Raw genomic sequence first — 115362 nt, forward strand, 5'->3', positions numbered from 1 at the left:
CAGGAAAATGTTGGTGAGAAGAATTTGCAGGGATCTGACAAAAACACAGAGGGTGAGGCGAAAATTCAAGGTGAGCCTGCAAAAGACTATGATACAACTCCCAGAATTAATTTTTCAGAAGTAGATGCAGCAGTTTGTATTCAGTCTGCATACCGGGGATATAATGTGCGAAGATGGCAACCTTTGGAGAAACTCCGGATGATCAAGAATGTAAATGAACAGATGAAAGATCTGAAGGAGCAGTTGCAAGGCATTGAAGCTTCTTCCAAGCAACTGACTGTTAAAGAGCAAGTGGCTATCAATGAGACTATCATGAATTTACTCCTGAAGCTTGACACCATTCAGGTACCACCTTTTTCTGTTCAGATTGATTTTATGTTTCTGATTAAATTACTGTGGTACAATTTTATGGACAATTGCATGTTGGTTGGTTGTTCACCTTGGTGATGCTAATCGTTGATACAGGGCTTGCATCCAACTGTAAGGGAGGCTAGGAAGTCTGTTGCTCGAGAGCTAATTAGTCTGCAGGAGAAACTTGATTGTTTATGCAAGCAATCATCTGGCGAGTCTATTCACACAAATGGTGAAAAAGAGAAACCAGAGGCAATGGAGAATAATTTTCAAAATACAGATCCAGTCTCAGCAATAGAAGCATCTGAGAAAGTAAGTCTCACTTCTCCCTTCATAGCATTCTATAACTTAGGCTGCGTTCATTTTTGCATCTTGGCTGATAATTTCAGCGGCACGTGAAACAAGACGTCGTTAGCACATTATTAATCAAGTACTCCATCCGTTTCAGGTTATAAGACGTTTTGACTTTGGTCAAAGTCAAACTACTTTAAGTTTGACTAAGTTTATAAACAAATATAGTAATATTTATAATACCAAATTAGTTTCATTAAATCAGTAATTTAATATATTTTCATAATAAATTTGTCTTGGGTTGAAAATGTTATTATTTTTTTCTACAAACTTAATCAAACTTAAAGCATTTTGACTTTGACCAAAGTCAAAACGTTTTATAACCTGAAATGGAGGTAGTATTAATTATTACAAGCTTGATAAATAGATTTATTTGATTTTTTAAAGAAACTTACATATTGAAAGTATTTAGAAAAAACACACCGTTTAACGGTTTGGGAAATGTGCTCATGGTAGACAAGGGAGTAGTTTAGTTAGAGTGGTAGATTCGAATGGAGCCTTAATTTTGTTACTGTTTACATGATGACAACATGCTAATTTACAATGTAATTTCAACAAATATTTGCCAGCAGGAAAAAGCTGCAGGAGTGGATGAAGAACAAGGCCTGTCCACAATCAACTCCAAGCTGTTGATGCCTGATGCAGTTTCATCAGTAGTTTCAATGGATACGACACAAGATGCAGATCCTAGTGATCATATAGAAGAGTCAAATACTACTAAGGAAGAAGCGCCTAATAATGGAGTAAGTTAATTTCTATCTGTTCCTTTGGAGGGCCTAATTGCAAATTGATATGTAACAGATTGATTTGATTTACTCGTGGGGTATCTGACGTAACTCATCTTCAATAGGGGAAAGTTGCAACACAGTGTGACTGTCAAGGAGAACCATCAATGGATGTGATGGGTGATGCAGCTTTGTTGGGACATTCCACTGAGCAGAAGCAACAAATAGAAGAATCAAATGCCATTTCAATGGACAAATCGTGTGAAAGAGTAAGTTGCATTTCAATCTACTTTTCTAAGTAAAAAACTAATTAGCAAGGCAAATGCAGTCCTTTAATTAACACACAATATTTTGGCATGAACTAATTTGACTCTTCATGTCAATAGGAAAAAGATGTACCCCCGGTTGGAGGACAGGAAATACCATCAGGGGACCACATGGAACCGTTACATGATGAAGCTTTATCAGAGAACTCCAATGAGCTGCAACAGTGCACAACTAGTGAGAGATCAAGTACAGTGATTTCTCCTGCTGCCGCTGACAACAGTATGATTACTATGGCTGCAACATCTGTTGAAAGTAGTGTGTCAGCTGATAAAGTAAGTTGCTTGTACTTATTTCTTTGATGGTGAACTTTACCCATACAACAGTATTGAATTTGTAAAGTATCAATGTTGTATGCCATCAATACAGGTCAGCCCAGTTGAAGGTCAGGTGACAGAAGCTGCAGTTGAGCATGCTCCTGTGGAAAAAGATCAGTGTGAAGAACCAAACACTACAATTGTTGATTCGGGGGATTCATCAGTATCCTTGAAGAATGAAGAGCTGCAGGATCATGATCAAGCTCCTTCAGGATCCTCTATTATGTCCAATTCAGCCGAGCAGCCAGAAGAAGCTAGCGATGTGAACATGCAGCAACAAGTTGAAAATGTGGATACCACACAAGATGCAACCGAAGAATCTGATGCTACACCAGAGATTGGTATGGTTGATGTTACCTATGCAGACACAGAAAATTATGTGCAGTCTCCCTTGCTGCAAACAACATCAAAATTGCAATCAACAACAGAACAAAATGTCCTGAAGGAACCAGAAGCAGCAAAGCAATCTGACGTTTCTGGTGAATATGAGTCAGTACTTGTTGGTAAGCAAAATGAATCCGCTAACAATCTGACAGGAGATTCTGCCAAAGAAGAGCCCCCTCTTGTGGGACTGGGAATGGAAGCTGATACTCATGAAAGTGCTCCTAGAGAATTGAAGGATGAACCTATTTTGCCAGAGACGGAGAGAAGTGAATTATCATGTGAACATGGTGACATCACAGGACATGAGGATTCCGAAATGTATGCGCCACCGGAATGCGAAACCGATGTGCAGAAAGAGAGTTTCTGCGTTGATAGGCGTCGTGCGGACATGCAGGTGCCAAAGGAAGTTGAATGCGATGAGCTGGGAGATGATAATCCGAAGGAAGATGCTAGTGTTCAGACAGAGAACATGGCATCTGAAGAAGCTTCCTTGGCTTCTGCAACTCCTGATGGTATGAAAGATGAGAACAAGGTTGCTGAAGAAACTACTTCAGATTATGCGACTCCTTATAGTTCAAAGAGTGACAATGAGAACAAACCTGCTGAAGAAAACCAGAAGCTGAAAGAGATGCTGCAAAACCTTCTTGCATCTGGCAGCGATCAGATGGGAGTTATCATGGAACTGAGCGAGAAGGTCAAGACGCTTGAGCGTAAGCTGGCGCGCAAGAAGAGGCCAAAGGTAAGGGTACACAGACCAACCAGGCAAGCAACGGCCAAAGTCCACTGAAGATGATCTCTGAAGTTTTGAGTTTGTGTTTATGGATTCCATGTAGCTGTTTGTAACCATGCCTGTATGAATGTACTACTTGTAATGTACACATGAGTGTTGTGGTACTACTTGTAATGTACACATGAGTGTTGTGGTACTATGCATTGAAGAATGTAAGATCATGCCTTTGTTGGGTCCTTGTAATGCTCATGTAGCCTAGTTTAACACGGAGTATCAACATCACAAGGGAGTTGAATATTTTCCTTGTGTGCTATTTTTCTGGTTAAGAAAGCTGCTGCTGCTCTATACATACCATATGCACATTATCATTTCTGCTATTTCCACTAGGCCAGGTATGATCTGAAACCCAAAGTTCGTCATGTGCTGGCTTCAAGTGTCCTTTCTCACTCCAATTTGTCTGTTGCTTTTGATGCAGGACATGTGGCAGGGGAGTGGGAGCTGAACTTTGTGCAACGCATGCAGGTGATTGCTCTGCATCCAGTATTTTGCCATGCTTTTTTTATCTATAAGCTGCCTGATCGAGCTGTGATCTGATTATATATCTCAACTTGTGAAAAGTAATTTGGGACAAGTGAGTTAGCTCTAATAATATAGCTTAAGAAAAGAAATAAGTAGTAAAGAGAATCGGATGGGAGGTATTGCTCACATGACATCGGAATAGCGTAAAAATGCCGAACTGTTGCTCGCTTGATTATATAATATATATATTTTTTTGGTGGGAGATGTAACATTCTTGTCCAGTAGATTGTAAGACTGCAGTTAGTCATGAATCTGGATTCTGGAGTTAATCATGAAAAGGCATATCCACCTTTTCAGGTTTCGACTTGGAACGGCGCAGTATCATGATAACAATAGGACCCAGCCAGGTCTTCGAAAAGTTTTCAGACATGCAAGATAGTAGAAGGTAAAACAAGGTACAGTCCCGAATAGTATTGCGTTATGCTATCTTACTTTCTTCCCTGGAACATGATGTCTTTGCCAATGAACCAAATCATGGTTATTGCACTCATCTTGTTTCTTAGACAAATGGCAAGTAGGTTGTTCTCTATGACAATACAGAGGGGAATAAAATAAAAATATGAGAGAGCATGGCAAACATCATAAGATAGCCTGTTACTGGAATACACTCCTATATTGTCAGCACTTGATGCCACGCCTCCCATGCTTTTTTGCTGCAAATGTGAGCTATGAAACACTCTGGACCACTCGAGATTCCGGTAAGCATGGAGGGCCTCCATTAGCAGAGAATGCCAGTGTCTTAAACAAAATGATTGGCCATGATCTATCCATCTGAATATTTGTCTATATTTATGCATCTTGCTCTAGTGCTAATCTTTGCTAGATCATGCTGGATAGCCCACTTTGCTACATGTTAGTACAACAACTAACATGAAGTTTCCAGGAAGTGTCAATTGATCCTGATGTTTGTAAGGGCTGGTTTGGTTTGTGGCCTAATTTGACCTTACCAACTTATGTCGATGCCAATTTTTAGCAAGTTTTAGCATGGCTAATCTTGACAAGGTAAAATTGTGTTTGGATTGAAGCTAAAATAACCTAAGTTAACTATTAGAATGGCCTATTTTTCTAGGATTGGCAAAATTTGACTTCAAACCATATAGACGCTAAACACTATTGAAACTAGTTGATATCCCGTGTTTCGCCGTGGAATGTGTTGATGAATGCATGTTACACATTATAGAAATGATAGATGTATATGTTGTAAAAAATGTGAAATAATGTGGAGATAATGATTTGGCATTGGCACATTGCTTGCATATTGAGTTCTAAAGATACAATAAAATTGTAAATGATATATCATAATATTTAAAATACTCTAGATAATAATTGCTAGTGGGTGATGATGTGGCGCACTTGCATGTGATTTAAAATAATCTAGATAATAATTGCTAGTGGATGATGATGTGGCGCACCTGCATGTTGAGTTTTAAAAGTTCGTGGACATAAACTATATAGATAGTATAAATTGCTAAATGTTGATAAGGACAGTTTAGGCCGCAAACCATGCTAGCCTTAAATTACTGCTATTCCTATATCTGCTAGAAATAATAAGGCACATGCTACTTAAAAATACAAATTTGAAATTGCACACTTCTGATATATAGTCAGGAATGACTTTGGGCATGTTTGGAGAGAAGCAGCTGATAGGAATCTAGGAAGTGAGAAGCTAGGACCTAGCTTCTAGTTCATTCTGTGGACTCGTGGATTCTATAACTTTACCTTCTTAAATCTAAATTGTTTGAGAGAGTTATTGATTTTGGGAAAAAGCTACAACTACCAGAAAAACTCCCAACCATACCCTTTCTATCATATATATACTGTAGGAACTACCCGAACCTTCCATAGCAGTCTGATCCATGAATTTAACAAGGAATCCTAAAAGGCATGGTAAATATACTTCATTCATACAAAAATGTGATGACTAGTCAGTCTCACAAGTCTCAACATCGCTTTAGAAGCCGAAGCAAGAGGAGGATCCTATATGGCTAAGATTAGTGTCACTCGAGACAATGACATGAGGACAGTGACTTCAAGTTGATATAGATATCCATTTAACTCTTTGTCCATGAGCCTCTCCTTATGGAACTAATGGAAGTGTTCTTGATGGCCAATTTCACAACTGTTGCCATTAAAAAAAAAGCCTACAATTTATTTCCCCATTCCCTTTTTCATAGGATTGAAACTGGCTGATGGTTGAGACATCGCAAAATTAAAGCATGTGGTGTCAATGACTAGTGAGTGGATTATGCCATGCCAACCAAAAGGAAAATGTTTGCCAGGAATTTCTTCCATGCGAAAAATAAAATATTTTTAAAATTATTTATTGCGTGTTTGTACTTTACCCATTAGCACAGGAAATTTCCGCGCTTAATGGCTTAATGCATACCTTACAATTTTTCTTTCCACGTAGGTTATTTGGGTGAAAGAATGGGCTAATTTCATTAGGTTCTTTTGCCAGTGGAGGAGCCACCACTTACAAAAATGTGCGGTTCTATGCATTCTTGGCCGTTGCATTGTTCTTCTTTTTTGGTTGATGACTCGATTTACAGTTCTCATGGTCTGACATTTTAGGTCTGGTCTGCATCTGATCTGACTCACATGCAAGCTAAAAAAACTGAAAAAGCACCATGTTAGCTTTCTCATGAAACACAAAAACGAAAGGTGGTATGTGCATTCTGGCACATGGCACATATACATTGTAGTGGGCACTAATTTATTAGTGGCCATTCTCATTAGTGCACTAGCATGCCTTTGATTATTCTGGGGCACAGTTGATATCCTACTTGTTTGCCACCACAAGAACAACGCTGCACTGCTGCCAGGTTGATTCAGTTCTTAAACATGAGAGTAATTAGGTAATTTTCTGTGTTTTGCTACGAGAAAACTACTAGGTATTTTTTAATATATTTTTTCAACAATTAAACTATGAGTAAAAATTATATCAGTTATTAACAAATAAAATTAATTTACCAAACCATGTACTGTTGTCCTTTTATCGGCCCGACGTACACGAATAAATAAGAAGCTTTTGTCAAGATGGCATTGAAAACCTGAGAGATTGAAAAAGAAATTTGGTCAAGATGGGCATTGAAAACATGAGTGCCGTGGTGAATTTCAATACTGCGGCAAGTACGTGTGGTGCCCCTATACAAACAGTCAACTCTTACTCCAAAAACAAGGATAAGCAAAGGATTTGACAGGGCTACATGTACATTTGCCGCATCTACAAGCAATCTCAAATAGGAATGAGCAGCAAACCTCATCACCACCCCATAGGTGGTCAACAATCCATCCAACATAGTATCCCCTTTCTAGAGTTTAGACATGTGGAATAGTGACATGAGAGGAGAAGTAGCAGCTACAAACGAGTTGATATATCGTGGTTTTGCTAGACTCTATGTTAGTAGGCAAGTGTGCTAGCACATGGGGACAGGTTGTATTCACCAGGAGTTTGGGAATGTCACAAACGTGTCTGGAGTGTCTGATATATTGACGATTTCACCCTTTAAATAAAAGACGTATTTTAACAACAGCTCGTGCAAAAAACTTATTTAGAAAAATGAATTGCCAAATGACGTAGAGGTCTAGCCTCTTATAGCTAGAGGCCGTGGTGCCCAGAGTGAGAGTTGGAGGCCGATATCAACAAGAGGTCAGTGCTGTCACGTTGGTACTGATCTTTCAACATAGTGGTAAAAGATTCTCTAAAATAGGGGACTTGACCAGGGATGAGAGGAGCTTCGACGTAAAGTTAGAGGGACGCCTCTTCCACTTGTGACCAGAAACTCTAGAGCTTGATGAGGCCGTAACGGCATTGGAGTTGATGAAGATTGATAAGGACGACAGTGATATGGAAGACCAATGAGTTGGTAGGTGTTAGGAATCCGACGACGCTAGCACTTGAGGCGGCGGTGGCACCACATGATCTGGACAATGCCAGCCCTCGTTGAGCTCCTGGTCGAGTCCCCTACCTCGGTGCCAGATCCATGGGTGTTTAGATTGGGAGATGATTGTTACTGCCTTGGATAAGGCATATCTAGGGCTAGTTTGGTTTGCAGCCTAAATTGGTCTTACCAATATTTGGTAATTTTAATAGTGTTTAGTGTCTATTTGGTTTGAAGCCAAATTTTAGCAAAAGCCTAGAAAAATAGGCTATTTCAATAGTTAATTTAGGCTATTTTGGCTTCAATTTAAATAGAACTTTGTCTTGCCAAGAGTAAACATGCTAAAACTTGTGAAAATTTGGCATTGACAAAAATTGGTAAGGTCAAGTTAAGCCACGAACCAAACCAATCTCTAATATTTTTGTGTTAGACTCAGTGGGGCCCACCTAATACAAGTCCTATACAGAAAAAAGCTTCATATACGGAAGGTGTTCCGGATAAGAAAAGAGAAACAAAATCTTACTTAGGCACTACAAGGTATACTCGGATCGTATTCATACTTGGCTCCCTAGTTCTACTTGAAAAGGAACGCTTAAGAGTATAAATACAAGACCCCAGGTGGAGAGGGGATATACGAAGACACGCTAAGATATATCTAAACAATCCAATACAATACTGCTCCAAAGCAGACTACGCTGGTCGTCGATCACATGTGAGAGCTTTATGACTAGATTAGGTCATCCTCTATATTGTAGTACTCGTGAGATATTGATATATAAAGACAACACCAGCTTCGGTCAATAAGAGTAGCATTATTACCTATAAGTTAAAGCCCGAACCTATATAAAAAAATACATGTTTCTTATCTTTTGTACCAAAATCATGTGTATACCTTAGTACCAACAGTCGACAATCATCTCCTAGTGTTGACCTCATTTCACTTCTAGCTTGTTCCATGGCTGCAAGGGTGTCCACACCACCACTAGCAACGAGACGGACCTTAGCGTCATCATGTTTGGCGCTGAAATCGTGTTTTATTTTTGAAATAGTTTTGGTGCAATCATTCTTAAAATATTTTTTTCAACCAAAATAAGTATGCAAAAATTTAGACAACATCGTGACATACCTATACTCATACCACTAGCAACGAGACGAACCTTAGCGTCATCATGTCTGGCGCTGAAATCGTGTTTTATTTTTGAAATAGTTTTGGTGCAATCATTCTTAAAATATTTTTTTCAACCAGAAAAAGTATGCAAAAGTTTAGACAACATTGTAACATATCTATACTCATCCAAGACTGATATAACTATGCAACTCTCCAAAGGCACCTATTTTGTCTCTTTGTTTTGCATCCACCGCATCAAGGTGTGCGTGCAGGGAATTCAAGGAATACACCTGCAAGAATACAAACTGCTTGTGGCTCATCTCTTTAGTTCATCCCCAAAACCAAACACAATTTGGTCACTGGATATGCTTTTCCCAATAGATATGCATCTCTTGTCATGTCAAAAAAGGATATAGTACAAATCACCCACATTAATATATCGGTATCATCCAACTATTTCTGTAGTTGGAGCGTTGGATTCAGCTCAACTAAATGCCATTTTAGAGCCTAATTTAACCGCACACAAAAGTTGAGTTTATGAGCGTGGTGACAACCTTATTTGCTTTCTATGATTATCTTAAAAATGATTGAGGTGTGAATGTGCGATATCAATTTGATCTGAGCTTGAGCCTGAAGTAGGGGCTCTTGGCTTACAACTTTCTACTACTATCAAATGGGCCACAACCGTTTCGTCACACGATTGAACAAACCATTAGAAACAATTGATTAGATATTAGAAGGTCATTTCATATGGTTAATATGAGCTCTTTAATGATTTGTTTAATCTCAAACGATTTTTAAGGTTAACGGTCCGTTCAATGATTTAACGGTTATAGCTTCTTATCGTATGCCTATTGGCTTATCTACTATCAAAATTTAAATTTTAGAACTTAATTTTAAGTTGATTTTAATTTTTTCGTCGTTTTTAAGTATTATTGGCTTTTAAATTACTAACAACACCCTTATAAAAGTGTAACTCATAAATTATTTTTTATTGTGTTTTTTTGGCTAATTAGCCGAAGATCAAATGATTGATTATAGACGATTATTGGTTCGTTTTCATTTAAAAGCCATGGTTTCTTCCCCAGTTTTTCCAACTCACTTCTCTCGTGTTCCGTGTGCACACTTTTCTTAATGCTAAACGATGCTTTTTTAAAAAAAAGTTTATATATGAAAGTTATTTTAAAAAATCATATTAATCTATTTTTTTAAAAAAGTAAATACTTAATTAATAAGAAAATATGTCGCTCTGTTTTCCATGCGTAGAGTTCCTAACTAAAAAAACGAACATAACTATGTGGTAAACTGTAATGTACGTATTCTTGTAAGGCAGCTGTACCTATTGCCTAAACATGGCGATCAACAAAATAAGCACGCACATAGCATAAAGATTGACAAGGTAGTCCAATAATAAGCATTCTGAAGTGTTGTATTGTCGACCAGTCACAAACTCTCAATACTGCCAATAGGTTTATATATTTATTATGCAGATTAGACAGCGAATTATTGTGACAGCACGTACAAGATTATCGCGGTATAGATGTGTTAATTATGCTTGAGTGTATATAGTTTTCTGGCCTTCTACAAGCTTTATAATTAAGCAACATGCATGCCATCTAGCTGTTCAGTTATAAAGCGTTTATTTCTACCCAGAACAAAGACAAGCAGCCTCATAATTAAAACGTGGTTTATTTATTTTGTATATTATTCACCAGATTATTGAAATGTATTATTTGTTCCATGCATTAAAAAATATTTTTTTCAAAAATAAAATTTATTATATTAATTGTATATTGTTTAGAACACTGGTATTAAGTATTGTTAATTTTGTTTATCAAAATATTTAATATATCTCTACTATTATGTAGATAATCCGTAGCAATAATCCACTCAATAATCTCTTTCAAATTGAGCCGAGTCATGTAATATGATCAATATCTATGGCATATTTTGTTTGATGTCAAACATAACCAAAATTTGAGATGGTAGAGGTACACGATAGTGTTTTTATATGATTTTTATAGAAACTAGGAAGGTAGCCCACGCATATGCGCGGGCACTTATTTAATGTTGCTTAATCTTTTTATTATAAATGTTTATATGCAGATTATATTTTCAGAATAGATCTTCACTCTATTTTAAACATGTTTTAGTTATTATCTAATTATGACATATTACATTAAACCATACAGCCTTGAATTTATGATAATAACATGAATTTATGAGAACAACATGTGTCACGATAATAAAACAAAAAGAGATATTCTCGATAGAAGGCATTATGCCAAAGAAGATGATGATCTGACATGTCTTTTGTGCAATGCACATCACAGAGAAACAAGGCTTCATCTTTTCTTCACTTAACCTTTCAGTGTCAGATGCTAGCAACACTTAGGAATTCAGTGGAATCATAATTTGGAGTTCTTTCAGATGATCACCCTAGAAAAACTCAAGTTTGCTCAGAGGGGCTTCTTGGAGGTTTTCTTTTTGGCAACATGGCACATTTGGAAGCAGTGGAATGGTTTAATCTTACAGAACATTCAGCCCTCCTTCCAAGTTGGAGATCTCTTTTTGTGAAGGAAATTCTTCTGCACATGTGCAAAATGAAGGATCCCTTAAAACAAATTGTTTCTGATTGGTTACAAACTTTATATTTTTGTTTGGTTTCTTACTCTAACTTTGTAAATATTTTTTGAGTTATATAAAATTACACTGCTGGGCAAAGAACTGGCAGTTTTTCCGGTCAAAAAAAAATAAAACAATAATGGAATAATGTAGTTCTTTCATATCTATTTGTACTATATGTGATTTTTTTTAACCTGAATAAAGTATTTTTTTAAATACCACTACGATAAAATCTCCAAAGGAACAATATACCATATTGTTGGTTATATTTTGACAAATATCTATAATTTTGTGGCTTGTGTTTTTCAACGCCTATTCTTCATAATGACAGAAGACACCTTTACTAATTAATTTGGAGAATGAATCTATTTTCCCAAACTTATTTATAATAACTAATTGATTGAAGTATACTTCATTGTCACATCAATAGAGTGCATGACATACAATCATCAAATTATGCCTGATATGTTGGAATTCCTCAACTATAAGAAAATATATCATGAGTAGTATATTGCGTATGTTATTTGATTGTTCATTTGTTATGAAAACTATTTAACAAAGAGAAAAACATACATATATGACCATAAATCTCATGATGGACTAAATGGTTGTTTTATAGCAAGATCATTGGCTTGAAATATTGTCATAATTATTTTTTTACATTTATGTAACATTTATGTTGCCCAATTATCATATAGTTCTAAAAATTCAAAAAAAAAATATTAATCTCAAACATATTAAATTAAATCATATATCTACTTAAAAATACACAACTAATTTGTATTGTTTTCAATTATTTTACATATGTAGCTTTAAATTAGCATTATATTATCATCAAGTGTTATTTGAAACCTGAAATATGATGTAAAATTATTTAAAATAGGAAAAGTACGAATTACCCCCTAACTATTACGGTCGACCGAATTACCGCATAAACCCGAAAACCAGACATCTTTCACCCTCAATTATTAATACCGGATGAATTACCCCCCCGCCAAAAAAAAAATCAAGCCGAAGTGGTTTTGGTCCTACGTGGTAGTCCAGTCTGCATTTTAAAAATAAAATATGTGGGGCCCACTTGTCACACTGTCTACCCTCTCTATCCCTCCTCTCTCACCTCTCTCTCTCCCTCTCTTCTTCAATCCCATTCCCCAGCCTCACTCTTCTTCCTCCCATTGCTGCTGGGGCCGGCCGGGCAAGCACATCGTCGCCCGCTGCTCTTCCTCTCCTCCTTCGTCCATTCCCCAGCTCTTGCTTGCTTGATTGATCCACCTCATTGTCTCATCGGGAGAGAGGCATTGGTGGTGGGGATTGATTAAGAACCGTGGTGGGACGGCACGCTATGGTACATAGAGCTGCCGCCGCATTTGTTGGGCGAGTTCTTGATGGTGGGGGCGTAGCCGAACCTGGCCATTGAGGACCAGCGCAGGTGCTCGCCTTCGGCAGCTGCAACTCTCATCACGCGACGACGATATGCAACGGAAATGATGGAGATGACAGCCTCCGCTGGAGTGCGCATGTGGCTACCGAGACAGCCGAGGAGGAACCACCTCCGCCGCTCGAGCTCCCTTGCCCCGCCGCTGTCATCCTATTCACGCACCGGTGCAGGTCGAGGAGAAGCCACGCGACCGTCAAGGAGGCGCGCACCGGCGGTGGGCGAGGAGGAGCCGCCTCCGCCGCTCGTTGCCCCTAGACTTGCCGATTGATAGATGTGGAGGGAGAAGAAAGAGAGAGATGATGAAGGGGTGAGGAAGAGATATGATATATGGGTCCCACCATTTTTTTTAAGAAAATGCTAACTGAATTGCCACGCAGGATCAAAACCACTCCGTGTTGAGTCGGGGTGGGGGGAGGGTTAATTCGTCCGGTATTAATAGTTGAGGGTGAAAGATGTCTGGTTTTCGGGTTTATGAGGGTAATTCGGTCTACCGTAATAGTTCAAGGGGTAATTCATTATTTTTTTCAAATATTATTATAACATTATTTATTATATGTCGACCTCATGTGTTATGATGTATTTATGAACATAGACATCAATAGTTTATTTAATTGGAGGGTCCAACTGGATCATAAATTAGATATATGATTTTAAAATAATTTATAGATAGGATGTTTAAAGAGCATTGATAGGATATTTTATTTTTATATTGTAAACGATCTAGTTTAACGATGTATATTTGCATAAGTTTATAGAGTAATATATTTTATTTTAAAATAGTAGAATATCATATTTTATGGAGCATCGATTTCTTTTCAGTGGCACTACGTACCTACTTTAATTATGTTTTTTTACTTATTAATCGCTTTTATCTAAGTTGGTATACATGTTTTCCTTTATTCCGATGAACGGGGAGATAAGATTCATTGTTTCTTCTCCGTACGTATACGTACACGGATTACTTACATTTTGTTTCTTTGTCCGGCCCACAATATAGATGTGAAAGTACTTTTTTAAAAAAAGCACATCTAATCTAATGGTCTACAATATTGGGTCACCAATTTAAATGAAAATCGACGATGAGATTAAACAGTGCCATGTGGCGGTCTAGGAGTATTTGTAGGAACGCCATGTGGCAGTTTAAGAACGTTTCTAGGAAGTTTAATGGACTTTTAGTATATAATAGATAGATAGATAGATAGATAGATAGATAGATAGATAGATAGATAGATAGATAGATTTCATGTTGTTTCAGTTGAGAAAGTTAATTTCTAGAATTTCCAAAGTTGGTAAAAAAAGTATTTGAGACATGTTGTCTATTATCTTGTCTGACAATTTTGGTAGTGCCAAATACTGTATCTATTATGACTAAAAATAGTAGTAAACCAAACATGTACACATATCATAATGAGATATGGTGCACTCACTTTGATTCCAACAGTAGATTTAGTTACCCTTCGTTTATACTACATAAAAAGAATTATTTATTCATAAAAGGGGTAGCATTTATTTAGCAAGGGCACACAAAAAAGAGGCTCTGTAGAATTAGTATAAATTTTAAAACAACTTAAACGACTTACATTTGGAACTATTGGGAGTATCTATACTACTATAAAAGATATTAGTAGTGGTGGTTATTCTGTCACCATCACTATTTGTATTTTCTTTTTTAAATTAGTCTTTGTTATTTTTAAATATTATACAATAGTCTAATATTTATTTGAATCAAATGGACATATTATGTATATTCAAATAAGCAAACATGTCTATAACAACTTATTATTATTATTATTATTATTATTATTATTATTATTATTATTATTATTATTATTATTGAGTTAATTGCACTTTGGTCCACCTTTTATTACCAAAGTTTCACTTTGAGCCACCCTCTAACTAATATTGTCACTTTAGACTAGGTAAAATTACCTTTGTTACGGTTTGGACCATTCCAAATTACTTTTCTAGTTGTATCTATTATCTAATCTTGCGAAGAATAGTCTTACATGTAAGTCGGGAAGATATCGGTTTATGGGTGCTGATGTGGTTAAAGTCATTTATGTGCTCGAAAAAGTTTTTGGGTGGTTCAAAATGAAACAAAGGCAAATTAATCTAGTCCAAAGTGAAAAGATGGTTTAAAGGGTAGTCCAAAGTGAAACTTTAGTGATAAAAAGTGGCCCTAAACACAATTTACTCTTATTATTTTACCCATATCAAAGCATGTATGGGTATTTTGCTAGTTTATCGAAGAACAGTGATCAACAAACCCATAGCCACTTGCCCACCGACCTTTCTCGATTTCTTATACCGTCGAACCAGTTTAAAGACCTTGGCTGAATCACAATACAATAATCCCAAACAAGAAGTTCACTAATCACGAAAAGGCACTTTAATGGACATTATTAGCAAGCCAATGGTTTCCTTTAGCATCGCCCACATGGACAGCAACAAAGTTGCTCTCCACAATTAATTAAGCATGCATGTATGAGTGATCACCCTGCACTTTCTCCATTTCTAAATATACGATGTTGTTGACTCTTACCTGTCATGTAGTTTGATCGTTCATCTTATTTAAAAAATTATCGTTGTTGACGTTTAATATCGCAATTCTGGTATTTGCATGGTATGGGGATCGTCGGTGCTAGGATATACGCAAGACTGAGATAAAAAGGATGGAGACAGGGATTTTTATATAGGTTCGGGCCCCTGAACGGTCAGGTAATAACCCTACATCCTGTTGGCCGAAGCCGGTATTGCTTTTATTCATGATAATCACACCAGTACAATATTTGGGGTAGCCTATCTAACTGTTGTCGATATGGGTCGACAACAGGGTAGCCTTCCTCCTCGAATCCGTGTCCGGCGAGGTCAGAGATAGCGCTTTCGTCTCTCCTGACAGTATCCGGAGACACCGTAGGGTACTAGCCGTGCTTATCCCTGAAGTCGATATCCGGCGGCGTGTCTTGGCGTATGTAGGCTTCTATGTTGATTGTGTTGGGTGTTGATCCTGTCGGGTGTTGATCCCGTTGGGTGTTGATTGTCTTGTCCCCCCCTCTCCTCCTAGGGGGCCCTGTATTTATACCCATAGGTGTCCCCTTGTCCAAGTAGAACTAGGAAATTCGAGTAGTTCTTGTCGTTTCCATGTAGAATTCTAGTTGTCTTTCCTTATCCGGAACTCCATCGAGGTCAGTTTCCGTATAAGACATGGTATGTAGTGGATCATGCCGAGATTTAGTCAACTACTATTAGGTATGTGGTATCCATAACACTGACAGTAGTCCCCGACTTCGATGCAAATGAACGAGTTCAAATTCTCAACCGCAGAGTTTGGAGGAACTGTTATCGAGCTCACGTGACCGTTCTCGGTGAGTTTAGAGATAACGTTAGACTTCCTTTATCAGCCTCGTGCAGGCACCGAAAGGGTTTGTCTAAGTCAATCTCTGATATCAACCGAGAAAGTACAGAGTGTACGACTAAGTCTCCCGTCTTGCTGCAATCGAGAATTTGGATTGAAGTCATGAAATTTTATCTCGGCGGGTACACCATCTCTTCATTCCGTATTCCTTGTCGAGATCCAGCAACCGTTCTCGAGTGATTGAGAAGGCGTAGAGTCTGCAACGGAGCCTTGTCGACATTTGTCATACTCGCCTTAGTCGATCTTGGTGTAGAACCATAGGGACATGGAGTCTTCGATAATGTCGAATAGAATTTTCCTGAAATCAATACTCAGAAAAGAATATTAGATAGAAATAGCCCCCGAGCGAATGCTCAAAGGGTGACATGCTATAATATGACAGACTAGTGAATTGAATGTACAGACCAGTGCTTTGTATATGAGCGTCTTCTCTCTTACCAACTACGATCAGTCAGTTTGTAGAGTCATATACTCTCTCTAGCCCCTAGCCTTGTCGTTGGAGAATCGTTCTCAGAAGATAAGGCTCTTGGACCTTTGACCTGCCTCGGTTGAACAAGCACTGATCCTAGCCCCCAGCTGTGAAGTTGGAAAATCCATTTCCGATTACACGGCTTGGTTAATACGCACGGTGAGAAGTCTTACACGACCAGATCTTACATGGTCTTTTGTCTCTGAAGGATCCGACAAGGCCTTATCGGCTCTGGGCGTCCCCAGCTGAAGTTCCCTCAGGTTCCTCGGAGGCCTTGTCAAGACGGCGTAAAGGGACAGTAGGATAGGTTTCAATGCTAGGTGTCATCTGGGTAAGGGATCTCTGGGTAAAACACTTGGCGATCTTGTGCACCTGATATCAACTTTGTTGAAGCAGGGGTAATGGGAGAATCGCTACATCGCTGGTCGAGGACCATGCAGTAGTTGTAACTCGACCACTTAAAATGGAAGTAGTGGGAGAATCGCTACACCGCTGGTCGAGAATCAGGCAGTAGTCTAAACTCGACCACTTGAAGTGGAAATAGTGGGAGAATCGCTACACCGCTGGCCGAGAACCAGGTAGTAGTCGTAACTCAACCACTAGAAGTAAATGTACGAGAGATCGCTACAATTGACTGGTTGAGAACCAGTGAGTAGGTGTCTCTCGATCATTTGAAGTCGTGGTGCGAGGACCGCTGCATTATTGCTGTAGTCGTACCTCGACCATCTGAGGTTGCCGTGCGAGAGATTGCTACGTGCTGGTTGGAGAACCAGTGAACGTGTAGAATTATCTCTCGAACACCAATGGAGGTTGCAGTGCGAGAGATTGCTACGTGCTGGTTGGAGAACCAGCGAACATGTAGAATTCGAACACCAATGGAGGCGCTAGAGTTGGTTTATGTGCATCTCATGTGGCCAGCATGACTCACACACCCAACTTGTAGCATATCCGGATGTCCGTTCGCAATCATGTCGGGTAATCAAGCTGACGGTGTTCGCGAGGAATTATCCGTTAACAACCTTTTCTTGAGTAGTCCAGCCATGGCCGGTGCTATGAGATAGGTCGTCGGTCTTCGTTGGTAGGTCGGGAGCGATAACTCCGCATTTGTCGAGAATGTTCTCGATAATAGAGTGTACTCGACCACAACCTACTCGAGTGCTTAATTGTTCCTGAAAAATATTTTCTAGAAGACAAGACATATAGCAGATAATATTGAGTATGTACTCAAAAAACTGCATGGATCTTCTAGTATTATCAGGACATAACGAGCAGATGTAAATATCAGACATTATGTAGACCGTAAACAAGTATGATTTATACAGAAGAAGACAGAGCGAGCCCCCAGCGTTAGATCGTAGTCGATTTAACATCGGGGACACCCGCGCAACAGATATTGTATAAAAAACATGCTCTAGGTAAACATAACAAATTATTGATCTGACAATATTGTATAAGTCTGAAAAATAGGTACGATAAATTGTATATAAAATATTGCGTACCTTTATAGATATATGCCGGATATATCAACGGAATTAGTAGACCAATTTAAAAAATTAATCTACTAATTACCTTTTGTTGTCGGTATGTACATGTAGTAGATTTTGAACCAATCCATACAGTCGTCCTGTATAGATACTCCTGTACACGTGAAAAAACTCCCTTTGATCCAGCTCTGACACGTGCAGTTTTGCCGTCAAAAATTGCCGATCAGAGCTCTGTTTCTGGTCCGAGTAGGAATTAGACCAAAAAATACAGCTTGGTATGTGTCCTGATGACAACCGGAATCGGTTGACCCTGACGTCTAGTTCCTCTGCCATAGATCGTCGGGATGGTCGGCGTGCTGCACCATGGTTGTCTGTCTTGAGAGTAGAATTTACACGGCAACGAAGGTCTTGAGACTTGAAAGATCTCGACAGATTGAATTTTTAGCGACGGTGGTTCCGATCTCGTCGGGAGATATACTCTGGTCGGGTTGGATCTCCCCACAGCTGAAGTCGTCGAGTAGCTTGTTATTCGAGAATCCATCTCTGGAACTCATCTCGTCGAAATCCTGAAGCACCAAAATCCCCTTACCTGGCGCGCCGCTGTCGACGTTTGATGTCGCAATTCTGGTATTTGCATGGTATGGGGATCGTCGGTGCTAGGATATACGTAAGACTGAGGTAAAAGAGATGGAGAAAGGGATTTTTATATAGGTTCGGGCCTCTGAACGGTCAGGTAATAACCCTACATCCTGTTGGCCGAAGCCGGTATTGCTCTTATTCATGATAATCACACCAGTACAATATTTGGGGTAGCCTATCTAACTATTGTCGATATGGCGGTCTGACGATCTGACTCGTAGTCGACAACAGGGTAGCCTTCCTCCTCGAATCCGTGCCCGGCGAGGTCAGAGATAGCGCTTTCATCTCTCCTGACAGTATCCGGAGACACCGTAGGGTACTAGCCGTGCTTATCCCTGAAGTCGATATCCGGCGGCGTGTCTTGGCGTATGTAGGCTTCTATGTTGATTGTGTTGGGTGTTGATCCTGTCGGGTGTTGATCCAGTTGGGTGTTGATTATCTTGTCTCCTCTCTCCTCCCAGGGGGGCCTGTATTTATACCCATAGTTGTCCACTTGTCCAAGTAGAACTAGGGAAACCAATATGGATACAATCCGAGTAGTCCTTGTCGTTTCCATGTAGAACTCTAGTTGTTTTTCCTTATCTGGAACTCCCTCGAGGTCAGTTTCCGTATAAGACATGGTATGTAGTGGATCCTGCCGAGATTTAGTCAACTACTATTAGGTATGTGGTATCCATAACCCTGACAATTGTAACTATGAGAACATGTTATATTCAAATATTTACTAATGAAAAATCACAACAAAATATATTTTATGTACATAATTCTTTCTAATAATAACAAGAATGATCAAACGTCACGGATAAAGGCCAACGATGATGGAGGAGAGAAGAGGAGAGGTAGTATACTACTGCACACCTTCCATCATGACCTTCCAACAAAGGCAGCCGAAGCAGCAAAGGCAGAGCAAAGCGTGCATCGGATAGGGATGGGTCATGAGATATATACAAACAATTTTAATTTGTTGCGACCTGTGGGTGAGTGATGCACAGCCACACACACACACACACACAGAGACATAGACATAGAGATGGTTGCTGGTTAGGTGGTGAGGCCCCATGCGTGCATGCTTGCTCCACCAATCATAAAATAGGCCTCATCCAACACCACTAGTCACGATTGCGCCATTGTTTGTTTGGTTGGTCTGCTCGATCATATCTTTGTAGTTGTAGGCCTTTGGAACATCAAATCCATGCATAGCACCCCCTCCCTGTTCCAAATCGATCGTTAGGATACTCGACATATCAGGCCCGGCAGAAGTTTTTTCTTAAAGAAAATTTCAGGAACGTCTTTTGCGTTTTTTTAAGTACCATCCTATAATTATATGAACAGTCCTATTTCTTTAATTCTGAGAAACGCCTGTCGATTTTCTGGCTAGTTTCACAAGGTGATGAGCTAGTCGGTCTGGGTTTGAAACCTCACAACTTCTAATTATTTGATATTAGGTCATCCCTAATATTCGCGTCTTTTTTTTTATTTCTTTAGTTCCGATGAATCTAATTTATTATACTATATCCGAGAGTATGTGTAGTAGGAATTTTATAGAGATATAGCATATTAAAATAAATTAATTGGTAAAGATAACTTAGAGAAGTTTTGAATAAAATATTTTTATATTCCTGAAAATCTTAGTTAGATTTAAATATATAAAAACAATCTACTACCCAACTACGAATGTATCGATAATGCCTCGTATTTTAAATACAATTGAAGTTGTATAAAACCTTAGATATTAGGATGGTGACAAATAACCCTATTTTATTGTGGTTCTAAAGTTTTGCAAACGTTCAGTAAATATTTACTTAATATTTTAAAATTACAGTGTATATGAAACTTGTAGTAGTTGAATTCTTCATTAAGGTCGTTGGTTTAAGTCTTTACTACTTTAAAATAATATTGTCTCAAACATGTTGAAACCAATTGGAATTTTAATAAAGGTGAGATTTTATGAAGCATTTTTACAATAAAACTTATAGGTATGTGCCACAAGACATAATACATTTGGGGTTTTAGGTAATATTGATCATAAAACGTCACGTTTTATGATATTTATTTGTTTTAAGTGTTGATGAGAGTTCCTGAGAGAAAATTTGATTGGAGACACAACTCATGATTATAGCTTAATCCCTAAAGTTTTGTGGTACAAGTCCATCGGTATATTTTTCTCCTTGGCATATAGACGAGACATCTTCCCTAGGGTAACAATGTGGTTTTTTTTTCATCTATCCTAGGGCCATGATGTTGTCGCATTCGGCACTTCTCCCTTGACTCTGTGTTCTTTTAAGGGGTTGGGAACCCTTCTCCTAGACATGTAAAATGAAACAGTGGATTAGCATATATGTACTAGTTAAAAAGTCGAAAATGAATTAATATGACTTGGCTATATATATTTTTTAAAAGACACCATTTAGTAGTTTGGAAAGCGCGCGTGTGAAAAAGAGAGCATAGAAGTTGAAAAGGGGGAGAAAAGAACACACCTTAGTTAGACTCTTGAAATTTTACGTCTTAGTTATTCCTGTAAATGGTAAAAAGGAATAACTAACCCTAAACCATAAGCGTGCAGAAATTTCCCATCTTCGAACCTCTCACTTTCCAAGGACGTGTTTCCCGAACTGTTAAATGGTGGAGGTTTCTTAAAAATATATAGGAAAGTTGCTTTAAAAAAATATATTAATCTATTTTTTAAGTTCTCTACTCCCTCCATCTCGTAATAAGTTCATTTTTATCTCCTTTCATTTGTCCCAAAATAAGTTTATTGTTAGAATAATATCATATTAGAGTTTGTGAAAGTATGAAATAATTGTATTGTGAGTAAATAAAGAGAAAAATAGTTGCATTCGGATTTGATAAAAATAGGGGTATTATAGTCTTTTGACTTTTGTATTGATATGTGCGGGATGGATGAAAAATAAACTTATTTTGGGACAAAGAAAATAACAAACCCTTGATTAATTATGTGCTAATAATCTATCCCTTTTTTGTACTACGGAGGAGCGGATCTTAGTGAACATATCATATGCACAAGTTTTCCGTTCATAATACTATGTGCACACCAACTAGTAAATATCACGAAACATTCTAAAAAAGTTGGTCCCATATTTTCAATAGTATTACACCTATGTGTAAAATCTTTATCTTCAAATTCATTATATTCTAGTCGTACTAAAAAAATAAAATTATGACATATTTTTACTCTTAATGTTAGATTTTCATTTTTTTATGTTTGAAATATAATCAACTTGAATATGAATGAGACTTTGTAGATATGTGTTATACTATTAGAAGTATATGTCTATTTTTTTTAGAATTTTTCGTGATATTTACTAATTTATATTCACAGAGTATGCACGAAAAATTTCTGTGCACAGTATATATTCCTCGGATCTAAACCTGTTGGTTCAAACACATGAACAACTGCTACATGACCTCCCTAGTTTTTGGCAATAACTGGTTATCTTCATCATTTTGAGCAATAGCGTCGAGTTTTCAGATTTTTCATCTCACCACAGGAATAATTTTAGAGGGCATAGACTCTTAGCAACCCAAAGAAGATATCGCGTATTACATAATGCATACATCATACATGCATGGGGAGCGTATATCAAAAGTAACATGCATTTTTTCTATATTTAATAAAAATGTCATAAAGGCTAAAATCTAACATGTTGTAGTCTATTTATATTTATCATTAATGTAGAAAAAATTTTGATGACCTATTTCTATATTACTTTAAATGATAGTAGTAGTGGTTAAACAACATATACTGACATGTAAGGCTACACGTATAAGGTTCTTACAATATATGTGAACGTTGCGACTTTTATTATATGCCTAATCGACTAAGTATGCTATAAACTTATACTTTTTGTTTTTCTTTCATCTCTTGTACATCCGTGGTAATGCATGGATTTTTAACTTAGTGTAAAAAACCTTTCTACTCGTTAGAAGTCTCGACTTAGTTCTTATTCTTTCAAGCTATTTCACTGAATTATTGTCGTGCATTATTTTATCCACTTCCTAGAAAACATTTTTTTTCCAAAAAAAACGTCTACTTTTAAATATATTTTCCAATACAGTAATATGTTGAATGCTCTATTTTCAAACAGAAAAAAATTATTTTATTTTTTGAGCATAAGAAGCTGAAAAGAAAATTGTCTAGGGACCAAAATGCCCCCCTCCTCTAGCAACCTAACCTTCCTTCTCTTCTTCTTCCCTCACCTCCTCCCCCTCTTTCCCTCTCGGCTCCCTCCATCTCTCTCTCCCCTCTCTCTCTCTCTCTCTCTGATCTGCAGAGCCGGAGCCCGGAGGCGCGGCTGCGGCTGCCAAGCCTCCTCCTCCTCCTCCAGCGCGCGGCCAGCGAGCAGCCTCGGAGGCCACCGCCGCCGCCTCCTCGCCCGGACGGCGGGGGAGCGGGCGGTGCTCCGTCCAGCGGAGCGAGCCCCCCCAATCTTGGCTGGAATCGGATTGAAGGTATCCATTCTTCTTCTACACTGTAGCTATCTCTCTCTCTCGTCCTCCTCCTCCTCCTCCGGTTCGTGGGGCGGCCGGGGCGCAGATGGGAGATCCCGTCCGGACCGGACCTGGATTGGTTCTTTCTTCCCTCCAATTTGTTTCTTGTCGTTTGGTTTGGATTTCTTTCTCTTTGAGCCAGTAGGAGTTTGTTTCATGGAGAAATGACGCATTTTGTTCGGTTTCGCTGCCCTTTTCAAGAAACTTGTGTTCAGGTTTGGTGTTGTCACTCTCGAAGTTTTCTTGTGAAATTCATTTATTTTTTATTTATTTTATTTTTTGCGATTAGTGAACCCGCCAAGAAATCAGACGATCATCACAATAATCCTTTTTCTTCTAAAGAATACTACTTTTTTTCGCTGTCCGTCCGCATTCCCTTTCTCTTTTTTTTTTTCATCACTGACGACAGCGGCGGCGGCGATTGGGTTCTTGCTCTCCGGCGAATATCCATCCTGACATGGATTGATACGTTTTCTTGCCAATAAACCTTTGCTTGGATTGAGAGTTCTCTTTTGGGGGTTCTTTGCTGTAAGCAACCTAATCCGAATCAACGGGCATTCCAGTTTTTCCAGTTTCTTGCGGATTTGTTTACTGCTTAGTGGAGTGGATGCAGTTGAAGTTAATTTACTGCTATAAAAACCATAGGCTATCCCTTTCACCTATCTGGCATTTACATTCTGCTTCGTTGAGCTCATGGAGGCAATGTATAAGATGTATATATACTCAACGCTCTGAAAAATTGATGTTGTGTTGAATATTGAGTAACTCTGGTATCTAGATTAGATGTTACCATGTGGCTGATGCATGAACATTTAATTTCATCACTTGCACATGCAGGATCTTGCGTTAGTTACTGTGCTGTTCGCTGGATGCTGGCAATGGGGTCAGAGGAGTGGGAGTTGTATCCATCTTCCTTCATTGGTGCTCAGGTCATAGATTATGGGCATGTTTCTGGAGACATGGATGATGATCAGAGTGGAGACTTGGCCGTGTCGATGGACGCCGTTCTCCCTGATGATCTTTTAGAAAAGGTCCTCTCCTTCTTGCCTGTTGCAAGTGTCATAAGATCTGGATCTGTTTGCAAGAGATGGCATGAGATTGTGCATGCCCGGAGGCAGACATGGAGCAAAATGGTGCCTCAGAAGCCTTGGTACTTCATGTTTACCTGCAGCGAGGAAGCGGTCTCGGGGTTCACCTATGACCCGAGCCTGCGTAAGTGGTATGGATTCGACTTCCCTTGCATTGAGAAGACCACCTGGTCGATTTCCTCATCGTCCGGGTTGGTGTGTCTGATGGACAGTGAGGATAGGAGCCGCATCATCGTGTGCAACCCAATAACTAAGGACTGGAAGAGGCTTGTTGATGCTCCTGGTGGCAAGTCGGCTGATTACAGTGCTCTCGCCATTTCTGTGACCAGGACCTCTCATCAGTACATGGTGGCTGTTGCAAGGTGCAACCAGGTGCCATCAGAGTATTATCAATGGGAGTTCACCATCCATTTGTACGAGTCGGAGATAAATACATGGGTGTCTCCCTTCACTGAACTATTGATTGGATGGCGAGGAGGTGATGAGTGCGTGATCTGTGATGGGGTCCTCTACTATCTGGTGTACTCAACAGGAGTTTTGGTGAATAACAACGAGCATCGCCATTGTCTTCTCATGTATGACCTATCTACCAGGCCTACTCACACTTCTTTGATGAGCATGGCTATACCAGTGCCGTGCCCTCTTACATGTGGCCGTTTGATGAACCTCAATGAGAGGCTTGTCTTGGTTGGGGGCATTGGCAAGCAAGATAGGCCTGGTATCATCAAGGGAATTGGCATCTGGGAGCTCCGGAACAAGGAGTGGCATGAGGTTGCTCGAATGCCTCACAAGTTTTTCCAAGGATTTGGCGAGTTCGATGATGTTTTTGCAAGCTGTGGGGCGGATGACCTTATCTATATTCAGAGCTATGGGTCACCGGCCCTCCTCACATTTGAATTAAACCAGAAGCTGTGGAAATGGTCACTGAAGAGCCCTGTGACGAAGAGGTTTCCTCTGCAGCTGTTTACTGGTTTCTCTTTTGAGCCTAGGCTGGACATTGCTTCCTAGTTTTATTTTGTTTCACTTCCACGGGAATTCTTGCATTATTTGCCTGGTTTGGAGTTACCAAGTGAAGAGATGATGTCATTGGAAGCCATTCCAGAAAGTGTTTCAGGTTTTATAGATCTATTCTATTTATTGCTGAGTATATCTTCTAATTGAAAGGGCGTCTAAACTTCCCTGTTTCATTTTTGTTGATTTGATGGTTGGATAATAGAGGGAGGGATGATGCCATACACAAGAACAATTCTTGCTGAATTGTGTTTTCTTTATTCTTATGTTGCCTGCAAACAAAGTGCCACTTCAGATGTCCTAAACCTAAAAGATTGTTACTTTCTTGATTTACAGTAGTCATTTGCGTTTGGGGTCCCCGCTGCTACTGATTTATGTTTTGTTTTATTACGACACCACTACATGCAAACATCTGAACTTGAAGCAGAGTCCTTTGTTGTTGAGTCAGTACTTGAAGCAGAGTCCTTGCTCTGCTTGCCGTATAACCATTGATGGACAGCAGAGCTGTTAAGGTTGCCTTCTCTTTTAGTCCAATGCACAAAATCAATCTGTCCATCACTCTTATTAGCACTTACATAATCAGAATTTTTGGAAATGCAGATAGTTAACTGAAAATAAAAACATGGATATCAAACCATGCCATGTAAATCGCGAAGAGCTGGTTTATTGAAATATTAGGCAAACATTTGGTGATCTCTGGTTTTACTGTACTCATTGTTTATCCCTAATGTTCTTATACTTATCTCCTCTGTCAAGTTCCTTTGATGCTATTTGAAGCTCATGTTTATCCATAATGTTCTTCTACTTTATGTCCTATAGTAATAAACTACTAACTGCTAAACTGTACCATACTTTATCCCAATTACTCATACAGCATTGTGCTGTTCATGTAGTGCCAGAATCCTTGCCTGCTTCTGATGCAGCATCTGTGTCATACTACATAGCAATGGCATGTGATTGTGCAAAGACAGGTAAAGGAGCATGCATGCTGCATCAGGGACTCCCGGACTCAGAGTCTCTCTTTGGTTTTGGATGGATACGTTAACACTATTTTCCTCATGCCTGAACTCTCTGTACTTGCTTGAAAGTACCACCAATCCTAAAAAGCAGCATCTCCCTTTTTATATTTTCTTGCCTGCTGTCACTGCTCCCAAATGTTGCTTAAAGCCTGTAAAGCCACACCCTCTGCTCTGCAAGTGAAGGACACACATATTGTTTCAGATGTCCAGCTGTCGATGATGTATGTTGTGTATGCCTTCAGAGAATCAGAAAGAGACCCTTTCAGCCAGCCAGCAGGTGAGCTCAGTGATGTGGTACCAGCAGGGTTGCATTGTTGCAAGCATGGGGCAATTTCTTCTGATGAGCATATATATTTATGTTGAAGGGTGGTGTATGATATCTTGGGGACAGTTTCTACCAGTCTGTTATACTACTAGAAAAGGTAGTAAATGTGGGTGTGTATGTAATTGTCACTTTGCAAAGGTGTCCTCCAAATGCATTTGCTGTGCAAGTATTGTCCAATGCTGTACCTGAACTTGTTGAGCTTTGTGCTATAGTGATTTTTATTAGCAGAAAGCATGGTGTTCTGTCAAAGGATATCCCACAACTTGAACATGATCAGTGCTTAGCTAATGTACTTGGAGAATGCCAGTGTTTTTGTCTCTTTGCAACATAGTATAAAAAGAGGTAAACATGAAATCTATGGCAGGGAGCTGTTTCTCCAAGCCAGACAGACACATCACACATACTAGTATATTACTGTAGGAGTAGAATCATATTTTTAAAGAAACAAAACAAGATTCACCTGCCCTAGTCTTTGTTAATTCTTGTGGTTAGAAGTTGGAGCAAATGCATCTGTCTGGTTTGACATCTTCATTTTGTCATAATCTGGTAGTAGTCAGCTATTACTACCGTTGCTAATTAACCCTCAAAAACGTCAGCGTGCACTAAACGAGTTAGAGCATGTTTGGACATATCTAACGCCTAAGATAAGTTCAGGGAATAAAAAAAAAAAGTTGAGAGACCTAGATGATGCACCCGCATAAATTTCAGAACAGCTAGGGCACTTCATTGGAAAGTCTAAAATTTAAAATTAATTACACCTTAAACAAATAAGTAAGCCGTAAACACAAAAACATATCCGAGGGAGCTTCTAACAATTATTGGTTTTTTCAAAATCTTTAGCCTCGTAAATAGTTCATATTGTTATATGGATTGTAAGAAACTTTAATCATACAATCTAGAAAATAAACTAGCAGTAGAAGCTCAACTTTTCACATTCCCACTAATCTAGACCAGCCGCCTCGGCTGCTTATTACTAGAATCTCAGGGCCCCTTTGAATCAAAGGATTTATGTAGAAATTTCATAGGATTTCCTATTTGCCCCTTTGATTCAAAGGATTGAAGCTTTCCAAATCCTATGAAATTCCTATGGAATGACACATTGTATGTAGATTTGGAAGAAATTTAGCAAGAGCTCCAACCTCTTGGAAAATTTTCTTTGAGTCTATCTCTCTCATCCGATTCCTACGTTTTCCCTGCGCTCCAATCAAACGACTATTCCTGTGTTTTGCAATCCTCTATTTTACACTTCAATTCCTATCAGAATCCTATATTTTTCCTATTCCTCTGTTTTTTTCTACCCTGCAATTCAAATGGGCCCTAAAGGTCCTAAGCACTGATTTGGGACGACCAGAGATGAACGGAGATAAGCGGGTTGGGGGTACTGTACCTCTTCCAGCTTTGCATTGTAGCAGTTTGATCAGAGATAATGTTGAGAGAGAGAGGGAGGGTAAAAACCATGAGATAATCGTGTGCTGTTAGGTTATGGGGGGAGAAGTGGGAGGCAGGACACGAGTGTTTGTTGTTTAGTGAGCGGGGGTACACAAGTCGTTGGTTTCTGCGGCGTTGCAGTTTGTGATGTCGACGAGGAGGAGTAATACTTGTCCTCTTCTTGTCCCTCCTCTGTCCATATCCATCCATCCATCCATCTATCCATCCTTGCAAACGCAATGTGCAATGCTCCATGCAGCTGCGACTGCTGAGGATTGGATTCTCTGCAACAAGATGGATGCCATAGGAATGGATGTCATGATACTACACAGTACTACTTCATAATTTATAAAGTTATTACTACATCATATTATATATACTCTATTCTTATCAATTTGAGCAGGAAAAGCCCAAATATCAAATCAAATAAAACCATTGAAATACTAGTATACTTTCCAAGAGCGCTTACTATTCATTATTCGTCCAAGAAGGGCCTGATAAATATATTTTGCTTTTGTAGGTTCCAATGCATTGGTGAAGCATCAAGCATGCAATGCTAGTTCTCAAAAAGATAAAATTATGCAATGTTCAGATCAATTAATAAAACCATAATATACTAAGCATCAGCAAGTACAGAGATTGAATACCAACACCACCAAACAAACACATTTGACAATCTACTGCTGCTAAGTCCAATACTGCGGCTAACACTTTTCCATTGCTGAATCAGAACTCTGAAATAAAATTCATTTTCAACGGCCCTGGCTGGCAAAGTGGCAACTCTGAAGACTCTTGCTCTCACTAGTCACTCCCCCCTTCTCTGCTGCACCTGTCTGCACATTGCTTTGGTTCTGCTGCTGCTGCTGCGACGACGACTTCTCCTCCCATCTCGTGCAGCTGCATCGGCAACCATGCACGACGTCTCCATCAATGCCATGCCAATGGAGCTCGCTGCGAGGAGGAAGAAAGAAGAAGCCCAAGAAGAAGACTTTTGTTGGCTACTCCGCCGCGAGATTTCAATGCGAGATCGTCTCTCAGCTCTCAGCTGGTGGGGGAGTGGCAGAGGCCGCAGAGGCAGTGGTGGTGACGGTGATGGGGCGCCATGACGAGATGTTGCACTCCTGTGCTACTAGTACTCCTGTGACGAGTGAGTGACACTAGTGTTGTGAAGTTGCTGCTGCCTGCCTGTAGCTTGCTGGCCTTCTTGGGTTTTGCTTCTGCCTGGGGGCTCGTGTTTCCATATGGCTTCTTTGCAATGCACAGCTTGTTGGGTAGGATCAGCATCCTCTGCAGTCAAAGTCGTATGACTTTATTACTGATATATGGGTCCGATGATTATTGGGCTCATATGTCAGTGACAAAGGCACCGTGTATTTAACTGTAGAGGATCTCAATCCTGTTGGGTATAGGTATGCCTACTACTATTAAACCGAAAAGCTCTCTTCATCTAGTGCGGATTGTCTGCAGTATTGCAGCAACTGTCGCTGATATGTGAGACCGGTTCCACCTATCATTCACCGCTACAGCATGATCTGTGTCCCTCTTCATCCTCAGGGAGTGTTCACCACAAGTGAAGTGATGATGCTATCAGCTGTGTTCATGAATATAATTTTTCTAAGCATTTAATATCTCTACTATTATAAAAAAAAATAAAGATGCTTCCGTTAGAATTTTTATACATTATCCATGTTTGAATCGGTTTTAATTTTATATTTATGCCACATCCTTTTCTCTTTTTTTTCTTACGCCATAGTATTCCTCTTATCCGAGAGGCGCGCGAATTAATTGGACCTACACCTTTTCATGTGCCCCTTGCCGCACGCAGCGATCGGGCCCGCGCCCGAGTCTGTTTCCATACATGCCTTTGTGTGGCGCCGTGATTGGGCCCGCGACGCCCTCGCACGCGCAATTTGCCCTTGCCACATGTCCGATCGGAACTGCGTCGTCCTCGCTCACGATTTTAAAATTGAAGGTGTTATTGTCGAAACTATGATACGTCGTCTGTATCTGATTCCTGTCACGCGTAGCATTCATTGCAGAGTCATGATTCACGAGTGATGTGGATACCAAGTAAATGAAACTCACAGAGTCCGTGTGAATATCATGTATGTCGTTGCCTAGATCATCCAATTCTATTCGTATTATACGTCACGATTCCTATGACATGTTAGCATGATTTCAAATCAATCTTCACACATGCTCATACATACTACTATGGATACCATTATAATAATCCATAACAATCAGTTTTACTTTTGAAAATAACATGCCAACTGAAAATAAAGGATAATCGACATTGCTGATTTCGTCTATCATCAATTCCTGTCTGACTTGAGATAAAGCTAGACGATAAATCGAGCTCGTGTTTGAAGGCCTCATTGTTTGGCTTATGCTTATTCTTATAAGCCAAATTTTAAATTTTAGAACTTTATTTTGAATTGGACCTTTTAGTTTGTTATCGAATTTTATTTTACAACATTTGCTTTTGAGTCACTAAAAACATGTATATAAAATATTTACACATAAATATTCTTTTATTTGGTAATAAGTTATTCGGATAAGCACATGAATAAACAATACAATGGGATGTGTTTATTTATCCACCGGCACATATGTACAAATTAAATTGGCTCTACCCATTGCAACACACCGGCATCTTTTATAGTTTATCTATAAATATAAGCATTAAAGAATATTAAGTGCCACCTTAATCATATCACGTTACAATTTCTTCTTATCTTTACCCCAGCCAACTTCTTACCATATCCATCCCTCACTGAGGGACAGCAAGGTCTTTTTCTCTCCGTTCTATATCTCTCTAAATATTGCATCTGTCCCAAAATAAGTCCAGTTATCTTCCTTCTACTACCTACCCTGGTCCACAAAATCTTCAATACCCTTGATTACTCATCACCAACACTACTTCCTCTTTATCATATTATAAGTCATTTTACTTTTTCTCAAGTCAAACTTTATAGAGAAATATAGTACTATTTTCAACATAAAAAAAACATATTACCAAAATATATAGTTAGTGTTAGATTTAATAAAATTAACTTGATATTTTAGATGTTGCTAAACTTTTTTATAAACTTGATCAAACTTAATAAATTTTGACTAGGAAAAAAGTCAAACGATTTATAATATGAAACGGAGAAAGTAGAATAACAACCTAGAATCGGATGTTGGACAGATCCTCTGTCCAGATTTATAGTATTATAATGAGTATTCGCTCTATCTTAATTTGCATTCTAAGATCTAAACATAAATTTATTTTGGGGCAAAGGTAGTAATATTGTAAGAAATTTTCTTATAGAAAGTTGTGTAAAAATCACATTAAAGTCAAAAGTTTTTTTAGAGAAATTTTCTTAAAATTCTCCTTAGAGATTTTTTTTTTTAAAAAATAGGACATAATTTTAGGTTGTCGCTCGGATGAAGATTAAGTGTGCACATAAAATGAAATATCTATTAGCAATTAAGCATCCTCATGAGCATCGCCGGCCTCCTTCGGAACAATCTCATCCTGATAAACCACGGAATGCCTGAACTTTCCATGGTTACTTTAGCAGATAACACAGTAGTCGGCAAAGGGAGATCAAGGGGAAATAGTGAACCCCCCCCCCTCCCCCCCTCTTGTTTGTTCTGACCTAGGAACCGTGCTCGCCGCAGGTGGAGGTGGGGTACATCACGAGCAAGCGAACCTGAATGCTAAATGACACTTCCTCCGTATGACGCCGTTGACTTTTTAACAAACGTTTGACCTTTCGTCTTATTCAAAAAATTTATGTAATTATAATTTATTTTATTGTGACTTAATTTATCATCAAATGTTCTATTTTTATATTTCCATAAAAATTTTGAATAAGACGAGTGGTCAAACATTGGTTAAAAAGTCAACGGTGTCATACATTAAAATACGGAGGGAGTACATGAATTAAATGGTGTATCAATTCTATAAATTAGATATAAATTGGATATATAAATAAATAAATCAGCAAAAATCTTTTATTTAAGATAGAAGAAACTTTTCTTCCATCTAAAATAAAAGAATGTACGGCCTCCTCGCCAACTTCAAGAACATCTTCGACAAGTTCACCTTCAAGGATTCCTCTGCTGCCGCCAAGGTATACAGTAGACAAACAGATTGGTATAAGATTTATCTCCTACGCAGCAAGTTTGGCTGCCCTGTGTGGAGATATTTGACAAGTGGATTGGTATTTTCTGATAGGATTACGAGAAGAAAGATGAGGCTGGCACTGATGCGGCAAACAAAGCTGCAGGATCTGATTCTGACGACGATGACAAGCAGGGGACACGGCAAAAAGAAGGAATATTTGAAAGATATGTGTTTTGCTTATCCGTTTGTTTGCAATTGCTAAAATGTGGATTCGTCAATCATCCGGTCATTAGAATTTAAATTAGAGTAAAGTCCATCACCGGTCCCTAGACTTGTACCGCTGTGTTATCTCGGTCCCTAAACTCGCAAATCGACCGTTCAGGTCCTCAAACTTGTTCGATTGTGTCATCCCGGTCCCTAAACTTACAGATCAGTCGTTTAGGTCCACCAACTTATTCAGATATGTCACCCCGGTCCTTAACTTGGATTTGAATATCATCTAGATTAAATAGGACGGTCTAAAGACTTTATATTTAAAAATAATTCATAACTTTTTCATGTGAACTCTAATGAAGACAAACTTTATATCAAACTTGTAGCCCTCGACGCGATCTACAACTTTATAGTTGAATTTTTTTTATTTTAAGTCATTTTTTGTCCAAAAATGTAATATTAAAATTAAAATTTCAAAATCTATAAACATGCAACAATATTTTGGGACCCTAAACAGTTTTAATTCAAAAACTTTTCAACTACAAAGTTGTAGGTCACGTCGAGGGCTACAATTTTGATATAAAGTTTGTCTTCATTAGAATTCACATGAAAAAGTTATGAATTATTTTTTGATATAAAGTTTTTAGACCGTCCTATTTAGGGACCGGAGTGACACAACTGAACAAGTTGGAGGACCTAAACGAGTAATTTGCAAGTTTAGGGACCGGAATAACACAATCGAACAAGTTTGAGGAACTGAACGGTCGATTTGCGAGTTTAGGGACCAGGATGACACAACAGTACAAGTTTAGGGACCGGTGATGGACTTTACTCTTTAAATTATATATTTGAAAGCTATGTGTTTTGCTTATCCGTTTAAGAACGGTTTCGCTCAATTGGTAAATAAATAGTTGATGGTTCTTCTATATAGTTTACCTGCAGGTCAATCAGAAATAAGCACAAGTTAACAGAACTAAGTATTAAATGGTTCCCGTGCATAATATGTTTTTTCCCAAATTAATTCTGATGATCCCCTATATGATGTGAAACAATGTCTATCAACTTTACGTTTTAGTTAGCGAATAATGCATATTTACTGCTCTCTTGACAATTTGGTTTATGCTGCTTGCTCTTATTTGGGAGTTTGATTTCACGCCATTTATGGTTCTGATCGTTACAATTTCTGAATGATGGTATATGATATCCTTGTTCCCTCCATACCTACTATATCTCATAATACTTCAGTACTAAGTAGTTCATTTTCTTGATTTTCACTCCAACCATTTTCCACCACAAACAGGTACCATAATGACTATATCTAAGCATCGAGTAAAGCCTTCTCCGATACCTGACAGCTGGAAGTTGGCTGAAATTTTTACAACTGCAGTTGTCCTTGGTGGATAGTTGGCAATGATGCATGTTATATTCTTCAGAGCTGCATACAAGTCCAACTTTTTCACCTGTAAGAAGCACAAAAATGGTAAGAAATGCTTCCCTGTTATTGATTCTTATATTTGCATTGAAACTTAATGTTCAATTGTCTTTCAGAGGATCTTTCACATCGAAAGCCTTCAGAAGATAGCCCAAGACAACTACCAAAAGCTTGCATCTGTTGTACATCTTAAATTTAGCAACATCAGGCAAGCTCTTAGCTTTGTTACATGGTCTTGCAGCTGGTCATATACAGCAAATTTCCTCACTGATTTTCGCATGGTCCCCTGCATTGGCCTCGTTTCTAGCTGACCAGACCACCCACAAGAAGGAACCTATTTGGTTCTGCTTTTCCTCTGGGAGACAACAGATAAAAGCCAACACTCTTCCCTGAGATGAGGGGCAACAATGCTAGATGGATGTCTTCCAAAAATAGATTTTGCTAGCAGTCTAGCAGCAGTTAATAGCTATACTTCCTTCTTAATAAACCCTGTTATGTATATAAGTTTCTATGATCAATTAGTTTACTCATTTCAAGTTTGGGGTTTGGTCATTCAATTAGAGAACAACTATGTTAACAAGTGTGTAATTATTTATAAACTGTTTGTGATTATGCTATTAACCTTTGTGGTCATATTTTTAATTAGTATGGCACATCGAATGCTTTTGTTATTGACCAGCTGAATAATGTTTATAGGTTTTCATGAACAATTAATTACATAAAATTTGTCCGTTTGAAGTTTGGTGTCACTTTAATAACACACTCAATTATGTACTATCTATCTTTTGAAAAATTTCGTTTTAATTAAGTGGAGTAAAGGATGGCCACCCAATCCATAATAGCTACTAATTCGCGTTTAAAGAAATTTGTGCATGTTTGCTTGCGATTAAAAGATCCTGGAACTACATTGTCTCATATCACACTTAATTGTATGCAAAATGACCATAGGGCATGCATACACGTTCTCTAGTAATTACCAGGCTGTCATTGCTTTGGTAGCTCTTCCTCACCAAACCACCTTGGGGGATCATATCCATGACCACCTGTTTGTTTATTGTAAAAGAAATTTAATAAATATGATATGATGCAGGTGCAGACTGCGACTGTCGAAGAAATCAAAAGAACTATGAACCAACGAAAAAACCTACATACCAAGAGGATTACAGCGGCATAGACGCCAAGCTGTCAAGATTGTACCCTTTGCAACACCGTATTTTTTGTATGCTTGCATAGAGTACTCACTGCAAGTTGGCACATAACGGCAGCTTGAGGGTAGTAAGGGTGATATTTCTCCTGTTCACATAAAGGAGAGCAAGCTATAGAGATATAGTTGATATCAAAAGGCAAGGGCGCAAGGCCAATGATTGCTGCACATAAATACAAGGGTTTAAGATGAAAACAGCAAGAATGAACTCACTTTTGTAAAATTTTAGCATGGATAGTGCCACGTTGACTCCCAAGTCATTGACTTCCTCTTCTTAAAATCACAAAAACACAAAATGCACTCGTATCGATCAGTTCTATAGTTTTACTCAGAAAAAAAACACAAGTTTGTCTTCCATTAAAATAAAGCCCAATCTGCAATCTCCTAATCCCATAATGAATTGCTTAGACTTAGTCCTTTACTTACGTACGAGATGCATGGATTGGGAAATTTGTGCCATAATATTCCATAGCAGGCTATGTACATTTTCCTAAACTGAGTTCTGTGATGACTCATTATGAACTTATGCAGCACATTTTGTAGACATTATGCACAGCCATTCGCAGTGTGTGAAAGTTCAAAACTTACACACACTCTTGTACCTTGAAAGTAAATGTGGTGTGCAATGCTTAGCCTAGAAAGGACATAAATACTTCTACTTATTTTTTTTAAAAAAAAAAAAGAAGAAAAGAGTTGAAATAGTAGTCCCTAGTGTAAGATACATCAAAAGTTTATAACCACCTCAAGATCTGAGCCTGGGTACAAGAAATTTCACTCCAGAATAAAAAACTGTAAAATAGGGCATTTGCAAATTTGCCACTGGTTTTTTCAGTATTGCAAGGATGCCACTCGAATGACAGTTCTAGTGGCATTTTTGCAATTTTCTAGTGGCAGTTTTGCAATAACGATTTAAAGTAGTGGCAAATTTGCATTTGCCCCTAAAATAAAACATTTGACCGCTTCTACAACTTGCCAATCTACAGTTACCATTAGACTAACCTTCATCAGCAGCGCAGTAGACTCGCATCGTTAGGATCCTTCTCTTGTTCTGGTAGGGAACACCGAAGGAAACTATAAATGAAAAACCAAGAAAAATAAAGAGGGGCGAGAACTCCAGTCAGTTGATGTAAGGAATGCAGGAAACTTCAATAACACAAACAGAGAGGGCGGAGGACAAAAAAGATGAGGCGTAATGATGAAAGAACACACAAAGTTGTTTTAACACAATGAAATTATATGGCACTAGAGAGATCATCAACTACAATTTCCTACATCGAACTAGCCAGATTACATACATATATATAAGCAGGTCAGCAACGTCCCAATTAATGTTTACAGGCATCTATTGCAGCTGACGGATTATTAGTGTTGCTTCACAAACTAAACTTATAAACCAAATTAATCAGCAACGTGCATGTGTGTGCATACTGCTAAACACAATTGGCCAATAAGCTCAAAGACGAGTATACAGGGGTAGTCCGGTAGATTAGATAACAATTACAGTAGCTCACTGAATTGTTCTTCCCATCATCTTGCACATGCTAATTCCATTGTCAGTTGGTTAAATATGGAGTAGTTCGATAGCTAATTAGACAAGATGGATATCACTAGATCGAAGACCAAGTCATCATACATATGAATGCGTTGGCTGGCTCGCCGAATGGATGGATGGATCGAGTTTAATCTCTACTTGTTCAGAAATCAGAAGAACAGAAATCAGAAGAATGCACAGCTGCTTTGTGGATTGGCCTGCTGCTGTGTCTAGCCACCTCCCGCCTCCCCGCCGCCTCCCCGTGCTGCCCCATATCTCGCCGGACCCTACGCGGCGGTCGCGGCCGCGACTAGCGCCTCAGCTATACCACAAGCCCTAGCCCATGGCGGCTGCATTCGGCGCCACACGCTGTGACGCAGTGCACCACGCAGCTTAGACAGTTCGAACGAGCGAGAGGATGCAGTGGGAGGAGGAGACTCACGTACGTGTGCTTCCGGCGAGAGGCGGCGCAGCCGCAATAGGCGGGAGAAGGGCGGAGACGGCCATGCCGACGGCGGCGCGGCGGCGCGAGATGTCCGCCTCCGGTGGTTTCCTTTTTTTCTCTCTGATTTTTTTTTTCACGAGAGGAGTAACTGAGCTGGATAGGGCTTTGTTTGGGCTCAGTGCAGTATTTGTTTTCCTTGGAACTGGGCTGGGCAAGAGGTTAGGCCTCCTTCTCATGCTTGTCAATCTCATACAAAAGATAGCAAAAAAGTTTACCTCTCTAATAGATTATCTCATAGCACATTATTTACAATATTTTAGGTTCCACAATTCCTCTCACATTTTCTTTAGGAGCTTAGCTCTTGAAGAAGAGATAGTGCATTCTCTCTCCTTATCTTCTCTCTCTTCCACATCATATAAAAGCTGATGTGGAGATTTATGAGCTAGCTGACTCACCCTTGTTAGAGGAGGCCTTATGGCCCAACCTTTCGAAACATGATACTACATGAAAAAAAAGATATTCTGATTTACATGAAGTGCCTTGTGATACTGTTAGACTCATATTTGAAAATGCTTTTTACATAAAGTTGGTTCGTAGTTCTTGATATATACTAATATATTGTTTTAAAAAATTAATAGTTAAAGCTTTATATCGATGAGTTAAGAACTCGCTGCACGCATTATTTTTTTTTCTTTTAGAGAGGTAGTACCAGTGTTCTATGCCACTAGCTAGCATGCACGTCACAATTAAGTAAAGGCTGAACATGCAAAAGGTTTTATTTATGTCATGGGTAGAATCGGTTTCTAGCTGCTTAGGGCAAGCACTACGGTGGTGTTTGGATTTAGCGACTAAACTTTAACCCCTGTCACATAGAATGTTTGGACACTAATTTGGAGTATTAAGCACAGACTAATTACAAAACTAATTACATAAATGAGAGCTAATTCGAGAAACAAATTTTTTAAGCCTAAGTAATCCATAATTAGCACATGTTTACTGTAGCATCACATAAGTAATCATGGATTAATTAGACTCAATAGATGCGTCTCGCGAATTAGTCAAGGGTTATCAAATGGGTTTTGTCATTAGTCTACGTTTAATACTTCTATGTAGTGTCTCAACATCCAATGTGACAGGGACTAAATTTTAGCACCTGGATCCAAACAGGGCCTATGATGCTACATATGTTGCCCCTAAAAGTACCACATTAGATTGAGTGATGAGATGGAGGAGAGAAGTGAGGAGAGAGATGATGAGCCACCCCTAAGAGCAGGTACAACAATAGGCTCTAAGCCAGCTATAAACATATTTTAAAACATATTTTAAAGAGATAAAGGAAGAGAGAGAAGAGAAGCGGGCTACAGATCTGTAGCCAGCTGCAGCACGGACTCCAAGACGTAGTGTGTGTATGACAGGTGGGACCAAGTATTAATAGCGTAGTAAACAACTATTGTATGAATTGGCTATTACATTGGCTATAAATAATTTGGAGCTAGTAGCGAGCTGTAGTATTAAACTTGCTCTAAATCAAGAGACAACCTCCACACAAAATTCAAGACTGGTGTGAGAGTATTAGAGATATTGGTGTTTGTGTACTATAGGTAACATATTGTATGAATTGCCTCTTAATTTAATAGTGAATGATATAGATAAATTTAGAAGTGGTAGTCACATCTACCATAACACTTATCCTTACTTAGTTCATGACCTCCTAGAAGGTGATCTCAACTACCTCTACCTTGTTTTCGCTTAGAGCAAGTACAATAGCAGGCTATAAGCCAGCTATAACCACATATCGAGAAGAAAAGGGAAGAGAGAAGAAAGCAGGCTACATATTTATAGCCAGCTGCAACACGGACTTCAACACGTCGTGTGTGGATGAGAGGTAGGTCCGGGTATTAACGGTATAGTATATTTTTATAGATAACTATTATATAAATGGGCTATTATATAAATGACTATTAGATTAGCTATTGATAATTCGGAGCTAATATTTAGCTATACTATTAAACTTGCTCTTATTCCCACAAAAGAAACCCTTGTAGTAATAAGTGATGATCCACGGTGCCATGTGCAGCTACTATAGCTAGGAGGCTTAAAGTGCAATCTAGGATTAATTAAGTTAAATGAAGTCGTACTGCATCTCACAAGGCACTTTTTGACTTTGACTGAATATTAGTTGGTGGAATTACAGTCTCTCATCAGGTTTGCTTCAGATTCTAAATGCAGCCGGTAAGAATTCAGCTGACGAGAATATCGAAAAGTTAGGAAAATCACCTTCTTTATTTTTAGGATTCTGCAATTTTAATTTCTTAAAATCTATTTGTTATATACTAAAAGTCTATTAAGCTTACTATAGACGCTCTTAAATTGACATGTGACACTCTACAACCGCTCATAGGCCACCATATGGTATTCCCTCCGTCCCACTATGAAACTGTTTCATAGTCCTAGGATGGGTCTAATCTCATCCTAGGTTGCAATATATTAGGACGGAGGGAGTACTATCTAATCTTACCGTCGATTTTCACTTAAATTACCAATATTTTAGACTATTAGATTAGATCTATTATTAAAAAAGAGTAATATCTTTCTCATGTACTATTCGTTATACATGACAAATATATAACTTTTGGTCGTGAAAGAAAAAAGTACTCCATACAATTGAAACATGAAATATGCATGACAAATATATAATTGTATGTTTTTTTCCTTTGCTGAATAGTTTTAACAACAAACGAACAATCAAGTAACATGCGTAATAAACTACTCAAGATATGTTTTCTTATAGTTGGAAAATTCTAACATGTTAGGCATAATTGATAGAGGTATTGTCATATGCCACACTGACATGGGCTAAAAGTATACTAACATGAATTAGTTATTGTGAATAAGTTTGAAAAAAAATGCATTCGTATCTCATGTCATTTTGAACAATATGTATTAAACCAGACATTAAACTATAGATATTTTTGAAAATATAAATAATAATATAGTACTTTGGACATTATCGTGGTAGTATTTATAAAAATGATTTTGTCATGGTTACATATAAATCCCCCTATTGTTTTGGGATAAAATTTGACTCCTCGAATTTATGTGACGGAGGGAGTATAAGTAATATAAGTCTTTATTAGATGAAGTAGTCTATTAGCTACATTTTAATGGAAAATATCTTTCATTGATATATCATAAAATTCATTAAGTCATCTATAGCATATAAGAAAAAAATGTTACTAACAGTTTGGAAACTTATATTCCAAAAAAGAATCACACATAGTACAAGTATATATGAATCAACTCCATTATCGTAAATTTAAGGTTGTATGATTTCAAGTAAATTTAGGATAGAATTTATATGTTACAAGGTGTTAGATACGAAAAACATGAGGCCTGGAAGATCTGCTTAACTTCAGTGCAGGTCCAAAAAATCTTGCTTTTAGGTTCGTGAGCGTGCCAGTCGATTTGATCCTGCAATCAACAAGAAATAAAGACAGAAAAATAGCAGTTAAATCCATAAACGATAACCGATCGGCTAGCTGCCAATGACGTATCATTTATCTTTGAGTCGATGTCATATATGAATCGATCGAACTAAATCTATTCGATCAGCTGTAGATATCAATGGTATATAATACCTTTGTCGATAAATACTTAAATCAAGTGATTGGGATAGATCGGTCGTCATGTCGAGACAGTATAAATCACTTAGATCGAAATATATATTAACAAGAAGATTATAAATATTTATAGCATAGCCGATCAGATAGATCTAGCATGTATCGGTTAATACTCCGATACCACTCTATATTAAGATATTAAAGCAAGTAAAATATATCAAACAGAAGCCTAATATACTTTGTTGTAGTAAGATCTAAACATAAAGGGCAGATCTAGCATATCAATTAAGCATGTAAGATATAAAGCTAAATCAGGTATGATCGGCTGAAACCCCGACGCTACCTTAATCAGCAACCAAAAGCAGGCTAGAGATTGAGATTCTAAGTACGACTTAATAGATCAAACTTAACTGATGCAACATTAAGTATGAAAAGAAGAACAATATCTAGACAATCAAGCAGTTGGATGTTTCATAGAGTGGTGGATATCCTATATAATCTAAGTCAACGTTGGTATTTAACCTAATCGGCTGCCTTCCCACAATAGATGTTAGCCGATTGAGGGTTAAATAACAATATTGCCAGAGATTATATAAAATATATGATAACTTGACGAATTACATAAACAATATTAGAGTATCATAAAAATGGAAGCACTAATCCCGAGAACACAAGCCGCCATAACAAGTTTTACCTCTAGTTGAAGATCGAAACCGATGCAGCTCAACTCGAAAGTAAGAACTCGTCGAAACAAAACGAAAGTAAAGGGTGGCGATGCGCCGAGATTGTATTGAACGTGTGTTAGATTGATTACATGGGGCTCGGGGTCTATTTATACTCGAGATTACAAAATATGTCCATGTTGGACACGACTCTTATCTCTAACAAACTCTAAGATACCATAAGTCTTTGCGGTAGACTTTTGTCCAAACTTATCTTTAAGAAAATTACATAAAATATCCTAATTAATAGATACAATTGCCTTTTCAGGACTCAATCCGTGCATGGCAATCCATATGAAGCACTTTAACTTAACCCGATGTCGTGTAACAAGTCATATTGTCGGAATCGGCTAACCTTGTCCGACTCGCACTCTGCCGATCCTGATCGCGGCCGATTCGGACTTTAGCCGATTCTTGCTCTGTTTCCGGAACGATCTCCTTCTTGGATTCCGCTTCGGTTTTACCTTCACCTCCGATACTTGAATTACTAAATTTGGTTGTTAACACAAGGGTAATTAGAAGAAAATTATAACCAATATCCAAAACCAAAACATGTTTCAAATGAAGTCAGAATATTTCAAGAATACCATCGTAACATGAACATTAATAATGAAAATTAAAGCAACATTAAACAAGGTGCTCAGGCATATGCATGGCCTATCTTCTTAGCTTAAAAGAAAAAGTGGATAATTGTAAGAGAAGTTGTAGCCTGCAGCTACTGGAAACTCTTCTAAACAATTTCTTCGTGCGCCATAGGGACCTAGACACCAGATATGACAATGGAAAATGACTTGCATGTCCTAATTATGGCCCCTTAACCATTTCTACATATTCCTTTGAAATGCAGGCATTTTACATGTTTTTTATTAATTATTTTTAATTCCCATAAAAAATTCTTCGTCGTTCCGAAAGTTGGAACCTTTCCATGCAGAACTCAGCGTGCTTTTACTGTACACGGTAGGCTGTAGCTGGGACTGAAAGTAGCCGTTGGATGCTCCTACTCCTGCTACCGTGCCGTTACGGCATACGTGGGCACGCGCGGTCCACGGATAGATTATAGCCGTTGCATGGAGATACAATACAATTGTCGTTGCCGTGTACCGCTCACGCATTGTAAAGAAGCCCACGTGTAATAGACAGCGGGTGGTAAATAATTAATTATCATATCTTAAAAGTGGCATGGAGTTAAATGTTTCATATGCGTCGGTAATGCACGACAAAGGTGGTATTCTTTTCTCTTAAAAATGAAGATTAAGTTTTTTACTCAAAACGATGTGGTATTAACGTATGATTGATTGAGTTTTAATTATTACAAACTTGAAAAATAGATTAATATGATATTTTAGAGTAACTTTCATATAAAATTTTCGCACGAAACGCACCATTTAGCAGTTTGAAAAATGTGCCACGAAAATTTTAATTTTCATCCAATTCTTGTCGTAGAAAAGAACGGGGCCAAAGTCTTTGCGCAGGCACTGGCATTGCACGATCCGTTTTTGATTGCGAGGATCGCTTTGTCGAGGGTCACACTGCCCACAGGGTGATAGTATCGTGAATACGCACATACAAACGATTAATTACATGCCTTCTCTGGTGACATGCTATTTAATTCTTGATTTCTCGCCCCGTAAATAAAAAAAAGAATTCTTGATTTCTCCCTTACCCTCTCTCCCTCGATCCAAAGGGCGTGGCTAGAGTTACGTCCGGTGCTCAACTGATAAGGCTTGGCTTTGAACGGTCTCGGCTATAGCTTCCTTGATGCTAGCGGTGATCGGTCATGTTTAACGATGGCTGGTCCGGTACTAGCCTTCTGTTTGGCTATGTGTAGGTGTTGTCGGTGTATGGAAAATTTTTTTCTTTCCTGGCTATTACATTTCAAGGCATTAGCTTTGTAATTTTTTTCTACTCTATTCAATGAATCATCTTGTTGATCGTTAAAAAAGGTTTATGATTTGTTTCATCCAAATGATTACATGCGCGTTTCTATCTGGTGTCGTATCCCTTATTCACGGTTGGTCGGGAAAATTCCGTGCCCCTTTCCGAAATCCTTTCTTTTTATAAAGTTAAGGCAAAAACTCAAATCTCATGCTTCCACGTCATCATCAAATTGTGAACCATTGGATGAATGCATTAGATCGCTTCTCAGACGTTGGATGAAATGCAACATAGAGCCTAACCCATCAGTCACCAGGTGAGTCTCTTCGCCTCCTCAGTGCCAAATGCAGCCCACATGAACACATTGGCCCATGCATCTCCACAGTGAGTCTCTTCGCCTCCTCATGCCATATGCGGCCCACATGAACACATTGGCCCATCTCCACACACATCTACATGTATTCAGCCCGTCAATCTGTATAAAAGAGCTTTATGGTTGAACGCCTCTTCAGTTGACATGTGCTACCTAAATTATCTACAAATTTTGGATAGGGCTGTTGAAAAGAATTTCTCCAAGAAAGTTATTTGTTTCTTCCATTTTTTTCTTGAGATTGTACCTCCTATATAACAAATTGATGTTAACCAAGTCCCGCAGCAATGCGCGGGGCATCCTTTAGTTGTAAAGAGGGCCGAGGCCAAAATTTATGCTAGAACAATACTCCCTCATTCCCAAATTGATCATATAAGAGAATTCAACATTCACCCCGTTCCTATTTTAACACTTTAATAGCACCTAAAGTTCACCTCGTTCCCATTTTTAACACTTCCGTCAATTCTCGATTATTTTCCGTCCGCCTTAATCGCTATTGACCTAGCCACGCGCACTATATGGCGTTTCTACCCCTCACAAGTACAAGTAGGATGCATGATAATGAGGGGGTAGAAACGTCGTATCATGTGCGTGGCTAGGTAAATAGCGATCAAGGCGTACAGAAAAGATCGAGAATTAACGGAAGTGTTAAAAATGGGAACGTGGTGAACTTTGGGTGCTATTAAAGTGAACCGGTATCTTTCGGTGCTATAAAAAAGATGAACTTTTGATGCTATATAACCAATTTTGCCTAAATATTAGTGGTAGGGGTGGTGCGGCATATTGGATACCACCACCATTAAGGCTGAGTTCTTTCCCCAACTTTCGCAACTCACCTCTTTTGTTTTCCGTGAACACACTTTTCAAACTGTTAAATGGTGTGTTTTTCACAAAAAAAGTTTCTATATGTTAGTTGCTTTAGAAAAATCATATTAATCCATTTTTTAAAAATAATAAGTACTTAATTAATCATAAGAAAATGCATTGCTCCATTTTACATGCACAGGAGATGAGTTCTCAACATCACCTCCCGAATACAGCCTAACATTTTAAATATGTAGTGAAGTCTTTAAAAATATCGGTCATATGATATTTATCTCCGTCATCAGAGTAAAACTTTTATACTCATATAGTTGAATATGAATTTGGGAGTAAAAAGTTATTCACGGTGACTTTATAGGCGTTTAATAAATGTTGTCTGCAATATATTTGTTCTAAAATAAGTTTATTTTTAAAGCAATCATTGCATTAGAGTTTGTGAAAGTAGAAGAAATTGTGTTGGACAAAGATAAAGTGAGAAGTAATTATATTGTGATTCGATAAGGTATGAGTGTTTTTTTTATTGGGACGTGTGGGATGTGTGAAAAACGAAAATTTTTTGGGACAGATGTAATACTACTAGTGGGTTGTTCAATTCGTTGAAATGACGAAACTTGAATGCTTTACACTAGCTCGTCGATGAAACGGCTGTACGCTAAAATCACGGCAAATAAGATTTGGAAACGAGTTTGGATGGGAAGAGAGACATATGGCATGGCTTTCTTCCCCAATCCAAAAAAAGTTCCAAACTCAACAAACCGGGAAACAAAACGAAACAAAAGGGGTACAGTACACCCTGCTGCCCACGCCGCAGACACCTTTCCCTCCCCCCTTCTTCTCCACCTCACCTCAAACCCCCCTAGGCCCTAGCTCCCCCACCATTCCCAACCTCCTCCCCTTCCTCGCCACCACCACCATTGCCATGGGATTCCCCTGCCTCACGCGCCCCTAGCGCGCCCCCCCCCCTCGCGCAGCGTGCCGCCATAGCCATGGAACAACCCGCTGCTGCCCAGCCATCATCATCAGCAGCGTCGGGAGCAGGAGCAGGAGCAGCGGGCCCGGTTCTTGGCAAGGTCGCGGGGCAGGAGGGTGCCTCCACCTCCGCCGCCGCGGCGGTAGCTGCTCGTCGGGGTGAGGGTGACTGCCGCGGGGAGGAGGAGGTGCCGCTGCGGGTGCGGCTCGGGAGGGCCGCGAGGAGGCGGGCTGGGCCCTGCACGCCGTCGCCGTCGTGGAAGCTGGAGGGGGAGGAGGTGGAGGTGGCGGCGGGGGAACTGGCTCCGGTGCACCCGGCGGTGGCGCCCGCCAGGCGGAGCTCCGCGTCGGCTTCCGCCTCGGCGCGGCAGCTGGGAGCCAGCCTGTGGGAGATCCACGACGTCATGGGGGAGGGGCGCGGCGGCGGGTCGCGGAGGCGCAGGAGCGGGAGGCCGCTCGCCTCCGCCGGCGGCGAGCTGCATCAGGTGAGTGGTTAATTAATAGGTGTCTTCCTTCGAACTAGCTCAAAACCTCCTCCTCATGTGGCAAAAGTAACATCAACTGAATTGTAATTCGTTGGCCCGCAGCAACAAGAGGAAGGAGACTGATTACTGCTAGTAGTAGATGATTTATTTACTTAAACATAGCAAATGGATGCACTAGCACTGATGAAATGTAGCCCAAAACCAAGACATTTGCAGCGCTCGATTTACTGTCTTTCCATGTTTTTGCCTGTTTCCTGGTGTGATGTTCTGCTTTTTGTTTGTTTCGACTGTTTCTTCCATTAGTAGTGGGCATTTTTTTTTGATAGTAGAGCTTGGTCGTCTTCACTAAATTGATTTTATTAATGCCGCTACTGTTCTCAACTCTCAATCCAGCATTTGCTTGCTGGCTAGTATGAACTATGGATCTGTTCTATCTGTTATTCTATCAGTACAATTTGCACTGTCAGTGCTTGAGAGTTGAGTAAAAATTGTTGCTTATTGATTGGACGGGGTTACAAGTTTTTATTAAAAGTAAACACAACCTTTCTTGAAGGTTTCGAACTGCTAACTTTGCAACCAATCTTCTGACTTGTAATGTTGTCTCAGTACTCATCTTTTGTGCTTTGAAGAATACATCAGGGTTTTACACTTTGTTCCTTGGAATTGGAAAAAAGGTGAATCCTTTTGCTTTGCAATGTACTAACTGACCAACATGCTAGTTCTTCAGTTTGCGGAATGTTCCTAGGGAGTGTGTTTGGCATGTCATGGAATGTGAGCTATTTACAACTCGTGTAATCCACATTAGGCATCATTTATGTTAAGCTGCCTTTACATGATGTTAGCTCTGTCTGTGTGCATGTTCTCCTTTCTACAATGTTTGCACACATGTTCTGTATATTAACTTTTGACCTCATATGTGGTGTTGAGATGTAATATTCAAGCATACAGCTGTTAACAATATATCAGACATATTTAAACTTTGAAGAGATTTATCTAGCAAATGCACAAAAGGTGTTTTACCATTTCCCATAGTCTTGATTGCTGAATATAATTGTTGCACCATATATAGTAACACGATTATTTTTTTTTGTATTTGTTCTATGCTAAATATTTTTCCGTTACATTCAACCTCAGAATTCAGGTGGCTTTGGTAGGCATATTGCAGATTCATCAACGAATCATCAGAAGTTAAATCAAGCAAGGAATTGTACAGCACAACCTTTTTCTCCTGGAAGTTACAGAAGCTCAATTGGGGTATGTTTGTATATATTCTTATCTGCTGTGATCCTCTTGGCTGCTTTAATATTTTGGTTTGTGGGCATATAACAAAATCTTATGGCACTATATGGTAATGTGTGTTAGTAGGGGTAAGATTTTCTATCTTGTGATTCTGTTGCGTTTTTCATTACACATGTTTGTGTCTGATGGAGAAGTTTTGGGAGTGTAACAGTATGCTTTATCAAGACAAGTCATTGAGTAGCCTAGCAGTCTAGCTAATGCTTCTCGACTAAAAATAATCATGAACGATTGATAGTAATTAAATAATACATTTGTGCATCGTTTTGTCTGCTCATTCTTTATTTAGATAAACAGAAGTATGAATTTATTTGCTAGGAAAAAGAAAGAACAATGAAGTCAGTCCCATAGTATTTTGCCTGCTGTCTATTGTAGATAACTTGAAACTTCTCTATATTTCTTGATGCAACTAAATATGTTTCCCAGATGTAACAACCAGCACAACAAGCACATTCTCAAAAGAATGTTTCTTTTTTCTTGTATTTTACAGGATTCCAGTATAAATCAAGCGATCAGTCCAGCTCGCTCTTTGGATATCAAGGGTAGATTCAGGGGGGCTGATTATAACCTTAAGACATCAACAGAACTCTTGAAGGTTCTAAATCGAATCTGGAGCCTGGAAGAACAACATACAGCTGATATGTCAGCGATTAATGGACTAAAATTGGAATTACAGCATGCACAGGAACACATTCAAGAACTTAAGTGTGAGAGAAGAGGATATCGCCATGATGTTGCTTCACTGGTGAGGCAACTCTCTGAGGACAAACTTGTCCGGAAAACTAAAGACAAAGAGAAGATTGCAGCAGACATTCATTCCCTGCAAGATGAACTGGAGGATGAGAGACGCCTTAGGAGACATTCTGAAGACCTCCACAGGAAGTTTGGCAAGGAGTTATCTGAGATAAAATCAGCATTTGTCAAGGCAGTTAAAGACCTTGAGAAAGAGAAGAAAACAAAGAACCTGTTAGAGGACCTTTGTGACCAATTCGCAATGGGAATCCGAGATTATGAAGAGGAAGTCAGGGCATTGAAACAAAGGCATGTAAATTACGAATACCAGTTTGATAAATCAGTGCTTCATGTATCAGAAGCATGGCTTGATGAGAGAATGCAAATGCAAAATACTGATGTCAAGGAAGACTCACTGAAGAAATCAACAATTACAGAGAGGCTAAGAAGTGAAATCGAGGCTTTTCTTCTTGCCAAAAGATCGGTTAGCTTTAAGAATAATGACAACTACATGCATGATAGTAGGCCAAATGCTCGGTTACGTCGGCAATCTCTTGAGTCTGTCCATTTTAATGGAGCCACTAGTGCTCCCCAGCTAGCTGAAGATGATGATGATGATTCTGTTGCTAGTGATTTGCATTGCTTTGAGCTCAACATGCATGGAAGTAGCATTCAGAAGCATGACCATACAGGGCCTCGCAGAAGCTACACAGGCAACATGGATGCACCTAAGAGAAGAACAGAATACTCGCATAGTGTAGTTGGTGAGAGTTCACATATGTCTGACGTGCAAATTTATTCACAGTGTAACAAAGCAAGGTCCAGTAGCAGCAGACCATGGCATGCCACTAGAACTCAAGAAATCGACTCACAGGCCAGCGCTAGAACTGTTCTAGCAGAAGAGCAGAATGAGATCCCTTGCCCCCATATTTCTCAAGGATATCACAACGGCACAACATCGAAGAACAACCTGGGGGCTCATGCCGACTGTCTGGGGCAGGAATCCCTTGATCATTACTCGCGAGCTAGTCTATTTTGTGATGGAACTACTTCGGGGGATTTATGCAATCCACTCAGTCCATCGCGACAGCTTGATTATCCGTCCGCATCATTGGGCCATGACATAGGTGAATGCTCAACAGGGCTTCTAGTAGGCATGAAGGAGAACACCCTGAAGGCAAAACTGCTTCAAGCAAGGCTTGAGGGGCGGCATGCCCGGTTGAAGGCGTCAGGAGGTTCGGTAACCAGCAGGAGAAAATGAGAGTGCTGCTGCCAATCTGATGTAGTTTCTGCTACTCGACGCCCACTCAGCAAAGCAAAGGTGTAATATAAGATGGCTCATGTAGCTGCAGCATTTTCTCCCGTCGTGTTGATTCAGTAACAACCATGTACATTGCAAGCTGCACAGTGTGTTGAAATCTTAGTTGCATCTGTGAGCTCGTCTGTAAATTTGGACGGCTAGTTATCCAGGACGGTAGAGTTCAAGAACTCGACTTCCTCAGAAGGATTTTGTTTCTGCCATTTGTATATTTATTATCTGATCTTGCATGGACCATGGCAAGGGGCGGGTTGATTTGATGCATCAACTGATATCTCTTCGTGCCCCTGATGTGATTAATGATTCGTCGACTAATTTTTTCGCTTACACTCATACTTATAAGTTAAATTTGAATTTTCTACTGAATTTTGATCTTTTCTTATTTTTATCGTAGTTTATTTTATAGGATTTGCTTTGAAGTTGCTAAAAATATATGTATATAAAAGTTTTATTCATAAATAATCTTTTATTTGCTAATAAGCGGTTCTGATAGGTATATGAATGAACAAAACAATAGGTTGGATAAGTACAACATATGTGAACCGGAATTGAATTGGATTGCAGCTGCAACGTTACACACTTGCAGAACAGAATTCGTGATTACCAGAATGTTTCTGAACCCTTGGTATGTAGGCTGTGTTTATCCATGGGTGAAAAGTTTTGGTGTGTCACATCGGATATATGGACACACATTTGAAATATTAAACATAGACTAATAACAAAATAAATTACAAATTTCGCTTGTAAACTATAAGATGAATTTATTAAACCTAAGAATTTATTAAACCTAATTAATCTATTATTAGCAAATGTTTACTGTAGCACCACATTGTCGATCATGGAGCAATTAGCCTTAAAAGATTCGTCTCGCAATTTTACACGTAATCTGTATAATTAGTTTTTTTTTTCTGCCTCACAAGGTGAAAAATTTTGCGTATGCATGAACTTTTCAGCATCCTTCATGCTATTTGCACGTGAATTTCATGTAAACTGGCTGCAGTAGGTTGGTTTGCCGAAGCATGCAGATTGCTCAGCTACTATTATATAATATCAAAAGTTGTAGCACAAGAAAAACGCTGCAACTCTCAGAACGGCAATTAATTAAGCGAAATGAGCCAACCACAGAACGGGTCGTGTTTCATAGATAAAGCAGCAGCAGCTCCTCCTCCGTGTTTTCCATCCTCGCGGTCAGAGCTTGACCGAGCCATCGTGATACAAACATCGTAACGTTTGATTTCACAAGTCTTCATGGTTGCCTTATCGTCTGAATCTAAAACTTAAGTTGTCCAAGTAAATTGAGTTTGTTTAATATCAAATGTACGTAATTTTGAATCGCAAAAATAAAAATAAAAATAAAAATGAGTATATATATTTATCTCATTGTTTCGTCCAGAACTGATTATAAGCTTTAACACTTGTTAACAATCAAAACCTAATTTATGAGTAATTTTTATATATGTATTTTTAGTGACTTAGATCTAATGCTGAAAAATAAACTACGACAAAACAAAGCATCAAAAGAAACTCTAAAATTAAGTTCTAGAATTAAAATTTTGCCTGAAACTCATAAGCTAAGAAGTGAATGATAGAGCTGTATAATTGATCCATACAATTATATAATAAGATAAAACAATAGTACTACTGGGAGGCCTCACTAGTGCCGTTGACCCCTTCTGACTAGCTGGTGAGCCAAGTGGCGTGCTGGGGCGGCAGTGGCGGAGGCGGTGCAGATCAGGCACTGTTGAGTGGAGGTTGCAAGAGGGGGTGTCGGGGGGAGGAAGATGGAAGGGGTTTTAGGGTTTGATTATCCTTCATGAACCTTTAAACAATCGGATGGTCTAAAATATACAAGATGTCTACGGGGGATTTTCTTGTCAAATGATACCTATATAGTCCCTATTTATAAGGGAGCGTATCCTATGCACACAGGCCCTCACGTGTACACATCGTGTACACCAACTAAAAATTATCACAAAAAAATCTAGGAAAATTCATACATGTACTTTCAATAGTATTACATCTACGTGCAAAGTCGCATCTTCAAATTCATTTTACATAGAGAATAACAAAAAAGATAAAATTCTGACAAAATTGCAACCTTAAAACAGTCAGATTTTTTGTTTTTTTGTTACGGCTAAAATATAATGAATTTGACGTTAAGATTTTAACCCTAGGTGTAATACAATTGAAAGTATGTGTATGATTTTTTCTAAATTTTTTAGTGACATTTTTTAGTTGGTGTGCACGTGTGTACACGTGAGGGCCTGTGTGCATAGGATATGTTTCCTATTTATAATACTACATCCATTCCCATCCTAGGTGGCAACGTTTTGGGACGGATTAAGTACACACCTTCCTCCGTCGTAACCATGTATAGTAAAGCACGGTTTCCACACTGGCACACTATACAATTTTCACGTAACCGGCAACATTTTTTCACCATCCATTTCTTGTTTTACCTCCAGACCTTGATGAGCAGAGTAATTAAGCAAAATGGGCTAGCCACAGAATGGGTCGTGTTTGTAGTTTCGCAGAGAAAGCAGCGGCACTTCCGTGTTTTAGCGAGTTGTCGTGATACGAACTTTGCAACGCTTGTTTTCAGGAGTTTTCATGGTCACCGTATAGTTTGAATCTAAAATTTGTCCAAGTAAATGTGTTTTGTAATGTCAAATGTACACCACTTCAAATACATTAAGTTGAGTATCTCATCGTTCTGTCAACAGTTGATTCCTACAAGTCGTAGTACTGATTGACGACTTAAAATTTAATATTGTAAAATAAACTATGATAAAAATTTAAAATCAACTCTCAAAATTAAGTTTTAAAATTAAAATTTTAGTTATGACTTATAAGCTGAAGAATAAATAGTGAAGTTGTATAGTCAAACGATAAAGTTATACATAAGATAAGATAAAATGATAATATCTATTATAAAATGGGATTTCTCTACGTAATTGTAACATGCAACTAAATTTGGATTATATCTATATATACCTATATAGTTGGAACCAAAAGCTTGATATGTATTGAGCAACATCATCTAGAAATAGAAAATAGTAGCATTTGGATCCCTTTCATGCTTTGATCTCGACCATCCATTTGTCATATGCATTTACAACACACTAAGTGTAGTTATAGCTATAAGCTCCATGTGCATTTGATATGCCCTAGCCCCCGTCACATGAACACACAAGACAATCATGTGACTAAGTTGCTGATGAGAGCCAATCCGTTACACCATTTCAAGGACCGATAACATGTAGCCACGCAAAGAAACTACAACAAGAAGTGAACTCGCTCCTAGCTGAAACATATTTCAATATTGACGAGAATTATATACTACCTAAATCAAGTACTTTGCTATTACTTAGGTTTACACATGCAAAAGACTCGCTGGGCATTGACGACGAGCTAGAATATCAAAATGATGATGGGTTACGTAAAGACGACGACCATTTACGTCATGCTGATTTTGGAGCACACTGTCTCCAAACATTTGCTCCAACTTCCAAGGGATGTGCGACCCATCCAGTCAACTTTCTCCATGCTTAATATATATGGTTGGAAATATAATAAAGTATAGTTTCACCTCCAATAAACGGTTCGTCATTTCAACTTCCCAATAAGGAGTAATGGACAAATCATTGAGGACTGCTAAGAAGCCAAACAAACGCGAGAGTCTTCTTGGGAATTCACTTATTGTGACATTTGAGCTAGCCTATATCCAGTAAACTCCCAAGACCTTTCATTCTCATCTATGAGGGTTGTTCATAGTATAAATATCTTCTATGCTTTATCATTTGGAAGACTTTTAACAATGAGAATATGAACCCCCTTTGTTTAGCTGCGTGCTCACAAATTCGGAGAGAGATCTCTACCCCTTTGCTCTTGTGATTTCCTTGTGGGATTACAGAAGCGGCATTCGACGCCCCCCAAATGGTGCTCCTGGTCCCTTTGAGGATTTTTCCTTGATTAATTCCAGGTTGTTTTGGTTGGTAACTTAGAGTGTGGTTAGACGAACCCTCAATTCAGGTTGTCGTAATAGAGACGGTGGTTGGCTTCGAGTACGATCGTTAGGTTGCACTATTATCTTGGCTTCTTGTAGCTAGTTATCTTGAGTTCTTGATCCTACGTTGTGAAGATCGGAACAACACCCCTACTTGGGTCGTACCAGCATTGAACCATGACACCTAGAAAACTAATAACCATTAGACCCCTCTCATATTTGATACATAAGCATCCAAGCGTCATATAGAATTGCAATTTCACATCAACTGCTGTAGAATAAATATTGTTCATTTAGATATTTCGAGTACACGATTTATATATTGTTTCCTTCATGTTTCCTTTGAGTATTTCTAAATTTCTTGTTGCAAGGCGCAGGTATCCACTAGTTTTTAAGATGGCTAGACTACAACGAACAAAAGGATGTAACATACTTTGATGTATGGTATTTTTTTGTATTTATAATTTCTTTTATAAAGACAAACAGTTAAAATTTAAACATGGATAGCGTGAATTGACGAGTACTGGAAAACAAATGGAGTATATATTGGAGTCATAAATACTTGTCTTTCTATTAGATTACCTACTCTATTCTAGAAAATCAACTTCTGAATTTAAATCTGAGCATAGCCAATAAAAGTTCCATGCGCATTGAACCATGACACCTAGAAAACTAATAGCCATTGGATCCCTCTTATATTTGATACATAAGCATCCAAGCGTCATATAGAATTGCAATTTCACATTAACTACTATAGAACAAATATTGTCCATTTAGATATTACGAATACACGATTTACATATTGTTTCCTTCAATTTTTCTTTGAAGTATTTCTAAATTTCCTGCTGCAGTGCGTGCTGTATCCGCTAGTATGTATAATACATACACACCTTTCTCCGCCGTAACCGTGTATAGTAAGCATGGTTTCCATGTTGGCACACTGCAATTTTCACGCAATCGGCAATGTTTTTTCACCGCCCATTTCTTGTTTTACCCCCCATGACCACGATGAGCAGAGTAATTAAGCGAAATGGGACAACCACAGAATGGATTGTGTTTGTAGTTTTATAGAGAAAACAACAACACTTCCATGTTTTCCATCCTCAGGGTCGCAGTTAGAGCTTAATCGAGTCATCGTGATATGAAGTTCGTAACATCGCGTTTGTTTTCAGGAGCTCTAATCGAGTCATCGTGATATGAAGTTCGTAACATCGCGTTTGTTTTCAGGAGTCTTCATAGTCACCGTCGCGGTTAGAGCTTAACCGAGTCGTCGTGATACAAAGTTCGTAACATGGCGTTTGTTTTCAGGAGTCTTCATGGTCACTGTCCGTATAGTTTGAATCTAAATGTTGTCTGAGTAAATTGTGTTTTGTAATGTCAAATGTACACCGCTTTAAATGTATTAAGTTGAGTATATCATTGTTCTGTCAATGGTTGATTATAAATTGTAGCAATGATTGACGACTAAAAATTTAATTTTGTAAAATAAACTATGATAAAAAACATGAAAGTCAACTCTTAAAATTATGTTTTAAAGTTAAAATTTTAGAGCCGAAGAACAAACGGTGAAGTTGTGTCGTGGATCGATGAAGTTATACAAATTTTAATGTGCAAGTAATTTAGATTATATATTTACGATACATAGACACCTTTCTCCGCCGTAACCTTGTATAGTAAGCTTTCCACACCGGTACATTGCAATTTTCACGCAAATGGTGACGTTTTTTCACCGCCCATTTCCTATATATTTTACCCCCACGACCACGATGAGTAGAGTAATAAGCGAAATGGGCCAACAACAGAATGGATCGTGTTTATAGTTTCACAAAGAAAGCAATAGCACTTCCGTGTTTTCCATCCTCACGGTCATGGTCACAGCTTAATCTAGTCGTTATGATACAAACTTCCTAACGTGACGTTTGTTTTTTTAGCATTCATGATTACCGTATAATCTGAATATAAACGTTTTTGGAATAAATTGTGTTTTGTAATGTGAAATATACACCGCTTCAAATAGATTAAGTTGAGTGTATACAGAGTATCTCATTGTTTTGTTAACAGGTCATTATAAGCCGTAGCACTACTTGATGACTTAAAATTTAATATTGTATAATAAACTATGATAAATAAAACGTAAAAACTAACTCAAAAATTAAAATTTTTGTTATAACTTATAAGTTGATGAAGCTTAATAACAAAAAGTGTATCATCGATTAAGTTATGCATAACATAAAACAATAAAACCTATTATAAAAAGGGGAATCTTCACATAATTTTAACGCGCAAGTAAATTCAGATTATATAACTATGTAATGTATACACGTCATTCTCCACCGTAATGTATAGTAAGCACATTTTCAATGCCAGCACACTGCAATTTTCACGTAACCGGTAACTTTTTTCACCGCCCATTTCCTGTTTTACCCCCACGACCAGGGACGGGCCCCGGATTTTAAGATTGGGTATTCGAAATGGAAAGGGGGTAAATTTTTTTTTTTACAACACGAGCCAATATTTGGTACGTATGATCAACGATATGGTATTTTAGTACTGCTTATTGAATTAGAACTTGCGACAAGGTTTTTAGCAATTTCCTTGATTTACTGTGATCTACTTTGTAAAAAAACATATGCAGTACAATCTTGTCAGGGTTATGGATAAGGCATACCTCATATCCTACGACTTATGGAATATACCGATAAAGTATACCTTCATGTATACGGATTGTTCCCGTAAATATCGCGTGGAGTCCGTTTCTAATTATGGAAAATATCTCTACGAGTCAAGTGATTTACAAAATCCTACTCGAAAGGGATCGATAGAATTTATGTTATACCGTACCAGGTCCTATATCCTCAAACCTTTCTTGGGGGTCAAGATGATCCACGGTATAAAAGGGACCCCCTGGGAGGGGTTTAGGGCATCGAATTCCATCACCAACGCACCCACCAAAGTTTACGAAGCCGGAGTACACGGAGCCAAGCCGCCGGGAGATCTTGTCAAAACCTTAGACTACGATCTCGTCGGTGTCATCTGTTTCGACTACTCTCTTTGTAATCTGTTCTCATCATCATCAATCTCATATAAACTGGACTAGGACTGTTACCTGATAAGGGGCCTGAACCAGTATAATCCTTGTCTTTTGTCTGCTTGATGTCATACTACGTAGGGCCTCGTTTCAACGTACCTCAATACTCTACTCATCCGGTCCGCGAGTATCACTCGTCGACAAATCTACCAACCAAGTATATATCGATTAGCATCATGTCATCACAACACGGTTAATGCACAAATTAGGCAGCCATGCAAATTAGGTTCGAATTTGAGGGAGCCAGCCTGCTAGGCTTTCTTGTTGGGCTTCTTTTGATCAATAACGTTGTTTTCTTTATTTCTCTGCATACATACGAAGTATATACCTTATATATGTATTTTTTTTCTAAAAATCTTAGGTATTTTCATTTGAATACCCTTGAATTTGAGCTGGGCCCACCCCTGCCCATGACCACGACAAATAGAGTAAGGCCTTGTTTAGTTCAGGGGTGAAAAATATTTGTGTGTTATAACGGATTTACGGACACATATTTGAAGTATTAAACGTAGACTAATAACAAAACAAATTACAGATTCTGCCTGTAAACTGCGAGAAGATTTTATTAAGCCTAATTAATCCGTCATTAGTAAATGTTTACTGTAGCACCACATTATCAAATCATGACGCAATCAAGCTTAAAAGATTTGTCTCGCAATTTACACGCAATCTGTGTAATTAGTTTTTTTTATCTATATTTAATACTCTATGCATGTGTCCAAACATCATTCGATATGATTGGAGAAGCTGGAGTAGGTAAAACAATACTCATCATAGAATTAATTAACAATATTGCTAAAGCTCACTGAGGCCGGGTGAAAATTTTTTATTTAGGAACTAAACAGGGCCTAATTAAGCTGTGTATAGTAAGCACAATTTCCACGCCGACGCACTGCAATTTTCACGCAACTTTCACCGCCTATTTCCTTCTTTTACCCCCACAACCACGACCACGACGACGACCAGAGTAAACAAGTCTTATTATAACCACCCCCCTCTCCTTCTTTTCCATCTACCTCCTCCAACGAAGCCTTCCTTCGCCCTTGTCGTCCAACCCTCCTCTCCTCCCCTCCTCGTCGCGGGGCTAGGGTTACGCCCCCTCCTCCTCCTCCTCCTCCTCCTCCTCGTGTGGGGGCATGGCCGGGAGCGAGGCGGCGGCGGCGCAGGAGGCGGAGATGGACCCGGACTTCTCGGGCGGGGCCGGTGGGGGCCCCAGCTTCGAGTTCGCTTTCAACTCGGTCAACTTCTCCGACCGGGTGCTCCGGATCGAGGTCGTCGCGGGGGACGACGACGACGACGACGACCACGCGCCCGGCTCCAGCCGGGACGGCGGGGCCGGCTCGCTCTCGGATTGGGCGCGCCACCGCAAGCGCCGCCGCGAGGAGCTCCTCAAGGAGAAAGGTGCGTTGTTGAAACCGCCCAAATTAAACGCTTGTTTCGTCAATTTTCTTTTTAATTTTCGAATTGTGGACGATCGTTTTACGAAAATTTCGGTGCCTTCGATCATATATTAGGTGGTCAATGAAAAGCGACCAGGGTAACGGAGAATGGATGAAAGGGGATTTTATTTTTCTCCTTCCAATTTTTAGATGCTCTCGTGTACTTGTAATAGATACCTTTTCAGAATTTGATATTTTGTTCTAGGCCGTTGGATAATTGGTGATGCAAGGGATACAATTGTGCAACCTAGAAATTTTGGAAGAACCTGTAATCTTGTACTAATTGATTATACCTGTAGGATGATATGGGTAAGAATAATTCATTTCATGCATTGTATGGATAGGCATGGTTTATGCATGGATCCATGTAGCATACTCGCCTCGGGTTGAGGGGACAATGTGGTCAATTGTTTGAGATAAAGTGAGGTTATCTAGAGAATTGGTTGTTGCATAGTATATAAATGAGGGATTACGCCTTTGTAGTTCATACTTCTGGTTGGGTGCACGCACTAGAAGTATGGAACTGATTTTGTTGAAAATTTGATCATGAATGTTGGAAATTGTATCATGCAATGTGGCTATTGTGGGCATATTATTGAACAACCCTTGGTTATCTTGGTTATATGTTTGTAGCTTATAATATAGTGATTAGTTTTATTTGATTTTCTTAGATTGTGTTCCAATGTTCCCCCATTTTGTGTATACCTGTACTTTTAATGAGTACCTTATGTAATAATGTGTGCATATTCAGTTGGTTATCATGCTTCTTCTGGTGACCAAATCAGTTCCCACTGACTGAAATTTTTTGGCTAGTTTATGTGTCAAACAAATGGGTCAACACTCTGTAGAAAGAGCTAAAGTGACTGTGACAACAAGCCAAATCCTCTTGATACCTAGAGTTCACTCTTTATTTTTTCGTAGGTTTCTATGATGTTTTTTATGAAATTCGGAGACCTGCATAAGTCCTACTGCACTTATGCATCTTGTGCGAGGGCATTTTGTGCTACACAGTCCACAATGTATACAAGATACTTTGCATGAAAAATGGGTTTAAGGGCTATGTACTGCTTTGCAAAGTGATTGTTAGTTTTCTGTTTCTCCTTATGGTTATATTTGAAAGGGGTATGGTGGGGGTTGGGGGGTAAATAATACATTTTTATAATGAAGGGACGTGTGAAAATATGCTTTGCAAAATACCGTTAGTTTTTGTGTTTAATCTTCAGACTTCAGTTGCTTGTTAGCTGTGCCGATCATGATCTCAATGCTTGTTTTGTGCTTCTTAGGTCATGCTCAAAGGTAGAGCCCGGTATGGGCTCTTATGCAAACATGTCATTTAGAAATTGCCCCCTTACAAGAGTTGAGGCAACAAAGGCTCTAACCATTAACCCTCCTAAATAGTTTTTTTTTATTACTCTTCTTTCTTTTCCCCACCCTCATGCAGCAAAATTTTGTTTTATAGAGGCTAAGAGTCGATGTTAAGCTTAACATTGATGTTTCTCTCTCCTCTTTCTCTTCCATGTCAGCAAATTTGCCTAGTTGGCAATGCTATGAGCCCCCTACTAGTGACTGTTGTACATACCCTAATTGTAATTATGAAAGTCCTTGATTACCAATTACTGCCACAAGTCATGACTTGTATTTTCATGTTACCTTCTGTTTTACGATTTTCTATTTTCATTAGTGATGGCATCATGCTGTAGCTATAACTGTGATTACTTGCTGTTATCTACAATGTGCCTTGTACCTTGATGATCTTTTTCTTTTTCTGATGCTTTTTTTTGTTACATATGATTGTCTAGTGCTACTTATGCATCCATCCTTGTTCTTTGTGATGGGAGACTTATTTTACTACCAATTGCTATCTGCAGAGTCTGAAGCAGTCATGCCAGACCAGATAAATTGCAAAGTAGAACCAGAAGAATGTGATGCATATGAAGAAAATCAAGAAGAACCTGTAGCAATGATGGACGACTCTCCACCCAGTGTTGGCCCTGATGGTATGTACTGATGCAAGTTCTGCTACCTAGGGTCAGTCTGCAGTGTCGTTTTCCTAACATGTTATGTTGCACTGTGATGTGGAATCTAATTATTTAGAATCTTTAGTAAGGCTGTGTTCGCTATGGGTTGTTCCCAACTTGGAACAGTAGCACGGAAAACGGAGCGATCCATTAGCGCGTGATTAATTAAGTATTAGCTAATTTTTTTTTCAAAAATGGATTAATTTGATTTTTTTAAGCAACTTTTGTATAGAAACTTTTTGCAAAAAACACACCGTTTAGCAGTTTGAAAAGCATGCGCGCGGAAAACGAGGGAGATAGGTTGGGAAAATGGACGTCCGAACACAGCCTAAGACTTTTCTGTTAGAGCCAAACAAGAAACTTAGAACTAAATGCTACTATTATGCATGCATTTGTAAATCCATCACAATGCCATCGGTATGATTTGTTCAGATTACTAGAAGCACAGATACAAGAAGGATTCAATATTTCATATTGTTTCGTTATCTTTCCTTCTGATAGCTTGTCTTGATTTTCCTGATACCCTGCTCTATTAATTGTATGTAATTAATCTGCACTCATAGAGAAGTACAGTGTGCTCCAAGTGTTTTTAACAACTAAAAACCTGTCTGGTGATTTGTCCCTGGGTTGTGCGCCTTTTACTAATTCTTTATTGTTTTCCCCCAATATTGATCCGTCTGTGGTATTTTACAGGTGATGATGGACCAAGTATGGACTCACCTTGGAGTGGTGGGGTGAGCACACCAGTTCTAAGAGTAAAGAACATTTATATCAGTTCAGCGATTCTTGCAGCAAAAAGTCCTTTCTTTTTCAAGGTATTCTGGTCACCTTATCAAGTGAATTTGCACTGTACTCTACTCAGTTTGCTGTCAGCTTCCTAGTTCCTAAAAACTGTAATTTGTTGTTCTTAGCTTTTCTCAAATGGCATGAAAGAATCTGATGAGAGGCAGGCAACCCTTAGAATTACTGATTCAGGTAATGCGATACCTCTAGTTAACTCAACTTTCTTCCTAACTTATTATAATTTGTGTTGCAGTTGTGCTATTATTCTGCGTAATATTCCTAATTTATACTATATTGTAATGTAATATTGATTTTAGGTTTTATGGTGAAGGTGGTTTCTGCTTCTCCTCTTTTTGTCTTTGATATTATGATTAGTCTCTTTTTCTTTCATTGGCTTCACATATTAAAAAATCTATCTGCCTTCATGCATGCACAACTTCCTTGATCATTTACGGAAGTCAAATGATCAATAATTTTCTCTTGAACTCTTTCCATATGCCTCATTATCTTCATTTTACTTGGAACAGAGGAAAATGCCCTTATGGAGCTTTTAAGCTTTATGTACAGTGGAAAGTTGACATCAACTGACCCTACTCTTCTACTGGATATTCTGATGGCTGCCGACAAGTTTGAGGTTGTTTCGTGCATGAGGTACTGCAGTCAGTTGCTCACAAGCTTGACTATGACTACAGAATCTGCACTACTCTACCTAGATCTTCCATGCTCCATTTCGATGGCTGCTGCAGTTCAACCTCTGACAGATGCAGCCAAGGAATATCTTTCCAACAAATACAAGGATTTGACTAAGTGAGTGAGCTTCATTGGATGGAGCCTTTTTTCCTGTTCGAGGATTAAGCCGAGCGTAGACATTATTGTCATGAAACCACTGTAAGGGGACACTCAAGAGCTTGGTTTCTTCTCTTTTCTTTTTTCAGGTTCCAAGATGAAGTGATGAACATCCCTCTTGCTGGAATCGAAGCCATCTTGTCAAGTAATGACCTCCAGGTGGCATCTGAAGATGCTATCTACGATTTCTTGATCAGGTGGGCTCGCGCACAATACCCTAAATCAGAGGAAAGGCGTGAGATCTTGAGTTCTCGTTTGCTTCCGCTCGTGCGATTCAGTCACATGACCTGTAGGAAGCTGCGGAAGGTCCTAATATGCACCGATCTGGACCATGAGCAAGCAACCAAGTGTGTCACTGAGGCACTTCTATATAAAGCTGATGCTCCACACAGGCAACGTGCTCTCGCAGCAGACGTAACAACCTGTCGGAAATTTGCAGAGCGGGCTTACAAGTACAGACCTTTGAAAGTTGTTGAGTTTGACCGACCCTACCCACAGTGTATAGCATACTTGGATCTAAAGCGCGAAGAGTGCTCCCGGCTCTTCCCGTCAGGTCGGATGTACTCTCAAGCCTTCCATCTTGCAGGGCAGGGCTTCTTCCTCTCAGCACACTGTAACATGGAACAGCAGAGTACGTTCTACTGCTTCGGTCTCTTCTTAGGGATGCAAGAGAAGGGCTCAATGAGCGTGACAGTAGATTATGAGTTTGCTGCAAGGACAAGACCGTCAGGAGAGTTTGTGAGCAAGTACAAGGGTAACTACACGTTCACCGGTGGGAAGGCGGTTGGTTACAGGAATCTCTTTGCGATACCATGGTCGACGTTCATGGCTGACGACAGCCTCTTCTTCCTCGACGGCGTGTTGCATCTGAGAGCTGAATTGACGATAAAGCAACCCACTGTCTAATGTACTGCTGCCAAACTCAAGTTGGCTTTGCGCTCGAGTGGGTGATAGTGCGAAACATCACATGCTGCAGATATCGTATTGTTTTTTTTTCCCCTTCTTCTATGCTTAAACCCTTTTGTTGATAGAAACTTTGCAAATGACAAGTGGAAAAAAAAGGACTAAAACCGGTCTCTTTTACTGGCATTGTGGAAGAAGCTTATGCTGCTCCAGTCGATTGGGAAAAGGTTACCATACCAGCTGAAGATATGATATATGAGCGCCTCTCTTACCAACTTTTTTTTTTAATCTCCGACTCCATATATGGATGACATTCTAACTGGCCGTATTATCACATGATCTTAAAAGTTTTAGGCATTAAATTCACATTCTTGACTTATGAATAGTTCTAAACATGCTGAACCAACCAAATAGTGCCCTGAGAAGCAAGTCCTTTTTGTATCAAATGAGAGAGGGTTTTAGGCAGGGGGTCGCTGCACGGCGACCGGCGAGGCGGCGACGCCTCAACCATCGGCGGAGGTGCAAAAGCGAGATGCCATCTGCATGCTCCTCCCTGTCGGTGTGCTGCTGCTTCTGATGCAACTACCACAAGTGTCATGTATCACTCAATCCTACTGTACCTTGCTCCGAATTAAGCTGTTTGTGATTGGCTCAACTGGCTGCCCTGCAAGCTGCAACAACCGAGACAGTCTCATCTCACGCGATTATATCCACGAAAAAAATCCACAATATTTAAACTTAACTTCATGATGTATGTGATCGATACCAATCGGCGATGCTGAACTTACGCCAGTAACTAATACTCCCTCCATTATATATATATATATATATATATATTTTAATATGGGAAAGGAAATCAAATGAACAACTCGCAAATCGCAATCGCATAGATTTAGTCACGTTTGTAGTATCGATTAGCTAAAAAATAATTAGGGGAGAAAAGCAGAGACGTTTCATATGCAAGATCATGCATGGGGGCGTGCGACGAACATCACCCCTCTACCTTAAATTTCAGTAATGGCCTTTTAAATTGCTAAGGATACATATTTTTATCCATAAATCATTTTTTATCGCAAATAAGTTGATTGGCGTGTAATTAGCCCTTGGCCAACCAATGGGGTTTAGGGGCGGAGGTAGAGTATGGGAAGGGGGTGCTCAGGAACCCGATTAAGAAAATTTTTAGCTATACCTCATCTATTTTCATCATATGTACACACTCTCAATACAGATTTAGATATCAGTATCAGCTTAAACTTGATCCAAAGTAAAGTAAATTAAGCAAGAGGCACCCTCCTTCATTTTATTCTAACTCCGCACCTAGGGGCTAAGTCTTGAGAACCACATTGAAATTCACAAAGGCTATGTTGGTTCATTTTTATTTTTATTCCGGCCCATTTCAAAACACACACTCCTATATAAATACTATTAAGCTTCCATTATTTGTACTTACATCCAAACAAAACAAAATTGTAAATGTATCGAACCCTTTTCTCCTATTTCCTCAAAAAATTGACCATTGAGTAGGGAAACACTGCATTTAAAGCAGTTTTTTTAGTTGGGGGGGGGGGGGGGGGGCTGGCTAAAAGGGCGGTTAAAAGAATTCGTTGTTGGTTGGACACAGGATAAATTTAGTCTTTTTGACAACAAACCGAGTGAAATGGAGGAGGAAGCAATAAGCAAACTGATCTTTGTGAGGAGTGATTTTAGAAAATAAAGACCCAACTACAATTCTAAGACATAATAGCAGGTGTGGAAACAATATGCATATTACTCATTTACTCCCCTGGATCAAATTAAAGAGCTACCTTAGTCTGTGCTGAGGAGTGAAGTTTGTACTATAGTCGTTAATCCCCTTAACTCGAACTGTACGTTTGTACTTAGTTTTAGATAACGACGTGCGTTCGTACCTGAATCTGAATGAGAGGGGTGAAGTGTCGTCCGGGCGTAGGAATTCATTGGCCGGGTGGATCGGCACCAAATTTGAAGACTTTCTTCAGATCTGCACAGCTAGCTTATATCTATATTTATTAAGGAGACAGCTTATGCATACAGATAGATTTATTTATGAATGCAAAGAATATACATAATAGCATATAGCATGAATGATTGATTGATTAATTAATTCGTAAGCAATCATATGACAGAACAAGAAGAATTTTTGGCAGGCAGGAGATATATATATATGTATATATATGTGTATATATATACACACACACACCGAGATGTGTTGCGATGAGAATATGAGATGAGCAGACGCATATTTGGAGGCATGGAGTCACGCGTGCGTGTCGCTTTTGCCAGCAACGAACCAAATATACCTACTACTTCCTTCGTTTCATAATATAAAACTTTCTAGCATTATCTATATTCATATAAATATTAATGAATCTAAATATATATATATCTGTTTAGATTCATTAGCATCTATATGAATATGGACAATATTAAAAAATCTTACATTGTGAAACGGAGGGAGTATATATCTAGCATTCTAGCTAGCTAGATGATGTGAAGAATTGAGGCTTTTGTCTTCTCGCTCACATGGAACTTTAGCTAGCTATCGAAATTGAAGAATCATATGGATGCAGATGCAGAAACAAAGTAGCCAGAGGGAGGAAGAGAGATCTGCAGTTAGCTAGCGCACGAATGATCGATGGATAGATCGGTGACATGTAGTAGTACGCACTATACGAGTGAATGAACGATCTGTGAGTGAGTTAGGGCATGTTTGGCTCAGCTTTAGCTCCAGCTCCTAGAGTTGGAGCTTAACCAAACAGTTTCAGCTTCAACTGAAATATATAAGAGCAGAGCTGGGTGGAGCACTCTCATAAAATGAACTAGAGATGTAAAGTTGGGTTTAGGCTGCTTCACAACTCCACTCCAAACCCAACTACTGAAACTAAATTTAGGAGTTGGAACTCTATCAAACATGCTCTTAGAGTATATAGATGAGTAATCTCTGATAAAGAAAGTGGTACTTGCTATACATGCATACTCCCTTCATCCTAAAATAATTTTATTTCTATCCTCTTACCTCCACTCGATTAGTAAGTCGATAAGCTTTATTGTTTTAATACCTTTTAACTATTTTTTAAAGATAATAGAATAAAATCCGGCCTTTGCTAAAAAAGCTACGGCCAATTATTACACATATTCGCCTCTAAGAGATTTAACAAAGCATAAACTCAAACTAATAAGCACCAACACAAGATAAAGAAACCCCACAATTATTGTATCCAACTCACACATTAATATTACTTTCCCATTAACATGTTATAATTTAGTTTTTTTCTCTCTAATTTGTTTTGCACACACAAGTTCTAAAGATAAAGTTATTTTAGGTCTGTTGTTTTTGTTCATGTTGATTGTCTGTCCTGTGATATGCGTTTTGATTCACAGAGGGGCTCAGTCATAATATTGGACCCAATGCAAATGGACATTGCCGCTGATCTTTTATGTTGAACGGTTGAATGGTTTAATAGCTGATGTCATGGTTATGGAGGGGGTACAAATGATTAAATTAATATTATAAAATAGAAAAAATGATTTAAAAAAATCTCTGAGAAATTCATATATAGAAAAAAAATTAAAAGTTATAAAGACGTGAAAGCGTGAACATTTGTCCATTCATCCGTTAAGGAGCAATATACCGAATTACATAGAATTATTTCAACTCCTAGCTACTCCGATTATCTGACATATATAGGCATGTCCTTTTGTCTTAATTAATGGAATGGAATATAAGAATACATACACTTGTTAGGCTCCTAAACGGTATAAATTTTGCAAAATCTCTCTACAAACAATTTTTTGAAACACAATTTAAAATCTACTTAAATTTATGATAGTTATAATTAATTTTATTAGTCCGTATTCTCGAAACATTTGTCTATTTAGCTAAGTAGTATTCAGCAGTCCGTTCTATTCCATTTAGGCCAAAATAACACCCAGGCAGGAGGGCATGCACACCTAATTAATTAATCAGATAATATAGTAGCTAGCCAGGGAGTAGTTTGATTAATTAATCTCCTGTCACATCTTGCTACGCTGATGGTTAACCAAATTGCTAAATCCCCTATAAATATATATAATTTTATACTACGAATCTGCCCATTTACACTCAATAAATTATATGGGCGACGATCATATCCATTAATAATCAAGTAGAAAAGCAGATCGCAAATAAAGGCGACCTAAATGCTAAACGTGACAAATTGTCGCAAGTATCTTTCACGTACAGTTTTTTTTAAATGTCTCATTATTTTCTAATATGCCCTTGTTAATTAATTCCTTGGTATTATATATTTTTTTGATGAGGAAATTCCTTGGTATTATTGCACTCAAGAAATCAGATACTCAAAATTAACAAGAGAAGCAAAGCTTATAACTTATAAGTTACATATTTATAACGGCGGTAAAAAAAATATTAATCGTGCCGACAGATAATTACTCGCGGTTAAAAAGAAATCAGAAATTAAAGCGGAGGTACTTTGCCACGTCCGCAAGTAAAGCAAAAGGCAAGCAAGCAGCTGATCAGAACTTCATGGATGCTCATGAGAATCAGATCGATAAATAGAATAAAAAAGAGAGAGAAAAGAGACAAAAGAAAATTAAAAAGAAAAGCGTAGGCTATCAGTGATCAGTCAGAAGGTGCCATGACCAAATTTTGTCACTTCCTCCTTTCCAGCTCCCACGCTCTTCCTCCATACGAATTCATTACCGCCACTGAATTAATCAATCAATTAAGTAGTAGTATTTACGTAATGGAGTATTTGTGTAATATACTACTTTCGTTCCCTAATATAAAAGATTTTGACATTTTGCTTGTACTATTTGACCATTCGTCTTATTAAAAAAATTAGAATTATTATTTTTTACTTACTTTATTATCCAAAGTACTTTAAGCACAACTTTTTGTTTTTTATATTTGCACAATTTTTTGAATAAAGAGTGATCAAACAGTACAAGCAAAATGTTAAAATCCCTTATATTAAGAGACGGAGGGAGTAATCTAGAGAACTTATGTAATATTACCATCATTTTTTAGAAAAACTTTGGCAATACACGTTCGGTTAGACATAGATGGTAGGTTTTTTTTTTAAAAAAAGATATTTTAAATTTAGACTATACGTTATTTCTAAATTTTTTTTATAAAAATAGACAAACATAATGTGCTTTTAAAAGTACTCTTTTTCTATAACATATTTAGGGTGCGTTCGGCACTGCCTTTTTTTATCTTCTTCTATTCTCTCGTTTTATACGTGCACATTTTTTAAATAGTTAAAAAGTGTATTTTGTTAAAATAATTATAGAAAAATTGCTTGAAAAATTATATTAATCTATTTTTTAAGTTTTGTTAGTCAATACTTAATTAATTATACACCACACCGATGAGTTACCTCGTATTTCATAGGCGGTGAAGTTCCCAACTCTTCTCGTGGAGACGTGGACACAGCCTTGGGGATACTCTTTTCAGTTTAAGTAGTTGAATAAATAAACGTTGGTAAAAATTCGAGGAAATAAAAATCAAATGTGACATATATTAAGAAACAGTGGTAATAAAATATTTTATCTAATGATTTGAGTGGATCTGCCGTTACATGGTGCGGCGCCCAACGTGTAGATCACAATGCAAGTAGAATTAGTGGGTTTTATTTGGTCAAATTTGGTTTATCTGCCTCACTCTAGCATGCATGCATACGAGTGATGATTCCTCTAAAATACGTACTTTACATGATTGCCGCGAATTGAGAGCTACGTGTTAACCACAAGGACCAAGAGATCGATCGACCAATTAGCTTAGCTTGGCTAGCAGATACTCTCGTGCGCTATAACATTAGTCCATTAATTAGGAAGTTAATGATTGTATTATGGATCACACTTTGTTAATTAACACACATTTCCCATATGCATGTGTATGTATGCATGTATGCATCGATCGATGTGGGGCCCGGGGACAGGGACAGCACGGCTACCGGGCCCACCCGCAGCTTCGATTCTCACTCTGTCCTCAAAGGCATGATGCGATGTGCCATCGGTTCATCTCTCTCTTTTTTGGTCACTAATAACCCTCTTCCTAATCACCTTGTCACCGACATCGATCACCTTGATCGATGAGAAATAAGCACCCCTGCAACTAATCAATTTATATTTTTGATGACTCAACTAATCAAATTGAAACTTACACGCCACAAAAATATAATCAATTGGAGCTTGAAAGTAGAATGCACGATTTGGGAAATATTCTGCAACTTCAATTCATTGATCATGAATTGTGAGAACTTGTTGCGACCTGCAAATTTTGTTGTATGGGGAAAATAAGATGATCTGGTTGAACTTTGCATTAATTTGATGTGCGCATGCGTACCTGCATGGGAACACCTATACATTTGTTGATAAATTTTTTTCTACAAATTTGACAGATATAATTATAGTATAATCGTAGTTTAATTACACTGTAACTTATATGTAATTATATTGTAACTTGCATGTAACTACAGTGTAACTTGTATATAAGTTTCACGTAATTTTGAATCGTTAAATCTATTACAAGATTTGTTTTGGTGAGGAAGAAAAAAAATCACAGCACACACATATGTGTAAGGATTTGTTCCCACAACCTTAATAACATATTATAGAGAGATTTTTAAAAGTTACATACAAGTTACACTATAGTTACAGTGTAATTATATGCAAGTTTCAGTGTAATTACACTACGATTATACTATAATTACATCTGTCAAATTTTTAGGAGAAAATTTGTCGACAAATATATAGCAAAATCGTACCTGCATTGCTTTTTGTTTAGACTCTATTGGATTTTCGCATGGGCGTATATACCTGTTCTGTAATTTATCATAAAATTCTTTACTAGTTACCAACTTACTATTGACAAGCGATTGATTTCTACTATAGGAATTATCATCAATAAACATGAGTTATACCGAATAGTATTGCTGTATTGCACGTTGAACAGACAATCTTTCCTTCGCCTCAAGTGCACTTAGCTTCACACTGTACACGTCATAAAAGCCCTGAGCTTAGGCAGTTCTTCAGACATTTAAGAAGTAAAACAGACATAATTTTACATGGGTTAGCGAAATGCAATTGATGAAGGCTAACAGCTATAGCTAAAAAAAAGCGGGTACAGTACTCCTCGGTTTTTAATATTTAACGTAGTTAATTTTTTAAGCATGTGTAAATATGGAAAATATAAGTCATATACTTATAACGATAAAACAAACAAAAAATGATAATTAGGTATTGTTTTAACAAGATAAATGATTAAACGCGTGTTAAAAATGAACTGCATCGGACATTTAAAAATTAGATAGGGTATTTCGTAAAACTTATGTTTATCGAAAAAACATTGTATTATACTAAATCTGCACTATATATCGTGCGATGGAGGAAATATAATAAATTGTCGTGTTGCAAGTCAATGCATTGAATCACATATCAATACAGTATACTAGTACTCCACTCTGTATTACCTTGATGATGATGAAGAACGTTACTCTAATTAGTAAAACCACCGTCCACGTCACCACCCAACCCCAACGTACCCAGCGCCCAAAGTCAGACTCAGACAGCCCAGACCAGACATGGCGCCGCGCGCATGCAGAACCGTGACTCACTGCCCACCTGGCCCCACCTGTCATCTCCCCCACACCGACGCTCCCTCTCCCGCTCCCGCTCCGTTAAACTCATCTGGCCCCACCTGTCAGGCGGACTTATATTAGTACTAGTCCTCTCCTCCTGACAGCTAAGCACCAAACCAATCACTTCACTCACCTGAGCTCACCTTGATCACCCTCCTCGCCATCGCCATGGCCGACAAGCCTCCGCCGCCGCCAACCAAGCCCAAGCCCAAGCCGGCTACGGCTGCTCAACCCGCGCCGGCGCCGGCGACGGCGAGGACGACGCCGCCTCTCAAGAAGCCACCGCCGCTGGCCCCGCCCACGCAGGCGCGCCCGCTCAAGCCGCCGCCGGCTCACCAGTACAGGCAGCAGCAGCAGCAGCCGGCTAATCGGAAGCGGCAGTACGGGAGGCACCGCGGCGGCGGCGGGTGCTCGGGGCGGCGGGTGTGCTGCCTCGCCACGGGGTTCGTCCTCCTCGCGCTCTGCCTCGCGCTCGCCGCCGCGTGCCTGGCCTACCTCTACTACCACCCACGCCCGCCGTCGTTCCACCTGCAGCCGCTCGCCGCCACGCGGTTCCGCGTCGGGAACTCCTCGGCGGTGTCCGCCATGGACGTCACCGCCGCCGTCAGGGTGGTGTCGTGGAACCCCAACGACCGGGTGTCGTTCGAGTACGGCGACGGGGAGGGCCGCGTGGCGCTCGCCGACGCCGACGGCGACGTCGCGCTGGGCTGGGCGCCCGTGGCCGGGTTCCGCCACGCGCCGCGGAGCGTGGCGACGGTGGCGTTCGTGGCGGCGGCGAAGGGGGTGGTGGTCGACGAGGCCGTGGCGGCGCGCGTCCGCGACCGGTACCGGCGGCGGCAGCTGGTGTTCAAGGTGGTGGTGGACACGCACGTCGGCGCCCGCGCCGGCGCGGTGCGCACCGGGATGGTGCCCGTCAGGCTGCTGTGCGACGGCGGCGCCATGGCGCCGCGCGGCGGCGTGTCCGGGAGCGTGGTGGGGCCCATGAGCAAGTGCCAGGTCTACCTCTTCAGAGTCAGATGGTTAGTGACTTCACTACTCTTCACTCTCCCTCTAGCTTGTGTTTGTTTGTCTACCTGCATTGTTGCTTCATTGCTCATCCAAGTTTTTATTGTAACTTGTATCCTCACGTATCAACCGACAACCATAACAAACATATACATGAATACATCCACAAGTACAAAAAAAAAAAAGGTTTCTTTGGAACGCGGAAATTGAAAAACGCATGAACATAGAAAAGCATGAGAATTATAAGAATTAAGTAGCGCACCAGCTTGAATCGTAGGCAATTCCAAAACGCGCAAATCTTTCGAGTTGTTATGAAGCTTCAAAGAAAAATATTAACTGCAAGATTTGGGAGTGACAAAGTTAATTTCAAGCAGTTGAACGTCGTGTTAGAAATCGTCCAAAATTCTGATGGTTTGTAGGTAATTCAATGGGATTCCTAGTAGTTCATTTCTTTGATCGAAATGACCACATGAGAAAATTTCCCTTGTACTAATTCGTAGCCTATGAAATTCTTTAAAAATCCTAAATTCCAAATAAACCCCTGAATTCTTCTCACTACCCTCAGTTACTGTGATTTTCCTGTATTTTTTACATTAACATTGGTTGTCCCTCTCAATTTACAGAACCAATTTTGCTTTGCCCCATTTTCTCATCTCTCCCTTGCCACATCATCAATATCACCAACTCTTGTTGTCTGATGAAAGCTACTTCTTCTGCATAACACCCATGAACTAAATCCTGCATACCTCTGCTCATTAAAACCGCTGCCATTGTTGCTACACACATGAATGTACAACAACAACATCCCCAAATTCAATTTTGGCATCGCAAATCTGTCTTGGTCCCATCTGATCTGACACACCCAACCCAAGAACCATCCACACAAACCCAAGAGACTACTCCTACCAAAAGATCACAAGGAAAGATTCAAGGGGTCAATGTGAGAATTAGAATTAGTAGGACACAAAGCCAAGTATTCAGGGCATATGTTGGCAGTACGGCCATGAGATGTCATTGTCCTGTATATATATATATGAGAGAGAAAGAAATGGGGACCCTCAGTAATTAAGGTAGCAAAGACTACACATTTTGTGCCGCACAAGATGCCGCAGGAGGTCACTGGCTGCTACAGTGGGATCAGGTAGATCCGTGGATTATACAACGGTGACGCCGCATCTGCTGCCTGATTATCAGTGAGTGGCCGGGACGCCTGTGTCTCCGGCCAAAAGCGTCCCCCACGGATTCTCTCTGTCCCTAAGCTTACCTCGCACGCATCCAAGCGCAGTCCATGACCGCGAAAAAAAAGGAATCATCCAAATAGTCGTGAAAAATTCTGAAAATGATCTCAATTACGTGTTTGTTCTCCGTGGAGTAAGGAATTTCACTCGTAAGACGAGTGTTGTTTTCGGTAATATGCAAATAGTTATGAAAAAAATTCAGAGAAGATAACATATTACCATGTAAGTTTAGTTTTTGTGTAGTAAGAAATTTCGCTCCTAAGCAAGTCGAGTTGCGTAATTCGGATTCGGGTACTGAATTGGGGGGTGGAGCTCAGGTGTTGAGCTGTACATCGCCGGATGTTAGTGTGTCACCGTTGCTCCAACTTGCTGTCCTCCAGGGTGGTGTGCCAGAATTTTGACAAATCACAAGTGGAGATCCCACTTGGGTTGTGTCATGGTAGCTACCATGTAATACTACAAGAGGACACCAGATTTTCCCAAATGACACAAGCTTTGGTGGAGGAGTGGGGGTAGCATATATATTCAGGCATTTAGGGACATTGGATCCTAGATGAGAGGAACATGCATGATTGGTACTACTACTGGCTAGCAAAGGACCAGTGTCTAATTAAGGCTAGTACCTACCTAGAGTGGCTTAGAAGCTGTGTGATCAGGGACACTTAGTGACAGGACAAGGTTGTTGGTTACAACAAAATGTTCTGAAGGAGATCAGGAAATTCCAGTGAAAAAGGTTTTACTTTGAGGCAATTTTAGCTGCAATAATGCAGGTTTCTTATCAGGCTTCCATAGGCAAAGGTTCAAAAGTATGTATCAATTTCTTTTTACTTCTGACACTATAATTTGATCCAAACTGTTGATGGCTTGCTTAGGGAAGTGGTATGGCATACTAGCTAAATGTTGAAAATACATGAAAACCAGGGTGTAGAAGTGAAGGAGACTTCTGATCAACACAGTACCAAACAAATATCTGAATTTGCATTCCAAGCATGCATAATTCATTATCTGAAAAAATAGGGCATATTGCATAATTTCTTCTCTTTTTTTTTTGGGTACGTTGTGTCTTGATTGTGTCAAATGAGAAATATATCTTGCTTACCTTGTATCCATGGCAACATGGCATTTCAAACAGATTAAACCATGTGAAAATTGTGTTATGCAATTTCTTCAAGTAACTGAACTGAACTTTTTGAGACAAAATCATTTTCAGGTTTAGCTTGAACTGAAGGGAAATCCAGGACAGGAGTTGCCAGTTTCTAGCTGCTTACAATCAGGCTAATGTCAGTGGTGTCGAAGCTGCTGCTGCTGCCGTAACTTATTTGCATTTCCTGCCGCGATGGGAAGATGATGATTTGGTTTTGCTTGGTAGCGACCGTGATAAGACTGTCACTATATATAATCTGAATGATCTCTGAAGACCCTGAACCTTGATGGTTTTTTTCGAAGCATGTAAGAAAGAGAAGAAAGCGAACAAGTTTGTAACTGTATATGCATGACTCCTAGCTCCCCAAATTCTTTTGATTGTGTGGTATATATACATACATAGCAGGAATGGAATTGTTTTTCTTTTGTGTGTTCATAGCTCTCCAAAACCCTGTTCCTTTTTTCTTTTAGAAACAACCCTGTTCTTTATTTTAAGTGGCCGTGTGGTACATGTTTTACTACTAGTTGTTTTGATCCAACTAGAATGGTTTCGACGAGGAGTATATAGAGAGAGTAATTTCATATGTTACTTAGTTAAGATATAACCTTGGAGATAGCTTTACCATTGTATGATTAGATGAAATCTGCATTAACAAGTCATTTAACCACTCTCCATAAGTTGTAGCAAGGCAACAGATACACGAGGGGAGGCCATTTCAATATACAGTTTAATGAGCTTGGACCTTACTGTTTTATTTCCTGAAGGAAATAATTTCACTTTAGGTCCCTCATCTTGACGTCGAGTTTAAAATTCACTCCTGAACTGCAATACCAGGTATACCCCAACTTACAAAACCGGTATTCCCTGAACAACAAGATGCGGGACTTAAAATGAACTTATTCCTTTCCTGAAATGATGATCAAGTCCATTGAACTTATGGCCTTTTGGCCCATTACCAAGAGAGGTAATCCCAAAACCCAAACGGTTTAGCCCACGGTGGTGAGTGAGGAGATTTTTTTGATAATGGAATAAAATATCACAGCCTTTGTTCAACGAGCTACAACCAATTATTATAGAGTAGCACACAAAAAAGAAGACACCTACCAACCCAAGATAAGGAATACACAATTATTGAATTCTGTTTGTGAATCTCCATCCAAAATTAGTAAACAGTTGCATAACCGTTGCCTCAAGATTACGACATGCAATTTTTAAACGCTCGCCCTCTTCATCACACTTTTGTAGCAGTGCCCAAAATCTGAGTCAATGTGTTAGCCTGAAAATTACCTTGCCCTATGGTGATGAAATTAAACAAAAGTATACAAGGTTATAACACTTCACTTGGAAAAAAATAGGACATTGTATGAAAAGTGAACCCAAATCTTTCAGTTAGCAAATGGGCTTGTTTGGCAGTGCTGCTTTGCAGCTAGCTGCAACAGTAGCTGGGTTGTACCTACAGTAAAACAGGAGAAATTTTTCCATGTTTGCTGCACACAACAATCTCTGCTGAAAACCCCAATGATACGACTCAGAGAAGCAGGTCGATAAGTAGAATTTACTTGACGAAGAATTCCTCTGAGCTGGGTACCTTTATCTCTTGAATTTGTAATTGGGTGGCTCATGAAATGGTAGTATTAGGGAACAAATATGCAATTGATGGCGATTTTGTAATGCATGGTGAACCTGCTTGTCTTCATGAATTGGTGGCCAACGATTTATCAAATAAAAAGGGAAAAAGATAAGTCTGAATTACCTTCTGAAATATCGAGGTTATCTGAGAGGAATCCATAAATTACAGCACCAGATATTTCACTGTCTATAGCTTTTCATACCGGAGTACAATACCAGATGTATTGTACTACATTCGTCCCAAAATAAGTTTATTTTTCATCATTCACACCTTCTAATACAAAATCAAAAGGACAAACTAAAATACTCATACTTTATGAAATCCTAATGAAACTATTCATTACTTTATCTACTTCCAATATAACTATTTTTCACTTTCATAAACTCTGATGTAATAATTACTTTAAAAATAAACTTATTTTCGGACAAATGAAGATAGCTAAAAATAAACTTAATATGAAAAGGATGAAGTATCTAAGTATTATAGTTGTAGGGTATCTCAAACTACCTAAATAGTTGAGGAGTAATTTAGAATTTTCTTTTTAAAAAAGAGTGAAGCCAAATCCTAAGTGTGAATGCCATAACAGAACAAAAGTCTGAATAAGTTATCAAGTACTCAAGATTCCGAAATTCCATAAACAACCGACGTGCACGGTTTATATATTAGGCCTTGTTTAGTTTTCAAAATTTTTTTCCCAAAAACATCACATCGAATCTTTGGACACATGCATGGAGCATTAAATATAGATAAAATAAAAAACTAATTGCATAGTTTGTATGGAAATAGCGAGACGAATCTTTTAAGCCTAATTAGTTCATGATTAGCCATAAGTGCTATAGTAACCTATATGTGCTAATGACGGATTAATTAGGCTTAGTAAATTTGTCTCGTGGTTTCCAGACGAGTTATGAAATTAGTTTTTTCATTCGTGTCCGAAAACCTGATACCTAAAAATTTTTTTTTCGTGAACTAAACAAGGCCTTATTATATCTCTCATTTTGCAAATTTAAGTTGTAAGTCCGCTTTTCGAGCTACAGTCCCAGAATTAGAACATTGCGGCCTGTCCTTCAAAATTCACCCTCCGTTGTTCGTTGAGCATTTGAGTATGAAATCACCACCATGACACCACACAGTAGCCGTGCAACGAACGTTCACCGCATAGCAAGCAAAGTCGTACTAGTACGTTGGTGCGTGCGCCCCTCTGCCGTCCACCGAAAACCGCGTGGACGGCCGCTACTTAAGAGCAATTTTTTATAATATAGCTAACTATTGACTATTAGCTCCTGTTAGAGATAATAACACAGTACTTCCTCCGTTTCATATTATAAGACTTTCTAACATTGTCCATATTCATATAGATGTTAAATGTGGGCAATGCTAGAAAGTCTTATAACTTAAAACAGAGGTAGTAGTATATAATAGGTTAACTGTAAGATTTACTCTGTTTATTTTTCTCCTCTATATTTCTCTCACTATAAATTTAATGTAAATATTTTGAAGATTATGTAAAGCAATCTCTTGTATAAGAGCCAAAACTTCTCATCTTTTTTCTCTCTCTTTTACATAAGCTTATACTTTCTCCGTGGCTTTGTCTTATATTTTAAGAGATTTTGGGTGGGCGTGACATTTCCTTGTATTCCGGTGGTGTTTGGATCCAGAGACTAAATTTTAGTCCCTGTCACATCGGATGTTTGATACTAATTAGAAATATTAATTATAGACTAATGATAAAACATATTCCATAACCCTGGACTAATTCGCGAGAAGTATCTATTGAGCCTAATTAATCCATGATTAGCCTATGTGATGTTACGGTAAGCATGTGCTAATTATGGATTAATTAGGCTTAAAATGTCTCGCGAATTAGCTCTTATTTATGCTATTATAGTTTTATTGTGAGTTTACGTTTAATACTTCTAATTAGTGTCGAACATCTGATGTTACAAGCCTAAAATTTAGATGGCGTTTGGATCTAGGGACTAAACTGTAGTTGTCGACGTTTGATGCCGCGATTCCGGTATTTGCATAGTATGGGGATCATTGGTGCCAGGGTATATGCGAGATTGTAGTCGAGTTGGTTCGACTAGATCACCCAGCGACTTGGCTCCTGTAGGCTCCGGCTTCGTAGGCTGTGGTGGATGTGTTGGCGGTGAGATTTGATTGTGTCTCCTCTCCTCCTAGGGAGCCTTGTATTTGTACCCATAAGTGTTCTCTTGTTCAAGTAGAACTAGGGAAACCAATATGGATACAATCCGAATAGTTCTTGTCGTTTCCATGTAGAACTCTATTCATCCTTCCTTATGCGAAACTCCTCCTATATCGGAAGGTTATTTCCGTATAAGACATTGTATGTGGTTGGTCCTGCCGAGATTTAGTCAACTACTAGGTATGTGATATCCATAACCCTAACAGTAGTCCCCGTCACATTGGATGTTTGACACTAATTTGGAGTATTAAACATAGACTACTTATAAAACTAGTTACATAAATGAGAGCTAATTCGCGAGACAATTTTTTAAGCTTAATTAATCTATAATTAGAGAATATTTATTGTAGCATCGTATAAACTAATCATGGATTGATTTGTCTCGTGAATTAATCCAAAGTTATGAAATGGGTTTTTATCATTAGTCTATGTATAATACTTCTAATAAGGCCTCGTTTAGTTACCCAAAAGTTTTTCTAAAAACATCACATCAAATCTTTGGACATATGTATGGAGTATTAAATATAGATTAAAAGAAAAACTAATTGCACAATTAGGGGAAAAATTGTGAGATGAATCTTTTAAGCCTAATTAGTCCATGATTAGCTATAAGTGCTACAATAACCCACATGTGTTAATGACGGATTAATTAGGCTCAAAAGATTCGTTCCGCGGTTTCCAGGTGAGTTATGAAATTAGTTTTTTCAATTCGTGTCCGAAAACATCTTTCGATATCCAATCAAACATCCGATCAAACACCAAAAAATTTTCATTTCGCGCACTAAACATGCCCTAAGTGTCCAAACATCTGACAGAGAAAAATGTTTTTTTTAGCACCTCCCGTCTCCTCAATCGTCATCCTCCTCCCAACCCACATGGTCCAGTCCTCCTCGCGTAGACGCGGCGGCCGAGGAACAAGTCCGTCACGCGAACCTTCCAGAACCCCCTCCTCACACGTCACGCAACCTCCTCTTTATTACGACTACTACCACTCCCCCTCTCCTCTCCGTTCCACCGCCTGATTCAGATTCGGAGAGACCCTACCCCTCGTCGTTAGCCATGGCGTCCAAGCGGATCCTCAAGGAGCTCAAGGACCTGCAGAAGGATCCCCCCACCTCCTGCAGCGCCGGTGAGATGCATATCCCTCTCATCACTTTTTTGCTACTACCGACGGATGCCCCACTCGTGCTGCGTAATTAAGCTTTCGATTTACTAGTCGTACTATGTTTCTGCTTCCTGCTCGATCGATCGATTCCATGCGCGACCCCGTCGCTAGATCTGTGGATCAGGTAGGTTGGTTTCCTGCTGGTGTGGACGAGTAGATGATGATCTTGTTGATTTCTGTGCAAGTGGATGGGTGCCTGTGCCAGCCAACCCAATTTTTTTTTAAGCTTTTGATCTCGTCAAATTCAGAAATTTCGATGATAACGTAGCACTACTACTTCTTTTTAGTTTAACTTTTAAGTAAACATAAATGTACGGCACATCGTATAAGATCTGCAATCCTTAGCTTTGAAAACAAGCGAGAACTGTATTCCGTAGCACAATGCAATATCAGATCAGTTAAATTTGCTGGGAGAATGAGCTGCGTAGTGGCTATTTATGCATCACAATTCAGAGAGCTACCGAAACTTTATTTAAGCACATGGGGATGGTCCAGATGGAGCGGCTTACTCTGTAATTTTTAAATGGTTGAATGTTCATAGATAAGAGTTTTTTCCCCCTACTTCGGGATGGCTGGTCATAAAATCACTAGCTATGTTTAACTTTGAATAAGTCTACCAACTAAGAGCATTGGTATATATGCATTAGGGCATTAGTGCTTCCAAGAACAGAACAATTACGCATACCATGCTTGCTCAATTTTACGAACAATGTTCTATTGTATCAGTTCACTTGCTTCCTATATATTCCGTATGTTGGAAGTTGTAATAAGCTAGGTGTTTCATGCTCTGCTGGAAGATGTAACAACCTGTCGTACTAGTATTCCTTTGATCTTCATTCTATACAAATGCTTCCTTAGTTGTTTACGTATACGACTGACATGTATGTATTCTTAACCTACCAGGCCCTGTGGCAGAAGATATGTTCCACTGGCAGGCAACACTGATGGGTCCATCAGATAGCCCTTATGCTGGAGGCGTGTTTTTGGTTACCATTCATTTTCCTCCTGATTATCCATTCAAACCGCCTAAGGTAAGGAAACATTAAATCATATTCAACCTACATATTTTAAGATAGCTTCCTTGTTGCAACTTTGAATGCTGGATTGTTCAAGTGAATGGGAAAACTGGATACTGTGAAAATCTTACACAAGATCTTTTCCTGGAAGTTTGGACCTTTCAGGCGATAGTAGGTGTATCGATTTTCTGAAGTGGGATATGATAGGAGTATAAATCGTGATTTATGAAAACCATTGCTAGGTTTTAGTGCATCAAGCATCAATATCACATGCCGCGTCCATACCGTTGAACATGTTATTTTAAGCACATGATTGCTTTTTGAAGATGAGAGTTAATTGTGTTTATTTTAGTGGTGTAGGTAGCAATTCTAATTAATTTCACCTTTACTTCCCTGTTCCTGTTCTGGTATTATGAAATGTTGTTTGGTTGTCCTTAATGGAAGCAGTCATTTGTTTTTGTTGCTTCTGTATTGTGTGTCCATATGGTTGAATGTATTATTCTAAGCGTGTGATTACTTGTAGATAGTTCTTGTGTAAGTTTTTTTAACTTTAATGGTGTAGGCAGCAGTTGTTCCATTTAACTTCACTTTTCCTTGTTCCCGTTCTTGCTTAGCCCTTACAGAACCGGTCATTTGTTCTTCTTGCCTAAGCAGAATCAGTCCTTTGTTGATTTTGCTTTAGTAGAACAAGTTATATAATTATCGGTTTGTTTGTTCGTGTGTTTTATCTTCTCATGCCACAAGTGAGATGTCTTTAGTGCATGGTCGTGGCAGAGTGCAGCTTGTGATCTGGTGTCTTTTCTGGATAAATGTAGCATAAGGGTGTGAAAACATCCTTGACAATTTCTGAACCTAAAGGCAATTGTTTTCCCTGAAAAAACACCCTTGTTTAAAAGTGGCGCCAACTGCAATCCTTGTACAGAGTTATGCTTTGGTTATTCATTGGCAATTTGGTACCAAAGTTTGTCATATAGAAAAGGTCTCGGTTGTACAGGACCTAGATGTTTCTCTTAATGCAAAAAACGTAACGGTTCATGATTGGGAATTTGTAGTTGGGACTCAGAGTTCCACTACCTTTTCTTGCTCTTTTCTGTCTTAAGTTTAATTATTTTTGTTCTACAGAGCAATTACAATCAGTAGTAAAATTTTCAGGTGGCATTCAAGACAAAGGTGTTCCACCCAAACATTAATAGCAACGGAAGCATATGCCTTGATATCTTGAAGGAGCAGTGGAGTCCTGCATTGACTATTTCAAAGGTAAGTTTGTTCCTAATATGATGAACAATTGAAGTAAGAAAGGAGCTGCTCCCTCCGGTCATAAATATTTGACGTTTAAGATAAGATTTTGGTCAAAATTTTAAAATTTTGATCATCAATAGTTTCACAGGTCCTTTGTTTAATACAAGGACAAAATGGTATATGGATTTGTCTAAAAAGTATCATCATAAGATTGTAAATATATTATATTACAAATTTGTTCTGATACAAAATTGATGGTCAAAGTTTGAAAAGTTTTGACTGAAACTTGTCCTAAACGTTGAATATTTATGACCGAAGAGAGCATAAAGCTTGGTAGTCAATCCTCTGTTCTTGTTCAGCCGTGTTCGCAATCCCACGTGCACCATTCTGGGTTTTTGGGGCATACTCCCTCCGTACTTGTAAAGGAAGTCGTTTAGGACAATGTTTAAGTCAAACCTCGGGAATATAAATCATGAATAACTCTCAAGTTGTTGAGTTTAAAAATGTAAAAAATATATGAATAGATTTGTCTTGAAAAATATTTTCATAAGTATACATATATCACTTTTCAATAAATATTTTTATAGAAACAAGAAGTCAAAGTTGTGTTTTGGAGACCGTGTCATTGTCTAAAACGATTTCCTTTACCAGTATGGAGGGAGTACGCTGGACACTGAAGTAAAGTTCAGTTCCTCTGATCTTGTTCAGCCGTGTTCACTATCCCACGTGCACCATTCTGGGTTTTTGGGGCATATGCTGGACACTCAAGTGAACTTCAGTTTGATGGCTTCAGTTCTAATATCTTCCATTTCATTTAGGTGCTACTCTCAATTTGCTCGCTGTTGACGGATCCAAATCCTGATGATCCATTGGTTCCAGAGATTGCTCACATGTACAAGACTGATCGGGCCAAGTACGAGTCCACCGCAAGGAGCTGGACCCAGAAATATGCTATGGGCTAGAATGGTTAACAATAAGAAATGTGAGATATGCCATTGTATTGCCTTGTATTCTCCTGTAACTCTTTCAACATTTAAGAAACAGCAAGAATCAAATTGAACTCTCCAGTTTGTATGGAATCCTACTATAGATGTTCAGCTATTGTAAATTATGTAGTGGGTGGTTCTATTGATTGTTCGATGAGCATTTGGAATGGTACTTTTATGTTCCTGAGTAACTGTGACAAAATACACTGTATTGACCTCCTGAAAGGCTGAAACCCATCTTGGACTGTTTAGTGTTTTATTAATTTCATTCTAGAATTAGAAATTAATAATTAGCACTATTTACTGTTTTATTAGTTTCATTCTAAAATTTGAAATTAATAATTAGCAAGTTTGTAACTGACGATGACTCCTTTTTTTTTTAAAAAAAATATAACTGGCTATAATTTCAAATGTACAGCTTCATTTTTTTTGCTTATTAGTTTATCAGTCGCAAATTAGAATTAAAATTTTAAAACCTAATTTCAAAGTTAATTTTCAGGAGCAGCACAGTTTGTTACTCTCGCGGCTGCTCAAGTCAGTTGTTACCACGAAGGAAATCTCCGAGTCGCTCTTGATCGACATCTTGCCATCTTGGACAGGGGAGTCGATCAGCTTAGCGCGACGAATAAATCTCTCGATGATCTGGAGGATACAGTGTTGTTGTGTGACAGTGCATGATTTTTTTCTTTTTTTAATCACACGTACATGATTTTTTCCCCAATTTTTTTAAGTCCACTTTTTAAAATTTGGTTAACATTTTTTGAATTTTGAGTTTAAAAGTATTTTCAAATTTGAGTTGAAAGTTTATCCGAGTTGAAAGTTTTTAATCTTGATTTGAAAATTTTTAAATCTGAGTTGAAAGTTTTTTAAAAAATCTTGACTTGAAAGTATTCAAATCTAAGTTGAAAGTTTAAATCTTAACTCGAAAGTTTTCAAATCTTAATTTAAAAGTTTTTAAATTTGAATTGAAAAATTTTCAAATCTATGTTAAAAGTTTTATTTATGTATTTTTCAGAAAAAAAATATTACTTTTTCTAGGGTAAACACAACTAGTGATTTATTCAACTAAAGAGACCTACTTACAATCATTATGTAGCGCCCCAAACCTCACAGGTTTGGAGGCCACAATACTGTACCTGTGTAACATGTACCAGTTTCAGGATACACAAGCTGGTACACACAAAACACCGATGATCTAAAGCAGGCTAACATTATTACATCACTGGGATAGTCCTTACATAAATTGCCATAGTGGATAGACCCTAGATGGGCAACACTACAACACAGAAGACAGTAACATAAAGCGAAGACAACAGAGCGGAACCTAACGGCGGAAGGCGACTTAACGACTAAGCGCCAGGCTAAGCATCTAAGCGACTAACTTATTCCATAGGCACGGTTTCGGAACTAGGCCCAAAACCCTAAAAATCTTTATGGTTGGCGTGCTCATGAAGATACTCCTTGGTGGTGGGATCATCTCCTCCTTCTTCGTTTTCAAAGCCTAATATAATTATATATATAGCAAGGGTGAGTACTTTCATATTCAGCAAGCCATAGGAAAGATGACATGTGCGGTACCAAAGAAGGCGAATGGTTTTATTTGCAAAAGCCAGCCATCGCTTAAAAGGTTTCTTTTGCAAAACTCTAGTGTATCAAATTTTAGTTATCGGAAAGAGGCTCACGCCTCAATCCATTCCACAAGTTTCTTTGCAACAACTTGTCACGAGTAATTAGTGAATGTGTATACTTGCACAAATACCTTAGCTCTCCTCGATTCCTCCAACTCATGTAGTTATCTCCACTTTACATCTCTGCGAGCCATCTCAGCTCAAAGCACCTCTTGACCAAACATTCCAGCTCCTACAAACACTATGACGCCACCAGACATCTTAGATCACATAGATCTATTCCAAACCACTTAGGTTTTTCGTCTGCCACACAGGCTAACTCTAGAAACGGTTCTCATCCTACAAATCAATTTCACAATTACTAACACATTCGCCCTTAATCATGGGCACGGCTGTTCGAACAGTTTAAACTCCGCAGAGGTTGTACGCTTTACCCACACGACACGAAATTGACACCGGTCACCCGTCGGCACCGGATGTTCGTTGCAAGTCCTTTCCAAAGCTAGTTCATAAAAACCCCATGCCACATAGTTGGTCGAGTCGCACAACAAGCATCAGGCAAGACCAACCGTCGACTACTCAGGGTACACTAAGGATCCTCCTACACCTGTCAGTATCGCATCGCCACAATAGAGGCGGGGCCACATATGGCCAAAGATCTGACTACACACAACTTCGTCTCCTCATCCCCAGTGTCCCGCTACCACTGGCATACAAGATAATCATGGACTAACTAAGTACTCTTCCAGGGGTATCCCACAATACTCGTGTGGTCGTACTGTAAGATGCTTGGATGGAATTTCCATAGGAATTGGTCCTTAACGACAATACATAGCTATCCACACAGGCTTAGGCTACATATCACCAAGGTTCGCAAATTAGCTTTATTTCGTAAACACACTTGTGGGTGAAATAGGAACTAGGGTACTCATTCCCTTCCCTGATGAATTAGTAATTAACTCACAATTAAGATAAATGACATGCTTAAAGCATCCATAAAAATGGATAGAAGACTGGGGTTAAGGCAATTAGGGACCCACTCTATAAGTGGATCCCAGGCTTTATCCTAGGTACTTTAGCATTCATAAATCTTAAAAAAATAAGGTAAGGGGTGGCCTGGGACCTGGACCGTTCCGAGGCCCGGACACGCCCTTATCCTATCTCAAGGCGCTTACTCCGCCCTACGGAGTGTAGTGACACATAAAACCTATGTATTAAGGTGTCAAGCGAAGGGGATCCTGAACGATCAGTCTTGGGTCCTCGAGTCTGGGTAAGATGGAACAGGTCCTTCTGGGATCTGTGAAGCTTACGTGAAATACATCTTAATAATAATAGGGAGAGATAGATTTAGGGCCGACCTGTTCAAGGGCCTCAGGCCCACTTCCGTCGATATGTGAAACATATAAAAATCTACAATGACTCAAAACTCTGAGCACAAGGAATCACAACTTCCTTATGTCCACATTAGCAGAGGTTTGTCTCGGACCCGGCCCTGTTTTGGGTCCTGGTCTCATCTCTGTTCTTGTAAGTCCTATGGTCCTCAGTGAGAGAAGCGTAGAGACCTATAAGATCTACATGTTAATGTTAGCAGAGGTTTCAACCTAGTGTTTTGTTGGAACTAATTCCATGTACGTTTGTTAACTTCAAAATCTTATTCTTTGCACAGGCAACCTGTTCAGATATATATATTTATTTAGGAAGTCGGCAAATGAACATTTTGATATGGTGAGAAATAAGCTTCTAGTTATATACTTCTGCATATGTTCTCGATGAAACTAATTAATCAGTACTTCTTCCGTTTCATAATGTAAGACTTTCTAGCATTGTCCACATGCATATACATGTTAATGAACTTAGACACATATATGTGTATAGATTAATTAACATCTATATGAATATGGACAATGCTAGAAAGTCTTACATTGTGAAACAGAGGGAGTAGTATCTATGTATCTTCTCACAAGGCAGTTGCCAGTTCTTGGTGCATTGAGTGAGTGATGCCAATCTTTCACTGGCAGAACAGCAGTACGAAGAACGTTTCTTACACTACAAGCAGAATATATAATGGTCATCACAGTTGACAGGAGTGTCATTCGCAATGAAACAAAGGTGTTATACTGCTATTTTTCTGCAGCAAATGTTTCTTATCTTTTCATGAATTCTGCTCCATTGTTTTTTTACCATCTAAGTATCAAATGACTTCCGAACTAGTGCTGCAGAAATGTTTAAGTTCAAGGTGCAAGGTTTACATGTTCAATGACTCTTTCATGACTAAATGCATTCTTTTTCCTAACCTATCAGGTCCTGTCATAGAAGACATGATCCATTGTCAAGCAACATTATTGGTCCATCACATAGCCACTGTGCAGGGCTATTTGTTGCTGTTCATTTTCCTCCCTCTATCCATTTGTATGTGGTAACTGGTAAGGGACATAAATCCATTAACTGCAAATACACCATATCTAAGCATTGCATGTTTTAATTGTATGCATTCTAAAGTCATATGAACAATGAAAAAGAATTAAATCCAATGGAACAAGCCAGACAAGAAATCTCTACAATATATTAGACAACCGCCATTTTTCTTAGTGCGCAGAACATGATAGAGATTTGCTCCGGCTAGCAAAAAGTATCTCGAGATACCGGTATCTCACAGTACCAAATCGTTTCCGATCGTTGGATCTAGTTAGTCAAGATGGGCATTGATAGATCTAACGATCAGAAATGATTTGATACCGTGAGGTACTGGTAACTCGAGTTACTTTTTGTTGGACCAGAGCAAATCTCAACATGATAACTAACCTAATCTTGGGATTATATGGAAACATTCCAGAAATGAGATTGGTTCTTGACTTCTTGTATGTTAAGGGCCTATTTAGTTCGCGAAAAGAAAATTTTTGGGTGTCACATCGGATGTTTTACCGGATCTCGGAAGGGGTTTTCGGACACGAATGAAAAATCTAATTTCATAGCTCACTTGGAAACCGCGAGACGAATCTTTTGAGCCTAATTAATTCATCATTAGCACATGTGGGTTACTGTAGCACTTATGGCTAATCATGGGCTAATTAGGCTCAAAAGATTCGTCTCGCGATTTCCTCCCTAATTGTGCATTTAGTTTTTTTTTAAATTTATATTTAATGCTCTATGTATATGTCCAACAATTCGATGTGATGTTTTTTAACTAAACCAGGCCTTACTACTTTCTTGGATTTCTGACCACAACTATTTTTGGCCAGAACGGTGGAGAGTCGCATTTTACTAGATTGAGAGAGCAAAGTGGTACACATGGTGCCAGGCGCAACTGACCTTGATACGGCTTGTTTCTCCACGGTAACTGCAGATTTGGTCAAGGAGCAATACCTAAATGCCCATAGAGCATCACTGCTTACATTTCATCATCCGGTTTGTTCATCTATCTAAGCAGTTTTAGATGAAAGCGGTTGTTATTTTTTTTTAATTTTTTATGGAGTTTGTAACATTGGTACATGGTCATTGATAGGAGATTTGCACATATGTCACTTCGTAATAATTCGTTCCACTTCAGTAAAGCGTATAATATGCAGACTCCAGAGTATAATCTGCTTCAGTAGACCTACTGATGATGGCTCAGTAGCATATCCTGTAGAGTTTATAATCTGGCAAATGTCTGACGACATAATATAACTCCTCAAAATGACGTTAAATTAATTTGGGACCTGCTTTTGCATTTGCTTCCTCAAATCAAATTGTTTCCTCGAGTTCAACCTAGAGATTCTGCAGAACAGTTATTACAGTGCAATGCATTTTTTTTCCAGGTGGTTTCCCAAGACAAATTGGTGTTCCATCGGACGAGTAATGCAGCCGCCATCTGTCGTTATATCTTGACAGAGCCGAGAAGGAAAATCCTCCAGAGATTAGGCACCATTTGCATGGTCAGTTGATTCTCCATTACCCTACCCTTGTTGTTCCTATATAAGCTGAGAAGAAGCGCTTGTTTTGCGACGCACCACTGACACTGTGTCTGTTCATCATTGCAGCAACCTGATGGCGAGCAAGGTGACAGACGGCGCCGGGGGCCTCTCCAATGGGCTATAGCTCGCCTGGGCCGAATGCGCTCAAACAAATCAGCCCATGTGTGTGTTTAGGGTGGCCCAGGGGCCACCCAGACTCTTGGGCTTCTCCACGCGTTGCAAGCAGAGGGGCGCGAGGTTTGTTCCTCCATGCCGGCAAGCGGATGGAGCAGAGCAGCTCCATGACGGCGAGCTCATCTGGACGATCCAAGTCAGTTGTTCACCAGTTTGCTCCCTTCTACCCTCGTCTCCACCGCTCTGGCCTTCGGAGCCACCCCGCCGCATGCAACTGCATCATGCACGCACTTCATAAGGGGATCGAGATCACCTGCAGTTGTAATGTGGACTGCAACTTTAGCAGTCCTTGCGTGACTGTTAGATCAAAGAAAAACAGCTTAGATTCGGCCAGAATACAATAGCACGTGTATATAGTCCTGTAGCGCACTATAGCATGTACTGTACCGTTGGTAGATTGGTTATGACGTGGCACAGCTATCTGTCGTTCATCAGCTTGATCCGATGGTTGTGAAGGGATGTGAGTGCCTAACTTGCAGTCACTATAATAACTGCACCGAATCTTGATTCGTCATCATAAGGGGGGTCGTGTCGACGCCGTCGCGTCTGCTGTTATGATCTGCACAGGATCTAGCTAGGTGCCTCGCTCTCCCTCTGACGGTGCACTTCGGTAGTCTGGTTTCAATTTCCTGGACGTGTGATGACGGTGCTACGACGTCACGTCCTCCTTGAAGCCTCGTCTAAGAGGTCTTTTTTTTTATGCCAATCCTACCTTCATGCAGTTAGGCAGATGCTTTTGGATGGGAGAGATGGTTCGGTGCAATATACTTGAAGTATTCTACTCCGAGTAAAATTAATCTGGACCGTTTATTTTAAAGAACAGGTAAGTAATCTCCTAATATCCTGAAGAGAGTGGTGGCCGTGACGTTCTACGTGACGCTGGCGGCGTCGCTGGTGGCGCGCCACGGCGCGACGGCCATGGCGGCGTTCCAGATCTGCGCCCAGGTCTGGCTCGCCACGTCGCTCCTCGCCGACGGCCTCGCCGTCGCCGGCCAGGTGAGCTAGCTAGCTACCTACCTAGCTTAGCCTACATTCCGATGTGCATGGCTGCTTAATTAACTTTGCTTAAATTGATCAATCAACCTCAGGCCTTGCTTGTCAGCGCGTTTGCAAAGAAGGATCACTACAAGGTGGCGGTGACCACCGCCCGCGTGCTGCAGCTTGCCGTCGTCCTCAGCGTCAGGCTGACGGCCTTCCTCGCCGCCGGCATGTGGTTCGGCGCCGGCGTTTTCACTAGCGACGCCGCCGTCATCAGCACCATCCACAAAGGCGTTCCGGAACGATGGTCATCATAAGCTAGAACAGATTAATCTTCAGAGATTAGTAAACATTTTTCTCATGAACATATCTGACGATTGTCTCCAAATCGATCAGTTCGTCATCGGCATGCAGACGATAAACACGCTGGCCTTCGTCTTCGACGGCGAATGGAGGGGAATGGCGTCGATTAGGATAGGATAGGGAGAGGGTGAACAGTTAGATAATGACAGATTATGATAATACCTCTATGCAAATTATTATCTCCGGACAAATATAGCCCTCCATATTTCTACTCCAATAAAATTTGGTGGGAGTAGAACTAGATCTCAACCCTACGATTAAATACGATCAACGGCACGGATTAATTTCTACTCTAAGTAGAAAGCACCGGAGGCGGATCTGTTCAAGGGATGAGTGGATCTTTCTTTTTGTCCGCCCTCTCTCTCTCTGCAACTCTTCTCGCTTGGTCTAGATACTATCAGTATTTTTGCTGGTTGGAGGCATTGGTGGCGCGGTTCAGTGGCGGGTACATGTCTAGGCTTGACAGCGCCTAATCCTGCTTAGCAGCCATCGGTGCAGTGTTAGGTCTTTGATGTATGTAGGCACTGTCGGTCTATAGTGGTGGTTTGGAAGCCTCCTAGAGATGCAGTCTTCATTATTTTTTTTTGGCAAAATTTATTACAGGGCATCCGAAAAACGTGTAATTAGCCGGTGGACACCGCAAGAACACGTATCTGTTACAGGACACCATAAAAAACTGATAATTAGCCGTAGGATACTCGCAACATTATTTTATTATTTTCGGGAAAATTGAAAAGAGAAACTAATGTGGGAGTACGATTCTACCTCTGCTCTTCATGACACGATCCCTTGTGTCCCCAGTGGGTGGTGCCGGTGAGTCAGTGACACGATCGCGGCACCGGCCGATCACCCGACAAACGAGAGTGGCCGAGCACGTAAATGACACATCCGGGCTCGCGTGGTCATGGAGCGGCGTGCACGCCGCGTCGTCGGTGTCGTTATCGCCGCGCACAAGCGCTCGCGCAAACTGCGGCCAAGCAGCCAGAGGCATCGTCGCCGCGCATGCCACCGTTAACGACAACACCCGTCTCATCCCACAAGATGGTCTCGCCACATACGCGACTACGCGAGCAGCATGGCAATTGGCATGCCACGGCATGCAGCAGGCATGGCGTGTGCGCGCCGCGCCGCGCACGGACGCAAATAGGGCCGTGCCTGGCGTGTTCCTGACGGGATCAAGCGAGCAGGAGATTCCGCATACAGAGAAAATCTCGTAGCTCGTCTTCTCCACCTGCGCCTTTGGCTGCTCCTTCCTCCTCGATCCTGCACTGCGACGATGCACCTGCTGTTAATCCACTCAGATGCTAGTTGGTCTATGGCACCAGGAAATATTTGTCACCAAAGGACAACTTGATTAGTTGATAACTGACGGTGCAGAGAACGTGTCCTCCATATTTGGCAACTGAGCTCCGCCGCTATTGGCTTGAAACCGCTGCGCTGCGCAGTTGCCGCCAGGACTCGTCGGGTTTGCCACAGGGATCAATTTACTGCGAAAAGCCTTATGGCTGCCAGGACTCGTCGGGTTTGCCACAGGGATCGATTTACTGCGAAAAGCCTTGTGGCTGCTAGGACTCGTCGGGTTTGCCACAGGGATCGATTTACTGCGAAAAGCCTTGTGGCTGGTTTGAACCGGACCCAGTTGGATTGAAATAAGTTCGGTCAGGGGCAAACTTGTTTTAATTACTGTTTCTCTCTCTAATTTTCTTGGAAATAATAAAATAATGTCGTAAGTGTCCAGCAGCTAATTACCAGTTTGTTGCAGTGTCCTACAATAAATATACGTTCTTGCGGTGTCCAGTAGCCAATTACACGTTTTTTACATGCCTTATAGCAAATTTTGCCTTTTTTTTTCAGCTAGATCAATATGGCATCACACTGTTTAGTGTTGTTCATTTCAAAAAGATATGCCAACATGAGAGAAGTCATGCGGGAAGAGAGAATTTGCATTTTAGGGTTTTTCTAATGAATCGGTACTGGTGTGCCAATTTCACTGAATATAGGGAAAATGCATTAATTACATGTAAGGAAGAAAACTGAAATACTAATATGTACAATAAAGCGATAGCCTAGGGCAACACCAACTGCTTAGGCGCTTGGCTCCTACCATTGTAGTTCTTGCTTCTTCCTTTATCCTATCTAGAAGAGCTATTGTGGTTAGCTTCTTATGCCGAAAGATTTTTTGGTTTCTCTGCTTCCATATTTCCTAAGAGGTTAGAAAAATAGGGATCACGTCCTTTGCTTAGGTACAATCTGACACGTTGCTAGCATTTCCTATCATCTATAGACTTTGGTTGTTAAGAATATCTAAAAGCTCCACAAGATGGGAAGAGCTCTCCGGCTTCGATGGATTTGATACGAAACTACGAATGGACCTGTCCCGACAAACCTTGGATCAGCACGTCAACGCCATGCGACGCACAGGATAAGGAACTCTTCGCAGCCTCAATGTCAGTGTCCATCGACGATGGCAAGAAAACTCTCTTCTGGGAATCCCCCTAGGCATCTAGCTCTACTCTACAGGCAATGGCACCAAACCTCTACCGCCATTCCAAAAGAAAGAAAAGAACAGTTGCTAATGCCTCAGGAAATAACAAGTGGGTGGACAACATCAGGCTCAACCTAACCACAACCCTTGCGGCTGAATTCTTTCAGGTTTTTAAACTAATATGGACCCTAGACGTCACCCTCACCCAAGGAATTGAGGACAACATTTGTTGGAATTGGACACCGACTGGAACTTACAGCGCCAAATCAGCTTATCAAATGCAGTTCTTAGGCCGCATACCTTCGGCATCAGCAAATGTGGTTTGTAAGTGTTGGGTGCCGTCTAAATGCAAGTTTTTCACCTGGTTGCTCCACCAAAATAGGATTTGGACGACATATAGATTCCAGCAAAGGGAGTGGCCCAACAACTATTTCTGCTAGCTCTGCTTCCGAAACCTCGAGACTGCTCATCACCTCTTCTACAAATGCCCGATCACCCAGACAATCTGGGACGCTGTGGCAATAAGAATGCACACCCCCCATCTACGATCACAAAATTGGCCTCATGCAACATCCCCCAAAAACTGGTGGATTCAGACTATTCGTGCAACGACTAAAGAGAAAAGAGGGGGAGTCAGATCGCTCCTGATCCTTGTCTCCTGGGAAATTTTGAAGGAGAGAAATAGCCGAGTATTCCGAAACATTGAGACACCACCATGTGGAATCGTCTATCGGGCAATTAAGGAAATATGGCTATGGCGAACTGGTGGGACAAAAGGAATTCCATCCTTAATGCTAACCAACAATATGTAACTAATTTTTTGTTTTCGCAAACACTTTTCTAGTGGACGCTCCCCCTCCCTCTTCTTTTTTCCTTTTTGTAAGTCCTAGTCTTGTGGGTATTGTATGTACAGTGTTTCCCCCTTCTTTAATACTACAAATACAACCTGCGGGGTCTAAAAAATTTATCTAAAAGCTATAAATTATTGGCCTTGTGTAATAATAAATTAAGATGCTTGCGTAGCTACTTTGTACCTATAGTTCTCAATCGCGATCTCTTGTTCCTGTTGACAACCAATTAATACGGGTGGTCGCTATGTAATTCATTACTACCTCCGTCCCATAATAGATGTTGCTTTGACTTTTTACTTGCAAAGTTTGACCATTCGTTTTATTTGAAAAATTAGTGTAAATATTAAAAAGGTCAAGTCATACTTAAAGTACTTTTTATAATAAAATAAGTCACAAACAAAATATATAATAATTCTAATTTTTTAATAAGACGAATGATCAAACATTAAAAAAAGGAAAAAGTACGAAATACCCCCCTGAACTATAGTGGTCGTCCGAATAACCCCCCTAAAGTCGAAAACCAGATATTATGCACCCTCAACTACTAAAACCGGGTAGTTAACCCCCTTGAGCCGAGTTAGAGGCTGTTTTGACCGGTCCATGGCCACGTGGCAGTACAGCGTGGCGCTGGGTGCACAGTCAGCAAAACAACATGCGGGTATAACCAGCGCGTGTCTCTCTCTCGCCATCTTTCTCTCTCTTTCCCTCTCAAAATTTCCCCTTTCTTCCCAAAACCCTAAATCGGGCGGTGACCGGGGCGACTCCGGCGAGGGTTCGGTGCGGCGGAGCTGGGCGGCGCTCTGGGGCAGCGAGGGCGGCACGCTCGACGCCGGCGCGCTGAACTGCGACGAGGGCACGACGATGAGGGCACGGCGACGAGGGCGGCGTGCACCACAGCGACCACGACATGCCGAGCTTAGGTACGTCGAGGGGATTGGTGTCGTCTTCTTGGGCTGGAGGTGGTGAGCAAGGAAGGCGTCAGCCGCCTGTGCCATACAGGGCGGGGCCTCTACATTATGAGCCGCCCGTGTTCTGTGATTGCAAAGTGAAGGCTGCTCAGTGGATTTCGTGGAGTCCGAGTAACCCCGGGAGGAGTTATTTTATGTGCTACAATGCGCGTGTGAGTGAAAGTTTGTGCATTTGAAATTGGTTTTGCGAATCTGTTTAGTTTCCCACTGATTCATTCTCATTTCCATTTTTTATATAGTGTGGTGGTTGCGGATTTTGGGAGTGGTGTGATCCTGAGGCAGATCCATTTATGAAGCAATTGTTGCTTGATCTGACGAATGCTGTGTGGTCTGCAAGAGAACAAAATAAAGCCCTAGAGGCTGCAAATCGGGACAACTGGATTGAAGGTCAGCTCAACATCCAGTCAGCCACTACTGAGGACAGTGTCGAGGGAGGCCCCTCGATAGCGGGAGGTCGTGAGACCCCCCTTTAGTGAGTTCAGCCGGGGGAAGAAGCTCGCCTCTTAGAAGTCACGTATCCGCCCCTGAAGTTCCTAACTAACTTGCACACAATCGAGTTATACAGGTTCGGGCCGATGTGGAGTGTAATACCCTACTCCTGTGCTTGGGATTATGAATGAGCATTACAAGGGATCCTTTACTCCAGAGAGCACTCTCGCCCTTCTTCTCCTAGAGTTCAGTTTTTCCCCCCTTTTTCGGTGGGCAAGGTCCTCCTTTTATATCTCAAGGGGATACCACATGCACTGTTTGTACCTACTTCTTCTTTCGGGTGGGGGCCCACCCTACCTTGACCGGAACTCATCCCGTGCCTTCTCTTGGAAGCAAAGCCACAGCTTGTCCTTGAGTAGGGCCTAGCGCCGTCCCTCGCCTGACACGGGGGATAGCCCTGTCATTGCCCCATTAAGGGATGAAGACTTGTGGTGGCCGCCGTCCGAATGACCCTCCGATGGGACGGGTCATACCTACCCCTCCTCCGCTGGGAGCAGACGCGACGTGGGAGCTCGGTCGTCGGTCTAGTCAGACGTGACCGGCATCATGACCGGTCACAGACCGGTCATTCTTTGATTATGGCGCGTCAGATCCACACGCCGCACACCTGCCTCACTGCGTTAAATGCAGCAGGGGGCAGTTGGGGCGTTGTGCGCATTAATGGAATCTCAGCCTGGGCTCCCTACTGGCTAGCTTCTCCCGCCACATGGCGGCTGGGCGAGGGCCTCGGGGTAAAGCGGCGCAAGGGCCCGAGGGGCGCGCCGTGGCACCCCGAGGCCCCGAACCCCCTAACCGCCCCCGCGGTTCGTGGACGGCGGGGGGCAGGAGCAAGTCACAGGGACACGTGGCAGGATTTGAAGGCGGATTGCTCATGCTTCGCATACCCCCGGGCCCATATCTCCGACAGTAGCCCCCGGCACCATATCGGTCATTGGCCTCGTGAGGTCGGTCCGACGTGGTGCCTCACGACTTCCTAAGCTGGAGTTGCGGGCCCGGCAAGGAATCTGAGCGGATACCGCTGAACGACCAGGCTGGCGTGTCAACCACGGCAGCGATTTGACCGTCACCGACTACGCTAATGATGAGGATGCGTAAGGCGCGAAAACTGGGGGGGGGGGGTCGGTTAGACCACTCCTCGATTCCCTTGCCCGCTGCGAATACAGCGGTGCTGGTTATCGTTCGCCCGGATCGCGCCCATGACCGTTGCACGCCCCACACCAGGCATGCCGTTGTCAGGCGCATTAAATGTGGGGCGTGGATTCAGGGGGCGACGTGATGAGTGGGCGCGGGAAATGATGAGGCAACCGCGCGCGCGAGAATCATGGGGGCGACCGTGTGGGCGCGAAACGAGGAGGCGAGCACGGACGAGGCAAGGATAAAAGGGCATGGAGGCGAGAACTTTGCCTCCTTCCTTTCGCCAACTGCTCGCCCGCATATACGCTCCCCAAGTCCTAACATTTTCGCCGCACCACGCTACTCCACACGCCAAGCCCCCCGCCGTTCCTCCGCCGGTCGTCATGGCTCAAGACGCTGGCGACGCTGTGCTTCCGGCATCGCGTATCACGGCGGATAGGCATCTTAGCCTGTCCCGCAAGATTATGCAAAAAGGTGCCGCTGTGAGGGCGGGGGAGTCGCGGCCACGGCCGCGATACCCGGAGCAATCCGTGCACCTTCTGTCCTTCGCTATGGCGGGGTTGATTCCGCCATTCTCCAGGTTCTTCCACGAGGTTCTGGATTTCTATGAAATCCATGCCTTACACCTTGCACCCAACGCCATCTTCGCGCATCTGTGCGAGATGTTCGTCGGGGTGCGACTGACGATGCGGCTATTCCAGTCTTTCTTCGTCCTGCAACTACTGCAAGGCGCGGTGGTGGGGGGATGTTACTTCGAGCCCCGCCTAGGCACGGCGGCACAATACATCGAGAGCCATCTCCGCAAGAAATGGGAGGACTAGAAGAAGGACTGGTTCTACACCACGCTGCCGGACCACCCGCGACTTTGGCTTCCCGCTGGCCCTCCCGAACGATCCGCCGCATGGCTGGCGGTTTCGGAGTTGGGTCAGGAGTACGACGCGGTGCGGGACCGCCTCAGGGGCTTGCGAAGCCTGGGCCTCACAGGGGCAATGGTTTTCGGCGACTACTTCCGCCGCCGCATCGCGCCTCTCCAAGATCGATCCCGTGGCGCGTGGGAATACGCTGGACCTAACGACCCCATGCGCATGCATGTGGGCGAATGCTGGGACTGGGGCGAGGAGGACGCGAAGACGGTGATTCGGCGGGTGCTGGGCTTGGACTCCGCCAAGCAGACATTGATTCCAGACGGGATCCTTCCCCTCTGCTGCGACCGCGACCGGGAGAGTATACTGGCCGTAATGTTGGCCGTCGGCGCCAGCAGGAGCCGGTCCCGCCGGGGCGGCGCCGGAGGTGGCACAGCCGGCGTGAGCGGCGGTGGGGCGAACGCGGGCGGGAGCTGGAACGGCAGCCCTAGTGGGGGTGGCAGCTTCAGGGCACCTGGTCCGAGTCGCGGACTCGGGGGCGACTCAGCCAACGACCCGAAAGGGAAGCGGAAGGTGTCTGAATCTCGAGCGCCTTCTCCCCCGCACGGAGGGGGCGCCGAACGCGTGGCGGACCGATCGCCGGCGGCCCACAAGCGCCCCGCCGCGCCCGAGGCTGGACGGAAGAAGAATCGGCTTCGGAAGATAGGTCAAACTGAGCCGTGTCGGGGGAGCTTCATTGAGCCCCCGAAATGGACCTTCAACCGCCCACCCTGTAGGTACGAACGTCAGTACCCACTTCGTTGCTTTTTATTTATTTATTTCGGTCTCTTGTCCCCTCCTCGCCTTTTTCTTCGTTAACGTGTTCAGGGTTCTTTTGTAGTGACATCCCTTCCCAGGGGATCTTGGGGTCCGACCCTTTGCAGATGTCCAAGTCCGAACGGTTGGAGCGGCCCGGGCCTAGCCGATCCAGGGTCACGGGGCCTTCACAGCCTCCCGGCGGGGCCCACAGACCACACGCCAGGCCCGACCCTAGGTTCACCTCAGCTGGGACTCGACCCACCACCGCGAGCGACAGCGGCGGCGGCGTCCCTCCCGGGGGCGACTCTGAGATCTGGACCCATGCGGAGCGCCGCCCGGGAGCGGGGGGCGAGGGAGGGCGCGGCCTAGAGGCCGAGGCCGAGGGGGGCCCTGAGCCTGAGGCCGAGGCTGAGACCGGGGACGGTCCCGAGCCCGAGGCCGAGGCCGAATCTACCCGAGGGTCCGAAGCGAGGGGCGAGAGGGACCGTCGCTTCCCCTTGCACTTGGGGCGCCCTCGAGGCCGGTCGCGCGGAAGGGGGGGGGGGCGAGAGGAGCCCCCAGTATCGCGGGGGATCAAGCAGCACTCTGTCATCCTGGGGGCGGACCGCGACCTTTTCTTCCCCGACTCCGGCTAGCATGGAGCCATTTCTACAGGTACTCGCCGCCGCCGACTCCATCATCCGGGAGGGGCTCAATGCCCAAGTTCAGGCCCTGGTGGAGGAGCGGCGGCCCTAGAGGCAAAGTGGGCACAGCTCGCGGCGGACCGTGCGCGAGTTGACGAGGGGCGCCGCGCTGTGGACGACATGGTGACGGCGGGGCGCAAAATGCACCGAGCACGGCTGGCCGAAATCCAGGCGCGCGAGGAGACGCTGGACTCCGTCATGCGAGAGACGGAGGAAGAGCGGCAGGCATTGCTGATTGCCTCAAGCGTCCTGGACGAAGCGCTGGGGCGACATCCGTCTATAGTACGAGGCCCATGCCGAGGACCTGGCGAGGAGGGTCAAGGACACCCGCAGTATCCTCGACGCAGCTGCTGCCCAAGAACGGCGGGTATCGGAGGTCGACACCTCGCTACGAGCTCGGACGGCGGCGCTCGAGGCCGAACGCAGGGCCTTGGATGAGCGTGCCCGCTCCGCGCAGGAGTTTGAGACTGCGATTCGTCGGCGAATCGAGGTTCTCGACCGGAGCCAGAGCGAGCAGAATGCGCGCAGCCAGGAGCAGGCGCAGTGAGCCCAGGAGCTGGAGAGGCGGACTCAAGCGCTGGAGAAACAAGCGCGCCTGCTGGATCAGCGGGAGTCCACCTTGGCTGCCCATGAGAGGACGGCGGCGGAGGTGGAGGCCTCCCTTCGCCTTCGTGAAGAGGCCGTAGCCGAGCGTGACCGGGTCACCCTCGCCGTGAAGGCTTCAGCGGACCGCCGTGCGGAGGAGCTATGGCTCCGGGAAGAGGCGTGCCGGGAACGGGACGCCGCACTTGCCGAGCGCGAAGCCGAGGTGAACCGTCGCGAGGTGGCCTCACGCCGGCTGGCGAGCAACTTGCGAAACACGAGGAGGCCGTTACCGGGCGTGAGGCTCGACATCTGGAGAGCACTCGCGCCGAGCGCGCGGCGATAGCGGCGAGGGCTTTTGAGCTGGAGGCCCGGGAGAAGGGCCTAGCGGCGGGCGGGCAGCCCGGCAGCGCGGAGTTGGTGAGCCAAATTGCCTCGGCTCAGAGCACTCTCGCCGACCTAGAGCGTTTGGTGCAAGACCAGGCAGGGGAGATTGCGGCCCTCCGCCTCACCAACGAGATCGGACCCGGGCAGCTCTCCGACGCCGTTGATCGGTTGGAGCGCGCGGGGCGCCGAGTCGGCATCTCCGTGCGCCGGGATAGTAAGCTTCCGCGCACACAGCCGGCACTCGCGCTCTGGCTGGACGGGCTGGCGGCGGATCTGGAGAGGCTGGAAGAGGAGATCGTTGAGACCGTGAAATCGTCGTCAGCTTCCTTGGCGAGGGCTGCGGTAGAACTGGTCCTCGCGAGCCACCAAGCGCGCGACCCCGACTTCGTCCCGTGGTGCGCACTCGAGGATTTTCCCCTAGGGACCGAGGCAAAGGCTCGGGAGCAAGTCCGGGAGGCGGCCGACGCGATTGTCTCCAACTTCGAGGGGTCGGCCCCCCGGTTCACCTTCGGGCTTGCCTCGGACGAGGAGAGCGGGAGCGGAGACGATGAAGACGATGCCAGCGGCGAGGACTGGGACGACGTCATTAGTGGTGCCGGCCTCGGGGGCCCGGGCACTCCGTGATCATCCGCGCTTTTGATTTCCTTTTGTTGCGTGCCTCCAGCAGACACTTCTTGTATTTAGGCCATCATGCCGTCTTGTCCTGTCTGTAATTAAAGCTTTCTTTTCGTACTTTGCACCCCTTTGCTTTCTCCATTGAATGCCTGTGGCACAGAAGATAAGAGCAAAAGCATATAGTTAATTTCACCGTGATCGAAATGCCGCTTTTACCTCATTCTCCCCCCCTCGGGCTCGTTCTTGTAAAAAGATAGATTCGCGCTTGGTTTGCGGTATCTAAGCGGCGAGGGGCAAGACCGTTGAGTTGGGGCAGTTGTGCCTCACGGTGTTAAATGCAGCAGGGGGCAGTTGGGGCGTTGTGCACATTAATGGAATCTCAGCCTGGGCTCCCTCCTGGCTAGCTTCTCCCGCCACATGTCGGCTGGGCGAGGGCCTCGGGGTAAAGCGGCGCAAGGGCCCGAGGGGCGCGCCGTGGCACCCCGAGGCCCCGAACCCCCTAACCGTCCCCGCAGTTCGTGGACGGCGGGGGGCAGGAGCAAGTCGCAGGGACATGTGGCAGGATTTGAAGGCGGATTGCTCATGCTTCACATACCCCCGGGCCCATATCTCCGACAGACAGCAATGAGGTTGAACTCATGAGAGTTGCTTTAGAGAAGATATAAGCTGCAAATAGTGGATTAGTTGATAGGATTAACAAATAACAGACTTGTATGATGATGTTGGTGTATGTTGTAGCAGCTATAGTTGTTGTTTTGGTTGGTAATATGTACCTAAGTTTCTAGTTTATGCTGCCAGTTAGTTTGAGGTGGTAGGATTGGACTACAAAAAATGGCAGGTGCTTTATGTTTTATATGTGCTGTAATGACAGATGGAATTAATGGAAGAAATAGAACTATGTTATTGTGGAGCATAATATTGCATTTAGAATCATGTAATGTGATGACAATTTAAATGAAGGCAAGAAATAGCACAGAAGGTAAATAAGGTCCATAAATTGGCACATCTTGATCCCATTGTGTTTGATTACATCAAGCACACAAAATATGCAAGTTGGAGTCACATATTAACTTCTAACTATAGTCTGCCATCATCTTTCTACACAAAAGATGTTGCACTTCTAACTATAGGCTGCCATCATATTTATACACAAAAGAGGTTGCACTTCTAACCTTACTCTATAATTTCTAGAGTATTGCAAGAGGTACTAAACAAAAGTTGGCACTTAATGCCACATGTCTCATATTACAGAAATTCCATGCCACATGTAACTTTACAAAAGGTGGTGATCTTCTGCCTAATGCTAACCCAGTAAGCATGTCCAAAAGTTTTATGTTCTTCATACTGTATTCATCCTCTCTTCAGCCGAGGAGATATCCTAACTTGTAACTTCTGTCTTATAGCTAGCTTTGTAGGTGTTGAAGCCTTTCTCTTTGCAAGTGTGGATGCTGAACCCTGCCACAGCAAATGGTTGCATTTAAACACATGCAAGAGTTACATGTTTGTTCACCAATGTTGCAAGCAAATTGCTGGGCTTACCTTGGCTGTTCCTTTTTTCTGAACCTAGGAACTTCTTGGCTAAGATCCTTGTGCCTGAACCTGTGAAGAGCTGGGCTGAGAACCTTGTGCCTACAAGGTTAAGGAATATTAGTCAAACAACAAGTTTGCAGCTGTAGGTTTGAAAATGAACAAAAGTTTCTTATTACCTGCACATTGGCATGTTGCTGTGACCTCTTGTGACATGAAGTCTTGTTGTGTCCAGGGAGTTTGCACAACCTGCAAGTCATCACAGAACCAACCCTAGACACCCTTGTTGCTTTTGGCTCTCTTCTCCTTTCTTTTTTGGAAGGCCTTCTTGGCATCTTGACATAACCTGGAGCCTGTTGACTTGGCCTATCTGATCTAGGCCAGCTTTCCATCCCATCAATTGGTTCCAAACAGAAGCTGTAGGTTTTCTTGAAGGAATATATTGAGTAGCAAGGTGCAATGTAGCTGTCCAAACAGTTTGTTCTAAAGTGTATGCAGGCTATGGCATGGCAACATGGGAGCCCAGACAACTCCCAATATCTGCATGAACATGTTTTCCTCTCAAGATCAACTGTGAACCTATGAGTCTGATGCATAACTTCAAACTTGTCCATCCCATTACAGATTGCATGACAGTTCCCTGAATCTATGATGTATGCATTCAATTTCTTATGTATGTTTGGACAAACTGATCCTACCCATTTGTCCATCAAAGTCCTATGTTCTTGTATCCTAACCATCACCTTCCTTCTAATTGCTTCCAACATACTTATAGTGGGTAGGAATCTATCCTGCACTATCCATTTATTGGAAGTCTCACAAATATTATTGTCTACGGAGTCACAGTTTTAGCCAAACCTGAACCAAGCCCTGCTCCAGTGGGAAGGATCTGTGTTCATGATAGCCCTTGCACCTTCTACAGTCTCATGTGCAAGTTTTGCTTTAGCTAAGTTGAAGAGCATCACATTGGGAGCTTTGGCACACCTCCAAAACTTCTTCTGCCACTTTTTGTTGCTAAACTTCTTCCAATTGGCATAAATATGCCTTGCACAATTTCTGTGCTCAGCACTTGGTGCCTAGTGATGGACTGCATTCACAATTCCCTGCAAGAGTAGGCAAAGCAGCCAATTAATTACCAACAAGACAGCAAACAGTTACAAAGATAGTTAGTGCAAAATAATATAACTAGTGATAGAATATTATACCTTTTGCTGGTATGATAAACACCCAGCCATCACCCTCACCAACTCCCAAATCCTTGCAAAGTAAGTCACAGAACCAATCCCATGAATCATTTGTCTCCTTTTCTACCACAGCCCATGCTATTAGGTACATGCAGTTGTTGGCATCCCTACCAACAGCACATAACAGTTCCCCATTGGTTGATCCTTTGAAGAAGCACCCATTCAACCCAACAACCTTTCTACAACCAGCCATGAATCCATTTTTGCAAGTTGCTAGGCAAATATAGATTCTTTTGAACACAGTAGTTGGTTGGCCTGTGTCTAGCTTTACTATCACTGTACTCCCAGGATTACTCCTCAACAACTCCAATTGGTAGTCAAATATCCTAGAGTATTCACCTATCCTAGACTCATATATCTTCTTCAAGACATATGCTTTTGCTCTCTTGCACTGAGATGCACTAACATTTGCAAACATTTGCTCTGAAACTGTGGACTGCATGCTCTGTATACTCCAAGTTAGGTTATCTGTGATCATCTTCTCATATTTCTCAGCAATCCTCTTATAGGTCACAAGGTGGTTATCCTTCCTTGGTGGACAAGTGTGCTCATCAACAAGACTTGCTACTTGCCAGCTATTTGTCCTGCTGTTTTTGGATAGCAAACAGTTCCATGGACAAGTTCCCCAATCACAGGTAGCCCTTGTCCTATAACCTTCATCATTGCGAAACCTAATAAATCTTTTATTCACCAGTGCAAGCTTTATGACTGCCTCCTTGAACTCTTGCTTGTCATCAAATTTCATCCCAAGAGCAAGCCTAACATGCTGCTGGTTGGCATCAAATCTAGGGTATTTGGATTTCTTCCTGACCAACTATCCATCACTATTCTCCTCAAATGAATCACCATCTGCAGTGCTGTTCTCATATGTGCTACCTTCTTCCTCACCTTCCGATTGAACCAAAGCTCTATCATTAACCTGTCTTGAAGACCCCATATAAATCACATCATCCAAATTTTCATCATCACCATACTTTAGCTTCTTCTTAAACTCCTTGTATGCCTTCCTAATTTCCTGAAACTCTTGATCCTCTTCTGATGAACAAGAGTCTCCACATATGTAATTACTGTCAGAGTCAGACAAATCAGCACACTTCACCCTCTTTTTGCATACTACCACTGCTTTCCCCTTATCATTTGGGCTAGGGGTACGAAAAGGTCTAACTTTTTCTAAATCACTCTTTGTCTTCTCTGGTGTAGAGTGAATTACAAGAATAGGCTTGCCTGTATTGAAATTCCCCCACATCATCATCACTTGCATCATCCCATTCATCATCGGCAGGAGACATTTCCTCCATTTCATCCTCATGATCACTGTCCTCATTGCTACCAGACTCATTGTCCTCCTCTTCCACTACTGTCTCCACATAAATTTCAGCCACACCTACCTCCACAACACACTTGGACATGTAATCACATACCTTGTCATCAACCAAAACCCTAAGCCCATCTACCTTTTCTTTGCCAGGAAAAAGCCAATGCAGCAGCATACTGCTAAGGAGAACTTCACAGTGCGACCAGTTAACTCAGGCAAAGAAATCTTATCACGTTCAATGTACGACATGCCCTCAGACCCACCAACATAACATGTTTCTCTCCCATTGTTAATGAATTCACCGCCAAAATGAAATCTAACAGATAAATACTCAAGAGGATCCATTGTACTGATGGTAAGTTGTCCTAAAAAAATGTTAACTGTCACATCCTGATTTTCGTTTCAGGATTTATAAATTATTTAATAAATTATTATTAGAATTTATATTAAATGTTCATTAATTTACAAGTGAAGTTAAATGTGGGAAATAAAATTTCCTAAATATAAACCATGGCTGGATTTAATTTTTATTAAATTTTCCATGATTAATTATACTCTCTGGAATTTTCTCAGATTTTTCAGAGCTCAATTACTAATTTTAATCATACAAAGAATATTTTAGTAATTAGTTAATCAATAAAATAATCATTAAATGATCTATCTGTAATTTTGGTTAAGTGCTTTGCTTGTTTAAAAATCCTTAAATTATAAATTGAATTATTATAATTGATCTTAAAAGCCTAAAAGAAGGATCTAAGTTTAGTTTGATAAATCTCAATATAAAAATGGGCTAGATAAAATTTTGATAAATACTTCTCTTGTTTCCATAGTTCCTAGATTTTTCTGGGATTTATTTGAGCCAAGGAAGTATTTTTAATCAACGAAATAGTATTTCATGAATTATTCAAATAAGAAAAAGTTTTACAAACCTTCCCTAAGCCGTTGGGCTGTTTTCAGCCGAACTGCCTCCTTTGTGTGCGCAGCTGTGCAGCCGAGCTGGCCCAAGGCCGAGCCGCCACCTCCCCCTTCTCCTTTCTTTCTCTGTTCTTTTCTCAGCCCGGCCCACAGAGAAAGTCTACTTTGCATCTTCAACCTCAGGACAGCCGAACTGAGACCGAGTTGGCTTGGTTTTTCTCCTCGAAATGCGGCCTTTTCTCTCGTGTATTCCTAAAATTAGTTGAGGGGATTTGTTTCCCTTATCCTTTTCTATCTCTTCCCCTAAAAATCCTACTTTATCCCTTCGAATTCGACGTGAATTTGGATTCGTTTTCGAGTTTATCTCTCCACCAAACCCTAGGTTTTCCCGGCACGATTCCTTGCGTTACAAGCCCAATCTCCTTTCCCCGTGCCTATATAAAGGATCCCCTAGCCACCCTCTTTCGTTTGCCCCAAGTCCCAGCCGTCGCCGTCGCCCGTAGCGCCCTAGCCGCGTTCACCCTAGTGCTGCCGTTGTCGCCATTGCTTCAGCCGCGGAGCGCCGCCGTCTCAGCTGCCGCCTTCGGTCGCCGTCGTCACCACCGGGTTCGCAAGAAGGAGCCGCACACCGTCCACCCCTTGGCTGAAGCCGAAGCCCACCGGAGCACCGCCGATGCCGTCAAGCCGAGCTCGCCACCGCCTCAACCTTGTCGCCGGCCGTTTTCGTCGTCATCCTTTCGTCGCACCGCCCCGTGGTGAGTTCCCCGCGTCGTGCTTGTCACGTTGGTGCCCTCTGTTCACGCCGCCGTGCCCTAGATCGCCGGTAACCGTGATGTCCCGAGCCGCCGGTGATGATGTCATTGATGATGTCATAAAGTGTTTTTCCTTTTAAAAGTAAATCGTAAATCCTTTTCTGTTTAAGGCTAAAATCAGTTTAATCTTAGAAAATTCATATCTAATTCATTGTAAATTGGATTAATGTGGTTCAAGTTGTAAAAGTTGTATAAAATAAATATATATATATTAAAATTATATATATAAATTGTGTTATAAATTTATTTAGTTTATTTAAATAGATTTAATTGGATTAATCTTGTAAAATTCATAACTAATTCATATGAAGTTGGAATGAGGCCATTCAAGTCTCTAAATTCATTTAAAATCATGATATACATGTTTGTTTACTTTTTATGTACTGTTTATTTGGAGTTTCTTAGTCTTTTTCCCTGTTTTGCGTGTTAATTTGTCGTTTCCGTCGTTGCGAAGGTTCGCGAGTACGTCGGAAGTGTTCAAGAAGACTAATTGAAGGCCGATTATTGCAAGGCAAGTCACACAGATCCTAAACACAATCCTTTGAGCATGTTGATCCTATATTTAAATTCTCTATTTATTTCAACTGTGCATTTATTTTCTAATGTTACCGGGTGGTGTGAACCTATTCCTTTGTTATGGCCAATTTGCATTGATTACCCTATTCCTTGATACCTTGGGTTATAATCTGATTAGCTTGAATCTTGTATATTGGTTTGGTTCAGCTAGATGCTTATAAAGATGCTTAGCCATGCTTAGAAACAATAGCTCACTATTGGGATGATTAATGTTTCACTATGACTTAATGATGGATATTTAATGGTAGCTCATGATGGTCAATCATGATTGGTTATTAATTACTTGTCAACTAAAACTTGATTAATGGTGGGTTGTGAGCACATGGTTTTGATGGTCGTGCTCATGACAATTAAGGACCGGTTCGCGAGCTACTGTTGTGAGACATTAACCGTACTAACCACAAGCCAGCATGGGCAACGGCTGGACACTTTGTATATCAAGGCTCATTGTGGTGCGCCAGACTGAGAAGCGGCGAGAAGTCCGTGGGGGTTGCTGGGGAGCCCATGCCTCTGGTTATAGAGGGGGTGATTATGATCCAGAAAGGTGCGCTGCTTTGAGTTGAGTTATGCGAGGGGTCTTGTCACAATCACTCGCCATGGTGACGTGTCTGCGCGGACACGGTGACATGATGGTGGGTTTTGTCTTGTGGGTAAATTTGTACACCACTGGCCAGAGTAAAACTATTCGAATAGCCGTGCCCGCAGTCATGGGTGGGTTGAGCAATGTTTTTCATGATTAGTCTCACATCTCTCACAATAATTATTGATGCTATAACTGGTAATAATTTGCTTAGCTCCTGGTTTGGAGTTAGATCTGTACAGCTGGGTATGGTTGTTCAAGATGATTGGGCCTGAGCAGCATGGGTGTGCTGTTCAATGTTGATTAAAATTGATGATTAATTACTCTACTGTTTTACAATTCTCAAATGTTTGCTAAATGCTGCTTTTGCAAATGAGCCTATATTGTGCCATCCTTTGGTATCCTTGTGCACTTGCATACTTGCTGTGTGGCTTGCGGAGTATTCCATATAATTACCTTGCAATAATAAATCAAACCTCAGTTGAAGAAAAAGGATCCAGAAGGAGAAGACGTTTGGCTTATACCCCAGTTGAGTTGCCTGTGGGAGTGGAGTCGGAGCTTCGCTAGATTTTATTTTTCCATTGCAGTTTTTTTCGTTGTGAGGACTAAGTGCCTCTTCAGTAAGTATTAATTGCTTTAGTTGTTATGATGGATTTGTATATTAAATTGTCATTTTGTGTACCTCGGCTGATTTCTGGACGAGGATTTTATGCACAAATAAGTTCGGAAATTACTAGCGAATTTATGGGCGTGACATTAACCCTAAAAAAAATCAATCCCAAATGCATATGTGCTCTAACATTTACAGAAATAAAATCAATCCGAAATGCATATGTGCCCATAACATTTACAGAAATAAAATCAATTCCATGCTGCATCTGGGCCCTAACATGACCTATAAATAACAATCCCATTGCCTCTTGCTTATATCTAGCATTAACCCAAAATCCAACACCAACCATTTCACCCAAAACCCATGCTGCATTTTGATCTACATCACATACCTCAAATCCCGCCTAGTTCATCATTGCTGCCTTGCAACGCGATGTCATGGTCGCTGTGGTGCGTGCTGCCCTCGTCGCTGTGCCCTCGTCGCCGTGCCCTCGCCGCAATTCAGCGCGCCGCCGTCGCCGCCGTCGAGTGTGCTGCCCTCGCCGCCCCAGAGCGCCGCCCAGCTCCGCCGCACCGAACCCTCGCCGGAGTTGGCCCGGTCGCCGCCCGATCTAGGGTTCTGGGAAGAAAAGGGGAAATTTTGAGAGGGAAAGAGAGAGAGATGGCGAGAGAGAGACACCCGCTGGTTATACCCGTGTGTTGTTTTGCTGACTGTGCACCCTGCGCCACGCTGTAGTGCCACGTGGTTGTGGACCGGTCAAAACCGCCTCTAACTCGGCTCAAGGGGGTTGACTACCCGGTTTTAATAGTTGAGGGTGTATAATGTCTGGTTTTCGACTTTAGGGGGGTTATTCGGACGACCACTATAGTTCAGGGGGTATTCCGTACTTTTTCCTAAAAAAACTCAAAGCGACAAGTAATATAGGACGGAGATAGTACGCTCTACACTATCTATTATATACTAAAAATCCACTAATCTTCCTACAAACGCTCTCAATCGGCCACGTGGCTTCCTAAAAGTGCTCTCAAGCCGCCACGTGGCACCGTAATTAATTAGAGAAAATCCTACAAATTCTGAGAAAAAAAAGAAAAACATCTAGCCCTTGATTTTCACTTAAATTGATGGACCCGATATTTTAGGCCATTATATTAAATCTATTAAAATCATTCCTTCTAATATGGATCTGATGCAGATGGATGGAGAGGAAGATATGATGTACTATTGTACTATTTGTAAACAGAAAAAAAAACCAAAAAAAATCCTATCCGATGCATATGGATGGAGAGGAATGTAAATATCGTAGGATCGTAGAATGCATATGGATCCTACCCTATTATCTCACCTGCTTACTATTTTATCCAAATTTTCTAGCTCGCTGCTCAGTACATAAACAATAAGAAATGCTATATTACTTCCTCCGTTTTACAATGTAAGTCATTTTAGTATTTCCCACATTAATATTGATGTTAATGAATCTAGATACATCAATATGAATGTGGAAAATGCTAGAATGACTTATATTACGAAACGGAGGAAGTAACTATCTATTATATAGTAAAAATCAAATAAACTCCGTACAAACGCTCTCAACCTATCACATGCATGGTGTGCTACAAACGCTCGTAAGATGCCATATGGCGCTCAAGTAAATTAAAAATCCAAAAAATTTGATAAAAAACAACCATTGATTTTCCTTTAAATAGGTGAACCCAATAATTATAACTACTACAATAAATATTTTTTAAAAGAATTTTTCTATCTATATTGATTCACATGCATAACTAATTACATATATATGAGAAGTAATTAAACAGAGGGCTAGCAGGATGGTAAAAAAAACCAATGAAAATTTGTTGAGATTTCTTCACGAAAGAGATATATAAAAACCACTCAATTCAAAATAGAAAATATGTTACTTTAATTTTAATTTTAATTTGTTTTGTTAGAACTATTTTCAAAACAAACTAATGTGCATGTCCGTGTAAATGCGCAAACTATCTTCCTAGTTGACAAGAAAAAACATGCAACGGACTAGGTAGCCCACCACCGGTCAATAATTCTTTCACGTACAATCCCCTGATGTTGTCACTGTTAATGTAAAACATTGATTATCTTGCGAGGCTAGTGTACCAATAATTGCAGAGCCATGCAAATCATTTACACTTACAACTTGTGCAATTGCCATCGTAGAGCAAGACTGCATGACACGACTGACTAGCTTGACTACTGCTTGACCCTTTCGTCGCTGCTTTATTTTGTTCGGATTGTATTTAGATGGGTACTCTCCAGCTTAGTCATTTGATGAAACCTTAACCAATTAACATGGACAGATTTTTCCTGGCAAAATTTTACTCTCTCATTTCACACAGTTTAATTTGCTATGCAACGTTGGATATTTTGGGATAGAACAGTTATTAGATACCTACTACGACTAAATGCAATTGATCTGTCTATTCCACAGTAATCACATGCCCAATTGTGCGACGACTGGCAAGTCGTCGTTGATCACAGCAGCCCACAATAGTTTAAATTCAGGGGGACCCCAATCGAGTCATGTCCATCACTATGAACGTAACAGTGTAGCTACGCTCATTTCGCTATTTTTTTTGGTTAACTGGATTCATGCCATTGCAAGCAGCAAGCTCAATTGAAAAATATCATTACTGATATTAGCTAAAAACCACTGAAAGTTTATAAAATTTGAACCATACCATTGCATCCATTTTTCCGTCATCATGCCCTGACGAGCTCCGGCCCCGCTGGCAACTAGCACCGAGGTCGAGGTCCATGCCGACGCAGCTTCCATGGCTCCTGGTAGCCCAATTCGTCTCCGAGGACGACTCGACGAGCCTTCGTACGCGTCTGTCGTCGCATGGAGGTGTTCCACAAGGAAACCTTCTCAACAAAAAAAAAACAAACTTTACAAACTCCAATTATATCAAATTTGAACTCATTCGACTATGTATCCCATACACACAATATCTTTATCGTATATCATATGGAATCTTCACCAACCACGTACATTGATCTTTGACATAAGCATCTCATATGATATCCTGATTGTCCGAACATCATCTTTTCCCAAGTTGACCCCCAATCTATCACTGGTAACGCTCTCCTGAGACATCAAGACTCACCTACACATGAATAAAAAAAGAAACCATATCCGAGTACAAGTTCTCTCCAACTTGACTCAACATTAGCACACAACAGTATTATATACGCATAATATCCATCTAGAAGCCATAAACATGAATTAATTACAGATATCCAAAGAAGAAAAAAGTATGAATTACCCCCCTCGAAGTATCGTGTTCGACTGAATTACCCTCCTAAATTTGAAAACCAGACACTCACCTAGAACTTTCAATACCGGACGAATTACCAACCTCAACCCAATCTAGAGTGGTTTTGTCCAACGTGGTGTACGCGTGGCAATCCAGTCAGCATTTTCTTTTAAAAAAATAGTGGCACCCACCTGTCGTACCTCCTCTTCACCTCTTCCTAATCCCTCTCTCTGTCTCTCACGGGTGCAGGCACGCACGGCGGCGCGCTGGGGTGGGGGGTGGGCGGTGGGCGACGACGCTAGACGAGAAGGGTGAACCGATCAGAGGGCTCCAGACAGCGGCGGGCGGCATGGAGGGCGCGCAGTTGGGTGGCTCCGATCGGTGGCGAGCGGCAGCGAGAGTGGCTAGATGGGTGAGGTGAGCGCAGCGGGCGGCCGGAAGGGTGCTGCAGCGGGCGCGGCGCTGCGTTGGGAGGCCGCTGAGAGAGAAGCTGGGCACGGAGGAAATGGTGAGCAGCGGACGCGAGAATGGCCTCCTCCTTTGCCGCCGCCTCCTCCTGCTTCCGCCTCTCTAGCTCCTCCTCCTCCTCCAGTCCTCCCAGCACCGCTCCAGCCGCAGCGGCAGCTGGGGAGCAGCCATGTCGGCTGCGGGATGCGGCGAGGAAGACAATGCAAGATTAACGTGTGTTTTGATTCTTATTCTGTGATGAACAATTGGCATCTGTGCTTATTGGTTTTGATATTTGGAGATTATCGTCGAAGTGGTTTTGGAGATAATTGGTTTTCAGGGGATGAACAGGGTTTGCTGTTTTGTCGGGACCGGTCAGACCGGGAGGTGGTTGCCGGTCAGACCGGCGCTATGTGAGGGGTCAGACCGGCCGGCCCGCGGTCTGACCGGCCGACTCTGTGTCGGTTTCGGTTTCAGGTTGTTTATTTGGATATCCGTGATTGTTTCATGATTATGGCTTCTAGATGGATACTATACGTATGTAATACTGTTGTTTGCTACTTATGAGTCAAGTTGGAGATAGCTTGGTCTCGGAATATGGTTTCTTTGTTTGTTTCATGTGTAGGTGGCTCGATGCCTCGGGAGAGTATTTGCGGTGATGGACCGGGAGTCGGCTTGGTGGTAAGACGATGTCCGTGGTGATCAGATATCATGCGGGAAACTAAGGCTAGAGTTGATGCAGTAGGCTAATTTGAGAAAGAGTGATATCAAATTCTCTTGGTTGTTTTGTGCAGTAGGCTAATTTGAGAAAGAGTGATAAATGCAATAGGTATATGTGTTTAGTGTTTATTTTTCAACCTATGTGCTTGTTAAGATGTTGCATTATAAATCGTATGAAATCATGAATTTTGATTGTTGATTCAAGCTTAATTGTAAAATTTTTGGTTCATGGTTATACTTTAATGCATGCTTGTTATGTTATAGATGGGTTCATCTTCTTTTTATTGCAACACATGACATGATATGCTATATGTATGTTAAGCTCTTATACATTAATAAACATAATTCCTATGCTTGATGAAATCATTGTCAAAGGTGAGAGAAGAGATGAATTTTGGGGAGAAGAGATGAGTTTTGGGACAAGAGAAGAGTTTTTGAGAAGAGCATGTTTTTGGTTCAATTGGGAATTTCTTTCTTTTGAAAAGGGGGAGAAGTTTTCTTTTGGATTTTTGAGCACGATGTGTATATTTGTACGAAGTGTGCTTTTTACCACTTTTGTTTTTATTTTTTCCAAACAACAAAACATTTTTAATGGGTTTGCCAATGTGTTCATCAAGGGGGAGATTGTAAGATCAACGTGTGTTTTGATTCTTATTCTGTGATGAACAATTGGCATATGTGCTTATTGGTTTTGATATTTGGAGATTATCGTCGAAGTGGTTTTGGAGATAATTGGTTTTCAGGTGATGAACAGGGTTTGCTGTTTTGTCGGGACCGGTCAGACCGGGCGGTGGTTGCCGGTCAAATCGGCGCTATGTGAACGGTCAGACCGGCCGGCCCGCGGTCTGACCGGCCGACTCTGTGTCGGTTTCGGTTTCGGGTTGTTTATTTGGATATTCGTGATTGTTTCATGATTATAGCTTCTAGATGGATACTATACGTATGTAATACTGTTGTCTGCTACTAATGAGTCAAGTTGGAGATAGCTTGGTCTCGGAATATGGTTTCTTTGTTTGTTTCATGTGTAGGTGACTCGATGCCTCGGGAGAGTATTTGCGGTGATGGACCGGGAGTCGGCTTGGTGGTAAGACGATGTCCATGGTGGTCAGATATCATGCGGGATACTAAGGCTAGAGTTATGCACGTGGTTGATGGAGATTCCATATGGCATACGATGGAGGTATTGTGTGCGTATGGGATGCGGAGTCGAATTTGGAAGGAGTCCAAATTTGGTACGATTGGTTATGTAAAGTTTCTTTCTTGTACTAGAGGGTTTCCTAAGGTGTTTAGGACTCTTAGTATGAGTTTGGTTCGTGGCTTTAGGCTGCCTACCTCGTGTATAAATAGAGGGGGAGCGTGAGGCTTCATGGTATCGCTTTTGTATCGCTTTTGAGAGCAATTGAGTTGCTAGTTTAGTTAGGGTTTCAAGTTTAGTCGAGATTTTTGTAAGGAGTGCTATTGATGCACTTTGTAAACACAAAAAGAAACAATAAAGTTGTCATCTACTTGTGTTTCATTGGGTTTCGGTGGTCTAACCGGCGACATACCGGCGGTCAGACTGGCGGAAGGCGACGGTCAGACCGACGGAGGAGAGGTGGTTAGACCGGCAGCGACTTCAGGCGCGGCAGACGATCTTCAAGCGGTTGGACCGAGTGATCAACACCGGTCAGACCGGCGGCACAAGCTCGGTCAGATCAGCGGATCAATCTCGATCAGTCCGATCTACATCGAATTTGAGGGTAACTTTTATTTCCGCTAAAAGTTTGGGTTTTTGGGTATACCAACCATTCACCCCCCCTCTGGTTGGCTTAGTTCTTGTGATTCGATCCTACAGACAAAGAAGGGGGTGACCGTGGGGGTACCGTCGCCGAGGAGGTCCAAATCGGTTGCCATGGGCGTAGCTGGGAGGAGGAACCAGTTGCGCGGCTGGGCGGGCTCAGGCAAGGCTGGCGTCACCCACTGTCGCCCCTCTTCCTCTCTTCCCCTGGAGGTGATGCGGACACCCGCGAGGCAAGCCTCACCGCTCCTCATCCCTCCCTCCCGCCACCACCCCCTCCTCCTCCACCACTGCCTCCTCCTCGGCAGTGGCTATGGCAGCCGACGTCCCGTGCCACCGCCCACCGCCCGCCCCCGCGAGCTGACCACCCATGCCGCTCACCTGTACTCGTGCCTGACGACATCCAAGAGAGAGAGGGAGAGGGAGAGGGGGAAGAGGAGAAAGAGGGGGTGAGAGTATTTCATATGGCAATTGTTCGTCACAGAATATTAATCAAACACACTTTGATTTTACAGCAGTCGCTCCAGGACTCGCTCATGCCATACTCCTACTTTGACGTGCCGGAGTTCCTCGGCTCCGCCGTCATCGAGCCCAACACGTTGTACCGCCACGTCCAGCTCTATCTCCACCGCTCCCTCCTCCTCTCCTCGTCATTGCCTCCCCACCACACGTTGTCGTTGCCGCGCTCAATCGCTGTCTCCAGCGGCACGCGCATGACGCGGGAGCGGCCATGGCGACATTGTCCTTATCGTTCTCCTCGAACCACTCGGTGGCCAACACCTTTAACCTCCACCGCGTCGTGTACACATCATGCCGACACGTTTCAGGACTTCCTCGTGGAGCGGAGGTCATGTGCTACCGAAGCGGTACGCCGCGGCGATGCTCCAAGTGTACCTAGCCCATTCCAATCCTCGTCTCTTTAAATTCTTTGATTTCGAGGCTGCCGTACCAATTGAGTGGGTGAATTATAGCCCTTCATTCTAAAATTTTTAGAATTCGAATTTTATTTAAAAAATAACAATGTAATACATTTAAAAGATACCTTTTATCACTATAAACTATCCTTACTATCCCTATCCCTTGGTTCCATTGTTCTTCAGGCCTACACAGGCCCGGCCCAGGGCAGGGCAGGCAGTGTGGTTACCCTGGCCCCCAAGAGCCAGAGGCCCCACATCAAAGCCCATATACCTATATATGGCCTGCCCGTGAAAGGCCAATGCGCAACATGTACGCAAACGTGTTCTCGTGCATTTCTCTAGAGAGAAGTAGGCCTTGTGGGCCATCTCTAAAACGCTGGTTTGGGGTAGTCCGCGTATGATCCTACCTCCAACTCGAAAAGCCTCGAGATGCCCTCTAGAGAGCGCTATAACAACGGTTGCTATTAACCTCCCGTTCCATATCCGTCGTGGGCGTGTAGTTAGACAGTGCGATGTCGCCTTGTAGTTGCTTTGAACTTTTTACATAATTCAAATAACTTCAGCCTAGTTCTATAGGCCAGATCCAACAAAGCATTCTTAGCATTGCACTAATTTCATCAAATCCATGTGCCTTTGTTCCTTAGTCCAACCAAATCTTATATTGGTGTGTGATGAATTATTATGTTTAGCTATTGCAATATTATGCTCTAGAAATGTTTACAAGTTGGAAAACTTTTTTTTGGTCCCACTGAGAACTTATTTGTTTAGGCTTGAATGCAATTATTACTTTGCTCTTTTATTAGTTTATTATCCAAAAAAGGCTTAAAACGTTAATGTAAAATCAAAGGTGTTTTTTATTATTATTCTGTGATGAACAATTGGGCATTGGAGATTATTGGTTTTGTTATTTGGAATTTATTCACGAAGTGGTTTTGGAGATGATTGGATTTCACAGGTGAATATACATGTACTGCTGTGATTTTATGTGGGACCGGTCAGACCGGGCTTGTGCTGCCGGTCAGACCGGCGTGTAATGCGCGGTCAGACCGGCGCAGCCTACGGTCTGATCGGCCGACACTGTGTCGGTTTCGGTTTCGGGTTGTTTATTTGGATATCCGAGTTTATTCCATGATTATGACTTCTAGATGGATACTATACGTATGTAATACTATTGTTTGCTGCTAATGAGTCAAATTGGAGATAGCTTGGTCTCGGAATATGGTTTCTTTATTTGTTCCATGTGTAGGTGACTCGATGTCTCGGGAGAGTATTTGCGGTGATGGACCGGGAGTCGGCTTGGGGATAAGACGACGTCCGTGGTGGTCAGAGATCATGCGGGATACTTAGGCTAGAGTTGATGCATGTGGTTGATGGAGATTCCATATGGCATACGATGGAGTTATTGTGTGCGTATGGGATGCGGAGTCGAATTTGGAAGGAGTCCAAATTTGGTACGTTTGGTTATGTAAAGTTTCTTTCTTGTACTAGAGGGTTTCCTAAGGTGTTTAGGACTCCTAGTATGAGTTTGGTTCGTGGCTTTAGGCTGCCTACCTCATGTATAAATAGAGGGGGAGCGTGAGGCTTCCCGGTATCGCTTTTGAGAGCAATAGAGTTGAGTTTTGAGTTAGGGTTTTGAGTTTAGTCGAAATTTTTGTAAGGAGTGCTGTTGGTGCACTTTGTAAACACAGAGAGAATCAATAAAGTCGTCATCCACTTTAAGAGTTCTTCGATTTGTGTTTCACCGGGTTTCGGCGGTCTAACCGGCGATCTATCGGCGGTCCGACCGGCGGCATTGCGGCGGTCAGACCGGCGGCGGCGATAGGCGCAGCAGGAGATCTCGGCGGTCAGACCGGAGGTACAACACCGGTCAGACCGGCGGCATCTACTCGGTCAGACCGGCAGGACAACTTCGGTCAGACCGCGATCCATCGATTTCGAGGGTAACTTTTATTTCCGC

At 41.3% G+C, this 115362-nt stretch overlaps 8 protein-coding genes across 12 annotated transcripts in view; 7 read left to right on the plus strand and 1 right to left on the minus strand.

The window, feature by feature from the left end:
* LOC127764237 (BAG family molecular chaperone regulator 6) overlaps positions 1 to 4890 on the plus strand; it is a 7763-nt gene extending 2873 nt beyond the window's left edge. The window contains exons 2-7 of one of the 2 annotated variants that reach the window (XM_052289087.1): positions 1 to 345; positions 466 to 663; positions 1272 to 1445; positions 1553 to 1696; positions 1814 to 2026; positions 2121 to 4890. The exon at positions 1 to 345 is cut by the window's left edge and continues 1630 nt beyond it. In XM_052289087.1, the coding sequence (XP_052145047.1) occupies positions 1 to 345; positions 466 to 663; positions 1272 to 1445; positions 1553 to 1696; positions 1814 to 2026; positions 2121 to 3239 (2193 nt within the window). In that variant the 3' untranslated portion in view covers positions 3240 to 4890. The remainder of the gene's footprint in view (positions 346 to 465; positions 664 to 1271; positions 1446 to 1552; positions 1697 to 1813; positions 2027 to 2120) is intronic. The other variant, XM_052289088.1, reaches the window with a different exon arrangement.
* Positions 4891 to 23147: 18257 nt separating this feature from the next.
* On the plus strand, positions 23148 to 27384 carry LOC127763684 (F-box/kelch-repeat protein At3g61590-like). Its single transcript, XM_052288461.1, has 3 exons — positions 23148 to 23290; positions 24167 to 25531; positions 26322 to 27384. Exon 2 carries the CDS (start codon positions 24199 to 24201, stop codon positions 25423 to 25425), a length of 1227 nt encoding a protein of 408 aa, XP_052144421.1. The 5' UTR covers positions 23148 to 23290; positions 24167 to 24198; the 3' UTR covers positions 25426 to 25531; positions 26322 to 27384.
* Positions 27385 to 31887: 4503 nt separating this feature from the next.
* LOC127761218 (UPF0161 protein At3g09310-like) lies at positions 31888 to 37300 on the minus strand. Of its 4 annotated transcripts, none has more exons than XM_052285473.1 (6): positions 37144 to 37300; positions 36166 to 36237; positions 35380 to 35436; positions 35115 to 35255; positions 34940 to 35005; positions 31889 to 33990 (listed from the first exon to the last, which is right to left on the minus strand). In XM_052285473.1, the coding sequence occupies exons 1-5, from the start codon at positions 37202 to 37204 to the stop codon at positions 34947 to 34949; spliced, it is 390 nt and encodes a 129-aa protein (XP_052141433.1). In that variant the 5' UTR covers positions 37205 to 37300; the 3' UTR covers positions 31889 to 33990; positions 34940 to 34946. The 4 variants fall into 4 exon arrangements, with proteins under 4 accessions (XP_052141435.1, XP_052141433.1, XP_052141431.1 ...); XM_052285471.1 differs by having other exon boundaries at positions 31892 to 33990; positions 35380 to 35439; XM_052285475.1 differs by lacking the exon at positions 35380 to 35436 and having other exon boundaries at positions 31888 to 33990.
* An 8045-nt stretch (positions 37301 to 45345) lies between these two features.
* On the plus strand, positions 45346 to 49637 carry LOC127763857 (uncharacterized protein At5g41620-like). The gene is made up of 3 exons (XM_052288655.1): positions 45346 to 46005; positions 47140 to 47259; positions 47792 to 49637. Exons 1-3 carry the CDS (start codon positions 45538 to 45540, stop codon positions 49292 to 49294), a joined length of 2091 nt encoding a protein of 696 aa, XP_052144615.1. The 5' UTR covers positions 45346 to 45537; the 3' UTR covers positions 49295 to 49637.
* A 7811-nt stretch (positions 49638 to 57448) lies between these two features.
* LOC127763644 (BTB/POZ domain-containing protein POB1-like) lies at positions 57449 to 62620 on the plus strand. Its single transcript, XM_052288408.1, has 6 exons — positions 57449 to 57846; positions 59753 to 59881; positions 60596 to 60717; positions 60814 to 60877; positions 61213 to 61492; positions 61621 to 62620. The coding sequence occupies exons 1-6, from the start codon at positions 57582 to 57584 to the stop codon at positions 62435 to 62437; spliced, it is 1677 nt and encodes a 558-aa protein (XP_052144368.1). The 5' UTR covers positions 57449 to 57581; the 3' UTR covers positions 62438 to 62620.
* Positions 62621 to 70209: 7589 nt separating this feature from the next.
* LOC127761094 (uncharacterized) lies at positions 70210 to 73917 on the plus strand. Its single transcript, XM_052285312.1, has 2 exons — positions 70210 to 71114; positions 73549 to 73917. Exons 1-2 carry the CDS (start codon positions 70264 to 70266, stop codon positions 73562 to 73564), a joined length of 867 nt encoding a protein of 288 aa, XP_052141272.1. The 5' UTR covers positions 70210 to 70263; the 3' UTR covers positions 73565 to 73917.
* Positions 73918 to 78192: 4275 nt separating this feature from the next.
* Positions 78193 to 81959, plus strand: LOC127763726 (ubiquitin-conjugating enzyme E2 5B). The gene is made up of 4 exons (XM_052288510.1): positions 78193 to 78447; positions 79387 to 79514; positions 80652 to 80756; positions 81557 to 81959. The coding sequence occupies exons 1-4, from the start codon at positions 78378 to 78380 to the stop codon at positions 81698 to 81700; spliced, it is 447 nt and encodes a 148-aa protein (XP_052144470.1). The 5' UTR covers positions 78193 to 78377; the 3' UTR covers positions 81701 to 81959.
* Positions 81960 to 88397: 6438 nt separating this feature from the next.
* On the plus strand, positions 88398 to 88774 carry LOC127761938 (protein DETOXIFICATION 42-like). The gene is made up of 2 exons (XM_052286274.1): positions 88398 to 88475; positions 88568 to 88774. The coding sequence occupies exons 1-2, from the start codon at positions 88398 to 88400 to the stop codon at positions 88772 to 88774; spliced, it is 285 nt and encodes a 94-aa protein (XP_052142234.1).
* The last annotated feature ends 26588 nt before the right edge of the window (positions 88775 to 115362 follow it).

This window comes from Oryza glaberrima, chromosome 2 (assembly GCF_000147395.1).
Source record: "Oryza glaberrima chromosome 2, OglaRS2, whole genome shotgun sequence".
NCBI lineage: Eukaryota > Viridiplantae > Streptophyta > Magnoliopsida > Poales > Poaceae > Oryza > Oryza glaberrima.

Bases quoted from the DNA above. Each gene is read 5' to 3' on its own strand.
- LOC127763726 (XM_052288510.1), top strand. From the start codon at position 78,378: ATGGCGTCCAAGCGGATCCTCAAGGAGCTCAAGGACCTGCAGAAGGAT. The intron at 78,448-79,386 runs GTGAGATGCATA...TTAACCTACCAG, and splicing joins CCCCACCTCCTGCAGCGCCG to GCCCTGTGGCAGAAGATATG. The intron at 79,515-80,651 runs GTAAGGAAACAT...TAAAATTTTCAG, and splicing joins ATCCATTCAAACCGCCTAAG to GTGGCATTCAAGACAAAGGT.
- LOC127763644 (XM_052288408.1), top strand. From the start codon at position 57,582: ATGGCCGGGAGCGAGGCGGCGGCGGCGCAGGAGGCGGAGATGGACCCG. The intron at 60,718-60,813 runs GTATTCTGGTCA...TGTTGTTCTTAG, and splicing joins AAAGTCCTTTCTTTTTCAAG to CTTTTCTCAAATGGCATGAA. The intron at 61,493-61,620 runs GTGAGTGAGCTT...TTCTTTTTTCAG, and splicing joins AAATACAAGGATTTGACTAA to GTTCCAAGATGAAGTGATGA.
- LOC127763684 (XM_052288461.1), top strand. From the start codon at position 24,199: ATGCTGGCAATGGGGTCAGAGGAGTGGGAGTTGTATCCATCTTCCTTC.
- LOC127761094 (XM_052285312.1), top strand. From the start codon at position 70,264: ATGGCCGACAAGCCTCCGCCGCCGCCAACCAAGCCCAAGCCCAAGCCG.
- LOC127761218 (XM_052285471.1), bottom strand. From the start codon at position 37,204: ATGGCCGTCTCCGCCCTTCTCCCGCCTATTGCGGCTGCGCCGCCTCTC. The intron at 35,440-36,165 runs GTTAGTCTAATG...TGTGATTTTAAG, and splicing joins CTACTGCGCTGCTGATGAAG to AAGAGGAAGTCAATGACTTG. The intron at 35,006-35,114 runs GTATGTAGGTTT...ATAAACAAACAG, and splicing joins ATGCCGCTGTAATCCTCTTG to GTGGTCATGGATATGATCCC.
- LOC127763857 (XM_052288655.1), top strand. From the start codon at position 45,538: ATGGAACAACCCGCTGCTGCCCAGCCATCATCATCAGCAGCGTCGGGA. The intron at 46,006-47,139 runs GTGAGTGGTTAA...ATTCAACCTCAG, and splicing joins CCGGCGGCGAGCTGCATCAG to AATTCAGGTGGCTTTGGTAG. The intron at 47,260-47,791 runs GTATGTTTGTAT...TGTATTTTACAG, and splicing joins GTTACAGAAGCTCAATTGGG to GATTCCAGTATAAATCAAGC.
- LOC127761938 (XM_052286274.1), top strand. From the start codon at position 88,398: ATGGCGGCGTTCCAGATCTGCGCCCAGGTCTGGCTCGCCACGTCGCTC. The intron at 88,476-88,567 runs GTGAGCTAGCTA...AATCAACCTCAG, and splicing joins GCCTCGCCGTCGCCGGCCAG to GCCTTGCTTGTCAGCGCGTT.